Source organism: Tamandua tetradactyla, chromosome 2 (assembly GCF_023851605.1).
Source record: "Tamandua tetradactyla isolate mTamTet1 chromosome 2, mTamTet1.pri, whole genome shotgun sequence".
In the NCBI taxonomy this organism is placed as follows: domain Eukaryota; kingdom Metazoa; phylum Chordata; class Mammalia; order Pilosa; family Myrmecophagidae; genus Tamandua; species Tamandua tetradactyla.
In genome coordinates this window covers 198,465,985-198,610,163 of record NC_135328.1, presented here as the reverse complement: position 1 = coordinate 198,610,163, position 144,179 = coordinate 198,465,985, and the positions used below count along the sequence as shown (strand labels likewise).

Here is a 144,179-nt window from a genome sequence, read left to right as displayed (position 1 = left end):
CAAATGTTCAACCTCTTTGATGTAGTAGTCTAGCCTTACCCTAGATGATAAATCTCATGGAGGTCTCCACATCCAACTTAGTCCAGGAGAAAGAGAGAAGGGATGGTTAAAGGATGTGATTCCTTAAGCTTCAGGGTGGCACAGGGAACAGTAGAGCATTTTCTCCAATGAACTTGAGTAAAGTAGGTATGGCATATATTGCTGGTGAGACACGAAGAGGTCTTGTGGTTCAGATGAAGAGGACACAGCTGTAAGCCCAGGGGACTTGACAGCAGATGGGCATGAAGATGTTAGTATGGACAGATGACAATCAAAGACTAGGCAGTCCTCACCCTGCCCCAAAGACTAGGTACTCCTCATCCTTTCATTCCACCTGTGTTAGTGGCCCCCAAATCTCCCAGAACTTTGACAGAGGCTTTGGGGAAGGTATGTGGGGGTGAGGAGACCCTGAATTATCCCTTCTGCTCCTGTCCAAAATCAACTTTCTACTTACACAGGACCCCACCTCCACTTATCTACTCAAGGACTCTGTTCCTGCAAGTTTCTCTTTCTCCTGCATCATCAATTTCTCTCCTACTGTAATAGCTCCCATTTAATAAAGAAAACAAAACAAAACTCCCCCTGATGCCCCCAACTGCCTTCAATTAGTCCTATTTTGTTTTCTTTTCTAGCAAAATTCTTATAAGTTCTTCTATATATTTGACGACTTCACTTCTTTACATCCCATATTCTCTCTCATTTTTTCCCATTCTGTCTTTAACCCATTCTAGTCAGGCTTTCCTTCCTGCCAACCCCATGAAAACAATCTTCCAAAGGCCATCAAAGACATCTATCCTGCCAACACTCAAACCTCAGTCTTCTTTTTAATCAATCTCTTAGTAGCCTTTGACACAGTGGATTGCTTCTTTCTTGAAGCCCTTTCTCCACTTGGCTTCTGAGACTCAAAACGCTCCTGGTTTACTTCTTACCTCACTGACTGTACCTTCTCAGTCTCATTTGTGAGATTACTGCTTCCTTCACCTCCCATCCCATCCTTGGATCCCAACCTCCAAATGTCTGGGAGATTGCCTTTGGAATTCTTCTCTTTCTTCAGTTACTCCCCAGGTCAGCTCATGCCTTTAAACACCATCCACATGTTCATAACTTCCAAATTATACCTTCAAACTTGGCTGCTACTCTGTACTCCAGGATTGAATATCTAATTGCCTACTCATCTCACAGTCAGTTAAAAATGATCATGGCCAAAACAGAAGCCTTCCTTTTCCCTTCCAAATCTGCTTCTCCACTGTTTTTCCCAACTCAGTAAATGCCATGGTGTAACCAGTTGCTCAAGCCAGAAACCAAGGACTCATTCTCGATTCCTCTCGCTTGCTCATATTTAGCATCCAATCCCTTCTCTATCCATGTCAGTGCTTGTCTCAAAATTTATCACAAATCTGACCAGATTTCACCATCTCCACCTCTACCCACCTAGTCACAGTCATTATTTCTCCAGCATCTAGGTCTCCCTGCTTCCATTCTCATTTCACTATTTCCCATACAATAATCAGAATGGTCTTCTAAAATGTGAATCAGATTCCATTACTTGTTAGCTCGAAACCCTTCAATGACTTACTATCACCCTTAAAACAAAATCCAAACTCTCTACCATGATGACCCATAAAACCTGAGAAGAAGTGGCTGCTGGCTCCAGTGACCTATCTCCTACTATTCTCCTCCTCACTCTCCCAGGACAGCCACAATGATCTTATTATTACTCACACAGCCTAGCTCCAACTGCCTCAGGCCCTTTGCACTTGCTATTCCCTCCATTTATAAGACTCTTCCCTCAGATCTTCACATGGCTGGCTCTTTTTTACTTCATTTAGGTGCCTGCCTATCTGTGGCCTCCTCAGGGAAGTCTTCTCTCACCATTATATCTAAATCAGAACCTCTCCCAACATTCTCTGTCCCTTTTTTTTTTGCTTTATTTTTTTGTTGAAGCACTTAGCATCACCTGAAATTTTTTAATGCATTTTTTTTTTTGCTTAATGGTATATCATTTATCTCCTTCATGCCTAGAATGGAAGCTCCCTGAAGGCAGGGACTTGATCATATTTCTAGGGTCTAGCACTGTTCCTGATATTTATAGACATTTAATGCATGTTTATATAGAATAGAAACTAATTTTAAAAGGTTATATTTATGAGTTTGTGCACTGAGGAATTCATAATTTCAACACAGCCAGTTATAATTTTTATCAACTCCCCCTCCTCCACCCTGGACCTAAACTATCCCCCTTAACATAAAGATTTTCTGGAGATTGTGAATAAGAAGGCAAGCAAATGATACTCTGAAAGAGCTGGCCCAGTTGAAGGTAAGTGTCCCATAAGTGGATTTCTGTAATACCCTGTGCACAACACAATTATTTGTCCTTTATTCTGTCAATGGATGGATATTTCCTTTCTTTCTTTCTTTTCTTTTTCTGTGATGAACAGTACTCCCACAAATATTCTCTTCTACTTCTCCCTGAGGGGTATATCCAACTGCTGCTGCCAAAGACACATGGAAGAAGGCTTGATAAGAGAAGCAGGGACAAGTGTTGACAGGGTAGGAATTCAGAAAACACAGATGTGTGTTCAGGTCAGTTCAGGAAACATCAGTCACTATGTAAACTTCAGTCTCCCAGTGACTGACAACACTGTTGATCAGTCTCTGCTGCTCACAGCATTTTCTTATCTTGGCTGTGAAACCATTCTCTCATCTCTGCCCTCTCTTGCTCAGGCTCCTTTGCAGGCATCTCCTCTTTGACTAGATCTTTAACTGTTGGGTGGAGCCTCTACTGACTCAAGAAGAGGTATTTCTCTCTTCTTCCTCTAATCTTCCAAGGGTAATATCATCCAGTTTCAGGGTGCTAAATACCACATATATGCTGATAAACCTTTCAAAACTCTATTTTCCCCCAAGACTTCTCCTCTAAGAGGTATTTAGATAGAATAGAGCCTGCTTCCTACATGATGACTCCCCGTGGGTGTCCCACAGGCATTTATAACTTAGCATGTCAAAAACAAAACTCTTGATTTTGCCTCTGAAATCTGTCTTTCTAGTTTTCTCTGTTGCAGGAATTGATACCACCATCTACACAGCTGGGCACACTAACCATAATTTCTTCCTTTTCCTCACTACCTCCCAAATCTAATCTATCCTTAAGTCCTGTTGATTCTACCTCTGAAACGTATCTTGAATCTGTTCACTTTTCTCCACTGTAACCTTTTAAGGCCAAGCCACCATCACTTCCCACAAGTGCCTCCTCATTGTTCTTGCTGCTTTCACTCTAGCTCTTGCAGTCTATTCTCACAGCAATCAGACATATCCTTTAAAAATATAAACCCAATCATGTCACTTACTTGCTTAAAAACTGTCAATGGCTTCTTTCCCATTATAATTTGTACATTGTACTTTGAAAAGAATCCATAACCCCATCAGGGTCTCCAGGCTCTACACACCTGGCCCCAGCTTGCCCCTGCCTGCCTCTTCACTTGCTCTTTGCCTATATTGACCTCCTCTCCATTACTGAACATGCTAAGCTCTATTCCGCCTCAAGGTCTTCACCTTTTCCTCTGCTCAGAACATTCTTGGCCAAGTCACATTCCTGTGTCCTTCTTGACTGTAAGGTCTTGGCATCTCCTCAGAGAGCTTTCCCCTGACCTTCTCTCCCTAAGCGACTCTCCTTGTGCTTTCCTTTATCCCAGCATGTTCTCTACCCCTATAGCGTATCTTTCCATAGTCCCTGCTTTTGGCCGCCTTTGCCACGAGAACATTGGCTTCAAGGGCAAGGATCACGTCTGTTTTACACACCAGTGTATCTCCAGAGTCTAAAGCAGATCCTGGCTGTGCTGGTTTGAAAGGAAGTATGCCCCCTAAGAAAAGCCATGTTTTAATATAAATCCCATTTCATAAAGTTAGAATTCTCTATTCAATACTGTATGTTTGAAACTGTAATGAGATCATCTCCCTGGATGATGTGATTTAGTCAAAAACGGTTGTTAAACTGGATTAGGGGATGACACGTCTTGACCCATTCGGGTGGGTCTTGATTGGTTTATTGGAGTCCTATAAAAGAGGAAACATTTTGGAGAATGAGAGATTCAGAGAGAGCAGAGCAGAACGACATAGCCATGAGAAGCAGAGTCCACCAGCCAGCGAACTTTGGAGATGAAGAAGGAAAACGCCTCCCGGGGAGCTTCATGAAACAGGAAGCCAGGAGAGGAAGTAGCAGATGATGTCGTGTTTGCCATGTGCCCTTCCAGCCGAGAGAGAAACTGTGACTGTGTTCGCCATGTGCCTTTCCAAATGACAGAGAAACCCTGAACTTCATCAGCCTTCTTGAACCAAGGTATCTTTCCCTGGATGCCTTTGATTGGACATTTCTATAGACTTGTTTTAATTGGGACATTTTCTCAGCCTTAGAACTGTAAACTAGCAACTCATTAAATTCCCCATTTTAAAAGCCATTCCATTTCTGGTATAGTGCATTCCAGCAGCTAGCAAACTAGAACACTGGCACAAGTAAACATTCAATAAAGATTTGTAAAATCAATGGATCAATTAGCCCTGCACTAGGTAAAAGGGATACAGAGATGATCCAGACACCATTCTTTCCACAGTCTGACAGATGAAAAACAAGTATATACTGGTAAGTACTACAGCAGAGATCAGAAATGGAGGCAGTAGGAACACCGAATGGTCCATGCTCTAGTGTGGGGTATGTGTGATAGTACAAGGGAGACCCTGTTTACATGACCCAGGATATAGGCATCTCCCTGAAAGAAATGTTGTCTTTTTTTCTAATAACTAACATTAATCTAGTGTACTAGGTTCCATATACTGTTTTTGATCCTCACAACAATTCACCTGTACAAATGAGGAAAGCGAGGCTCTCAGAAGTTCATTGGTAGGTCCAACGCCAGAAGCTAGCAGCATGGAATGGTGATTTGAGTCCTTACTTTCTGACCTGAACCTAAACTGGTAATGAATACACATCTTTGGAGGAACCCACAAGGAGGGAGCTGGATTTGAGTTTCAAAGAGCTCCCATTTTGTTGGGGCAGGGACCAAGAAGCCATAATTCACCCTAAATTGTATCAAGTGAGCACTGAAGTAAAAGCGCAATTAGTACCGTAGAGGAGGTCGGTGGAGCCAAAATAATCTAAGCCCGAGAGCAGCTACGGATAGAGGGTTGGAAAGGTTAGCACTGCAGAAAGCTTAACCAAAGCCTCAAGAACGAGAAGGCTGAAATTCCCTGGGCAGCCCCTGTGTGTAACTAGTTGGGAGGGGAAGAGATGAAGAGGAGCCAAAGGTGTGGCTCGCCTTCCAGAGGCCGGGTCCTGCCGGAAAACCGCAGGTGGTCGTTCGGAGACGGAAACTGGGAGAAAACAAAGTAGAGCTCAGACCTCAGGCCAATTCCATCCCCCTCACGGGGGACCTCTAGGACATGGGAACTCTCAAGGGTAGGGGCCTAGCCTTAGTACCAGTCCTCTCCCTTCTGGGGGAAATACAATCTCTCTAGTGTCCCTCTTTCGCAGTAAAGGTGCTTTTTTTGAGGCTTCTCCTTTCTCTCTGGAGGTCCTCGACCCCAGAGTTCCCATTCTTTTTGGGGGGGGCGGTCTCAGAGGATCCCACTAACTCGTCCTTTAGGGTTCCCTCCTCTCTGGAGAAGGCTGAGCGGGCCCATACTGTTCCTCGGATGGAGAAGTTCTCTCACAAGCCCCCACCTTCTTCAGGCTCTGGGTGGTGGCCGAGTACTAGTTTGACAACGCGCGGCACTCGATCCGAGCGCATCCCTCCCACTCCCCAAGGACAGCTCCATGGAAACCAAAACATCACAAATCCACTAAGGTATCGCGAGAGCTTCGGTTGCGGAGGCGGAGCAAGGGCGGGAACGCAGAGCGAAGTGGGAGGAGTCTGAGCGCTTCCGAGGTCGGGGTCGGAAGACCGCCTCTCCAGGCGGCGTCCCCGCGTGACTGTGTTTTACATAATCGCGACCGCGTGCGTCACAAGTGGCGTACTCCAGTCCAAATCGAATCAGAGTCGTCAAAATCTCCGTGTTCCGCCCCTTTTGCTTGATCGGCGTCCAAGTAAACCAGTGAACGGGCGTCCAGCGCAGCCACGCCCGCCTAACCCCCCCGACCTCCCCCCGGGCCTCAGTCAGTAGCCTGCTGCCACTGTTGCCGCGGCCGCCGCCGCCGCCGCCGCCAGGTTTATCCTCAGCCTGTCAGATAAAGCGGCGGGCCGGGCTGGCGGGGCGGTGAGCACAGCCCGGGCCGGAGATGGCGGCGCTCTACGCCTGCACCAAGTGCCACCAGCGCTTCCCCTTCGAGGCGCTGTCTCAGGGGCAGCAGCTGTGCAAGGTGCGCGGGCTGGGCGGCGGCCGGGAACTGAGGGACGCAGGAGGCGCGGCCTGGAGTCCCGATCTGCTGGGACCCTGGCGGGGTCCTCCGGGCAGGGGGTGGCAGGCCCGCCCAGCCAAGGAGTCGTTCCAGCCCTCCTGGGGGCCCCCAGGGCAGGTGGGGGAGCACCAGACTGGGTCTAGGCCCCCGCGGCCGGCGTGTCTGGGTGCTTAGCAACCGCGGGAGATTGTTCTTCGACCCTGTAAGATCGGGTGAGAGGACAGCGGGTCCCCAACCTGTCCCTGATCAGCCGCACTGGGGAACCCTTTGGGCTACCTTACCCGCCTCGGTGGTCTTCCTCGTTGCAGGTTTGAGGGGATCCCCGCTGCCCCACCTGGAACTGAACTCCAGAGTTGTGTGCTGCCTGGGAAGAGCGTCTCGAACTCGGACGCCTCCCGTGCATTTTGCAGCCAGTCACAGAGTCGGAGGTGTAAAGGCTTGTATGAAAAAGCCCACAATAAAGAGCGTGAAGCAAAAGGATGCTTTTTCAGTATCTAGTTGGTGGTCTTTGGTCCTCGCCCTAACCAGCTGCTGAGCCTTTTTTACCCTCGAAGATCTCTTTTTCCATTAAGTTTCTTTATCCCATTTTTCCTGATTAAGTGAATAGAGGTGCTGCGAAGCGACAGCTGAAAGTCACCAAGTGGACTGGAGAGTGATGTTGAGATTTCCCCAGAGTTTGTTCCCCTTATTTGGATAATTCTTAATTGTATATCACTGTTGCCTCAGATGGCCATGATCCTTCCTTCCTTTTGCCACTATTTGTTTACTTGGTATGAGAGAACTCAAATACTTGAGTGCCTTTTTTCGCACTCAGATATATTTGGTTTTGCTTTATATACTAACTGATGCTTTTAATACAGTACTTTCATTTCCCTAGAGAACCTGCTGGAAATCACAGTGTCTGAACAGGGACTACAATAGAATCCAGGTTCTGATTCCAAGGCTGGATCTTATTGATACATATGTTTGTTTTTATGAGCAGTTCTACATATAAATTATTTATTCCCTTGTCAATACTGCATGAAGGTAGGGCAGTGGTGCTAATGTTATAGAGGAGAAAAGTAAGGGCCAGAAAGTTTTTAAGTGACTCACTCAAGCACAGTGACTATGGTAGGACAAGTAACCAGGCCGTTTCCATTTGTGACCACCTTTTAAAATTCTATCCTCATTTTGTTTCAGGAATGTCGGATTGCGCATCCTGTTGTGAAGTGCACATACTGCAGGACTGAGTACCAGCAGGAGAGGTACAGTTTTTGTTGACCGTAAAAGATGTTAGCTGACTTTTTCCTCTTAAAGTCTGTAGTTAATTACATTATAATATGCAAATCCATAATCAAATACTTTGTAATATACAGATCCCTGTAATCATGGGCATTATAATACACAGATTCTGCAATTTTCTATTTCCTCAACGTTGAAAGGCATATAAAGCATTGTTCCCTAGTTATTCTAGTTGTTGTTTAATTTGCTTAAATGATTAAAGTTACTTATTTTTCAGATTATTATGGTTGCAATCTTTCTGACAGTAAGAAACCAGAGCAAAACATGAGCCTCAAGTTCTGGTGTATTTATACACAAAGCTTGAAGAATCTGTAAGTCGATAGGAAGTGCTTTTGAAAATGTGACAGTCCTGATTTTGTTAGCCCTAGTCAGATTTGAAATTCACTTGCCATTATACTTTCCTGTGTGAATTATTATTTTTTCTTTTCTGGCATGGGCAGACTCTGGGAATCAAACCTGGGTCTCTGGCATGGCAGGCAAGAACTCTGCCATTGAGCCACCATCGTCTGCCCTTTTTTTTAGGTAAACTGTGAGCCCATCTTTTTTTTTTTAGTATAGGCAGCCTCCGGGAATCAAACCCTGGTCTCTGGCATGGCAGGCAAGAATTCTGCCACTGAGCCCTGTTGCCCACCCTGAATCTCATTTTTAAAAGTGTGAGAAATACTTAAGGGTGAGCAAACACATACCTTTGGGGGTCTTTTCAATAGCAGCAAAGTTGTTTATAGGTATAGTAAGTTCAGCTTTTATGGAACTGCAGTTGTAGGTGATCCTGCCTCGAGCATGATGGGTTCTGTTTGTTAGCTCACATAAATTTAGAAGTTTCATTTTTTTTTTTTTTAACATGGGCAGGCACCGGGAATCAAACCCGGGTCCTCGGGCATGGCAGGCAAGCATTCTTACCTGCTGAGCTACCGTGGCCTGCCCTAGAAGTTTCATTTTAATCATCCTCATTTTGATTCCAGAAATATTTTTCCCCAACATTTTTTTTCTTTTTTTATTAATTTTTAAATTAAAAAAATATATAACAACAAACACATTCTTAACTTATGATCATTCTGTTCTACATATATAATCAGTAATTCACATCATCACATAGTTGCATATTCATCATCATGATCACCTCCCAGAACACCTGCATCAACTCAGAAAAAGAAGCAAAAAGACAACAGAAAAAAATTCATACATACCATGCCCCCACCCCTCCCCCATTGATTACCAGCACTTCAATTTAAATTTATTTTAACATTTGTTCCCCCTATTATTTATTTTTATTCCATATGCTTTACTTCTCTGTTGATAAGGTAGATAAAAGGAGCATCAGACACGAGGCTCCCACAATCACACAGCCACACTGTGAAAGCCATATCATTGTAAAATCATCTTCAAGAAACATGGCCACTGGAACACAGCTCCACATCCTCAGGCAGTTTCCTCTAACCTCTCTATCATATCTTGACTAACAAGGTGATAACTGTTTAATGCTTAAGAATAACCTCCAGGATAACCTCTCGACTCCTCCCGGAATCTCCCAGCCACCAACACTCTACCTTGTCTCATTTCATGCCCTCACCACCGGCTGAGAAGGCCCTCTCAACCCCTGCTGCTGAGTCTCAGCTCATTCTAGGATTTCCGTCGCACACCTCCAGGAAGGTCCACACCCCTGGGAGTCATGTCCCACATAGACAGGGGGAGGGCAGTGAGTTTGCTTGTTGTGTTGACTGGAGAGAAAGGCCACATCCTAGCAACAAAAGAGGTTCTCTTGGGGGTGACTCCCAGGCCCAACTCTGAGTAGGCTTGATCCATCCTTTCTGTTTCCCCAACATTTTATTAGGGATATTTTATTAAGGATATTTCCACAAAATAAAAAGAGATTGAAAGGATTGGACAGTAAACATCCATATACATACTACTTACAGTCTCCAATTTACATTTTACTATGTTTGCTTTATCATATATCTGTCCCTTTCTCTGTGATCTATGCATCAATCCATCTTATTTTTGAGGAATTTTAAAGTTGCAGACGTCAGTATGCTTTACTCCCAGACATTTCAGCATGTGTATCATCAGCTAGAGTTTCATATTTGTTTTATAGTTTTTAATTTTTTAGGGGTAAAATTTGCATCCAGTAAAATGCTCAGTTCTTAAGTACATCATTTGATGAGCTTTGACAGCGTAACCCCAAAATCCTTTCAAGATATAGAAGATTACCTTTACTCACTCCATAAAATCCTCTTATACCCCATCCCAGTCGGTGTCTATCCTGTTTTCTTCAGGCAACCACTGTTCTCATTTTCATTTTCACCATAGATTAGTTTTTCATGTTTGAGAACGTCATGTAAATGGAATCATATAGAATTAGTCTAGAAGCATTATTTTAGGTTTTATATTTAGGTCTACAGTCCATCTTGAATTTAATTGTTATTTTTTGCTTTCTTTCCTTTTATTTCCCCACCATTTATCCTAATTTGATTTATTTTTTTTATTGTGGTAACATACATATAACATGAAATTGGCCATTTTAATCATTTTAAGTGTATAATTCATTGCCATTAATTGCATTCACAGTGTTGTGCAACCAATCACCACCACTATCTGTGTTTAAAATTTTTATGACCTCAAACAGAAACTCTGTGCCCATTCTCCCCAGCTCCTGGTAACCTTTGTTCTACTTTCTGGATTTATGAATTTGCCTATTTTAAATACCTCCTATAAGTGGAAGCATACAATATATGTCCTTTTGTGTCTGGCTTATTTTACTTACTGTCTTCAAGGTTCATCCATGTTGTCACATGTATCAGAGCTTCATTCCTTTTTACAGCTGAATAGCATTCCATTGAATATACCACATTTTGTTTAGCCATTTATCTGTAGACGGACACTTGAATTGTTTCCACCTTTTAGCTTTTGTAAACATTTCAATTAATTTTTGCATGTGAGATGGCATATGAACTTTGACCCTCAGCTCACACCATATTCCAAAATTAATTTGAGATGAATCATAGAGATACTTTTTCTTTGCATATTTTCTAAGATGTCAGGAACATTTGTGTGTACAAATAGTAGTAATAAATCTAGTTGTAAACCACAATGCTTTTAACATAACAGAATCACTGATGCTAGTCTTCTTTTTAGAGTGCACGTTCTCTTTCTTTTTTTTTGCATGGGCAGGCACTGGGTATCGAACCAGGGTCTTGGGCATGGCAGGCAAGAACTCTACCTCTTGAGCCACCGTGGCCTTCCCCGTTCTCTTTCATTGTACTTCATTTCTTGTACTGCCTTTTAAATATGGTGGGAAATTGCCCTGGAAAATACTCTGTTTATCTCATTTTAATTTAAATGTTTCCTACTTTGAGGTTTTCCTTTTTGTCTTTTTAATGTTGTTGAGTTTCACAGGGATTATATGGGAAAATAATACATAATAAAGAATAGGCTATATTTTTTAAAAACCATTTATGTGATTTTATTTTTAGGTCAGAGTATTGTTTAAACTGTTCTTGCACATCAAGCATGTCATTAGTACTTCCCTTTGTAATGGATTAGACTTCATTTGAAGATGATTTTTGACGATGGCAATTTTTTTAGTTCAGACATTTAGATAATATTATGCCCTTCACAAGGCAGAGGACATTTTTGTTTTTGTCAGAGCTTATCTCTGTGAGAAATTGGAAATATTGACAGAATATTTGGTCATGACATCTATTTCCTCTATCTGGGATTTTCATATACCAAAGAGAGCGTGGACAGAGTAAAGTCAACATGAGTAGAATCTCTGAGTTTATATTCCAAACATATATACTTCAATTTCTTACCTCAAATTTTGTGCTTATTTATCTAAATTGAGAATTAATTTTTTTTCCTGCTAGTCCACTATTGTAATATTCTTTTGGGGGTTCTCTCCATATCTGATAATTATACTTAGAATTTAAGTATAATTATACTTAGAATATACATGGAAATATTAGTTATGCTTAAATATTAATTATACTTAAATGTACTTAGAAATGTCTTAAACAGAAAATAACTCTCTCTCCATGTTAATCAAAGCCCTGTGTAAAAGCTCTGTTTTATCTGAGATAATAAAATTAATACTCACCTATCCTTTGGAAATAAGAGAGTTATTAGCAAATTCTCAGACTTCAGTTAATCAAGTGTCCAGACAGTGTTTCACCTTAGAACATGAATAATTTCCTTGGGCTTAAGGAGGACTTGGTTTTTGGATGTTTTAAGTAAAACACCTTTTTTTTTTTTTTTTCGAAAACCTTGTCTCTTTCTTCCTTAACAGTAAAACCAATACAATATGCAAAAAATGTGCTCAGAATGTGCAGTTGTATGGAACGGTAAGTAGGGTTTTTTTATACTTAATAGTAAGTGCTTCAATCTGTTGGAACCTTATATTCTGTGAGTTATTAGTGTAATTACAGTATTTTTATTAGAACTAGTTATGTATTAATGCTTTCTCAGAAAAATTTATTCCATATTTTCAGCTTTCAAACTTAGCTAATACTGTTAAAGAGTTCTGTATTTATCATTATTCTGCCAGGATTGTGATTACAGTTTTCCTTGAGAGGCTTCAGTGACCAGTTTGGAAAGAAGAGGGAGAAGAGGAATCCTATGACTTGACCTCTTTGCTAACAGCTGACTATTCATTTTGATGTATGATATTTTTTTCGCTTAGTGTTACGGTTCAGGATAATGTGTCCTTCAGGCATTCTCTCCACATTGTTTTTGTACACTAATAACGATAGAGTGGTCTTTTTAGAAATTTGAAAGCTTTATTGATTTTTCCAAAGAGGTGGTTCTGTTGAATTTCTCATAGAAGTCCCAGCATTTGCACGAATAGGTTTTTTGTATTTTTTTATTTTTAAATCAATAGTCCCATGCAAAAAACACTTTATATAGTTTAGAAATGGGCTTCATTTGATTAATGTAAAAGCAATTTATGAATTTAAGAATATATACTGTGTACCAATAGACTATATAATAGGAATCATTGTTTACAAAATGCACTGGTATTTTATATTTATTGGACCCTTTTTCTTTTCTCTTTAAGCCCAAACCTTGTCAATATTGCAACATTATAGCAGCATTTATTGGCAATAAATGCCAGCGTTGTACAAATTCAGAGAAGAAGTATGGACCACCATATTCTTGTGAACAGTGCAAGCAGCAGTGTGCATTTGACAGGAAAGATGATAGAAAGAAGGTAAAGCCCTGTGATTTTCTGAATTTTTTTTTTCAGAGAAATTAAGGTGGACCACTTGTGTTAGAAATACACATAATCAAGAAAGATTTCACAATTCCTATCCTAGTTCTTTTATTGACCTTGAAGAAGATAGATATTTAGCCTTTATTTTCTTGATTTATTAAATGTGAACCATTATATTCTAACATTTCATTGGTTAGTATTTCATGAGAACCTGAATTACAGTGATCAGTAGCCCATGAAAGTGAGGTGGTGATTGGATTCATATTGACAAAATTCTGTGGAATTCTGTAAAGGAGAGATTGTCACTTAAGCAAGGTATTGTTATAGGAATATTGCCAGTTTTATACCAACACTTTAAGTATCTCTATTGAAGTTAAAGGCCATGAGACATACAGGAAAGCTTGCTGAGAGGTGTACTTTGGTGAATCAAAATAGTTTAGAGTTTGGTCTTGTCATTCTCCTGCTTAAAACTCTCTAATGGCTTCCAGTTGTGCTGAGAATAAAATCCAAACTAACCATGGCCTATAATGACCATACTCACTTTTCAATTTCATCTTCCAATTTTATTCCCATCCCTCACCTTGTTCCAGCCACACTGTCCCTCTTTCAGTCCTTTAGACATGCCAGTGTCATTCCTGCCTTTGCACTGGCTGTCTTTTTGCCTGTTTGACCCTTTTCCGGAGTTTCATGATTGACTCCTCCTGTCAGATCTCACTCAGCTCAGATACCACATCCTCATAGTGAACATAGATATGTTTTTCTGCTCCCACTAGAATGTGAGCTCTTTGTTCATCTTGTTCTCTGCTTCCAGCAGCCTGCCACATAGAAGGTGCTCAAAAATACTTATTGAATGTATTTACACAGCTCCAGAGAGCCAGAGGTGCTTAGCTCTTAAGGGCGAACAGAATTAATTTAGAACAGGAGAATATAACTTTCTAGTGACCAGAATACTTCTACCTGCCAACCAGGATACCTCATCCCTAAATCAAGATTCTAGAGAATCTGAATCAGTAATCGGGAGGTAACATTTAATAGTAGTTGGAGCAAACTTTACCATCTCACAGATCTGAGTCGCATCCCATTCTTGGCTAGCTGAATGATTCTGAGCAGATTCCTTAATCTCATTATGCATCAATTTTCTTAACTTTCCTGTGGAAATAATAGTAGCTACTTTACAGGGACATGGCAAGGTATAATTGAGGTGAGTATATAAAACACTTAATTTTGAATTTGGCACATAACGTGACTCAATACATGGTACCTATATTATTAGTTGGAATAGTAATTTTTATTAATCTGGTTACTAGAATTTATTCTCAACTTTCTTAGTTACACTCTTGTTTTAAGGGTTTGGATATTTTAAAACATCCTCATTTACCTGTTCATAAATTTTAGGAGAGGTGGTCTAAGTTTAGGAATTAAGGGTGAATGATCCAGACTTAGAATGCCTGTGTTGAAATTTAGTTCTGTTACTTATTTGCATGTATCTTTGGGCAGGCAATCTATCTGTGCCTCAGTTTCCTCATCTGCACATGGAGATGATCAGACTTCAGCATTGTTATGAAGGTTGAGTTATGTGTAAAGCCCTTAGAATGTAATCTGGTTGTGATAAGGAGTCAGTCATTGTTAGCCATGATTGGTTTTTTTTCGATAGTTTAGCTCTCAGAAGGTGATCTTATATTTTTTAAGTTTATATCTTGGTAGGTAAGATTTGGAAGAGATCTGAAATAAAGTATCCTGTGGTTCTGTGTGTAATTTTTACGTACAGTGCTTGCTTTTTTCCCAGTAGAGTTGCCTTGTTTTCAAACCCTTTTTCAGTGAAAGCCCTTTTCTGGTCAAGGTCTTCAGAGTTTTTTAAAATCAAACCTTCAGACCATATTCCATAACCATGATACGAACAAAATTGAAGTTTGGTTTCACAGTTCATTTGTATATTCATTAACAAATAATTAAATTCCTCTTACATACCAGACATTATTCTAAATATTGGAAATACACCAATGAACTAGACAAGGCCTTACTCTTACAGAGCTTATATTCATTTCTGAATAAGAAAAGAAAGTAAGTGATAGAGAGTGACTGGGGAGACCAATTTAGATCAGGCAGTTTTTTGGGGGGTGCCTCTGAGGGATATCATCTGAGCTGAAACTAGAATAATGACAAGATAGCAGCCCCGGGAAGCTCTGGAAGGCAAAGATTCCAGGAAAAGGGATCAGCTGTGAAAAGACCCTAAAGTAGGTATGAGTTTAGCACATGGGAGAACAGAAAGAAGGCAGAGAAAACGGGAAAGAAAGGAAATGAGGTTATAGAGACAGGCAGGGGCTACATTTAAGTTGATATAGGCCATAGTAAAAAGTTTGGATTTTATACTCAAATACAGTGAGAAACCATTGGTTTTAAGGAGAGGAGAAACAAAATCAGATTTACATCTAAGCAGCCCTCTTTGGTAGCTATGTGGAAATGGTTTATAAAGGCCCAAAGTGGAAACGGAGGTCATTGAGAGGCTTTTTCAGTAGTGGGAGATGTGAATGACTTCACTGGGATGAAAGCTGTGGAGTTGGAAAGAAGTGGAAAGATTCAGACTGACTTGCTAATGGATTGGGGGTGTGGTGCAAAGAGGCATTGGCTGACAAGATAAAGAAACACATTACATAAATAAGAATATGACCTATCCACATTTAAGATGGGACACGAGATCTAATTTCAGGAATAAGGAAGACTTCAAAAATAACAGCATGTTCCCTCCTTGACCAGAGTAAAATTAATCTTTGCTGCCCTGCCACTTGCAGCAAACTGCACCACAAATGGTTTTGCAGTATTAAGTTCTCTACAAAGGGACCTTGACCTCAGAGGGTTGGGAAGCTGCACTCTGCATTCCTAGCCTTACATCCTGATTCCTGCTCAGAACTGCTTCTGCCCAAAGGGTCAGTTTTTTTCTCATTCAAACAAAGTGCCATGGTAGGCTTCCTGCAAGGACTGGGGCCCTGGAGCTACTTGCCCTTTTAGTCTTTCTCTGGGGCAGTTTTTCCATCTGAGGAAAGATACCCAGCATACCATTTTACAAACCGTTTACAAGGTATTAAAACTGAAGTATAGATCTTATATTTTGTCTTCTGTCTTCTCTTTTCCCTGCTGAATTTTCCTTAATGAGCACCATGGAGATACTGTGGCTTCTGAAATTCTTGTGGGAACTTTTCTCTGGTCTGTGTTTGCTAATTTGGAGGAAAACTGAACAAAAAGGTACATAAAGTTAACAGCTGATATTTATGAAATAGTTTTTATGTGCCTCACACCATGCTAAATGCTTTATCTACATTATGTCACTAATTCCCTGCAATAACCCTCTGAGATAGGTACTACTGTTATCCCATGTTTTACGGATGAGCAAACAGCCAGAGAGAGACTTGCCTAAGATTGCACAGCTTGTAAGTGCCAGAGCTGGGATTCAAACCCTGAGGGTCTAGCCCCCAATGCCTGCATTCTCAGCCACTGCATGACATTCCCTCTTCTTTATCTTTCTCTTCTGCTCTTCCAGGTAGATGGGAAATTGCTGTGCTGGCTGTGCACACTGTCATACAAACGGGTCCTTCAGAAGACCAAAGAGCAGAGGAAGCACCTTAGCAGCTCTTCCCGTACTGGGCACCAGGAAAAGGAGCAATACAATCGATTAAGTGGCAGTGGCCATTATAACAGGTAACCCAAGAGGCATGGAATAAAACCAGAGGTACTTGTTGACCAAGATACTGTCCTTGCATAATCAGACACAGAAGATACCATTTTGAATAAATATTCCTTTTCTTTTCTCTCCTACTTCTGCTCTTATTACTAGCCTATAGTGGAGACTTCATTTGTGATATTTTATAATTCATACGTATTTATAAAGGGCCAGAGAGATTTCTATAAGGTATCAGAATTTCCTGAAATGTTTATACTGGGAAAGGTTTATGGAAATTACTTCCACATGTACTGTTTACTTCATCCTTAGAGTGAGTTTCTCCCTAGAAGATTGGCCATGACAGTTTCTGAGGGACAAAAGCTTTTTTGAATGCTTATTTAGTTAGGAAGTAGATAAATGTTCTGAAGGAACTAGTCAAAAAGCTATCCTTTGTTATTGTATTTGTTGCCTTAAGTTTCCTGTCAAAGTATCTGTTTCAAAGTGTTGCTGTCAAAATGTTGCTGAAAGCCCTAGCTCTGGATTGAATCCTGGCTCAGCCAAATTCTCTGTGTAGGATCTTGGGCAAGTTTTTTCATCTGTAAAATGAGGGAAATAATAGTATTACCTTGTGGGGTTGTCATGAAGATAAATCATATAGTGAATTCAGAGTGATTAGTTTTACAACTTGGCATATTAGAAGCATTCAATACATTTTCATTGTTTCTGGTTATTATTATCACTACGATTTTGTTTGTTTATTCAGCAACATTTCTGAGTATCCTCATGGGCCAGTGACTTTTTTGGGAATACAGAGATGAATAAAACAGTCATGCTTCTTTCTAAGAGCATGTAGTCAAGTAGGAAAGACAGACCTGTAATCAAATCATTGCAGGACAATGTCATGAGCACCACAGTAGAAATATATCAAAATAGAGGCAGGAGAGGCAGTAGTAATTAATTGCCTTGCGAAATCAGGCAAGGAAGCCTTGGAAAAGAGCTTATGATGGAGCTGGATCCTAGGATGAATCTGAATGATCAGATAAGGAATGAGCAAGGGCAACCTAGGCTGAAGGAATAGCATTTCCAAAGGCTTAGACCACTTGGAATTCTGGAGAACTGCGAGTCCTATTGTGTTGCTGGAATTTATGATTGGTTGCTGGGGATTGGCAGGAAATGGGGTCCTGCAAATCTGGTAAGTAGTGTGAACTTGATTCTAGGGCATGGGAAGTAATTTAGGGGTTCTACTCAGGAGAGGGATTAAGTCTGCATTTAAAATATTTGACCCTGACTAGCATGGAGAAAGCATTGGAGGAAAAAGGGACTGGGAGTTAATTAAGAAGCTTTAGAAGAGTTTAGGTAAGAGATGTTAAAATGGGAACTTTAATTGAGATAGTGGCAGTGAAGATGGAAGTGGGAAGAGGTAGAATCAGGAAGATGCTTTGGAGGGGTGATTAAGAGAAATTTAGGGGAAAAAAAGGAGAAACTTAGTTAATTTGGTGGACAGATAGATGGGCGGGAGGTAAGTGAGTGAAGGATAATCCCTAGGTTTCTTACTTGGGTGAATGGATAGAAAATACAGGAAGTGGGGAGAAGAGAGGAAGTTCAGTTTTGAATGTGTTATGTTCAGAGCACCAAGAAGAAAATTATTTAGTAGAGGTTTATCCTGGAACTCAGAAGAGGGGTTTGGGCTGGAGCTAAAAAATCGATGAAATCTTTAGGGCATAGGCCATTGGTAGCACAAAAGGAAAACTGGGAGTAGAGATATTTATATACAGATTCCTGGGGCCCCTTCCCAGAGTCTGACTCACCTCCCAGATGATTCTGATGCAGGTGGTCCACGGAACACCATTTCTAACCACTATGATAGGTAGTACTTAAGACCATACTCGTGTATGGTATAATTTAGATTGAAGGCTGAGAACAGAACTTTAGAAGCACTTGTTATTTGAGGGATAGACAAGTAAGAAGTAGCAGTTACAAAAGTAGGAGGATGGACTAAGTGAGGAGAAAGTTTCAAGAAGAATAGAGTGGTCAGCGGTATCAAATATTGAAAACGAGACTTGTGAGGAAAGACCTGAAGCATCGTTTAGATTTGGAAATTGGTCTTAATCAAAGTTGAAAGGGTTGTAGATTATAAAGTCATCCAGATTTTGTTTCAGGACCAGTTTTAATGGGTGAATTTATTGAGACTAAAACAGATTTTTAACCTTGTGTTGATGTGTAGTTTCAAAGAAACATAGTGTAGAAAAATTGAACTAGGAGTTCAATATGTCAACCTGATTTCTAGTCATAGCTCCACTACTAGCCAGATGTATATTCTTAAATGGGTCAGTTAACTGGATGAGCCTCAGTTTCTGCAAAGTAGAAATAATACCTTATTAATATAGAATTACAAGACACATTTGTAACAGTGAGTTGTAAACATACTTTTAAGTTATAAGGTTATATTTCTTAGGGAATTTTTGTTGACTCTGTTTATATGATTCTTAATAAAACCTGATAATAATTAAGGCCAAGGATTTTTTTTATTTTGTGGGAATTAGCTTCCCGTGCATCCAGGAGCTATGAAATCAACCCTTGATGGATTTTTATAATCAAGAATAATTAGCTCTTACATAGAAGAACTACTCTGTTATGTTGGTCCTCTTTGATAAACTTTCATTGTGATGTTTTATTATCTTTGATTTTTAATGTATGCCTTTTTCTTTTTACCTTTAAAAGCCAGAAGACTCTTTCAACGTCTTCAATTCAAAATGAAATTCCAAAGAAAAAGTCCAAGTTTGAGTCAATCACAACCAATGGAGACAGGTGAGCCAATTGGAGAGTGTGTGCATGTGTTTCTGTTGAAATGCATACACGATTCCTGAAAGAGGATACATTCTAGGATTTGCCTTGGAGCTAGTATAGGGCTGCTTATGGGTACTGCACCAACCATTTGATATCTTTTACATCTTATAAATATTACTGATTTTTTGCTTATAAATCTAATCTTGTCACTAAAAGACAAGACCTTATAACTGGACTTAAGTGCAATCGATGCTATGGTCCACGAGATAATTCCCCCACATTAGTTCTAAGAAAACAACAGCTGGACGCTTCTCATTATGATCTGTGCTTGTAGCCTCTTCTAGGAGAGTGAGGAGTCAGTTTTGAGTGGCAGAACCAAGTCAAGGTTAAGAGTGTTGCTCAGTCTATGAGGGATAATCCATGCTTCCTTAGTTTTCAGAAAGACAGATCAGTGCAGATGCTAGATCAGGAGAGAATGAGATGCATTTAAATAAATTTTATTTCTCGGTCTAAATGCATATTTTTATTCCTTGCTTTCCTCTCTCCTTCTCAGCGATGCTTCCTCTTATGAGCTGCTTTGTCCTAATATCCAGAATGCCCCATCCATGTTGGTGCAGTGGGCTGCTTCCCAACAGTGTCTTGGGGCCAACCAATTTCCTGTTCCTCCAGGCACGGGCATCCTGAAGTGAGACCACCTGACAAATTCTTCCCTAAAATCCTTGGAATCATCTCCATTATGGAAACTCCTCCTATTCATGATTCTCCCTCCCAGCCCGTGGTAGACCAATACCAGTGCTGGATTTTGATTATTTGGGGGAGAGTGGGTAACAAAAGTCTGTGAAGTGGACCTCTTTTCCATTACCTTTTTCACAAACTTGATTCATGTCCCACAAGGTATCTTCTGAAAAACTAGTTTTATTGATATTAAACTTCTTGGATTGAACCTTCTAGATATGCTTCATTTAGATTTGGGGGAAAGAACCATGAAACCATCTTCCTAGTCAGCTTTACTGTTTGTCTAAGCATCTAGTCTGGCCATTCTGAACAAAGTAGATGTGGCACAAGTGGTCCTATCACCTCTGCCAGAGTATGTGATCCTGCAAAACCACATTCACAAAGGAGGGAACCTTTCTGAATGCCCTGCTTTACAAAGGCCTAAGCTAAAACCTGTGGCTTTAAAGGTTCATGATTTCAGATTTGTGGTCATTTATGTCCCAGGCTGTGGTTGAACCACTTGGAAAAAGCTCATTCATATCCTTTAATTTAACCAACCAGTGCTTAAAAATTTACCTTCTGTTAGCTTTTTTTCTTGAGATACTGCCAGTGTTCTTGCTCTTGGCTACTACAGATATGCCAAGCTAAAAACTCAAGCTTTCCATTCACACTGTTTCGTTGCGTCTACTTGCTAGCAATGACTATTTTCTTACAGTAGGATTCTGGTCCTTGGTGACTTAAGTGTATGTGATCTTTCCTAGTTTCCTCTGGAAAAGGTCTTAAAAGGTCATTCTTTTCTGAAATGTACATGTTTAAAAGTACATGTGATCTTTTAAAAATAATGTACTCAATTTGAAAAATTGGAAAAAATTTTTGGTGCCACTAAAATTATTTTAATACGCATAAAAGTTCCATCTGAATTTTCCTGTATTAGCCGTTTTAACATTCCATTCCATTTCTTTCTTTTGAATGTTTATATCGTAAAATAAATTACATTTTTCCTATCCTGTTATCTTTTTTTTCTGCTTTTTCTTCACTTTGAAAAAAGAATCCTGACAATCTTTTGTGTTTTTTTGACAGACCTTTTTTGTTTTGTTTTTTTTTTTTTTTTACATGGGCAGGCACCGGGAATCAAACCTGGGTCCTCGGGCATGGCAGGCAAGCACTCTTACCTGCTGAGCCACTGTGGCCCGCCCGACAGACCTTTTTTAATATCATGTGAAGCAAGAAATGTTTATTGAATACCTATTTTGAGTTCCATTCTGTACTAAGTGTTATCATTCTTGTTTTGAGATATCTGTTATATATGCCTCACAGTTTTTAATTAATCACATAATTTACTTTCCTGGCCTCACTTTTTAAATCTCCATATATTTAAAAATTTATGTGCTTTCATTTTTATTCTCTCATGTCTTCTGCATTTTTCCATTGACCTTTCTATACTACTACATTCTTCTCTCTTATTTCTTTATATTGAAGCATGCTTGGTTTTCCTTCTGCTTTTCTTTATCCATTTGTATTCTATGTCATATAGACAGAACACATTATCTTAGTTTTAAGTGTTTTATGTTTATAAGAACACCTTAGTCTTTTTATTTGTTTTTTTAATATCCCACAAAATCCAGAGCTCTTTTTAATATTCTCTAGTTTGTTGAAATTGTAAAATAGACTTTTTAATTTGAGGGAAATTTGGGTTCATTTCTAGCTTTCCTTCCCTGAGCAAATATATCAGCTGCTTTATAATCATATTTGTCTGTTGTTCTGTAAGGCAGTAAAAAAGCAGTGTTAACAGTGTGTGGTACCTAGGCACCCTGGTAGTTTATGGTTTCTGAAGGACATTCTTTTCTCTTCACTTTAGTTTTATTTTATTCTCTCTTCAAAATATGCCTGAAAGGTTATGCTTCCTCTGTTGGCCTTTGAGGTTAGACTTGGAATCGTTGAGTAGAAATGACAGGGAGGTAGGTTTTAGCTCAACCCAAGGAAGATTGTTCTTATAATATGAACTTTTGGAAAAGATAATGAGCTTCCTGGAGAAGATGTGAGTTCCCTGTCATTAGAGGTGTTTGAAAAAAGTCTAAATTTGAGTCCCTGCCTTGTTAACCTAACTGCCTTTTTTCATGTTGATTCCTAGCAATTCTTACTGAACCAGGAGTTAAGAGAGTTTGAAAGGTCAGGTCATAACACAGGACAGACAGGACATGTTTTGTCAGAAACTTACTGGTATAGGGAGTCCTCAGTCAAGTAACAAGTAGGACAGAGCAATAGGAGCTTTGGGAACAAGAAGAAGTTATACTAGCCCATTACTGTGTTTCATTTATCATTCTAATTATGGGTTTAAATAGACTCTATTGAGTTGAGAGAAGACAATCCCTTGGAGGTTATTGAAAGAGATATAAGGCTGCAGATATAAGGTTGCTGCTAAATCTGAGATTGGTAGAAACTGTGATGAGTCTTTTCAGTTCTTTCTCTTGCATGCCTTGTTTTATTATTTTGCATTTACTGTTTGTTAACTAGTAATTCTGCATATTCATCAGTTTGGAAAATATCGGTCTATCTCTTCCTCTTACATTCTTTTCGTATGCTTCATGTAGAGTGAGGGGGAATATTCTTATCAATGTACTAATGGAAAATGGATTACTTCCCTTCTAGCCATGGAAGTGTTTGACTTGGAGACAATGAGGAAGTATATCTAGTGGTTAGGCTTGCTATTGGAGTTTCTACCTGTGGAGATAGATGCTGGTTATTAGATGTGATTTATGATGTAGGAAAGAACCAACAGTAAGTAGTATCTACAAATCATTGCTATGTTGATATAGTTAGTTGGCAATCAGTATTCTAGTGTTTGCTTAGAAAAAACCATTAGGTTTGTGTTTTACTTTAAAGGATGGATGCCCTGGGAAAAGTAACAAGTTTGTTTTGAAAAGTCTCTAGAAGACAGGTTGACCCACACACTGATTCTTTAACTTGTAGGTCAGATATACCTCTGAGCGACCAATAAAAGCTGTGACTCCTCACTCTAGAAAGCATCCATTGTCCATATTCATAAAATTGTACATATAATTTCAGGGGTTTACAGATTTCCTGAAACTGATTGGAGTTAAGAGACTCTGCTGGAAAACAGCTCGGCAGTTTTTCAGAAAATTAAACATAGAATTACCATATGACTTGGCAATTCTACTTCTAGATATATACACAAAGTAACTGAAAGTAGGTACTCAGATACTTGTATGCCAATATTCACATCAGCATTATTCACAGTAGTTAAAAAGTGGAAACAGACCAAGTATCCATCAACAAATGAATTGATAAACAAAATGTATATCTATACAATGGGATATTATTTAGTCATAAAAGGGAATGGAGTTCTAATACATGCTACAACATGGATGAACTTTGCAAACATTATGCTAAGTGAAGTGAGCCAGTCAAAAAAAAAGCGAATATGTAGGATTCCACCTATATGAAATATCTGGAATAAACAAATTCACAAAGACAGAAAGTAGATTGGGGGTTGCCAGGGTCTGGGGTTTGGAGAATGGAGAGTTAATGCTTCATGAGTACAGAGTTTCTGTTTTGCTTGATGAATAGGTTTTGGTAATGGGTGGTGGTGATGGTGGCACAATATTATAAATGTGTTTAATTTCACTGAATTATACACTAAAAAAATGGTCAAAATTACAGTTTTTTTGGTATATGTTACCACAATAAATAAAATTAAAAAAGAGAGAGACTGCTAAAAGGACATATGAGAATTCACTTGGTACTTTGAGAAGATGGAGACCTCACATACAGTTCCTAGGAAGAAACTGTTGAAAACCCAAGTTGTGGTGTGATTGTAGAGTTTGTTACCTCCTTGATTCTTTCCTGACTAAACACCACAGAATTCTTGATGTGGAAAATGACAATCAGCAGGCAAATTGTAGTGTAGGGTAATTTGGTTTCCTTCCTATTAATTTAGTCTTTTCTTTTTTTTTTTTAAAGGACTACTCCTATAATGGAATGCCACTGCACCAAATCACACTACTTTCAGGCAGAAAACAGAGAGCCAAAAAATGAGATCTGTGGAGAGCTTTAAATAAGAATGCATGAGCTTACAATTGATAATTTATCCAGAATTTTATCTAGTTGTGAAAATTAATGGATGTTTCACTTGTAAATCATCAAGCATTTTCAGTGAACCTGAAACAGAATGTTGTCAGCTGTTGTAATATTACGTGAGATTTACTTAGGTCCTAAATGAGAGAGAAAATGGTATAGAAATGTTGTTAGGTTGTGGTTTTGGTTTGTTTAGTTATCTGATGACCACCTTATCTGTACAGTTTAGCAAATGCTTTTGAGACTGGTATGTTTGGGATATTGTACTCAAGGCTGGGAATTCAGATTGTGAGCCCTTGAGGGGCTCACGATCAAGTGGCCTAGGTTATGTCCTAAAGTAGAAAAAAAGTTTATTCATTCAAGTTGTGATTTCACCACCCCCCTCCATTTTTCCAATCAGCTTTTCCCCAGATCTGGCTCTGGACTCACCAGGCACCGACCACTTTGTCATCATTGCCCAACTTAAGGAAGAAGTGGCCACTTTGAAGAAGATGCTGCATCAAAAGGATCAAATGATTTTAGAGAAAGAGAAGAAGGTACAGTTTAATTTGCATGTCAGAATGATGTGAGGGTAAGATATGTGCTATGGGGCAGAACAACTCTTTAACTGGTATTTGTTGGGTACTTAACCATTGACACTTTGAGAGATCCCATGCAAGTTGGGATTTCCTGGGGAGGCTTGCTGTCTGTCAGAGGACTCATGGGAAGGAATTATATTGTTGAGCCCACTTCAGTCAGGTGGATTCGCAAGTTGATTTTTTCAGTATTTTTAGGGAGCTTCCTCTTTCAGGAAGGACTCCTGTTAATCAAGCTTACAGAGATGATGTATAAAACGACAGTAGCCACGTCTTAATTCATATAGCAGGGAGCATAACTACTGTTCATCTCAGCATGGGCTACCTCAGAAGCCAGATTGTAATCAGAAAGTTGCTGATTGAACTTAGAGTTTGGTCATAGGAGGTAGTTATGTAATTGGAATGTTTAATGCTTTCTGGCTAAGAGAATGTGTTACCTCCATCTCTATTATTGGGATGGCCACATCCATGGCACAGTAATACTCAAAGTATGTAGGCCAGGTCTCCCTCCTTCCTGGACTTTGCTCCCTCCTCTGCAACTCTTAGGTCACTTTGCTTTCATTGCTTCATTATCACATCCTTCTTGAGTAACCCATTCTTTAAACATGAGAAGTCCTACTCTGATCTTAGGGTTATCCTCCCTCTTCAGGGGGACTTTTTACATCTTTCTTTTTATTCATGTCTATTTCTTATCTTATTTTCAGGTTCCTAGAGGGCATCTCATTTTCCCCCAGTTTATTCATAATTAACATTAGTAGCTAACTTTTATTGAATTCCTACCATGTTCCTAGCTCTATTCTACTTCTTGTGCCATGTTCAGAATGCTTTGATTCATTCTGCATGGCTAACAAAGACATTTAGAATGTTAAAGTCTTAGCAGGCTTTCTTTCCATCTGTTTTCTACCTCATTTTACAGAGAAGAAAGGAGACCCAGCAAGGCTAAATAACGTGTCCAAATCATATACCTAGTATAAGAGGCAGAACAAGAGAATGAACCCACAACTTTCTGACTCTACTGTTCTTTCTACTGTGTTACATTTCTTCTTGCCAATAAGGTGACAGTTTTCTGCTTTACTACCTGACCATCACATGGAAGTAGACTCAAATACATTCTCTTCTTGGACTAGATCAGAATGGCACATAAAAGGGTTTAGCAAAAAAGAGATAAAAGGACACTTTTTCTACTGCTTTGCAAAGTTAGGGTTTTTTTGTTTGTTTTTTTTTTGGCATGGGTAGGCACTGGAACATGAATCCGGATCTCCGGCATGGCAGGTGAAAAAAAACTCTGCCTCCTGAGCCACTGTGGCCTGCCCAAAGTTAGGGTTTTAAAAGGAGCAAAAGCAAATGGTATATAATTTCTCATAGCTTTCAGGATCAAGGTCTCAGTCTTTGGCTTAAAACACAGGCTCTTCTGCATCATGCCTGCTTATCTCTAGCCTCATCTCCTTCCACTCTCTGTGCTCATCAGTAATTCACAGAATCTCTTGGTTATCTTGGCCTTCTCTCCCTAGCTAGACTGTTCCCTTTTCTTGGATGCCCTTCTTCTCCTTTCATGTGGCCATTGCTCTTTGTACCTCCAAACTCAGCTCATACTACCTTTCTGCATTAGATATCCCTTGTCTGTGCTCCTTGAATAGTATAATAAACAGAAGGGTCTGGGAATTTGAATTCTAGCTCTGCTGATTGCTAGCAGTATGTATGATCTAGGCCATGCTACTTAATCTCAGTTGTCCTATCTATAAAATGGGAAGAATAATACTATCCCACAGGGTTAGCATAAGGATTGAATGAAGTAATATAATCAAAGCAGTTTGTCTTGAATATGATAAAGATACAGTAAATGGCAGAAGCTGTTATTCTTATGGTTTCTCTCAACCTATTGATCATATCATGTTGTAATCATTGAGTATTTAGAGGGTTGTTGATATATATCAAATATGTGAAATCTTAAAAAACTTGCTAATGGTTGTTTATATATTATAAATACGACTTTTGTGTAACCTTCAGGAGATCTTTATAAAAAATAGGATACATAACTCCCTGGCTTTGTTTAGATGTGGATCTGCAGGAGAGTCCTGGATTTCATTAATTTTGGGGATCAATTAGCTCTCTAATAGCAAAACATTTTCTGTTGCACAGGAACTTCTGATCACTCTGTTTTTCCTTCTTCAGATTACGGAATTGAAAGCAGATTTTCAGTACCAGGAATCTCAAATGAGAGCCAAAATGAACCAGATGGAGAAAACCCACAAAGAAGTCACAGAACAGTTGCAGGTGATTCTGCTTATTTTATTTATTTATTTATTTATTAACATGGGCAAAAACCAGGAAACGAACACGGGTCTCCGGCATCGCAGGTGAGAACTCTGTCTGCTGAGCCACTGTGGCCCACCCTGATTCTGCTTATTTTTATATGGTAACTCTTCTGTACTTAGCTGATCATATTTTAAATGAGCATTCCTTAGATTTTTTTTTTCTTTCAATGTATTGAGAAATCACATTCATTCACCTTAGATATCTTTCTTTGTTTCACTTTTAGATATGTTCTGATTCCTCCCCCCCTCGCAAAAACAAAAACAGTGGAATTCATAAATGTGTTCTTTGATTTTTGTATAAAACCAATGTGAGTTCAGATGACTGAATTATAAATTCTGTTTATCTAGTACCTTGAGGCATTCCATGGTTATTTGTGTTGCAGAAAGCATTCTTTTGTAAAAGTGGGTCCCAAGAGATTGAGGTACACTAATTAACCTCCAGTAAAACCCTTTTTTCTTTTCCTGAACCAAGTATCAGGTATTTTTATCTGTAGAATGTTGATCATCTCTTCCTGAAATTCTACATTAACTGCTTTACCATGGGCACTTATTCTACCTGAAAAACATGTCATGTTTTGTTAAAACATCCTTCTTGCACTGTTTTTTTAGGCCAAAAACCGAGAGCTTCTGAAGCAGGCAGCTGCCTTGTCCAAGAGCAAGAAGTCTGAGAAGTCAGGAGCTATAACCTCTCCATGAGAGACCACTGGGAGGCTCCCCATCAACAGCATATGGAGTCCTGGGCTGGGGTTGGAGACCTGGCTATCCTCTGGGAATTGCAAGCTTTCTTAAAAAAGATTTCTATTTTATTACGGTTATCCTTCTTTATGTGATTGCAGTGGACTGAAAGGAAACACCTGGTTGATGCTGAGTTATGACCGCATGCTTGAGTATTTGGGGTTTTAATCTCTTGTCTCTCTGCCTCTCTGTCTCTCTCTGTCTGTCTGCCTATCTGTGTCTCTCTCTCGTTGCTTCTTTTTTGTTTGTTTTGTGGTGGTCACAACTCAGTGTTATATGCAGAATGTTTTTTTTTTCCTGCCCATCAGTGCATCCTGCCATACTCATGAGCAAGTATTTTGGCATTAATTACATATCACTGCCACCCTTTGAACTCCAAAAACTGCCACCTTAAGACTTGGTACAAAGGAAGAAACTTTCTTTCTAGTAAACTTTTTGCTTCAGGGTATACTCTTGGGTTTTTTTCCGGGTATATTATGTATGAACTTTGTACTATGTATAGCCAGAGTTTTATTTATTTTTTAAAAAAGCTTTTTCTTGATAAAGGAATAATGGTAGCCCTAGCTAGTTCTCGTAACAGTGATGCCTCTTGAAAAAACAAAAACAGTCCTACTCTCTAGCTTTTAGTAAAAGGATTAGAATTTTTCTTTCCTATTTCCTTAGAGTCTTAAAAACTGATTGCTAAGGTGAAACAACAATGCCTAAGTATGGAGTTAAGTGCCTTTTGGAGGATTTCTTGGAAGAGCATTTAAGGAGATACTTAAGGGAAGTAGCAAAGATTTGAAGAGTCTGTCTTTTTAAGTAAGGGCAGAAAGAAAGGTTGTCCAGGTTATACTGGATATCCCCCACCCCTTTTTGATTGTTTTATGTGGTTGATTTTAAATTCTCTCACTGCCACTGCTTTTTAGAAAATACTCTTTATTTACTTTTATCTGTTTTCATACTGGGACATTGTCAAATAACTTCTTTTTTTACATGAACAGATTCAAAGTGGATAATATTTGAACTGTAGACTTTTTTTGGGTCAGGTTGAGCTGCTCAGTATGGACTTTGGGTCTGACTGGGAGAAACGATAGTATTGTACCTTCTCCACACTCCTTACCCACCCCCATCTTGAATACTCCCTTTTTTTTTTTTAATGGAAATGTATTGAAAACAGGTGCTTCTTAGAAGCAACTTGGTCTCAGCCAGAATTGTGTGCGCCCTCTCTTCCCTTCTTTACCCACTGTCAGTAGGCACATGGACTTATTTTTCCAGAAGAGAAGGTAGTTTTGCATTTCTAGCTATACTCTCAGGTCTTCTTCGTAATATTTATAAAACAGTTGGCCCATGTTAGGGATGTATAGTGTGCTGTGAAACAACAGAGACAACTACTTTGGGATCAGTAACCCAAGGAGGTACTAGAGTTAGAGCTAATCTGGAGGGAAGAAGGCTTTTGTAGCTCAGCCTTCCAGAATTGCAGCAGTAAGTTTAACTTCCTAGGCATTTCTTAGAAGCAGAATGCTCTGTAATTTGTGATAGCTTCTCCTAAGTGGACCCATGCACCTAATTGGACAGTTGTGGAAATGGATGGCTTCCTTTTGATAAGAGGAACAATGGACCATGAAATTTTACTTTCTAAGCAAGGGAAACAGCTGTGCAAAATAGTTTTGTAACTTTTTGAATGACAAATTTTTAGGTAAAAATCAATTTTCAGATTATATTTTTCAGATACATTTCATTGACTATGGGGGAAAGATTGTGAAAAAAAATGAGAGTCATGGTTTTGTCTTGTCTTTTAATTTTAGAGATTGAGAGATTCTGTTCCATGAAGTACAACAATATAAAAATACATACTTAGTTTTATACTAAATCTTTTTTTAAGGTCTTGGCATTTAATATAAAGCAAATCCCCACATTTTCTAACTTTCCATCAGTTCCAAAAAAAAGGAAGGAAGAGACCTCAGTCTTGAAATTTTGGTTTTTAAAAATCATGACACTGTTTTACCATGAAATTGAGTAGGTAACTTTGGTAACCCCTTGTTTCTTTGTATGTTTATAATAATGGATATTTTAAAACACAGCAATGTTTAGGTTTGTACAGACTTTGACAAATGTGTGTTATTAAAAATTCCTATTGACTCAAGTTTAATTGTTAGTTTTTATTTAGTTTTTGCTGGTTCGCCAATAGACATATCCCAGTATCCCCTTCAACCTGGAAAATAGTCAATTTGTCTTGTTTGTAGACTTAAAAAATTAAAAACTCAACTCTGCTAATGGGAGGTTTTACGTCATAATAACTTATTCTTTTTCTTCTTATTTATTCAGTTTAAATGCTGTTTTGTGATGGGCCTGTGCTAGTAAAGGGGATGCAGCAGTGAACAAAACAGACAAAGCCCATGGAACATCCATTTAGTGGAATATTGAACACCATTGTTCCTTGACTTTAAGAGTCTCATGCTTTATCAACTGAGCTAAGTGGGTGCCCCTTTCTTTGACTTTAAATTTACTATTATTATTCAGAATATAATACAGGACGAATCTTCATAAGGTGTGAGTGAAGGATTTTTGAGATGCCCTCATCCCAAAAGGAGGAGATAAATGTATCAGTTTAAAATCCTAGTGACAGTAAGTTTTTAACATCAAAATAGGTAACTTTTAGACATTGTCACTGTTCCAAGCTGGGTCATTCTATTTTATAAACTCCAAGACAACTTATTTCTCTAAATAATTTGGAGATAACTAGCAGTTTAAAAAAAATTTAGGCTATGTTAATGACCACCTTTATTATGTGAATTACCTTCATTTATCTGTTTACTTAGTCTTAAAAACCACTAGAGGAAAAATGTATAAAGTGAGAGAGAAAAAAATGTCATCTAGCCCTTCAGAAAGATCTTTAACCACACTAAAAAACACTCAAAGAATTTGGCAGACTTTGTTCCATGCTTGCAATTCAGATGTTACCTGCACCAACTCAAGAACCTTGGAGGAGGGCCCGTTCTCGAGAAGACCAACTGTCAGGAGTTACAGGATGTTCACTTACTATTGCTGTATAACAAATAACCCTACATTTAGTGGTTTAAAACAAACATTTTAATATGCCCACAGACTATTGGCCAAAATTTTGAATAGGGCACAGTGAGGATGACTTGTCTTTGTGCCATGATGTCTGGAATAATTCAAAAGCTGAGGGTAACTAAATGGGACCAGAATCATCTCTCTGAACATGATGTATTTGCTTGCATGTCTGACTCCAGGGCTGGGATGACTTGCAGTCCAGTAATGCTGATTGGAGTACCTACATTTGACCTCACTATATAGCTTGGCTCCCCCAGCATAGTGGCTTTAAGGCAATCAGGCTTCTTTCATAGTGGCTCAAAACTCCAAGTATTTTGGTGAACAAAACTGAAGTTGCATTACATCTTAGGGTGTAATTACTGTCCTTGGATGTCGAACAACCTCACCTTCATGGTACTCTATTGGTCAAAACAATCAGAAGCCCACCCAGACTCAAGAGAAGAAGATATAGTTCCCTTCTGTTGATGGGATTGTGGAAAAGTAGAAGTACATGTGGAATGAAAGCTATTTTAGAAAATATTTTCCACGCAGGGCATGGATTTTGGAACTAAATGGATCCACGGGGAAGACAGAAACTGCAATCACTTTTATTATCTAGCTTAAGAAATCACACTGTCATTTTTGCAATAATGTTGGTTTTATAGGTCAAATTACCCACACTACTCAATGTGAGAAAGGACCACACAAGTGCATTAATACCAAGAGTCAAGAATCATGGGGTATATTTTGGAGCCTGGCTACCACATTCACTGTGTGAACCTCTGGATTTTTTTTTTTTTTTTTTACTTTTTTTATTAATTAAAAAAAATTAAAACATTTAGAAATCATTCCATTCTACATATATAATCAGTAATTCTTAATATCATCACATAGTTGCATAGTCATCATTTCTTAGTACATTTGCATCGATTTAGAAAAAGAAATAAAAATACAACAGAAAAAAATTAAATGGTAATAGAGAAAAAAAACTATACGTACCATACCCCTTACCCCTCGCTTTCATTTACCACTATTTCAAACTGAATTTATTTTAACATTTGTTCCCTCTATTCCTTATTTTTATTCCATATGTTCTACTCGTCTGTTGACATGGTAGACAAAAGGAGCATCAGACAAGGTTTTCACATTCACAGAGTCTCATTGTGAAAGCTATATCATTGTTCAGTCATCATCAAGAAACATGGCTACTGGAACACAGCACTACATTTTCAGGCAATTCCCTCCAGCCTCTCCACTACATCTTGAACAACAAGGTGATATCTACTTAATGCATAAGAATAACCTCCACGATAACCTCTCGACTCTGTTTGGAATCTCTCAGCCATTGACACTTTGTCTCATTTTACTCTTCCCCCTTTTGGTCGAGAAGGTTCTCTCAGTCTCTTGATGTTAATTCTCAGCTCATTCTAGGGTTTTTCTCAGTCCTTTGATGCTGAGTCTCAGCTCATTCCAGGATCTTTGTCCCATGTTGCCAGGAAGGTCCACACCCCTGGGAGTCATGTCCTACACAGAGACGGGAAGGGTGGTGAGACTGCTCATCATATTGGCTGGAGAGAGAGGCCACATCTGAGCAACAAAAGAGGCTGTCTTGGGGGTGACTCTTAGGCCTAAATTTTAAGTAGACTTGACCTATCTTTTGTGGGGTTAAGTTTCATGTGAACAAACCCCAAGACTGGGGGCTCAGCCTATAGCTTTGGTTGTCCACACTGCTTGTGAGAATATCAAGAATTCAACTTGGGGAAGTTGAATTTCTCCCCACTCTCACCATTCCCCGAAGGGGGCTTGCAAATACTTTTCCAGTCACTGATCAAATCATTCTGGGATTCATTGGGGGATCACTCTGGACAAATCAACAAAATCTCATGTGCTACCTGAGATTCCAAGTACTTATGACATTCAATCAAACTATCTACATGAGTTATATTAGGAAATGCTCTTGTCAAAATCTAAATTTTGTAACAAACATTTTTTGCTTTAGTCTCACACATAAGGTGACATTTTAAAGTATTAGTTATCATCCATTTTCAGCACCCTGCAATAATGACAATCCTTTGTTCTTCCTCATGCAAAAACATATTTAAAATTTGTACATTGTACATTTCACTACTGTTATACACTCTAGGCATTCCTAGATTATACCATCTCGATCTTTAACATCTTTCTTTCTGATTTCATTTATGTCCCCAGCCCTCCTCCCTCTATCATTCTCACATGCAGCTTCATTCAGTGTTTTAACATAATTACACACAGCTAGGTAGTATTGTGCTGTCCATTTCTGAGTTTTTGTATCCAGTCCTGTTGCACAGTCTGTATCCCTTCAGCTCCAATTACCCACTATCTTACCCTATTTCTATTTCCTGATGGTCTCTGTTACCAATGACATATTCCAAGTTTATTCACTAATGTCGGTTCATATCAGTGAGACCATACAGTATTTGTCCTTTAGTTTTTGGCTAGTCTCACTCCGCACAATGTTCTCTAGGTCCATCCATGTTGTTACATACTTCATAAGTTTATTCTGTCTTAAAACTGCATAATATTCCATCGTTATGTATATACCACAGTTTGTTTAGTCACTCGTCTGTTGATGGACATTTTGGCTGTTTCTGTTGTGAGGATTTAATAATACATGTAGAGGCCTTTAAGAATAGTGCTTGGCATAATACGTACTTGATTTTGTGTTATTATCATGCATGACTTCTACAGAATCAACATTTCCTGCTTCCTGAGAGGGAAGATGATAGAGTAACAAATTAGAATGAACACGTATATTCTCTTATTTTTTGTTTCCAAAGTCACTTTTATCCCAAGAGCACTTCTAGACCACTGGAATATTAATGCAACCCACAACTTATACACCTTTTTTCAATCTGACATTACCCATCTCAGGCCTGCCCCTACTACTTTGATCCCCAGAATCCCCCCCTTTTTTTTAAAGGAATGTGCATTAAGATATAATTCATATACAGTAAAATTTACCCTTTTTAGTGTATAGATTAATGAGTTTTGACAAATGTATGCAGTAATGTAATTCTATCAATCAAAATATAGAATATTTCCATTATCCAGAAAAGTTCCCTTGTGTCCCATGGTAGTTCATTCTCTTCTCCCCACACCAGCTCCTGGCAATCATTAATTTCATTTCTATCCCTATAATTTTGCCTTTTCCAGAATGTCCTATAAATGAAATCATACAGTGTGTAGCCTTCTGACTTCTTTCACTTGGCCTGATGTTTTTGAGATCCAACCATGTCATTGCATGTATCAGTAGTTTATTCCATGTCTCAGTAGTACCTTTTTATAGCTGAATAGTTTTCCATTGTTTGGATATATCACAATTTTTTATCTTTTCAGCAGCTGATAGATATTTGTGTTGTTTCCAATTTCTGATCATTATGAATAAAGCTGCCTTAAATATTTGCACACATTTTTGTAAGGACATTTGCTTTCATTTCTCAGGTAAATATGAATGAAATTGCTGGATTGCTGGGTCATATGGTAAGTTTATGTTTGACTTTATTAGAAACTGCCAAATTTTTTCAAAGTGGCTGCACCATTGTGCATTCCTACCAACAATGTATGATAGAGTATTAATTTTAATATAGTCTTGCTTGCAACCAGTGTGAATTCCTCTGTTGACTCTCCTCTATCATTGTGAGGAATATCACCATATTGGTGATAATGATGCTTTCTTTTTTAAATCTTAAGCTTATTTACTGAAGTACAGTATACAACTTGATGAATTTTCACAAAGTAAACACACTCACACAACCATTACACAGATCAAGAGGCAGATTGTTTTAAGTATCCTAGAAGCCCAACTCATGTACCCATTCCTAATCACTCCCTCTCTTCTCAAAGGTAACTACACATTTTTCTGACTTTTAACAACATAGATTAATTTTGCCAGTTTTGAGATTAGTAAAAAAAAATATGAAATCTACTCATTTTGTGTCTGGCTTCTTTAGCTAAACATTATGTTTGGGAGAGGTCTCCCATATTGTTTACATAGCAGTAGGTCATTTATTTTCATGCTCTGCGCTACCATGATTTATTTATCCACCCTACTTTTGATAGATATTTGGGTTGTTTCCTGTTTAGGAATTGTTTCAAATAAGTGCTGTCATGACCTTATTCATGGTGGCCCAAAATGAAAATAATTCAAGCATCCATCAATAAGAGAATGGATAATCAAATTGTATTATATTCACATAATGAAATTCTACTTAGCAATAAAAAGACCAAATCACTGATACGTACAATATCATGGATAAATCTCAAAAACATGTTCAGTGAAACAAGCCAAACATTAAAGAATGTATCAAGTATGCCTCCCTTTCTATGAAGTCGAAGTATAGGCAACATTAATCTGTAATGATAAAAATCAGGAAGTGATTGCTCGGGATGAGGGAAATTGATTGGAAAGGAGTGTTGAGGGTTCTTTCTGGGGTGATGATGGAAATGCTCTGTATTTTCGGGTGGTAGCTACATGGTCGCATATAAGCATCAAAACTCATTGACCACAACACTTAGGATCTGTGTATTCTATTTTATTTCAATTATAACAATAAAAATTAAAGACAAAAGCATACATATATTCTGCTGACCTAATAGTTATCACTTTCAAAATGTGGACAAGATAAACATTCATCGCTGAATAACTTGAGAAACAAAGTTGATAAAGACAATTGGACAGTTTATCCACATTTTGGACCTCCTCCCTAAAAAGTCTCTTCATTGGGTGGGCAATGGTGACTCAGTGGCAGAGTTCTTGCCTGCCATGCTGGAGACCTGGGTTAGCTTCCTGGTGCCTTCCCAGGCAAAAAAAAGTCTCTTCATTAAAAATGTTGACAGTTTTATCTACTCGCAAATTAGTCCTTGATCAAGGTCAAATAGTTATCAACTCAAAATCAAAAATTGTAAGCTATAGTTTGGGTCTTATTTATGCATAAAAAATTGAAAATCGAAAAAAAGTGAACATTCAAACCATTTTTCATATTTGTTTTGAAGCAAAATAAGGCAAACCATTACCTAGGTGGGTAATGTGCAAACAATTAGTGGGAGCCCGCAGAGATGTGCTCAGCACTGTATCATGCTAAGTAGTATATCATTCAGTTGCCGTATCTTACAGTCTTGACCTAGCTATTGTTCAACCCAGAATGGTTAATAGGGATTTTTAAAAATTCAAGTGTCAGTATCTTGCCAAGACTTGTTTACTGATTTGCCTCAAGATGAATATCACCTACTTTTAACAGGGGAAGATCTGCTATCTCCTATTAAAAGCAATGTGCCAATTGGAGGAAGGAAGCCATAAAATCAATGTGGTTGTTTTTGTTTTTTAAAAAATTTAGATAAATACTTATTGAGATTCAAAAAGCAATAAAAAAATGACATTAGACCTACCAAGGACATTAGATCTTGGTGAAATGCCAAATGGAAAATGGTGCTTTAAAGATGGTCTCCTAGAATGTAAGGAATAAAATAAAACCTCATTAGCTTGGGATTTCTGATCATTCAGATCAGGTATTCTAAGATTAAAAGAGAGAAACAAACTATTTTAGAGGACAAACCTTTATTTCAGCACTTTAGAAGCACCCTCTCTCTTTAAATGTAAATTGTGTGTGTTCGTCATTAAATCAAGTCATAGCACTTGTTTCTTGGCAAAAATGCTGGTGATAGTTTGTGCCAGTTCACTGCATAAACTTGAAAATAATAAAAATGTTCTTTAAAAATAAAAAATTAGGGCAGTGCGATGGTGACTCAGTGGCATAATTCTTGCCTGCCATGCCAAAGACCCGGGTTTGGTTCCCGGTGCCTGCCCATGTAAAAAGAAAAAAATAAATAAAATAAAAAATAATAAAAAAATTAAGAAAAATTGCTGCTGGTGCAAAATGGAGTAAGAAGTTCACAAATCACTCTCTCCAATATGAAAATGAATGAGCTAGAAAAAGATCAGAATTAACAAGGTGGTAACGCTGGAACCAGAATGGACATCTAGAATAAATAGAGAAGTGCTAGAGGAAGTGAGAGGCTGCTGAGAGTTCAGCTTTTGTGAGTCAAAGTGCAAACCAGTGACCAGCCCCCATTCCTCAGCCCTGTCCCAATGTCTGTGGAAACAGCTGCAGCTAAAGTAAGGAAGCCCAGATTCTGGGAGTGGCTGGCTAGGGCCAGCGTTAGCAGAGGAATCCTCTTCTTCCAAATTCTGGGGTGAAAGGGTTGAGGTTGGTCTGGGGATCCTCAGGGACCAGTGCAGAATTGGTCTCAGTTTTGACCCTCTGGGTAGCCTCTCACCAGCATCCACCAGAATATAAAGAACTAGTGCATGTTCTTTGGCTGTTCTTTTCTTCTACTCCTTCTTTTTCTTTGTCTTCATCTTCATCACAGTCATCTTCTCTTTTTTTCTCCTTTCCCTCCTCCTCACCCCTTCTCCCCCTCCTCTTCCCCTCTTCCGTCTTGTTTTGCGTACCTCTCAGCAGCAGTACATCACAACAGCATTTAACAGGACTTACAGAGCACCTTTATTAGGGTTTGGGTTTCTTATTTCTCTTTCTTGTGTTGCTTAGTTTGGTGGATCCCTGAGAGCCAAGTATGGATACTAACCTTGGTTTTAGAGCTCTTGGCAGCTGTATCTTCTGGCTTTATATCAGCATCTCCCAGGACATCAAGAAAGCTAGGGCATCTCTTTGTTTTTGTTTTTGATTGTTTCTTTTCTTTCTCTGTTTTGTGTTTTGGGCTGGCATATCTCTGAGGGATGAACAGGGACATGACACTGGCTTAGTTTTCAACCTTAACAGCAGCAGATTCCAGCTTCCCACCAGCACAAAACAAGAGACATGGAGAGGCAGCACACCTTTTTTTTTCTTTTTTGTATGTGAGCATTTTGTCTGTTTGGAAGTGTACCACCCCCAATCTTTTTCTTTAGTTTTTTTTTCTTCTTGTTCTGGTTCTGGGGGACTGAAGAGCGGAAGATCTAGATTTCTAGAGTAACCACAACACAATACTCAGAATGTCCAGTTCTCAATAAAAAAATTACTAAAAAATATGAGAGAGGAAAGTATGTCCCAGACACAGAGACAAAAACAATTTAATAGAAAATATTCTGGAGGAAGCTCAGTCTCCGGGGTTACTAATTAAAGAACTTAGAATAACTTTCTTAAATAGAATCAATGAACTAAAGGAAAACACAAAAGAGCTAAAGGAAATCAGGAAAATAATATATGAACAAAATGCAAATTTCAATAATGAGATAAAAATTATAAAAAAAAGGACCACATGGAAATTCTGGAACTCAAAAGTATAATGACTGATATGAAAAATTCAATAGAGGGTGTGCTGGTTTTTTAATTTCTTATGTACCCCAGAAAAGCCTATGTTCTTTTAATTCAATCTTGTGAGGGCAGATCTATTATTGGGTGGGAACTTTTGATTAGGTTGTTTCCATGGAGCTGTGACCTTGCCCATTAAAAGTGTGTCTTGATCTGCTTCCTGGAGTCCTTTGGTTTTTTAATTTTTAATTTTTTTTAAAAAACATAACAACATACAAACATGAACATTCTTACCATAGGATCATTCCGTTCTTGGTATATAATCAATAACACACAATATCATCACATCACATAGTTGTATATCATCATCATGATCATTTCTTAGAACATTTGCCTCAATTCAAAAAAGAAATAAAAATAGAAAAGAAAAACATTCATACATACCATATCCCTTACCCCTCCCTTTCATTGATCACTAGCATTTCAATCTACTAAATTTATTTTAACATTTGTTCTCCTATTATTTATTTATTTTTAATCCATATGTTTTACTCATCTGTCCAGACCATAGATAAAAGGAGCATCAGACACAAGGTTTTCACAATCACATAGTCCCATTGTAAAAGCTATACCATTATGCAATCATCTTCAAGAAATGTGGCTATTGGAACACAGCTCTACATTTTCAGGCACTTCCCTCCAGCCTCTCTGTTATACCTTAACTAAAAAGGTGGTATCTATATAATGCATAAGAATAACCTCCAGGATAAACACTCGACTCTGTTTGAAATCTCTCAGACACTGACACTTTATTTTGTCTCATTTCTATCTTTCCCCTTTTGGTCGGGAAAGTTTTCTGAGACCCTTGATGCTGAGTTCCTTGCTGGAGTCCTTTAAGAGAGCCCAGATTGTTTAGAGAAGCTAAGAAAGAAAATTCCACACAGAAGCCAGATGGACTCACAGTACTGAGAGAGCCATTTGGAAACCAGCCCAGGAGGGAAAGGTTAGAAGACATTGCCACATACCTTTCCATGTGACAGAGGACCCCAGATACAACCTGCCTTTCTTCAGTGAAGATATCCTCTTGTTGGTACCTTAATTTGGACATTTTCATTGCCTTAGAATTGTAACTTGTAACTTAATAAATTCTCTTTGAAAAAACCAATCCATTTATGGTATTGCATTCCAGTAGCTTTGGCAAACTGAAACAGAGGGGTTGAAAAGCAGGTTAGAGGAGGCAGAAGAAAGGATCAGCAAACTTGAAGATAAGGCATTTGAAATTGTCCAGATTGAGGTGCAGAAAGGAAAAGAATGGTGGAAAAATAAACAGAGCCTGAGGAAACCATGGGACAACATGAAGTGTGCCAATATAACCATCATAGGAGTCTCAGAGAAGAGGAAGATGAAAGGCTAGAAAAAATATTTAAACAAATTATAACCCCCAAATTTTCATATCATGAAAGATGAATATACAAATCCAAGATGCTCAACAAACACCAAGCAGGATGAACCCAAACAAATATACACCAAGTCATATTATAATCAAACTTTCAAGGGCCCAGGATAAAGACAGAATAATAAAAACAGCAAAAGAGAAGTGCTGCATCACATATAAAGAACCTTTAATAAGATCAATATCCAATTTCTAAATAGAAACTATGGAGGCCTGAAGACAGTGGACAGAACATATTTAAAGTGCTGAAAGAAAAATAATTGTTATCAAGAATAATATATCCAGCAAGCTGCCTTTCAAAAATGAGGGAGAAATGAAGACATTTCTGGACAAACAAAAACAGAGGGAGTTCATTAACACTAGATCTGCCTTACAGGAAATGTTAAAAGGAGGCCTTCATGTTGAAAGAAAAGGACACGAGAAAGTAACTCAAAGCTGTATGAAGAAATAAAGACCTCTGGTGTAGGTAATAAATACTTAAACGTAAGTGCCAGTATTATTGCATTTTTCATTTGTAATGCTATCTCTTACTTCTTATAAGGGTTAAATTAAAATGTATAAGAACTAGAATAGATCTTTATTGCTGGGCAACATAATTCATAACGATGTAATATGTGACAGGAACAACATAAATGGAGGAACAGTGAAGTGTAGGTATAAAATATATGTAGGCTACTGAAGTCAGGTTGGAAGCAACATAAAATAAGTTGTAATCAATTTAAGGCATTGTTCTAGTTTGCTAGCTGCCGGAATGCAACACACCAGAGATGGATTGGCTTTTAATAAAAAGGGATTTATTTTGTTAGTTCTTAAGAAGAAAGGCAGCTAACTTTCCACTGAGGTTCTTTCTTACCTGGAAAGCACAGGATGGTCTCTGCTGGTCTTCTCTCCAGGCCCCTGGGTTTCAACAACTTTCCCCAGGGTGACTTCTTTCTGCATCTCCAAAGGCCTGGGCTGAGCTGTGAGTGCTGAGATGAGGAATGCCGAGCTGCATGGGCTGTGCTACGTTGCAGTCTCTCATTTAAGCACCAGCCAATTAAGTCAAACGTCCTTCATTACAGCTGGCACGCCTCCTAGCCAACTGCAGATGTAAATCAGCAACAGATGAGGTTCACGTACCATTGGTTCATGGCCACAGCAACAGAACCAGGCACCTTCACCTGGCCAAGCTGACAACTGAATCTAACTATCACAGGCATTAAATGTAATCCTCATGGTAACCATGAAGAAAATTTCTTTAAAGATCTACACAAAAGGGAGAGGGGCCAAGATGGTGGCTTAGCAAGGTGTATTTAGTTCATCCTCCAGAGCAGCTAATAAATAGCCAGGAACAGTACACAACAACTGCTGGGGCCATGTCAGTGACTGGACACACAGCGTACCCCAGTCTGGGCCAGTTGGACCAGCTGCAAGTGCCGGATGTAATATCGGCCTCATCTCTCAGGCCCTCCACCTAGCAACTTCTGACCTCACATGCACCACTGTCTTCTCACTCTCCGATTGGCCCAACCTTCGTCCTCTTGCTCTCTGCCTGGCAACATCATATTCAAGCCATTCCATTGGACCTTTCTGCTCTCAGCACACCCAATCCCTCGCTGCCACCCTTAGCCTTCTCACCAATCACGCAGCGCGCCTCCACTGGCCCCCCCTATTGCCGCCTCACCACTATATAAACCTCTGTACTTCCGCTAATAAACGTTCGATGTGTAACGCTACTTGTTCCCGCGACTCTTCCTTTAAGCGTCGCACGCCCTCACACACCTTTGAGCCCCCGGGACCGAAAGCAGATCGCGACTGCCCGAGTCCCCCCGTTCGCTGAGAGACAGACCCCAAGCGGGAGCACCAGACCGGACCGGCTCCCGCAGTTGGCGCCCGAACAGGGACCTCCCTGCCGCTCGTCTTCTCTTCAGCCCCGTAAGCCTCGTACTACTCGCTCGCAAGGTAAGGGCCCCCGCCGTATCGGCCCCAGCGCCGTATCGGCCCCATTTTCTCTTTCTCGCCGCTCGCCACACTTAAGCCCGGCGACCAGCCCCAAATAGCAACCTAGCAGCCTTACCCCGTCTTCACCCCGTCTCTAACACCACATAATCTACTCGCTACTATTAGTTTTTTCTATAGCCCTAGTTTTTGCCATTATACTGGCAGAAATTGCCCCAACAAACTGAACAATGCCCTTGAACTCAATCCCCCTAAATCTAGCAACCTCGAGGCTAACAAAGAAACCCCTACCAAAGATGGTGAACTTTCTCCTTCTTCCCCAGCAAAAAACAGGAAATGCCTTTACCCCGCCCTCCCGTCTTCTGATGCGCCACTTCCTCCTTCTGAGCCAACGGTTGGCGGAAAGTCCCCCCCTTCCAACCCTGCTGACGGAAATCCCCAGCAGCCATTTTGCGCCTCTGCCCCGCCCTGTCCGCCATTTTGCAACCCCAGCTCGCCTGCTAGCTCTGCCCCGCCCTGTCCGCCATTTTGTAACACCGGTTCGCCCGCTGGCCCGGCCCCTTGGCCGCCAGCTACGCCGGCCCCGAGTCCGGCCGACCCCTGGAATCCCTCCCGCAGTTCGGGGTGGAAAAGTTCTTCCACACCCCTTGCCCATACCAACCCCTTCGCATATGCACTGCCTGCTCCCCAGCAGCTGGTCTCCTGCTTTCCAATAAACATCCAGGCCACCCCCCAACGCCCTCTCCCCTGGTACCCCTTTGCTCCCGAAGAAGTCAAGCGACTTCGCAAGGCAGTGAAGGAGGATGGTTTTAACAGCCCATATGCTACCCATCTCCTAGAAGAACTATCTTAGCAATTGTGTACCCCCTTTGACTGGCTCTCGCTGGTGCGGGCCATTCTCACCCCCGGTCAATACATCGACTGGCGGGCCCACTTTCAATCAGAAATAGGAAAGCAAATTATCACCAACCAGGCCTCCGGAGTTAATATCCCAACGGATGCCTACACCGGGACCGGCCCCTACACCCTCCCCGCGCAATACGTGCACGCCCCAGCAGGCTTCTGGCTCCAGTTAAGGGAATTAGCTTTAGCGCCCTGGTTCATTGCCCACATCCGCAGCCACTCTGGCCTGCCTGGGCCCCTCGCTGCCGGCAATGAGGCGGCTGATCGGGCAGTATCCATCTCCGCTATCAGCACGTCCCCTGAAGCCATCAATACGGCCAAATTACTACACTCCAAATTTCATTTCTCAGCCACCTCACTACACCACCTCTGTGGCCTTCCAAAAGAGACTTGTAAGCACATAACCCGCAGCTGTGCAACCTGTGCGCCTTTCGCTCCGCTTGGGCCTCTGCAGCCACAAGGGGTTAACCCCCGTGGTCTTAAGCCCAATGCGAGGTGGCAAATGGATGTCACACACATTCCTTCCTTCGGACGCCTCAAATATTTACATATAATTATAGACACTTATTCAAGCATGTGCTACGCGCTCCCCCTGCCGGGGGAAACCGCCAAACACTGCATCAAGGCACTTCGCCAGGGAATTCTCTTCATGGGCGTTCCCTGGGATCTCAAAACAGACAATGTCCCTGCCTACCGCAGCGCCTCCTTTGCAGCCTTCCTGCGCCTCTATAACATCACTCACCACTTTGGCATCCCTTATAACCCACAAGGGCAGGCCATCGTGGAGGCCGTGTACCGCAGGCTAAAAATTCAAATACAAAGGGAGAAGACAAACCACCCCCGGTCCTCACCGAGTGACCTCATCACAGCTTCCCTCATACATCTAAATCTCCTCACATTCGATCAAGAGGGCCTATCTCCCCTACATAAACACTGGGGACCCTCTCACAGGCCCACCCGGCCACTAACACATGGGAAGTGCCAGCCCCCCTCCTCGCCCAAGGGCGCGGGTTTGCTTGTATCTTTCCAGAAAATGAGCCGCAGCCAATCTGGATCCCCGGAAGGAACGTCAGGCCCGCCACGGCGACCGAGCAGGCGACTTCGCCGCAGAATGAGAAACCTAGCTCACCAAACTGCCCGACTGTCTCTGGGAGGCCCACCTCCGCGGGACCAGCGAGACAGCGCACCCACACCTGAGCGAGTTCTCCAACTATATGCGAGAGCCCGCTCAACCTGCCCTCAAACCTCCCCCACCCTCATTCAAATCCTTGTTGCCATGCTCTCCCTTGCCTCCACAGGGCAAGCCGTGGAGCTCTGGGCCGCCATCCAAAACCCCCCTGGTGTTCTATTTCTTACTCCCAATAGCCCCTTCTTTCCCCAATTTCACCATTCATCCTGTACTCTCAACCACCCTTCTCTCCGAGTTAGTAGCAAAATTCTCCTCACTCTTTCAACCTTCAAACCTAATTTTCTATAGTATTCTACTCCTTCTTCTAATTTTACTCATCCTAATTATTGTGTGTTTAGCCCGGCGTGCTTCTGCCGACCGGCAAAAAACCCAACTACTCGCTCTTGCTACCCTACAGCTAATGAGGGGTACCGCCTGCCTGGAGGAGCGCCGCCAAGCTCAGGTCTGGTTAGCCAGTGTTGCCCACCCTGGGACCTAATCGCCTGGCCAGCGAGGGTCCCCAGGGGAAGTCCGTGAGTATGGGTCGGTATTGCCCTTCGCGAGACTCCAAGGGAGCCTGCTACCCGCCTAGCCCTCCGGTCACTCAAAACCTAGCAGCGTGCCCTCTCTTCTCCACTTCTCCTCTAACCTTATCCCTCCTTTAAAATAAAAAAGGGAGTAATTGCCGGATGTAATATCGGCCTCATCTCTCAGGCCCTCCACCTAGCAACTTCTGACCTCACATCGCACCACTGTCTTCTCACTCTCCAATTGGCCCAACCTTCGTCCTCTCGCTCTCTGCCTGGCAACATCATATTCAAGCCATTCCATTGGACCTTTCTGCTCTCAGCACACCCAATCCCTCGCTGCCACCCTTAGCCTCCTCACCAATCACGCAGCGCGCCTCCCCTGGCCCCCCTATTTCCGCCTCACCACTATATAAACCTCTGTACTTCCGCTAATAAACGTTCGATGGGTAACGCCACTCGTTCACCTTCGAGCCCCCGGGACCGAAAGCAGATCGCGACTGCCCGAGTCCCCCTGTTCGCTGAGAGACAGACCCCAAGCGGGAGCACCGGACCAGACCGGCTCCCGCATGCGAGTCCCCCCAGAACCATGAGTTCCCCAAGCTGTGGAGCCGGCACCCCTCCCCAACAGGCTGCTTCCCAGAGGGGAAAGGAAAAAGAGTTTACCAGCAGCAGGGGGTTGAGTGCAACCTAACTCCAATTGCAGAATTAATTAACAAATTCTGACTACTAAACATAGACCCCCAGTTCAGCTGAACCTCAAGTAAAAGCAGAGGTTGCTGTTTTTTGCCCCAGTGTAGAGGGGGCTGGAGCTGATGGAAAAAGGAAAAACAAAACAAAACAACCAGAGGTTTTTCTGGATTTGAAAAGGTCTGGGCCCTGAAGGAAAGGAGGGGGCACATAGGACCTAGAGATATACAGAGCAACATACCAACTTAAGCTCTTGATTGGTAAAGCCAAGGAATGGGGGTCCGGCTCTGAAAAGGATTTTACTCTTTCATTTTGGTGGCTGTATTTTACGGCTTGACTGCTCTTTGGATACAGCTGCAAGGCTTCTTGGCTCCACTGCCCCAGGCACAGGCAAAATTAAGCTTGTTTGAGTGTTTATCTGGAGCCTGTGCACCCCCCAGGAGGTGGGGGGGGGCCCAGCTCAGGGGGAATCGCTCCTTCAAGGAGTTCAGATCCCAGGGTCTGGAAAAGTAAAGTGACTAAAACCAGACTACAACCTCTCCTCTGTCTCCACCATGCCCCCAGCAGGGAGAGTCTGCTGAAGTTAAAGGTACCGTATCACCTTATGCTGGTGGGACCTGCAGGCAGAAAAGTGCCACATACTGGGCAGGACAGGAAAAATGGAGAGCCCAGAGACTTCATAGGAAAGCCTTTAAAACTGCTGGGTCTCACCCTCAGGGAAAACTGACGCAGGTGACTCTCTCCTGACAGGAGGCCAGCTTGGTCTGGGAAAATCTGACTGGGGTCTATAATACCTAGGTAGACCCTCCTAAGGGGGGAAAAGGTGCTACACAGGCAGGGCAAGAAACAGGAAAACAAGAACTGAAAAATTCTGATCTGTTAAACAAAACCTAAGCTAAAGGTCCAGAATAAGCTGAACTGAATGTCAAAGAACAGATGGACAACAAAGTCATCCAGCAAGAAAATCCTAGGTAAAAAAAGTGAAAACAATCTCCAGAATAAACTAATTAAGGTATTTAAATGCCTAGGCACTAGTAAAAAATAACTACTCATACTAGGAAAATTGAAGATATGGCCCAGTCAAAGGAACAAACCAACAATTCAAATGAGATACAGGAGTTGAAACAATTAATTCAGAATGTTCTTTTTTTTTTTTTACGTTTTTCAAGTAGTTATTTTTCTGGGGATATTTAACTTTATTGTTCAAACCAAGATTTAAAAAAAAATTTTATTAATTAAAAAAACAACATACATAATCAGTAATTCACAATATCATCACTTAGTTGCATATTCATCATTTCTTAGAACATTTGCATCAATTCAGAAAAAGAAATAAAGACAATAGAAAAAGAAATAAAATGAACACAGGGAAGGAAAAAAAAAAGATTATACCTACCATACCCCTTACCCCTTGCTTTCATTGATTACTAGCATTTCAAACTAAATTTATTTTAGCATTTGTTCCCCCTATTATTTATTTTTATTCCATATGTTCTACTCCTTTGTTGACAAGGTAGATAAAAGGAGCATCAGACACAAGGTTTTCACAATCACACAGTCACATTGTGACAGCTGTATCATTATTCAATCATCCTCAAGAAACATGGCTACTGGAACACAGCTCTACGTTTTCAGGCAGTTCCCTCCAGCCTCTCCATTACATCTTGAATAGCAAGATGATATCTACTTGATGCATAAGAATAATCTCCTGGATAACCTCTTGTTGATGCCTTAGTTTGGACATTTTTGAGGCCTTAGAACTGTAAATTTGTAACCTAATAAACCCCCTTTGAAAAAGCCAACCCACTTCTGGTATAATGCATTCCAGCAGTTTTAGCAAATGAAAACAAATGTCTACATTAAAAATGAAGAAAGATCACACTTTAATAACCTAACTTGATATCTTGAGGAACGAGAAAAAAAAAGGGCAGAATAACTCCAAAATTAGCAAAAGAAAGGAAATAATTAAGACTAAACTGGAAATAAATGTAATAGAGAATTGAAGAACAACTGAGATAATAAAACAAAACAAAAAGTTGAGAGGGACTGTGGGATGAAGGTGGAGTGTGAAACTCCAAGAATCAGTTCATCCAATAAAACAATGATTTAACTGGCAAGAACTGACTGAATCAACTATTTGGAACTTCTGGAATCTATTGGAATACTGTGCATCCAGGGAAGTCCTGGACAAAGAGGCTGGTAAATTGTGGTTAATATTGGTGAATTTTACCCTCTGTGCAGTGGCTACCAATCCCTATCCCCCAGCCAGATGGCAGGCAGAAGTGGGGACTGTGGCCGAGACCACTAATGCCACTTGCTCATGCCAGGGTGGGCTATAAGGAGCCAAGTCTCCAAAAGTCAAGGTGTTTGTCTGATCGCTGATCATTGATTTTGACCTGCTATTTCAGATGGCTGAGGGAACAGCTCTGACAGCAGCCTTTGGAAAGTTAAAAATTCGTAGTTCCAGCCCCCAAAAGTGCTACCAACAACAGAAATACAACAAGCCAGAGGAGTGGGAGAAATAGATTTCCAGTATAATATAATACTTAGAATGCCTAGTTCTCAACAAAAAATTACAAAACACACAAAGTAGGAAGAAAGTATGGCCCATTTACAGCAAGAAAAGAATTTACCAGACACCATATCTGATATATTTGAATTATTTGAATTATTAGTCAAAGATTTTCAATCAGCTGTCTTAAATATGTTTAATCAGCTAAAGAATCTATACACAAAGAACTAAAGGAAATTAGGAAAAAGTTGATTGAACAAAATAAACAGATTGAAATTATAAAAAGGAACCAAACAGAAATTTTGAAGCAGCAAAGTGCAGTAATTAGGGATAATAATCCCTATCAAATTTCCAGCAGCCATTCCTGTAGAAATAGAAAAACCAAATTTATATAGATCTGCAAGGGGCCCTATATTGTCAAAGCATTCCCGCAAATGATGCACAGGGTTGGAGGACTCACGCTTCCCAATTTCAAATTGTTCTACAAAGTTTCAGTTACAAAAATAGTGTGAAATTGTAAAAATATTTGAACTAAATGCTCATGCTTATAGAAGAAATAAAATTAAATAAAAATGAAAAAAAATAGTGTGGCATAAATACAGACAAATAGATCAAAGGAACAGAATTGAAATTCCAGAATAAGAGCCACACATCTATGGCCAATTGATTTTTTTTTTTTTTTTTGCATGGGCAGAAACCAGGAATTGAACCCGGGTCTCTGGCATGGCAGGTGAGAACGCTGCCTTCTGAGCCACTGTGGCCCACCCTACGGGCAATTGATTTTGACAAGAGTGCTAATTACATGCAATGGGGAAACATTAGTCTTTAACAAATGATGTTGAGAAAACTAGATATCCACATGCAGAAAATGAAGTTAGACCCCTCTCTCACACCATATAATTAAAAAAATCAACTCAAAATGGATCAGGAACCTAAATATAAAAGCTAAAGCTGTAAAATTCTTAGAAGGTAACATAGCAAATTTTCATGACCTGGGATTCACTGATAGATTTTAGATATGACACCAAAAGCATGAGCAACAAAAGAAATAATAGATAAATTTAATGTTATCAAATTTAAAACTTTTCTGTACACAGGAAGTTATCAAGAAAATAGAAAGACAACTCACAGAATGGGAGCAAATAGTTTCAATCCACATATTGGATAAGGGCTTAATATCCAGAATATATAAAGAACTTTTATAATGCTACAACAAAAAGACAAACAACTCACTTACAAAAATGGGCAAAGGACTTGAATAGACATTTCTCCAAAGATATACAAATGTCCAATAAATACATGAAAGGATGCTTAACATCAACAGACATTAGGGAAATGTAAATCAAAACCATGAGATACCACGTTACACTTATAGGAATGGCTATTATTTAAAGAAATGGAAAATAAGTGTTGGAGAGAATGCAGAGAAATCGAAACTCTAGTGCATTGTTGGTGAGAATGTAAAGTGGTGCACCCACTGTGGAAAGCAGAATAAAGTTTCCTCAAACAGTTAAATATAAAATTATATTTTATTGGCCACTGTAAGTGGCAATTCCACTTCTAGTTATATACTCAAAGAGAGTGAAGGCAGGAGTCTCAAGGAGATACTTGTACATCAGTGTTTATAGCAGCATTATTCACAATAGCCAAAAGTTGGAAAAAACCCCCGAGTCCTTCAACAAATGAAAGGATAAACAAAATGTATTACACATATGCAATGGAATATTATTTGGCCGTAAGAATGAAGTTTTGAGACATGCTGCAACAGAGGATAATCTTAAAAACATTTTGCTCCGTGCCTGCTCATGTAAAAAAAATATATATGTTTTTGCTCCATAAAATAAGCATTGTCCATAAGGACAAAAATTATACGATATTATTTGTGGGCGATGACTAGGTATAGCAAATTTGCAGCCATAGAAATCACATTAGAGGTTAACAGCAGATGAAGGGTGGGAGGAAGACAAAGTGTTTGGTTGTAGAAATAAATAATAAAATTTAAAAATATGCTAGAGTGTTATGCACTTTCTATTGGTAATCTTGATTTTTAAAAAAAATGCTGCCTAATTTTAAAAGAATATTTCTATGAACATTCCTGTACCTGTTTTTTGAGTGCATATGTATACACATCTGTTGGGTATATATAGTTAGGAGTAGAATTATTCAGTTGTAGGATATGTATGAATCCTGGCTTTGCTGTATGACCTTGGGCAAGGACCCACAACCTCTTGAGAACAGTCTCCTTACTGTACCAAGTAGCTAATCTCACCTTGATGGGAAAACTGCTTTTGTTAATGAACAAAGGAGCAAAGTACTGAGAAACTTATCCTTTAAAATAATAGATTTTCAGAAAATATGCTGATTGAAATATATTAGTAGAAGTGGAACATTTCACTCTACTCTGGAGGATCTGAGTTACTTTGACACTGAATAGCAATTTCCATTTTCCAACCCAGGTGCAGAGCTTCAGATAAGGGGTTTCCATATACAACATTCGTCATTTATCGTCACATTGTGGTTTCCAGGGAGACAGGATCCTGAATCTCCTGGTTAGTCGGACCTGATGTTAATCTCTTTGCATATAACCTGGTGTGCTTTGAGGCTGTCAAAACATCACTTCTTTTAAATTTTACCTTCACTCCATCTTTTCCCTAAGACCTAGAATAACTCTATCAAGATGCCTGAAGATTCCTCTTGGGTAAAGTCTTCCTTGTAACAGCAAGTTAGTATGCCTAACTTTGTTAGAGCACAGGTAGTCTTTTTTTAAGGTGGGCTTTATCTTGGGGATTACCAGTAATGTGCGCAGAACGTGTGTACACTGCTTAACACCTGATTAGGCATTTATGAAATGGTAAGGTTAGTTTTTATTATTCATTTATGAGTTCAATAAATGTTTATTTGGCATCTAGTATTTGCAAAGCAAAAGTTCACTGCTATAGAGCTGCACAGATGGAAAACCACTTTTATTTTAGACGGAGGAAGAAAATAACAGCAACAACTATATCTTCAATTCCTAGGAGATAAGTAGCTGTACTGAATTTCACTATAAGTAGTGTCAAAACATCCTCAAGACAGTTTTTTGGGTAAAAAGTACAATATGCATGATTTATTACAAGTTTTGACATAAAACTATGGATTCTAAGAACAGTAGTTTTAAAAACCAGTATGAGAACCCCCAGTATCACTGTCTCCTATACAGAAAGAGATGCTGGAAAAAAAAAAAAAAGGAGATAGACTTGTTTACAAAAGCTCTAAGGCTGAATGCAGGCTTATTCACCCATTTGGGGACCCCTCCCAAGATGTAAACAGGCAAACAGCTTCCTCTCTTTGCCGTTTTCCAGAGACTGTAAGGCATGCTTGGGGGTGGAGGGTGGGGGAGTGAAGAACACAGGAAAAAATGCCTATTTCCCTTCACTTCTCTCTATCTTGATCTCCTCCCAAACCCAAATCCTACTGCTGTCTTTCCCTTCATCGTTTGCTCACACAATGCAGCCTTCTGTAGGAATATTGAGGCTGCATACTCCAAATTACTTAAGGAAATGACTTTAAATTTTGGGAGTCTATTTCCCCAAGAAATCCCGGTTTGGAATACATGAAGAGGCTACTTGGGAGGGATTAGATGGAGAATGAATTTGGGAATACGGGGTTGAATTTTAGGGAAATAGAGAGATGATGACGGAGTCAACATAGTGTATGAGTTTTGTAGTCAAATCTCATTAAAGCGAATTAACCTCTATGGCCTTATTTTTTCCTCGTCTGTAAAACGGAAAAAAATAAAGCTTACTTTGCAGAGTTACTTCAGCTTTAAAAAATTGACCGTCTATTATTTATTCAAAATAATTTTTTTCTTTGAATGAGGATTTACAAATTTATATATTCTTTCCTATGGAAAAAAAACACACAAAAAATGAACAAGTAAGCAGGTAAGGAAGAACTTTTAGATGAAAGCCTGACAAGATCTAGGAAAATGGAGGACAGTACTGTCTGCCTACTTACAAAAAGCAAATGAATGCTCAGTGCTTTTCAGAGATTTCAAGCAGGAGATATTACACTTAACTGATATCCCCTAATCTACAGCACTCAAATGGCAAACCAAATCCTTCAGTAGCCAAGAATACCAAGATGACTGGAATATTCAAATGCAACGTATCCAGTTCTTCAAAATGGTCCATGGTGCAATGCTTATATCAGACCTCCAGAGAAACAGTGTCTTTTGTTGCAAGTTTCCCAGCAAGTTCTATATGGATAGAACATCGATCCTTACTGTGAAAGAGCTTGTAAACAAGTGAATTTAGGATTCACACAACACTAGGTGCTCAAAAATATTAAGACAAAACAAAATAAATAAATAAAATTAAAAAAAATATTTAAAATTAGAAAAGGGGTGGAGGGAGAAATGAAACTGGTTGTAGGCTCCGCAAATACTACTAGAGCCCCTAAAGGATGGAAATAGAGAAAGGAATTTCAGGAGTTTGGTTTAGGATATGAGTTTAAGGTTAAGGATATGAGTTTCGAGGTTGTCAAATTCTCCTAGACTCGGGCCTGACTTCTCAGAATAGATCAGAATGGGAAGTAATGGCTGAGATCATCTGGTATAATTTTATGCAAATAGTAAATTCTTGCCTCCTGTCACTGTGCCCCGCCACTGACGTACCCAATTTGAGTCCCAATTATGTGACATCATCGCCCCGCCCCGCATCCCCAAACCTCTGTGTGTCGGGTCTCTAAGCTACAGCCCCAGGCACTCTTCCAGCGACGCATGCGCACTGCGTGAGGGCGGGGGCTAATGCGCGCGCAGCCTCAGCTCTTTCCCTGCCCTTCTCTTCCCGGTTTCCCGGTCGGCCTGCGGGTCCAGTCTGACGGCTGCTTCCGGTCGGAGCTCAGTGCCCGGCCCGCGGGTGTCAACTCCTCGTCATGTCCTACGGCCCTTTAGACATGTACCGGAACCCGGGGCCCTCGGGGCCCCAGCTCCGGGACTTCAACAGCATCATCCAGACGTGCAGCGGCAACATCCAGCGGATCAGCCAAGCCAGTGAGCCGGAGGGACCGGGCTGGGGGGCGGGCGCCGTCCCGGGGACAGGCCTGGATGAGGCCGCCGGGACGCGGAGCCTGGTTCGGGCTTCAGCGAAGGCCACGCCTGAGGCCGTCAGGCTCTCCACTCTTGGGGCGTTGAGCTGCCATCCCCTAGTATGTCAGGTCCTGGCTCCTGGAGGGTTCCGAACCCCAGCTGAAGCTCGAGGTTCTTTTCAGGAGTTCAGCTATTACGGTTTTGGGGCCGAAACTGCAGACTTGACAGCCGGAGGCTGAGGGGATGCCACCTCGAGAGCAGTGTGGTGTTGGCTTGGCATTAGTAGTCAGCCGAGTTTTTCCTGTCACCCGTCTTCCACCCACCCTCATCCCTTCCCTCTTTGGCCAGTTTGGATAGGGGGTTGTTTACTGATTTAGGCTTTACATTGACATTCTTCTCGGCCTCTGATTCCTCCTAAATTAGCAGTTTTCAGTGAAAGGAAGTACGGAGTGCGTGTATTTGGATGACTTTATAAACAGTTCTTTCTGTAATGAATATGGGAACCAGATACAATGACTGTGTTTTAGGTATGGGATGACTTCTGTTTTAATAAAGAGAATTCATTGAAAACATCTCAGTTTACATTATTTTGTCTTTTGTGTAGCAAAGGATTTATGTATGTTTTTGGATTACAAGTGGGATGAGACTTTAGTTTCCTTCCATATTGAGCTACTCTTTCCAACAATTCTGATGCACGGAGAGGCTCAGGGATCTGACCACAATCACACACTAAGACCTGGTAGAGTTGGTGGCAGAATTCAGAATGTCCCCAAATCCCCTCCCCACCATCAGTGGCTAGTGAGACTAGCATAAGTCTGAATTCAGAGCCTTGTAAACAGGTGGTGAGCAGCAGCAACTTTACTTGGAAAGAATGGTGATTATCATCATTGTTGTTTAGTATTGTGTATTTGTGAGTTTTGCTATGTGCTGTTAATAGAACTACTGGGTCCTGAATTCAATTATGTCCTGTATTTTAAAGGATAAACTGTCACTTTGCTTTTAAATTTAAATGTGTAATGAAAATTTGAGAGGCAGAAAGTTTCTGATGGGAAGGAATTGAGATTGAGTGATGTGGAAGTAGAGAAACGTGTATGGTCCGTTAAATCCAGAAATAAAAATAAATTAACATGACCAGTGGATAGAAAGGATACTACTTTGTGCTTCAGTTTCCTTTTGTGAGGGAGATGAAATACTGGTTAGATCAGAAAATTCTGGTTGAAGGCTGAAAGCTTCTTGTTGAGGTTAAATCTAATTTTTGTGTTTGTTTGTTTGTGAAGTATTCATTCAAGATGTTATTTGTTTACCTGGATATGGAGTAAGTATAGGAACTGGCACAGATTCTTTTGTCAGCAGGCCTTTGAAATACATAAATAACCTGAATATAAATAAAGTCAAAAGGGATCAGTGCTATAGAAGACACACATATGACATTATCTGGGTATTCAGGGAAGAGAGGGGACATTTCCATTTGGGGAGGTATCAGAGAAAGATTATAGTATTCTAGCTAAATCTAGAAAGATGATGATAGAAAGAAATTGGACTTTTGAAGGTAAAGAGGAGAAGAGCATTCCAGGAGGAGAGAATAAAATGAGCAGTCTCGGTAGTAGAAAAGCATGGGGTGTATATGGGAAAGTAGAGTAATTCGGTTTGGCTAGAGTGATGGATTCAGGAAAACAGTAGAAAATAGGGTTGGGAAGGTAAGTTGGCACCACACATGAAGGGCTTTAAGTGTTGGGCCAAGGGGCTTAGAATTAATTATTTAGGAATGTGTAAATTAAATTGGAAGGAAGAGAGACTGGACTCAGCTATCAGGGACTGTGAGAACGAAAAGGAAGGAAAGGATAGGAGAGGTTTGCTTGGAGATAGAACTAATAAGACTTAGCTGTTGATTTGATATTGGGCCCAAGGGGATCATTGAAGTCAACTACTAATAGCATTAATAGCTAACATTTATTGAGTACATACTGTGTGCCAGGCAGTATGAAAAGTGCTTTCCATGCATTGTCTTAATTAAATTTATGACAATCCTGTGCAGTAGGTACCGATATTGTTTTCATTTTATGGAAATGGGCTGAGAGTAGTTAAATACTGCTCAGCTAATATATGGCAAGCCAAATTGGAATAGGTCTGTCTCTTGTGAACATCAGCCTTTTTATAATTTTTAAAATCAATTATTACAGTTCTGTAGTGGTTAACACGTCAACTATACAGGTGACTTGTTTTTTCACCCCATAGAGGAAACTATGGGGAATACCTGAACCTGTGACGCTCTCTTCCTTCTCTTCTTGAGGTGTGGTCTGTCTCCCCTGCTAGATTGTTAGCTCCTTTGAGGTAGGGGACATGACTTCTCATCTTTGTATTTCTAGAATTTATCTTAGTCCCAAGCATATAGTAGATTGGAGCATTCATGTAGCAAGCGTTCTTTGAGCATCTACTATATGCCAAGCATTGTTCTAGGTGCCTGGGCAAGAGGATGAAAAGGACAGTCAAAACCCCTGCTCTGATAGAGTGTGTGTATGGACATACATATATATAGGCAAAATGATATCAATAATAAATTGTATTAGTTAGGGTTCTCTAGAGAAACAGAATCAACAGGGAATGCCTGCAAATAAAAAATTTATAAAAGTGTCTCACTTGACTGCAGGAACGCAGAGTCCGAAATCCGCAGGGCAGGCTGTGAAGCCTAGGACTCCAATGGAGGCTTGCCAGCCAAAGCAGGAAGAGAACCTGTCTCTTCTGAATCCTCCTTAAAAGGTTTCTGGTGATTAGATTAAGCATCACTCATTGCAGAAGACACTCCCCTTGTCTGATTATAAATGGAATCAGCTGTGGATGCAGCTGACGTGATCATGATCTAGTTCTATGAAATGTCCTCATCTCAACAGACAGGCCAGCACTTGCCCAACCAGACAAACAGGTACCACCACTTGGCTAAGTTGACACATGAACCTGACCATGACGTAAGTGCTATGAAGAAAAATAAAGCAGGGTAAGGGGCTAGAGAGTGAGGAGAGAGGGAGAAATTTTGGAGAAGTTGGTCAAGGAAGGCCTCTGAGGAGGTGACATTTGAGAAGACACCTGAATGAAGTGAGGAAGTGAACTTTGGGGGTGCTGGGAAAAGGCATTCTAGGCAGAGGGAACAGCAAGAGCAAGGACTTTGGTGTGTTCAAAGAATAGCAAGGAGGCCGGTGTGGTTGGACTGCAGCTGGAGAAGAGGAAAACAGTAGGAAAAGAGGTGGGAGAGGTAGCCAGGCATTAGATCATATAGGTTCTTGATATTTAATAAATACTTTGTATTTAATTGATTTGAATGAATGCGGTTTTCTACCATTTTGGAACTCTTCCTGCCTCTTTCCCCTTGTACTTTGTGGTACCTACACCCGCTATGGCCCTAGGCAGTACAAATTGAAATTCCTCTCCTAGAACTGTTTGGTGAGTAATTTAAAATTTGAAATTGCTAAATAATGTTGCTTCTGCCCAGTTATCGGGCTAGTGCCTATCCCCCAAACCTCTCCAGGATATGGTGGTTATACCCAAGTTTGCACTCTGAATGTGAGCTGTACAGACATATACCCACACACATACAGGCCTACAAGGACCTATAACCATTGAAAGTTTGAGAAAATAGCTATTTTTTTCCTAAATTGGTCAGCCACAGATATGGGTTTGGAATTGCTGTACATGTCAGCTTGAAATGGAGCCGGCCACTCTGTGGGTTGTTATAGGTACAGCTAGGATTGACTGCTTGGTGCCGAGGGTTGGCCTCAGTATGTGTGTAGTACAGAGGAAAAATACTTGACTCTGCCTGTTGTGGAATGGAGGGTCTGGAGGAATATTGCTGAGGTAGATATGGGGAACAAACTAATAGATTAAAGTTAATTCTTCGAAGAGATTAAAAAGCAGTGTTTCTGTTCTTGATGTTGCTGATTTATTGATATGATTTCATTTTCTAAAAAAATAAAAGTTGAACTTTTAAAACATTTAAAAGCCCTTTGCCTTTTATCACCATCCTCTTAATACTTCATCATCTCAACACCTGTATTCCAACAGCATACTTTAAGCTAGTGTCCCTGTAGTCTTTCTCCATCCTAGTTCATCCTGATAATGCTGTGAACAGTGTGTCTAAAATCCCGTTTTCGTTATGCTATTCACCTGTTCAAGAGCCTTCAGTGACTTTCTGTTGTCTATTGCATTAACATTCCACTTTGCTTTCATTCTTTCTGTGATCTGAACCCAAACTGCACATTTTCTACGCCTCACCCTTTGCTATAAGCTGGCTGTTTTTCCTAATGTCCTTGAACAAGGTTTTTTGCTCCAAGATTTGCTCATTCTGTTCCCCCTTTCTTTTAACGTCTTTCCTCTCCCTACCTGACTAGCCATCTAAACAATATAAATCCTTTGAAATGTGCTTTAATTCTTCCCCTTATAATGCAGCCTTACTTTGCATCTGAAAGGTAGTGTCAAGGCATAGAAAGAGCATGGACTTGAGAGTTAGCAGCTCTGTGAATGAATTCTTGCTCCTCTATATTCTTTTAAACCTGGGCAGGTTATTTTCCCTTTTGTCTGTTACTCCTTGTAAAAAATGAAAGGAACTGTTAAAATGGGATGCTTTAAAGTGTCTAGAATAGTGCCTGGTACATGGATGCTATTCAGGAAATGGATATTATTTGCTGAGTCTCCACGTTATAGTTTAGTAGTTAGGTAGGCAGATTTAGAAGTTTGGATTTGAATCCTAGATTGGCTTCCTTCTGGCTGTGTAAAATATTGTTTTACCTTTCTGCTTTTCAGTTCCCTCGTCTATAAAATAGAGTTAATAATAATATCTACTCTATATGGTGTAAGAATTGAATGAGGTAATTTATAGAAAGTGCTTAAAGCAGTGCCTGCTACATATTAAGTGCTTAAGAAATGTTATTTTGTTTTTCTTTGAATTTTTAAACATTTTTTAGCACAGGCAAACACATATTCTGTCTTCTTTAATTTGTTTTTTTTGTCTGTATCACTCCAACTAGAGAGTCCCCTGTTCTAGTTTCCTGGGTTATACACTTCTCTTAAGCTATAGTGCCTGGCACGGCAGTGGATTTGTAGTTGGCATTCAATATGCACTTAATTGATTTTATTATTGCTAAGTACATTTTCTTGGTCTTGAGTTTCACAATAATAATAGTTACCCTTAATTGAGTGCTTTTGTGTGCCAGACACTGTTCTCAATTTAGCTTCACATTATCTCATTTCATCCTCACAATAGTCGTATGAGAGTTCACTTGTTATTCCCATTTTTTTAAGGTAAGAAATCAGAGTCACAGAGGTAAGGAGCCTATTCCTCAAGATCATGCAGCTGTGAAATTATGGAATCAGGATTCAGACATGGGCAGTCTTAATTCATAGTCTCTGTGCTTAACTATGACATATTCTATCATTTGTATGGTAAATGGAATGTTATGCTTTTGATATTTAATACTCATTTTAGTTTAGAGCTTTACTGTTGTAAAACAGTGACTATTTTTAACAAGTCAGGTAATTTTCATTGTAACTATATGAAAGCAGAATATAAACCTGATTTTCAGAGTAATACACTGAGATGGTTTCATTGTCATAATCACCACATGGGGCTATCTTGTGCTCGTTTGACATGTGAAATATTTTCATTAAATATATGTTTGCTTTTAATCTGCTGAGCTAAAGCATTAGTTTATCAAATAAAGAAAAGATTTTTGAATAAATCCCTGCTTTGGTGGTTATGAAGGGCACTATTAAACAGTTCTGCTTCTTTTGGTTACAGTAAACCAAGACATTACTGTCCTCATGATTTGAGTTTAAGGTTATTTGATACCTGAGACTAACTGAAAACTTTTAGGAAAATATCTTTATATTCACAAATTCAGAAAGAGTTGATGGAGGCTTGAATTAATTCCAGTGCTTAGCTAGCAGATGACCCTAAAAAACAGCCCCCATTTTCCTTCTCTCCAAAAAAAGAACCCCATAAATTATGATCATCTCAATAAAGGAAACCAGAAAAGTCTAAATGAAAAAAAATTACCATAAAATCTCTAGGTTATTTAATAAGTTTAAGAGATAGTACTGTGATTCTTTGACATATCTCTAGAATTTTTAAGGAGGGCTCTATTTTGTAAAGAATGTTAAAGAGATTTGTTTTCTTAACTTTTTTGTTGACTCTACCTCTTTGTGTCATCATACACTTAACCAGTTATTTCCTGGAGTATTATGTGTGGATGTTTGTGCATGCACACTTGTCTGTGTGTATGGCCATAGAAATACAAAAATGAGTGGTCATGGTCCCTCTCCTCCAGAGGCATCCAGTCAGTCCAGCTCCATTTTTATATGCATTTACAAAGTTAAGAAAGTCACAGGCAGAGCCTTTTTTTTTAAAAAAAATTTTTATTTTTTTAAATGTAACAATGTACAAACACGAACATTCTTACTATGTGATCATTCCATTCTTGGTATATATTCAAAAACTCACAATATTATCACCATGATCATTTCATAGGGCATTTGTATCAATTCAGAAAAAGAAATAAAAAGAAAAAACCTCATATATACCATACCCCTTACCCCTCCCTCTCATTGATTGCTAGTATTTCCATCTACCCAATATATATTAGCCTTTGTTTCCCCTATTTTTTTTCTATACCCCTTATCATTCCCTTTCATTGATCACTAGCAATTCAACCTACTAATTTACTTTAACATTTGTTCCCCCTATTATTTATTTATTTTTAATCCATATGTTTTACTCATCTGTCTATCCTGTAGTTAAAAGGAGCATCAGACACAAGGTTTTTACAATCACACAGTTACATTGTGAAAGCTACATCATTATACAATCATCCTCAAGAAACATGGCTCCTGGAACACAGCTCTACATTTTCAGGCACTTCCCTCTAGCCTCTCCAATATACCTTAACTAAAAAGGTGATATCTATAATAATGCATAAGAATAACCTCCAGGATATTCTCTTGGCTCTATTTGAAATCTCTCAGCCATTGACACTTTATTTTGTCTCATTTCTCTCTTCCCCATTTTGGTTGAGAAGGTTTTCTCAGTCCCTTGATTCTGAGTCCCAGCTCATTCTAGGATTTCTGTTCCGTGTTGCCAGGAAGGTTTACACCCCTGTGTGCCATGTCCCACATAGAGGGGCGGGCAGTGAGTTTGCTTGCTGTATTGGCTGAGAGAGAGAGGCCACATCTGAGCAACAAAAGAGGTTCCTGGGGGTGACTCTTAGGCCTAATTTTAAGTAAGTTTAGCCTATTCTTTGTGGGGATAAGTTTCATATGAACAACCCCCAAGATTGAGGGCAGGCAGAACCTTTTAAGTCAAACTTCAGGCTTGCAAAACACTCCCTTGGTTATAGAGTATCATTCTGGGACTTGAGCTATTTCATTATTCATTTTGAGAATTGAACAGTGGTGGGGGTACTTAGAGATCATTCAGTCATCACAGAGTTGTAAAGATTTGATGGGTAAAAAAAAAATATTCACATGAATAGTAAATACTATGGCAAATCATAAGTACTCAATAAATGGTAGTTAAATCTGAATCACAGCTATAGTTGTTAAAAAGAGATCCAGCAAAATGCAATTACTTGCCTAGTGCCATATCTAGTTAGTGGTCAAGAATGATTCATACTTCAGGTTTCCTTATTTCTAGCTCATGTTCATTCATATCTACTGCTTAGAGAAAGCAAAGGCAGGGTAAATAATTTAATCAGCAGTCATGTATGTACCCATGCAGTGCCTGGCACTATGCTGGACTCTGGTGAATATGAAGGAGTATCCCCATAAGTAGGAAGGAGTTGTGGAGCAGATTAGAGCAAGGATATCAGCCTACCTGGAGCAGAGAGCTATTAAGGTAGGCAGGTGTCAGATAAGTAGGGTGGGGCTAAGTGGAACACTGAGAAACCCAGGCCTGGCCTATGTCACTACATTCTATTTCCTTACAAGTCAGCCCTTTGAGAGAAGAGTATCACCCCTGGAATTAGCTCTTGGTTTGAATTCTGGTTATTATGGCACTCTGCTCAAGAATCCATCGGTGGCTTTCTCATTTCATTAAAATTCAGAGTCCTTACAATACTTTATAAGGCTCTGTATAATCTGGCTCATTACCTCCTTGGCTGATCCTCTTATCTCACTCTCCCTCAGTGCATACCCGCCCCTGTGCTGTTTCTTTCAGGTCAGGCAGTTTTGTCTTGGGGTCTTTACTTGTAACTTTGCCTAGAATGCTTCTCTCCCAGACATCGTCTGTATGACTTCAACTTTCACTTCCTTTAGATCTTTGTTCAGTGTCACCTTATCAGATAGGTTTCCTCTGTCCACCCTATATAAACTAATACCCTTTGCTCACCTCCTGTTATTCTAGTCCTTACTTGTTTTTCTTTTTAGTACTTATCACCACCTGATATGTGCTTATTATTATCTATCTCTTTTCCTTAGAATCTGAGCTTCTTGAGAGCAAGTGTCTTCTAGAGTATAGAACAGACCATCTAAATGAATGACTGAATGAATGAATTCTAGAACTTTCTTGAACCTCAGTTTGCCCATATGTAATATTGGGAAAATAATGTTGTGATCAAATAAGGTACTTCTTTTCAAGTACTTAGCACAGTGGCTCATAGTAAGTGCTCAGTAAATTATTTCAATTTGTGTCACTGGCCAATTAATATCTTTAGTGGTATCCTAATTCCCATTTGACCTAGGTAAGAAGGAAATTCTGTGTTAGCAATAAAGAAAAATGGTTATTTATAGCTTACATAGTGCTGTCTTAGCAGAATGTAGCAATTAATAATGCCTTAATTTTCGTATGGAGTCATTAAGCTGCAAGTAACCCTTACTCAGTAGAATAGATTTAGGGAAGTTTGTCAAAAGCAAATTTTTAATCAAGTGAATCCTACATTTCCATTATAATATTGGAGTTGTATTCTTTTTGAAAAACCTGGTCTCAAGATAAAATCATAATTTGAAGTGCTACAAACCTACATATTCTTGACTCTGGAAATTTTTGCTTTGTAATACCCATATACAGTGATTTTGGCTAGGGAGAAATAACTGGTACATACTGCTATGGCCTGGGTTGTTCACTTTCTGCTTAGCAATAGAGTCACCCAGGAATCAATCAAATAGAAGATTTTGCTTACAAAACAAAATGAGATTTTGTTTCTTATCAGACTTAGGAACTTTTAGTATTTTAGTATTATTATAGGGTAAGTGGTACTTGATAAGCTTTAACTTGCTATTTTACTACTGTTGCTTTGGTGAACAAATTGGAAACAGAATTATAACTGTGACCCCAAATTATGTTATTTTAAGGAGAACCATATCATAAAATGAATTTGGAATGATTAGTTTTTAAATTTCAAAATTCTAGTAAGTGAGAGTTCTTTCTCATTGAATATGGGAACATTACATGTATACTGCCCCTTTAATAAATACAAATTCATGCATTTTACGTTGATTTCTTCAACTTCTTCCCAGTAAGCCAGTCATTAAGCAGTCTAGTATCATAAATGAAACTTTTACATGAATCCAGAGGATAGGAAAGGACCTCATGAAGGAGACTGCCTTTTGGCTGGAGGAGCTGTAATACCTATTGCATTATGTTTTCTACTTGAAGTTCTAGTGAAACTTGAAAATAAGTGTGTTTCCCCTGGGCAAATAGTCCTTTATTAAACTGTTCTGTACTCCAGATGCTTTTATTAGAAGACAATGAATGCTCTTAAAAAGCAAGCAAGCAAAACAAATATACAACTAAATTCCAACTTCTATAAATGAATGAATGAATGAATCCTCCCACCCCCCAACGTACACGCATTCTCCCTGCCAATCAGAGAAAGAAAATAGAAAGCAGGACAGGGTCCCTATTTCTATTGCAGAAATCAATGAGGGACAGGGATATTCAGATTCCTAGGCAGACTGGTGTTAAAGCTATTCCTCCTTTTTGATAGTCAGATTCTTCTGGTCCAGAATTAATGGTCTAGATGTTCAGGATTCAGACTCGAAAACCCTGGACTATTGGTAGAACCATTCCTAGTCATAGCAAAAGACTAGGAAAAGGTAGAGAGGTCTATCTGAACAAATAATGTACATTTGCTATATCACAGTATGGGTAGTATGGTTGAAATAACTCAGGCATTACCATTGGAGTCTGGGATTGAATTTTGGATCTGCTACTTATTGTGCAGATTATTGCTTTGCTGTGCTAAAGCTGCCAGAATGCAATATACTAGGAATGGAGTGGCTTTTAAAAAGGGAACTTATTAAATTGCAAATTTACAGTTCTAATGCCATACAAATATACAAACTAAAGCATCCAGGGAAAGATACCTTGACTCAAGGAAGGCCTATAGGTCCAGAACACCTCCGTCAGCTGGGAAGGCACTTGGCTGGCATCTGCTGGAGTCTTTGCCTTCTGGTTTCAAACAGCTTCCCCAGGGGCATTTTCTTTCTGCAACTCAAACATCTGCATCTCATGTTGGCTCTGTCGCTTCTGTAGACTCTGTCGGCTCTAAATCTTTATCCAAAATGGTTCCCTCTTAAAGGACTCCAATAAGCAACCCCACCTTGAATAGGTGGAGACATATCTCCATGGAAATCACTTACTCAGAAGGTCCTACTCATAATTGGGTGGGGTCACATCTCCATTGAAACAATTTAATAAAAAATATCCCACCCAATGATAGTGAATCAGGATTAAAGAACATGGCTTTTCTGGGGTATACAACAGTTGCAAACTGGTACACTTATATAAGATACTTACCCTCTCCAAATAGATTTCTCACTCTGCAAATGAAGATATATCTACTTCAGACCATTGCTTTGAAAATTAATAAGATAATGCATACAAGCGCCTAGTATAGTGCCTGGCACAGAGAGGGGCTCAGTCAGTAGTAACTTATTATCAATAATTAATGTTTGTTGCCTTTCCAGAAATGTTTACCTTAGGAAAAATATTGTGTTTTTGTGGATTTCAATTTTTTGTTGTTGCCAAATTGATATTTGGTATTAAAGCCCTTCCAAAGGTGATGAAATTTTTATCCAGTGCTGTGGGTGATCTGGAAAAATTAGTGAGTTCTTTGGAGGTGATTTAAAAAAAACTACTGACCTCTATTTAGTGACATAGTTACTCTGTCAGAGAAAGGTGAGCCTTGTAATTAGTTTTTGGAGATATATATGCCAAGGTTTTGATCATAGCATGCTTTCTTTTAGTTGCAAGCACTTTTTCAGGATGTGGAAAGAGATTAGTGATCTAAGAAATAGGTGCTCATGATGAATGTACTTTTCTTTAAAAGAATCTTTTTCCCCCTTCTTCCCAGCTGCTCAGATTAAGAATTTGATGAGCCAACTAGGAACTAAGCAGGACTCAAGCAAGCTACAGGAAAATCTGTGAGTAGCTTCCGAACAAGGTTGGGTTTTGTGAGGGCCCTTTGAGGACACACTCAGTGCCCTTGCTGCATGGAAGCTTAGGTTTCAGGTCTTTGTAAGTGAAAATGAGAGGCAGTGGGACATGAGCTAATAGTTCAACCTAGAAGAGGGGCAACAAAATATATTAGTGGGTGTTGATCTCTGCCGACTGTCAAAGTCCTTGAACTTGGGTTCTTTCTTCCCCTGGGTAGTTAAACAGAACAATTTAGGAAAGTTAAGAAGGGAACCCCTACTACTTGAGCTGTATTCTGCCCATAATGTTGCCTAAATGAGCCTCCTTAATGGTCTAGGACTCCTGATGATCTGCAGACCCAATCTAGTCTGGTTGCAAATATATAATTGAAAATGTATTCAGAATGACCCAAGGGAAGTCTGAGGGAGAGAATAGTACTCTGGTAATAGGGACTCCTGATTCTTTTTATCATATCCTTATTGACTCCACTTCTGCTTTTAGAAGTTCTCTAAAATATCTTGAACATTTTTCTTTGTTTCCTGTCTCAGGCATTTTGAAGTTAGAAAATGACTTACTACTTTCAACTTTTTCCAGGGAGATGTGAAATATGATAAGTGGAAACTGTCAGTATTATCTGACATGGTCAGGCTCTTGGTTCACTTTCTGTTAAAATATCTTTCCTTATTTATTTAATTTTTTAAAATCCCAGAAGCCCCTTTGGATTGCCCTGTCCAATTTCACTTAATACATTACGTATTCTTCCCTCTTTAATTTCCTTCTCTCCCTATTTAAGCAGCATAGGCTTCTTTGTTTTCAAGAGAATAACTGGTAGGGAGCCCAGGATAAAGCTGCAAAAGAACTAGCTTTATGTAAGAACATGAAAGTAGATCTTTGGGGGTTGTTCCTTAGGGTAGGAAGCAATGCTTTTGATGCATGTTTCCTCCAGCAACCTGGGCCTGGATTCTATCTCTAGTCAGTAGACTAGATACTAACCATGCAGAACTCCTTTGGGTGGTTCAGTATGTGAGCTTTGCAAGAGAGTTCAGCATGTTAAAAGTGTTAGATTTAGGTGTGGGTAGCATTGCTCTTCTAATATTTCAATCAGAAATTATGATGTGCTTTTATTTTCTTCTCAAACTGATGAATTCCTGATCTTTGCTTCCTTAAGCAGGTTTCATTGAGGCAGGTTCATTGTGCTCAGTAATGTAAAGATGACTTGAAGTGGTTTGACTGAGCAGTATTTGTGGAATTTTGTTTTGAACCTCAGCATCTAGGAGTCAGTCTCTTCACAAGTGTTTCATTCCCTGCATTGTAAGACACTCTGAGAACAAAGTGATGCTGATTGTAACAGCTCTTAAGAAGTGAGAATATCCTGAAACATGTCTTTTCTCTCTTAGGCAACAGTTACAACACTCTACAAATAAGCTTGCCAAGGAAACAAATGAATTGCTGAAGGAATTAGGGTCTTTGCCCCTTCCCTTATCTACTTCAGAACAGGTTGGTATTTTCATTTTTTAATAGGTAAGGACTTTGTTTTAATGGAAAGGCAGTGTATGAAGCAGGAAATAACTCCCCTTTTCATGCTAGATAATTTTCTCTGAACCTCAGTTTCCTTATCTGTAAAATGGAGGTGGGTATGTGATATTGTGACAATAGAAACAATGTATGTACAGTATCTAGCAAAGTGCCTGGTATTAATGGGTACTCAATATGTGATGGTTGCTGCTATGATTAATAATAATGTATTACTGAAATGGGTTTAACTGAAGAAGAATGTCAATGTTTGCCTGTGTTTGGGCTTTGGCTAGCAGCTTTATGCTTGCAGACTTGGTTCTAGTTTTTTTTTGTGTCCATTAACTATAAATTTTAATTAAAAAATCTTTCTTTTACATTCTGTAGTCACATTATGCCCCATCATAAGTCATTCATAGGTCTGAGGTTGAGGAAATACAAAGGGAAACATTTCTTTTTTCGAGTCATTTTATTCAGTGGGCATTTAAATCCTTTAAAAACACATAGTTTCTGCAGGGATTCATTGTCCCCTTAATATGTCATGCTGTTTCTTCATACTATTCCTGAAGTCACATGTGCCCTTTCCTTCACTGTGGCTTGATTCTTTTACCTGTCGTCATTTAAGGTCTACTTGAAATCCTTTCTCTTCTAGGGAAAAAATCTTCTCCATCTACCTTAGTCATAGCAATTCCATTTTGCTTCTAGCTTCTATGCCATTCATAGGGCATTTAACTTATACTGCTTTTTGTTAGTGAACCTTTTTTTTTTTATTACTGTACCCAATCTCTGATGGTTCTGAAGAGAAAGCCTACAAATTCCCTATTGTGGATTGCTTTTCAGACTGTGGGTTGAACATGAAATCATTTTAGTGTGTTGCAATCAGCACTTAAAAAATAAAGCAATAGAAATATCAGAGTGGGTTATATGATAAGGGTAAATATTGTTACGTGAAACTTTAGTTTCATACTTATGTATGTGATATCAAATTCTTACTTTGGGTACTCATCAAAAATGTGTGAAAATTGCCAGTTTTTCATATCTGAAAAGCTGCTTCATGTAGCGTATATTCGCTACTTTGGAGTTTGGGTGCCCTCATGCACGAAAGGGAAGAACAAAGAGCTGCTGGATTCTAGAAAAGATAAGTAGAACTGGATGCTTTGTCATCCTGCCACAGAGTAGTTGTGATACAAGTAATCTTAAGTAATCACCCTTTGGTTATCCATATGTGGGCTCTTTGATTAGTTGTTATTCATGCTGATATTTCAATTCATGCACCAGTTCCCCCTTATCATTTAGTATCTCAAAATTGCTCCCAAATTATAGTAATAATAATGAAAAAGAAGTCTGAGGGCCTGATGCAAACAGAGTACTGGAAGTACTTAAGAGTTAAATAGTAGTCTAAGCAAAATATAAATAGAAAGTTAAATCAACTATAGGAAAAAAAATGCATCTAATGTATTCTAAAACCAAATAGAAGTTATTTTTGGATTATGCATGCCATTGTTCCTTTCCATTAGCTTGAATCATTAAGACTATGAAATAGATCTACAAACACAGTCTCTCTAGTGAAATGTAATTCCTTAATTCATTTCCTCCTAGTATGCTGAGAGCCTTTTTTCTTTCAACTCTTTGCTCATCTTATTAATTTTAGCCTCATCATCCATCTTTTCTCTACTATCTTGTAAGTCAGACCATACATTCTTCTTTCAGTATTTAATTTCTGTGCTTAGGTACAGTCATCAGATCTTCTGGTTGCCAAATTCATTTTGAGTTTTTATTACTTTTCTTCTCTGTTTCATTTGGTTCTTTGTCCATCCTGTTTCTTCTTTCCATGATCTCCTTTCTTTTTGTCCCCCAAATTTGGTGATCCCATACAGGCCTATTTGTCTCTCACTCCAGGTTAAGCCTCCTCCCCTAGTTCTTTATCTTCCTAGAATTGGGCACACCCCAAAGCTCTGCCATTGATCCTCTAATTCTTACTCTGTATTTTCTCTCTCAGAAGTCATGTCTCCTTTTATGACCTCCTCTGTCGTCTTTAAGAACATGATCCCCAGATCTTTTTCCAACCCTAATCCCTAGGCCCCTAAATACTTGGCCAAAACTGCCAATCCCTGTTCTCATAGCCACACTTGAATATACTGCTTTTGTCTAAAATTTCAGATGTCTTACACTGACTTCCTGTGTTCCACCCAAACCCCTTATCTATCAAAACTTACTGTCAAAAAAATATATATATATTTATGCTGAGGACCAAAATGGTGGCATTAGATCTTCCAGGGTGCTGTTCCCCTACAAAATTTTGAACAACTAACAAAAACTGGCACAGCTTTGTTCCTGGGTTTCAGCACCAAAAAAAAACAAAAAACAGAAAAACTGGCATAGCCAAATTCCTTAAAATCCTGGAAAACAGATAAAGGGTTTGAGTAACTGGGCAATTGCCAAGTCAAGAAAATGCAACTTTAAAAATGGTAGGAAAAAGTGTGCGTGGGTGGTTCAGTGGTAGAATGCTCACCTTCTATGCAGGAGATCATGCACCCAAAAAAAAGGTAGGAAAAGCTCATGGCACCCTAGCTGGCCTCTGCCCCCCACCACCATGTGGTATGGATCCTACCTGTTTGGAGGGAGCAGAATTATCTGAATACTGGGGTGGTCTGTATGTCAGTGCCAACCTATTAGATATGAAACTCAGTACTAATACCTAGCTTGCCCTCCCAGAATTTGCCATACAGACAGAAACAGCTTGGGAAATAGCTGAAGACCTGTAAGAAACAATTAAGTCAAAGTGGCCTGGGGCAAAGGATTACCTGTTTTAAGTCATACAATAGAGCATCCAGGAGGGGAAGAAAATCTGTTGCTGATGAAATCAAGGGGGCATTGGAATTCCTGTATTGGGGAATTCTTTTTCTTTTTTTTTTTTTTTTTAAAGGAAAGACAGAGAGAAGGAAGGAAGGATAGAAGGAAGGAAGGAAGGAAGAAAGGGAAACATTTTTAAACATTTTCTTGTTTTATTGTATTCTGTTTCTCCGTTTTTGTTACATGGGCTGGGGCCGGGAATCGAACCGAGGTCCTCCGGCATAGCAGGCAAGCACTTTGCCCGCTGAGCCACCGCGGCCCGCCCTCTTTTTCTTTTTTATTAATATTTTTATTGAAAAATCTTCACATACTTCCGTACATAGTGTACAATTAATGGCTCACAATAACATTACATAGTTGGGTATTCATCACCATGATCATTTTTTAGATCATTTGCATCACTCCAGGAAAAGAAATAAAAAGTAAAAAGAAAAAAACTCACACATACCATACATCTTACCCCTCCCTCTCATTGACCCACTAGTATTTCCTTCTACCTAATTTATTTTACCCTTTGTCTCCCCTATTATTTATTTATTTTTAAAATCCATATTTTTTTGCTTATCTGTCCATACCCTGGGTAAAATAAGCATCAGACACAAGGTTTTCACAATCACCCAGTCACATTGTAAAAGTCATACCTTTATGTAATTGTCTTCAAGAATCAAGGCTACTGGAACACAGTTCAACAATTTCAGTGGCTGGTACTTCCTCCAGCCACTCCAGTACACTATAAACTAAAATGGGATATCTATGTAATGCATAAAAATAACCTCCAGGATAACCTCTTGACTCTGTTTGAAATTTCTCAGCCATGGAAACTTTATTTTGTCTCATTTCTCTCTTCCCCATTTTAGTCAAGAAGGCTTTCTCAATCCTTTGATGCTGGGTTCTGGCTCATCCTGGGATTTCTGTCCCACTCCTGGGAGTCATGTCCCACATAGGAGGGAGGGCAGTGAGTTCAGCTGCTGAGTTGGGTTAGAGAGAGAGGCCACATCTGAGCAACAAAAGATGTTCTCTGGGGGTGACTCTAGGTCTAATTTTAAATAGGCTTAGCCTATCCTTTGCAGGAATAAGTTTCAAAGGGGTGAACTCCAAGATCAAGGACTCAGCCTATTGATTTGGTTGTCCCCACTGCTTCTGTGAATATCAGAAATTCTCCAAATGGGAAAGTTGAATATTTCTTCCTTTCTCCCCATTTCCCCAAGGGAATTCTTTATTCACTACCCAGATTACTTGGAGATCTATTGGGGCATCACACTCATCTGACAAACCGAGAAAATCTCATTCCCTATTCAAGATTCCATGTACTTAATGTGTTCAACTAAACTGGCCACGCAAGTTAAATTAGGAAATGTACTACCCAAAATATAAATTTTGCATCAAATGAACATCTCACCCTTTAGTCTCACACAAAAGTTGAAGTTTTAAAATATGGATGATATCATCCTTTACCCAGTCTTCTGATATACCTTAGTCCTATCCAGATCAGCCTCATTCATATCTCTGCTTAAAGTCTGATCACTGTTTCAACTTTTTTAACAGTGTATGGGGTGTGGGGTACTATGACTTTCATAGCTTCAGAGCTTTAACTCTGAGTCTCAGGCGTTATGAAGTTTCTGGGAATGACCAGGTCATATACAAAGAACTCAGTATCTCAGAATTTAGAATTACACAGTTATACCTCCTGCATATGTGTGACTGCTCTAAGAGCTTACAGTCTAGGACCCTTTACAGTAGGCCCCAACCTGATAATCCATGTTCTTGAATTGATTGTACCAAGTTTTTATATTATAGTTAATCCATGATTGAGGCATGATAATATTTGACTTTTTGTTTCTGACATTTCATTCAACATACAGTTATTAAGGTTCATTTACCTAGATGCATGCCTCATGACTTCATTCCTTCTTGCTTAGTAGTCCATTGTATGTATAAACACCATAGTTCCCTCTTCCAATCCTCAGGTGTTGTATCCTTAGGCCACCTCCATTCATTGTTGATTGGGAACCACTGCCTAATGGGGAATTCTTAAGGCCACAAGGAAGCACAAGGTCAGAGATAAGAAGGAGGCTCAGAAAAGAGGGAGAGGACCCTGCGCTTCACATTTACCTTGAGGCAGTAGGAGGGTTACGTTTTGAAGGAGAGCGCCAGCCAAGGCAGAACCAATTTGCAAAGATTGTGAAAGGTGTTTTTGCTTTTTTTTTTTTAATTAGCTCCTGGCAGTAAAGGAAATCTCTGTCATATCACTAGCTGGAATACAAATTTAAGGAACATACAGCTCAGGGGCTAAACCCAGAGTTACTTTAAAATATTAAAATGCATAGTGTGCAACAAAAGACTATGAGACAAAATAAGAAACAGGAAATGATGGCCCATCCAAAGGAATAAGATAAAAATCCAGAAAGCATCAAGGAAGAAGACCACACTTTGGACATATTGGACAAAGACTTTTAAAAAAATGATCCTCAGTATGCTCAAGGAGATAAAGGAAACCACAGAGGAAAAATTAAAGGATATCAGGAAAACAATGATTGAACAATATGAGGATCTCAGTAGATAGAAATTTTAAAAAGGAACCAAACAGAAATACAGGAGTTGAAGACCATATTTGAAATGAAAAATTCCCTAGAGGAATTTCAGCAGTAGATTGGAGCTGCTAGAAGAAAGAATCAGTGACCTGGAAGAGAAGACAAATTGAGTTACTAAAGCTGAGGAGCCCAAAGAAAAGAGAATGAGAAAAAGTGAACAGAGCCTAAGAGACCTGTGGGACACCATCAAGTTTACCAATATACTCATTATTAGAGTCCTAGAAGAAAAAGAAAAAATACAGAGCAGCAGAAGAAATAGTCAAATAATTTGGAAAACTTCCCAAATTTAATGAAAGACATGAATATGTACATTCAAGAAACCTAGTGGACACAAATGTGATAAACTTGAAAAGAACCATGCCCAATTTGCTGGTCAAACTGTCGAATATCAAAAATGAGAGAGTTCTGAAAGCTGCAAGAGAAAAAGCATTATATACGAGGAAGTCCCAATACGTTTAAGTGCTGATTTCTCATCAGGAACCAAGGAGCAAGAAGGCAATGGGATGAAATATTTAAAGTGTTGGAAGAAAACAATTGCCAACCAAGAATTTTACATCTGATGAGACTGTCTTTCAAAAATGGAGACAGAAAGATATTCCCTGAGAAACAGAAGCCGAGGGAGTTCATCACCACTAAACCTGTCCAATAAGCAGTGCTAAAGGGAGTTCTTCAGAGTGAAAGGAAAGTCACTAGACAGTGGACCCAAGTGGTATAAAGAAATAAAGACCTGGGAAATTATAAATGCCAGTACTATTGCATTGCATTTTTTGGTATGTAACTCTGCTTTTTACTTCCTTAAAGTTCTAAAATTCAAATGCCTAAAAAGTAATGATAAATCCATGGTTTTGGACATACAATGGATGTATAAAGATAAAATTTGTCATGCGGGAGACCCAGGTTTGATTCCTGGATCATGTACCCCCCCCCCCATAAAACTAGGAAAATAAAACTTGTAACAACTATAACAAAGTGGGGGGTTGGAAAGGTATAGGGATAGTATATGTATATTCTAATGAAGTTAAGTTGTATCAAATCAAATGACTGGTATAGCTTTAGGATGTTAAATTTAAGCCCCAAGGAAACTATAAATACAATATGTGAAAAGTATATACAGAAAGAAATGAGAAGGGACTCCAAATGATACAGTACACAAAATCAAATAAATGTTAAAGTAGGCATTAAGAAATAGGAACATCAATAATGAATAGAAATCTAAACAGAAGACAAATATGAAAATAGAAGACTTGAATAATACTATAAAGCAACTAGACCTACTAGACATATAGAACATTTCACCAATCAGCAGCAGAATACATATTCTTCTCTAGTGCGCATGGGTCATTCTTCAGGAAAGACCATATGTTAAGTCCCCAAACAAATCTCAATAAATTAAAAATTACTGAAATTATACAACGTATGTTCTCCAACCACAATGTAATGAAGTTAGAAATCAATAAGAAAGGAAGAAATGGAAAATTCACAAATATGTGGAAATTAAACTATTCTTTTTTTTTTAATTTTTTATTCTTGTAGAGGCTTTTATTTCAGTGATGAATAGAATGCAGTAAATGGAATCTATACTGATTAACATTAGCATGCTCTGCTACCTGAAACCGCTATTAATTTTTGACAGGCCTAAATCTTCACAACTAATTTAGGCACATCTTTGAATTTTTTTTATCCTGAAATACAGAGTAAGTTAACTTCTTCCTCATGGCAGTCTAGTAATGAGGTCTTATTAACTTAAGACCTCTAGACTCCCAGGCTGCCTGTACTCCCTCCAGAAACCATACTTTACATAGGTTGTTAAGTAAATCATAGTATAGGGAAGGGAGATAATATAGAAAGTTGAGGTGTACAGTTTGAATACTCCGTCAATTTTTTTTTCTAACTCAGCACTGATAGTCAAACACTAGATAAGGAGGACTATAGTTACAGTACCAAATCACTCTATCCCCTTGCTGTCCTGTCTGACACACACAAAGATGTGTAACCAATCTCCCTAGAAATCTGAAATGAAGCCATCCAAATGGCAGATGTTACCTGTGTGGTCCCACTGTCAAATTATAGGAAGCAGCTAATGGGTCTTTGGGAATCCCACATCCAGTAATATGCATCTAATAGTTTTCCATTCATCTGTCAATTATTTTCACAAGATAAGTATTGAAAAACACAACCAATGCATATACCACCCTCAAAACGTTAAAGTGGAGAGAATGCTAGCTTCCAGACATAAAAGAACAAATATTGTATGATCTTACTGATATGAAAGAATTAGAATAAGCAAATTCACAGAGTTAGAACGTAGAATATAGGTTATCAGAGACTGGAGTAAGGGTAGGAAATGGGGACTACCTCATTCCGTGAGGCCAGTATTACCCTAATACCAAAGGAAATCACATATCCAATAAGGTTTAATAGCAGAATATATAAAGAAGTCTTAGAATTAAAAAACAATAAAACAACCCAATTTAAAAACAGGCCAAAGACTTATCCAAAGTAGACATACAGATAAGCACATGAAAACATACTCAGCATCTGTATCAATTTCCTAGACTGCTTAAGCAAATATCATAAAATGGTTTGGCTTAAGCAATGGGAATTTTTTGCTCCTGTTTTTGAAGCTGGGAAAATGTCCAAAGCAAGGCATCATTAATGCGATGCTTTCTTCCTGAAGAGTGGTGTTCTGATGCTGGCTGCCTGAGCTGCTTGGATTGTCTGTCACATGGCAAGGCACAGGGCTGTGTCTCCTGGTCTCTTCCTTCTCTTCAGGGTTCCCTCTCAGATTCTGACTGCTTCCTTTGTGGCTTCCTCTCTCTTTGTCTGGATTTCGTTCTCTTATAAAGGACTCTGATAATAGGATTAAGATCCATCCTGATTGAGGTGGGTCCCACCTTAACTGGAAAGATCAAAGGTGATGGTGGAGTTATACAGAGAAGATAGGATTTAACAATGAATATGAATGCTGAATCATTAAATTGATATCTCTTTTAGTCTTCAGTACCTCAGAGCAGCTAGAAGTAAAAACCTAAAATTGTAGAGTTGTAACCCATGTCAAACTCTGAAATATGTTCTACAACTAATTGTGGTGCTATGCTTTGAAATTTATTGCTTTTTTGTATATGTGTTATATTTTACCAAAAAGGAAGGAAAAATAGTCAACTGTGATGATAAAAAAGTATTTAAGCCTTCTAAGACTCCTATATGGAGCAGCTAGAAGGAAAACATCCTGTAACTACTTGTTGAGTGCTTTGAAAGTATTACTTTTTTGTTTCTTTGCTTTGTATATATGTTATACTGTATAATAAAAAAGTTAAAAAATACATACATATTATATATACTTTGAACCCCCCCAAAAAATTAGTTAATGGAAACAATCTAGTAGGAATGCTTAAGTAAAATTTATTGGATCGTCTTGATAGAATATTATATACCAGTTGAAGATCATAATTTTAAGGGTATGGTAATGTGGAATATGGTTATGATATACTTGAAAGGTAATACTTTTGGATGGTGAAATTGGGGAACAATGTCTTCCCCCCCTATATTATTGTTACGGTGTTGCTTGTGCAACAGCTAAAAATCCCAGAAAGAGAAAAAAATTCCTTATCTAAATTTTATTTCAATATTACCATCATTCTCCTTGGCTTGAAATTTGAGTTATTCTTGTCTGTATGCTTCTTCCCCAATAGCCACTCACTAAGTCATAATTTTTCTTAAATTCATTTCCTTGTGTTCCTTTGCTGCCAATACTATGTCCTCTTATTCTTAAACTAAACAATTGAATAATCTCTCTGACATTTCTTTTTTCAGTTTCATCTTGTGCACTCTTACATGTAATCTTTCCAAGTTACCATTTTGTACCCATTATTTTCCTTGCTTAAATATCTTCTTTTTTTAAATTTTTTAAAAATATTTTTATTTAGAAATCTTCACATACATACAGTCCATACATGGTATACAATTAGTGGCTCACAATATCATCACATAAGTTGTGTATTCATCACCATGATCATTTTTAGAACATTTGCATCACTCCAGAAAAAGAAAGAAAAAACTCATACATCCTATACTCCTTGCTCCTCCCTCTCATCGACCACTTAGTATTTCAGTTGACCCAATTTTTTACCCTTTATTCCCCCCTATTATTTCTTAATTTTTTATCCTTATTTTTTTTACTCATGTTCATGCTCTGGCTAAAAGGAGCATCAGATACCAGATTTTCACAATCACACAGTCACATTGTAAAAGCTATATAGTTATACAATCATCTTCAAGAATTGGGACAAAAAAAAAAAAAGAATTGGGACTGCTATAACACAGCTCAGCAGTTTCAGGTACTTCCCTCCAACTGTTCCTCCAGTACAATATAAACTAAAAAGGGATATCTATATAATATGTAAGAATAACCTCCAGGAAAACCTCTTGACTCTGTTTGAAATTCTCAGCCACTGACTCTGTCTCATTTCTCTCTTCCCTCTTTTAGTCAAGAAGGCTTTCTCAATTCTATGGTGCCAGGTCCTGGCTCATCCTGGGAGTCCTGTCCCATGTTGCCAGGAAGATTTATACCCCTGGGAGTCATGTAGTGGGGAGGGCAGTTGAAATCACCTGCCAAGTTGGCTTAGAGAGAGAGGCCACATCTGAGCAACAAAGGAGGTTCTCTGGGGGTGACTCTTAGGCATGATTATAAGTAGGCTTAGCTTCTCCTTTGCAGGAATAAGTTTCATAAGGACAACCCCCAAGATTGGGGGCTTTATTGGATTGAATGTCCCCACTGCTTGTGAGAATATCAGAAATTCCCCAGATGGGGAGGTTGAATACTTCTTCTGTTTTCCCCAGTCCCCCAAGGGGACTTTGCAAATACATTTTTATTCTCTGCCCAAATTACTCTAGGATATATTGTGGCATCACATTAACCTATACAAACCAACAGGATCTCATGCCCTATTTAAGATTCTGTGTAATTATGGTGTTCAAATAAACTGATTATACAAGTTAAATTAGATAATGCACTACCCAAAATATAAATTTTGCACCAAATAAACAGCACCTCCTTAGGTCTCACACAGAAAGCTGAAGTTTAAAAATTTTCATTGTTTTTTTGTTCTTTAGAAGTTGAACCCCAAACTCATTAGCTTGGCATTTAAAATTTGCTGTATTAGCCCCTTTCCTGCCTTTCCAATTTTATCTTTATCTCTTCTCATGAATAAACTTTTGGTTCCAGCCAAACTATCTTCTTATGCTCTTCAAATTTCTACCAAATATGCTTTGCTCATGCTGTTCTCTTACTTGGATTTGCCTTACCCCTTCTTTCTACTGATTCATGCTTTACTTTTCCTTCCTCGTCACCTTTCTTGATGAGTCCTTACAGATAATTCCTGCCTCTGAACTCCTATAGTACTAATTGGGTATGGCAATTACTTATAATGATTTTATTACTTATATGTCTAAATTCTTTATCTACAAATAGATGGTTAGTTGCTTGGAGTCAGGGATGAATTTTTACTTCTGTGTTCTCAGCACATATCAGGTGCTGTCAGTGTGTGTTTGTTGAGACATAGAAAAGCAGCAAGCTTGGTAAAGGTAACCTCTAGATATACAAAGTAGTTTTTGGTTTCTCAAAGATTTTAAACCTCATTCTGTAAAGGAAAATAATTCCATAGTTTTCTAGGAAGCTGTGAATGCAGTATAGATAAATACAGTTTCAACCTAAGAACAGAATAAAAACCAATTTGTTTGGGTCCAAACTGAGTCTAAAATATTTTTGTTGCTTTTAGACTCTCCAGCTCACCAAAATTTTGAATGTCAATTCCCCGAGATTACCTTACAAGGTTTATGACACCCAGTTCCAGGTTTGTCAGAAGGAAAGAAGGACAATGCTGACTTGGCCTATAGTATTAACCAGGGATGTGAACTAGCAAAGAGTGAATTTATTGATATAAGGAAGAGTCTGTTTCAGAGTAATTTTTCCAAAAATTACTAGTTGGAAATCCTTAGGAGTTTAATTTTGCTTTAATGGGAATTTAAACCAAATGAGTCTGGGTTAATATTGAAATTTCAAGTTCTTGTTTAATTTCCTTAGCGCCAGCAGAAACTTCAGAAGGAACGCCTTATGAATGACTTCTCTGCAGCCTTAAACAATTTCCAGGCAGTGCAGCGAAGGGTATCTGAAAAGGAAAAGGAGAGTATTGCCAGAGCAAGAGCTGGATCTCGTCTTTCTGTAAGTTTATTCCCCAAAGAAGTTCTTTGCAATTTCAAAATGTTCTTTCCCAGGTTCTTTCCCCACCTCACACCCCTATGACCATTAGCCTTTGTTTACTATTATTCCAAATAATAAACATATTTATCAATTCTAATAAAATACCAGATTGGTATAACCTATATATGTATGTGTGTGGTCAAAGACTAGAAAGGCATATGCACAAAGGTTTAAAAAAGTGGCAGGAAGAATTACATGCAGTTTTCTTTTTCATTTTTCATTGTCATATTGGTCTTATAAAAATTTAAAAAAAAAAAAAGGTGAAAGAATCTGTTTCCTAGAATATAACAGACTAGGTTATTTGGACCAATCCTCCCAGAAAATAATTATCAAATACTGATTTTAAAAACCCAACTTCTCAAAAGTTTCAAAGAACTATCAAAATATTAAGGTCATGCCTAAGGGAAGGTGAGAACGTAGAGAGGTAAGCAGACCACCGAAAGTGCTTCTGTACTGAGTGTATTTACTGAGGGCAAAGTTAAACTTCAGTTTTGTTGTGGTGGAGGAGGGCAGAAGGGAGAAGAAATCCAGACAATGAGAAGTTGTTCCACAAAGTAACCTTCATGCAAATTTACAGCCCACATTCATAAAAAGTCATAAACTTCAAGTGGTCCTGGACTGGTAGAGCACATAGGTGCCAGGCAGAACCAAGTACAGTTCTCTCTAGAGGAAGATACCTTTCTCCTACCCCTTAAAGAACATTCTCAAACAAATTTTCAAGGGCACTGAGCAACACATAGTTAAAAAATAACTTAATACACAAGGAAACAAAGTACCCTGAACAACACTAGTAGAAACAAAAGTGAGGTGATATAGACCAACAAAGAGACTTCATTTGAATTATTAATTTTTCACTTGAAAACATTTGCAGGAAGCTGGAAACTATAAACAGCTTTGAAAAAAAGAGTCAAAAGAACTTATAGAATTGAAAAACAATATGGAAACTAAAAACTTTATAGATGGCTAGGCTAACTAGAAAGTAGGTTAGAAGATATTATCAAGCATGCAGCACAGTGTGTTAAGAGATTAAATATGGACGAAAGGTTATGAGAAATGGAAAATGGAGTGAAAGGATCTAACATAGGTTTAACTGGAGCTGCAAAATGAAAAGAGAGTACAGTGAACAGAGGTGATATTTCAAGAGAAAGTGGTAGATAATTAGCCAGAACTGATGAAAGGCACTAATACACAGTTTTAAGAAATCCAACAAATCCAAAGCAGAATAAATAAAAAAGAAACTCTCATCTAGATCATTACAGAAAAAACTCAGACCACCAAAGACAAAAAGGAAATCTTAACAATAGCCAGAGAAACAATAGAATACTTTGATAGATGCAAAAGTTAAACTGACAGAACACAGACTGTCCTTTTCCTTGATAAGATGGTAGAGTATGACTTGACTACGTGCATTGTACACTTTTTGGATCAGCATCTAGTCTTTCTGCTGCTTGAGTTTCTTTCCATAAAGGAGAGATACAATGAAAAAGAATTCCTACAAGGGAAATTGGATCTTCTTAGTGATACCAACATGGTAGATTTTGCTATGGATGTATTCAGAAACTGCTATTTTGATATTCCCCCATGCTTTGAAAGAAAAGAGAGCCACAGTTACTGCACAACTGAAACAGCTTCAGGCAGAAACGGAAACAATTGTGAAGATATTTGAAGATCCGAAAACTGCAAGGCAAATGCAGTCAACCAGGGATGGTAGGATGCTGTTTGATTACCTGGCAGACAAACATGGTTTTAGGCAGGAATATTTAGACACACTGTATAGGTATGCAAAATTCCAGTATGAATGTGAGAATTACTCAGCAGCAGCCGAGTATCTTTCCTATTTTAGAGTGTTGGTTCCAGCAACAGATAGTTCCTTTGAGTTCACTCTGGAGACAACTGGTCTTTGAAATCTTAATGCAGAATTGGGATGCAGCTATGGAAGACCTTACATGCTTAAAAGAGACCATAGATAATAGTTCTGTGAGTTCTCCATTCTAGTCTCTTCAGCAGTCAACATGGCTCATTCACTGGTCTCTGTTTTCTTCAATCATCCCAAAGGCTAAAATAATATTATTGATCTCTTCCCTTAACAGCCACAGTATCTTAATGCAATCCAGACAATGTGTCCTCATATTCTCTGTTACTTGACTATATCTGTCATAACAAACTAAGATATCCAAAAACCTGGCAGTTACTAAAAGATCTGGTCAAAGTTATTCAGCAGGGATCTTACACATATAAAGATCCAATTACAGAATTTGTTGAATATTTATATGTTAACTTAGACTTTGATGGGGCTCAGAAAAAGCTAAGAGATTATGAATCAGTTCTTGTAAATAACTTCTTAGTGGCTGGTCTTGAGGAGTTCATTGAAAGCTCACCTCTTTATGTTTGAGACTTTTTGTCATGTCCACCAGTGTATCAGCATTAATATGTTGGCAGATAAACTGAACATGACTCCAGAAGAAGCTGAAAGGTGGATTGTGAATTTGATTAGAAATGTGAGACTGAATGCCAGAATTGATTCTAAATTAGGTCGTGTGGCTATGGGTAACAATGCAGCTCACCCTATTAATAAGTAATTAAAAAGACCGAAAGCCTTTCCTTTAGAAGCCAGATGTTGACCATGAATATTGAAAAGAAACTTATAGTACATCAGAGGTTCCTAATTGGGCAACCCGAGACTCTGGCTTCTACTGAAGAAATGTAACCAAAAAGAAAAAACTGTAAAAGAAAGATGAAATAATAAAACTATCATATAAAGTATGACATACATTTTAGAGACAGTTATATTATTGAGTATAAATTTGGATAATTTGAATAAAATTGAATTTCATTTTATCTTACTGTGAAAAAAAAGTTAAACTGACAGATGGCTTCTTCTCTACAGCAACAGTGGAATCCAGTGGAGTGATCTCTTTAATATCTTTAATGAGGGGCAATATCTGCATACCTAGGATTCTAAGCCTAGTAAAAATATATATCCAGAATGAGGGCAAATTTAAGACATTTTGAGTCAAAAGAGAGTTTACTATTAGCACACTGAACTAAAATAAATTCTTAAAGAAATACTTCTAGCAGAAAGGAAGTGAACTCAGATGGAAAGTGTGAGGCACAGAAAAGAAGGAAGAGCAAAGAAAATAGTAAACATGTGAAAACACAAGCTACAGGCAGGGAAAAGATGTTGTTATGTGTATAATTGACAAAGTACTCGTGTGCAGAATTCCTGTGAATCAGTATGAAAAAGACATTATTCAATAGAACAGTAGTTCTCAAACTTTTTTATCTCAGGACCCCATTATACTCTTATAAACTTATTAAGGATCCAAAAGAGCTTTTATTTATATGGATTATATTTATTGATATTTACTGTATTAGAAATCAAAGCTGAGACAAATTTTAAAGCTTTATTAATTCATTTTAATAAACTTTTCAGGTCATTTCAATATTCTTCTTTGATACTACATCAAAACTTAACAAATGTTTTTTGTATTATGGTCTATCTTATGCTTTCATTGGATCTTTTATCCATGCATAATTTTGTGACATCGTGTATTATCATTTGGAAAATACTGGTTCCTTAAGTTATGCATGTCTTCCAAATGTTGATGCATTTCATTATAAAATATCAAAAAATCATATTTGTTAGCATTACCATCAGTTTTACCAGAAAAGTCTTTAAATATTGGGAAACTGTCAGGTTCATAGTGGTAGCTACAAGTTTTCAAAAATTCTAATTTTTTACTTGAAAGCTATATTTTAATCATTGGCAATAGATACTCTCAGTTGTTTTCCTTGAAGTGACAGGTTCATGTTTATATTCAAGAAGTTGTCTGTCAAATACCAGTCTGAATAATTATAGGTTGTCAGTTTATTTTTGTAAGTAAAAATGATATTCCCTAAACAACCAATGTGCTTCTGTATGCAGCGGAATTGCTTTATGTGTAGCTTCTATTTCATCATACAGAATATTAAAAAGATGTATATTAAAGGATTGCAGTTTAATTAAATAACAATTTGTATGGCTTCATCAAGAACAAACAAGCTTTTTCCCCCCCTTAAACTATGAGTGTTGGTGATGAATACAGTGACAGCTAGTACAGTTTGGTCCCTTTGCCATGATTCATTTTCATATACCAGCAGCTTTGCTCACTGTTGCTTTTGTACCATGACTGCAAATGCCAGTACAGTGGAAATAAAACAAGTAACATCCCAGCGTTATTTTAAATAATGGTTAAACAAATGAAAAGGTGCCCAACTTCTTCAATAGTCATGGCATTGCAAATTAAAACCATACTGAGGTACTATTTCGTGTCCACAAGATTGATAGAATTTAAAACTGTGAACTGATTGTGGTGGTTGTGGATATGATACAACAGCACTTCTCCCTTTTGTCCAGTGGTAGTATAAATTGACACAACCACTTTGGAAAACTTTTTGGCTGTATCTTCAGAGCGTATACATACCTTATAACCCAGAAATGCTCCCTAGAGAAACAAGTATATATGTGTGTCTACCAGGATGTATATACAAGAATATTCATTATTATTCATAACAGTAAAACATTGGAAACATCCACATGTCATCATCAGTGGACTAGTTAAATGCATTGTATTATATTCATACACCATAATATTATATGGCAAAGAAAATGAACAAATCACCGTTATATTCAATCTCAGGAATTAATCTAGCATTTTCTGGAGGCATCGAAACAAAGCATAAAAGAATATAAACCATATGATTCCATTATGTAAAGTTCAAAAACAGGCGGAATAGATTGAATAAGGATGCATATCACAATTTGTAAAAAGTAAGGAAATGATCATCACAAAGTAAGGACAATAGTGATTTTACAAGAGAGGGAGGGACTGTTTGTGATTGGAGAAGGCACAAGATTAGGCTTATGGGACACTAACAGTTTTCTGTTTCTTGATTTGGGTAAAACATAAAAGTGAACATGTAAAGAAAACACAGTGGAAACTCTGACAGGGTAGAATGTTGAAATGTTTCATTTTGTTTATTTTGCTGGTTCTTTAATTACCACTATTTAAAAAGGGGAAGCTTTTTTTTTAAATGAAAATAAGATTGGTCTTTACAAACTTTTTTTCTTGGTTTGTTTATAAATTACAAAAATATTAAGTGCATTAGACTGATTTTTGAAGTGAGTTTGCTACTTAATATGTAGTAAACTTCAATTAAAAAAAATTTTTGCAACAGTGGCTCAGTGACAGAATTCTCGCCTGCTGTGCCAGAGACCCAGATTAAATTCCTGGAGCCTGCCCATGCCAAAATAAATAAATAAATAAATAAATAAAAATTTAAAAACCCAATAAAATTTTAGAAAAGAAGGTTAAAAAAATTTTTTAAAATGAACTAAAAAAAAACTTTATATATTCGGAAAATTCATTTTGTTTTTACAAATTTTCAGTCCTTTCCCTTATTTCTCCTTCCCCCTAATTTTTAAATAGGTTTTTGTTTTTATCTTACCCTTCTCTCTTGCTCATGTTCTTATCCTGTTTAGTATCATTTCTGTTTTAGGCCCAAACTAGAATACAGATTTGCCTTCAACCACTTCATACCCATTTTCTAGTAAGAGATAGATTGTCAGAGTCCAGTGTCATCTAACAGAGCTGTCAGAGTTAAGGGATGTTGCTTCTTTATACTGTAGTAAAGACAAACCCTTGTTTTGTGTGTCTGTTCTGTAACATGTTTCTGGATGATAGCAGAACTAATATGTCTGTTTTCTAGGCAGAGGAGAGGCAAAGAGAGGAGCAGCTTGTCTCATTTGACAGGTAAAGAGATTATTCATACAACTTACTGGATAACTGAGATGGGATTTTATATTTTTAATTTTTTAAAATCAGGGGAAAAGGGGAGGGCAAAACAAAGGGGGATCTAGGGGGACCTTTATAACCCATAAAATAAAATTAAAAAATTAAAGCCATGGGCTTTTCCAAGGTCTTTGCGTTATAGAAGGAATAATGACAAGGTGAAAAAATAAATTCCAAGAAACCCCTTGTGTCTATATGTAGGAGAGGGAGCTTGGTGCCTGCAAATCTATGGATTAGGATGTCTAAATCATTTTACCTATAATTCAGATTGAAGTCCTTCAAAGTACTTGAGCTTCTGTTTACTCATCTCTAAAATGGGGGGAGATTCATCCTTTAGGAATATTAAGAGGAAAAGCAAACAATTTGTACCTGAAAGGTGTCTCTTTTTTCTTCTCCACGCTGAATTAAGCCCATAGACATATATGTATGGTATTAGTTCAGAATTTAAAAGGTTTTATCATAGATATGTATTTTATCTCCCCCCTACTACGCTATAAGTAAGTACCTCAAAGACCTGGAGGACTCTGTCTTACCCAGTTTTCTATTTCCAGCACATAGAGAACATTCTTTAAATACTGTGAGGATGAAGTATGATTTATACTACTGTTGGAAACATGCTTAGTACTGGATTTTTAAAGTGTTTTGATTCTAGTGTAATATGTAATATGCCTTTCTTCTAAATATGGTAATCAAAAGAAAAGTTATAGTATTTCACTAGCTTTTTACATTCGTTTTCTACCAAGAGGCATTTCATCCAAAGCGTTGCTTCACAAGGAAATTCCTGAAAACCGGATGTGATTCTGTTCGACTAATTGGCAAAGTGCTGACAGGTCACTTCACCTGCTTTCCTTCACCCATTTAGTACCCAAATACCAATACGGTTCATACTTTGAGAGTCCCTGGAAGATGATGGGCCAATATACTTCATTGACTTAAAATCTCTGGCTACTCTCCTAGTCTAGAAAGTATTAACAAGATTGCAGAGTGTACCTGTAAATGGAAACAAAAAGTCTTATCCCTTATAATCCTGCTTTTTCTCAGTTTTGCCTATTGAAGTCAAGACTTGGTTTTCTTGGTGTTATCAGCTCATTGTCTCCGGATATGAAGACTGTGGCCCTCAGGGTCTTTGTATGGATGTCAGAGGAGTTGGAACTGTATTGTGATTGTTTTGGGGCGCATTCTGCTGGCAGTAGGCATGTTGTAGGCAAGTCTCACATATACCTCAGAGAGGAGGAATCAACTAGTGTGCTTGTCTCCCTGTAGCCATGAGGAATGGAACCAGATGCAGAGCCAGGAAGATGATGTGGCCATCACTGAACAGGATCTGGAACTTATTAAAGAGAGGGAAACAGCAATTCAGCAGCTGGAGGTGAGAGCCAGATCATGTTTTTCACTTGATTCAGTATCTGCAAGTATTTGGACTTGCTTTGGTTCACCTGGATTACCTCTCAGTGATTATGAAAAAGTATGGAATGAGTCATGAGTCATATCTGTTTCAGTATATTTACAGTGATTTTGAACTACTGTTACGATGTTGTTAGCATGGTGCCCAGGGATACCCAAATCCCCTTTCCTCAGTCACGTCTCATATGATCTCCATGAGAAATATGCCCAGAGAACACAGCAAGCAATAAGTATGTTATTGCTTATTAGGGCTTTGTCCCCAAACCTCAATCCCAAGCTCTTGAGTTAGGTAGGACTCTATGGAGAGCCCTTTGTATGATATAAATGAATAGCTCAGAATAAAAAGCAGGCCAAAAGGTTTGCTCCATTTTTGTGCATCCCAAAGTCCAATCCCAAATTATGAATCTTATTACTTCAATGGGTTGGAGGAAATAGGCTCCTTTCTCCCACCGTGACACATTCAACTATGCAAAATTTCTGGATTTGGGATGTTAAAAATGGTCAAATATATGCAAATTTTATATAGTTCAACCTAATAAATCAGAGTTTCTGGGGTTGAGACCCTGGGTACCATATATTTTTAAAAAAGCTCCCCCAGGTAATTATAATATGCAAACAGGGTTGAGAAGACCCACTGCCATGAGTTTCCATTTTTAGATGGTACAGTTTATCCTCAACGTACAATTATTTTATTGCTGTCAAAGATGTCATATCTTTTCTTTATTCTTTTTCATCTGCCTCTACTAATCATTGATTTGGTTTTCTTACATTAGAAATACTACTACAGCAGGACATAGAGTGACATGTGGAGCTAAGGAAAGGATGGATGTCAGGAATAGTGTGAATCACTTTATATTCAACAGAATTAAGTCCAAATTCCTTAGCCTGGCTTGATTAAAAAAATTTTTTATTAGAGAAGCTGTGGATTTATAGAACAATCATGTATAAAATATAGTATTCCCATTCACCACTCCACCACCAACACCTTACACTGGTGCGGAACATTTGTTATAATTGATGATACCACTTTGTTAGAATTATACTATTTTTTTTTTTTACTGCTACTGAGAGATTCAATGTTCTAGACACTATGTGAAGCAATTTCCCATAGTGGTAAAAATGGATTACCTCATTTAAAACACCCAATACACAGGTCTATGAAATGTATCCTATTATTATTTATTATTTGCTTGTTTTTAATTAGAGAAGTTGTAAGTTTACAGAAATATCATGTAAAAAAATACAGTGTTTTCATAAACCCCCTATTATTGGCACTTTGCATTAGTATGGTACCTTTGTTAAAATTGATGGAAGAATATTAAAATAATAATATTAACTATAATCCATAGTTTACATAAGGTGTATTTTTTCCCATATGCCATCCTATTATTAATGCCTTGTATTGATGTCATATATTTGTTATAATTAATGAATGAACATGCTTTTAATTGTACTATTAACCCCAGGCCATCATCCACAGCAGGGTTCACTGTTATATACTCCCATGTTTCATCCTCTAACTTTCTTTTTATTAACAAACATGACCCAAAACTATCCCCTTCAACCACATTCACATAGATGATAGTGCTGTTAATTAAACACTCACAATAATTTGCTACCATCACCACCATCCATTTCCAAACCTTTACAATCAACCTAAATAGAAATTTTGCTCAAATTAAGCATCAGCTATCCATTCTCTATCCCTAGTCTATCCCCTGGTCACCTATATTCTAGATTCTAAGTCTGTGAGTTTGCTCATTATAATTAGTTCATTTCAGTTCAGTCATGTGATAGTTGTCCTTTTGTGTTTGGCTTATTTCACTCAGCATTGTGACTCATGTTGTCACATACATTAGGACTTCATTCCTTTTTACAGCTGAACTCTATTCCATTGTGTGTATATACTACATTTTTAATTCATTTGTCTGTTTATGGTCACTTGGACTACTTCCATCTCTTGGCAATTATGAATAATGCCACTATGAACAACAGTGTGCAAACATTTGCTCAAGACCCCGCTTTCAGTTCTTCTGGGTGTATTACTAGTAGCAGGATTGTTGGGTCATATGGTAATTCTATTTTTAGCTTCCTGAGGAACTGCCAAACTGTCTTCCACAATGGCTGCACCATTTTACATTCCCACCAGCAATGAATGAGTGTTCCTATTTCTCCTAATCCTCTCCAACACTTGTTTTTTTTTTAATAGTAGCTACTCTAGTCGTTATGAAATATCTCATGGTTTTGACTTGCATTTCCTTAATAGCTAGTGATGTTGAGCATCTTTTCATGTGCTTTTTTAGGAACTTGTATATCATCTTTGAAAAAATGTCCATTCATGCCTTTTGTCCGTTTTTTAATTGTGTTGTTTGTCTTTTTATTGTTGAGTTGTAGGATTTCTTTATATAGCCTGGATATTAAACCCTTATCAGATATTTGATTTTCAAATATTTTCTCCCGTTGAGTAGGTTATCTTTTCACTTTCATGACAAAGTCCTTTGATACACAAAAGTTTTTAATTTTGAGGCGGTCCTTTTATCTATTTTTCTTTCATTGTTTGTGCTTTAGGTATAAAGTATAAGAAGCCATTCCCTACCCCAAGATCCTGAAGCTGTTTCCCTGTGTTTTCTTCTAGGAGTTTTGTAATCCTGGCTCTTATAGTTAATCCATTTTAAATTAATTTTTGATCCATTTTGAATTAATTTTTGTATATGGTGTGAGAGGGGTCCTCTTTCATTCTTTTGCATATGGATATCCAGTTCTCCCAGCACCATTTGTTGAAGAGACTATTCTTTCCCAATTGAGTGGACTTGGCGGTCTTGTCAGAAATCAGTTGGCCATAGGTGTGGTGAGGGTCTATTTCTGAACTCTTGATTCAGTTCCATTGGTTGATATATCTTTATGCCAGTCCCATGCTGTTTTGATCACTGTTTAGTTTTTTCATATGTTTTAAAGTCTGGAGGTGTGAGGCCTCTAACTTCATTCTTCTTTTTCAAAATGTTTTTGGCTATTCAGGGCTCCTTACTCTTTCAAATAAATTTGATGATTGGCTTTCCAGTTCTGCAAAGTAGGCTGTTGGAATTTTGATTGGGATTGCATTGAACCTTTTTTTTTTTTTTCTTTTACATGGGCAGGCACCGGGAATCGAACCTGGGTCCTCTGGCATGGCAGGCAAGCATTCTTGCCTGCTGAGCCACTGTGGCCCTGTGTTGAACCTTTAAACTTTGGGTTGAATTGACTTCTTAATATGTAGTCTTCCAATTCATGACCATGGAATGGCCTTCCATTTTTTAGGTCTTTTCTGAATACAGGTCCTTTACACCTGTGGTTAAGTTTATTCCTAAATATTTGATTATTTTAGTTGCCATTGTAAATGGAATTTTTTTCCTGTTTTCTTCCCTAGATTATATATTACTAGTGTATAGAAACACTATTGATTTTTTTCATGTTAATCTTGTATCTCACCACTTTGCTGAACTCATTTATTAGATCCAGTAACTTTTTTGTAGGTCTTTCAGGACTTTCTAGGTATGGGATCATATCATCTCAAACAGTGAAAGTTTTGCTTCTTCCTTTTCAAATTGGATGCCTTTTAATTCTTTTTCTTGCCTAATTACTCTAGCTAGAATTTCTAGTACGATGTTGAATAGCAGTGGTGACAGTGGGCATCCTTGTCTTATTCTAAATCTCAGTGGGACAGCTTTGAGTTTTTTTTTTTTTTTTTTTTTTTTTTTTTTTTAAAGGAAAGACAGAGAGAAGGAAGGAAGGATAGAAGGAAGGAAGGAAGGAAGAAAGGGAAACATCTTTAAACATTTTCTTGTTTTATTGTACTTTGTTTTTCCGTTTTTTGTTACATGGGCTCGGGCCGGGAATCGAACCGAGGTCCTCCGGCATAGCAGGCAAGCACTTTGCCCGCTGAGCCACCGCGGCCCGCCAGCTTTGAGTTTTTCACCAGTGAATTTTGTTCTACTTTGCTAGCTGCCAGAATGCAATATACCAGAAACAGAATGGCTTTTAAAAAGGGGGATTTAATAAGTTGCTAGTTTACAGTTCTAAGGCCGAGAAAATGTCCCAATTAAAACAAGTCTATAGAAATGTCCAATCAAAGGCATCCAGGGAAAGGTACCTTGATTCAAGAAGACCAGTGAAGTTCAGGGTTTCTCTCTCAAGTGGAAGGGCACATATGAACACAGTCAGAGTTTCTCTCTTGTCTGGAAAGGCACATGGTGAACATGGTGTCATCTGCTAGCTTCTTCTCCTGGCTTCCTGTTTCGTGAAGCTCCCTGGGAGGCATTTTCCTTCTTCATCTCCAAAGGTCGCTAGCTGGTGGACTCTGCTTCTCATGGCTATGTCGTTCTGCTCTGCTCTCTCTGAATCTCTTTCTTTGAAATGTTTCCTCTTTTATAGGACTCCAGAAACTAATCAAGACCCACCTAAATGGGTGAAGACACACCTCCAGCTAATGCAGTTTAACAAGCAGTCTTGATTAAATCACATCTCCAGGGAGATGATCTAATTACAGTTTCAAATTTTGATTACTGAATAGGGATTAGAAGAAATGGCTGCCTTTACAAATGGGATTAGGATTAAAACATGGCTTTCTAGGGTCTATACATCATATCAAACAAGCACAAATATGATGTTAGCTGTGGGTTTTTCATAGATGCTCTTTATCACATTGAGAAAGTTTCCCACTATACCTGTCTTTTAAAAGTGTTTTTATCAAGAAGTGATGCTGAATTTTGTCAAATGCTTTTTCTGCATCAGTTGAGATGATCATGTAGTTCTTCTCCTTTGATTTGTTAATGTGAAGTACTATACTGATTCATTTTCTTATGTTCGACCACCCTTGCATACCTGGAATAAAACCCACTTGATCATAGTGTATAATCTTTTGATGTGCTGTTGGATTCAATCTGCACATATTTTGTTGAGGATTTTTGCAATAATATTCATAAGAGAAATTGGTCTGAAATTTTCTTGTAGTATCTTAATTTGGCTTTGGTACTAGGGTGATGTTGACTTATAGGATGAGTTAGGTAGTGTTCCTTCCTTTCAGTTTTTTGGAAGAGCTTGAGCAGGATTGTCTTAATCTTTGTTGGAATGGTTGACAGAATTCACCTTGGCTTTTCTTTCTTGGGAGATTTAAAAAAAAATTTATTTATTAGAGAAATTATGGGTTTAAAACAATCATGCTTAAGATACATGATTCCCATACACCACGCAACCACCAACACCTTACATTGGGGTGGAACTTTTATTAAATTGTTGATAGTACTTTTTAAAAATAGTTACCTTCGTTATGATAAATGAAAGATTATTAAAATAATACTATTAACTATTGTCCATAGTTTGCATTAGGTGCCTTTTTCCCATATACCACCTGTGATGGTTATGTTCTGGTGTCACCTTGTCCAGGTAATGATGCCCAGTTGTCTGGTCAGGCAACCACTAGATATAGCTGCAAGGATATTTCATGGCTGTTTGATAAACTGGAAGGCTGGTGTACTAAATCATCAGTCAGTTGATTACAGCTGTGACTGATTACATCTGCTATCAACTAAGGGCATGTCTTCCACAAATGAGTTAATCCAATCAATTTGAAGGCTATTAAGGGAGAAGGCTCTTCTGTGGAGTTTGTTGAGGCCCTTCATTAGAGCTACCAGTTTCACAGCCAGCCCTGTGGATTTTGGATGCTTCCATTCCTACGGTTGTGTGAGACATCTTTATAAATTCTATTTACAGATACCTCCTGTTGGTTCTGTTTCTCTGAAGAATCCTGATTAATACATCACCCTATTATTAGCATCTTGTGTCAGTGTCATACATTTGTTATAATTCACGAAAGAACATTCTTTTTTTTTTTTATTAACGGAAAGAAAAAGAAAAAAAAAGAAATTAACACAACATTTAGAAATCATACCACTCTACATATGCACTCAGTAATTCTTAACATCATCACATAGATGTATGATCATCATTTCTTAGTACATTTGCATCGGTTTAGAGGAACTAGCAACACAACAGAAAAAGATATAAAATGTTAATATAGAGAAAAGAAATAAAAGTAGTAATAATAGTAAAAACAAACAAACAAACAAACAAAAAAAACCCAAAAAAAACCTATAGCTCAGATGCAGCTTCATTCAGTGTTTTAACATGATTACTTTACAATTAGGTATTATTGTGCTGTCCATTTTTGAGTTTTTGTATCTAGTCCTGTTGCACAGTCTGTATCCCTTCAGCTTCAATTACCCATTGTCTTACCCTGTTTCTAACTCCTGCTGGACTCTGTTACCAATGACATATTTCAAGTTTATTCTCGAATGTCCGTTCACATCAGTGGGACCATACAGTATTTGTCCTTTAGTTTTTGGCTGGACTCACTCAGCATAATATTCTCTAGGTCCATCCATGTTATTACATGTTTCATAAGTTTATCTTGTCTTAAAGCTGCATAATATCCCATCGTATGTATATACCACAGTTTGTTTAGCCATTCTTCTGTTGATGGACATTTTGGCTGCTTCCATCTCTTTGCAATTGTAAATAACGCTGCTATAAACATTGGTGTGCAAATGTCCGTTTGTGTCTTTGCCCTTAAGTCCTTTGAGTAGATACCTAGCAATGGTATTGCTGGGTCGTATGGCAATTCTATATTCAGCTTTTTGAGGAACTGCCAAACTGCCTTCCACAGTGGTTGCACCATTTGACATTCCCACCAACAGTGGATAAGTGTGCCTCTTTCTCCGCATCCTCTCCAGCACTTGTCATTTTCTGTTTTGTTGATAATGGCCATTCTGGTGGGTGTGAGATGATATCTCATTGTGGTTTTGATTTGCATTTCTCTAATGGCCAGGGACATTGAGCATCTCTTCATGTGCCTCTTGGCCATCCATATTTCCTCTTCTGGTAGGTGTCTGTTCAAGTCTTTTTCCCATTTTGTAATTGGGTTGGCTGTCTTTTTGTTGTTGAGTTGGACAATCTCTTTATAAATTCTGGATACTAGACCTTTATCTGATATGTCATTTCCAAATATTGTCTCCCATTGTGTAGGCTGTCTTTCTACTTTCTTTTTTTTTTTTTTTTACATATTTTTTTTTATTAATTAAAAAAAGAATTAACAAAACAATTAGAAATCATTCCAATCTACATGTACAATCAGTAATTCTTAATAACATCACATAGTTGCATATTCATCATTCCTTAGTACATTTGCATCGATTTAGAAAAAGAAATAAAAAGACAACAGAATAAGAATTAAAACAATAATAGAAAGAAAAAAAACAAAAACAAAAACAAAAAAAAACCTATACCTCACATGCAGCTTCATTCAGTATTTTAACATAATTGCATTACAATTGGGTAGTAATGTGCTGTCCATTTCTGAGTTTTTATATCCAGTCCCGTTGTACAGTCTGTATCCCTTCAGCTCCAATTATCCCTTATCTTTTTTTTTTTTTTTAATTAACGGAAAAAAAGAAATTAACCCAACATTTAGAGATCATACCATTCTACATATGCAATCATTAATTCTTAACATCATCACATAGATGCATGATCATCATTCCTTAGTACATATGCATTGGTTTAGAAGAACTAGCAACATAACCGAAAAAGATATAGAATGTTAGTATAGAGAAAAAAATAAAAGTAATAATAGTAAAATCAAAACAAAACAAAACAAAACAAAACAAAAACCTATAGCTCAGATGCAGCTTCATTCAGTGTTTTAACATGATTACTTTACGATTAGGTATTATTGTGCTGTCCATTTTTGAGTTTTTGTATCTAGTCCTGTTACACCGTCTGTATCCCTTCGACTCCAATTGGCCATTATCTTACCCTGTTTCTACCTCCTGCTGGACTCTGTTATCAAGGACATATTCCAAATTTATTCTCGAATGTCTGTTCACATCAGTGGGACCATACAGTATTTGTCCTTTAGTTTTTGGCTAGACTCACTCAGCATAATGTTCTCTAGGTCCATCCATGTTATTACATGCTTCCTAAGTTTATCCTGTCTTAAAGCTGCATAGTATTCCATCGTATGTATATACCACAGTTTGTTTAGGCACTCTTCTGTTGATGGAGATTTCGGCTGTTTCCATCTCTTTGCAATTGTAAATAACGCTGCTATAAACATTGGTGTGCAAATGTCCGTTTGTGTCTTTGCCCTTAAGTCCTTTGAGTATATTCCCAGCAATGGTATTGCTGGGTCGTATGGCAATTCTATATTCAGCTTTTTGAGGAACCGCCAAACTGCCTTCCACAGTGGTTGCACCATTTGACATTCCCACCAACAGTGGATAAGTGTGCCTCTTTCTCCGCATCCTCTCCAGCACTTGTCATTTTCTGTTTTGTTGATAATGGCCATTCTGGTGGGTGTGAGATGATATCTCATTGTGGTTTTGATTTGCATTTCTCTAATGGCCAGGGACATTGAGCATCTCTTCATGTGCCTTTTGGCCATTTGTATTTCCTCTTCTGATAGGTGTCTGTTTAAGTCTTTTTCCCATTTTGTAATTGGGTTGGCTGTCTTTTTGTTGTTGAGTTGAACAATCTCTTTATAAATTCTGGATACTAGACCTTTATCTGATATATCATTTCCAAATATTGTCTCCCATTGTGAAGGCTGTCTTTCTACTTTCTTGATGAAGTTCTTTGATGCACAAAAGTGTTTAATTTTGAGGAGTTCCCATTTATTTATTTCCTTCTTCAGTGCTCTTGCTTTAGGTTTAAGGTCCATAAAACCGCCTCCAATTGTAAGATTCATAAGATATCTCCCTACATTTTCCTCTAACTGTTTTATGGTCTTAGACCTAATGTTTAGATCTTTGATCCATTTTGAGTTAACTTTTGTATAAGGTGTGAGATACGGGTCTTCTTTCATTCTTTTACATATGGATATCCAGTTCTCTAGGCACCATTTATTGAAGAGACTGTTCTGTCCCAGGTGAGTTGGCTTGACTGCCTTATCAAAGATCAGATGTCCATAGATGAGAGGGTCTATATCTGAGCACTCTATTCGATTCCATTGGTCGATATATCTATCTTTATGCCAATACCATGCTGCTTTGACCACTGTGGCTTCATAATATGCCTTAAAGTCCGGCATTGCTAGACCTCCAGCATGAAAGAACATTCTTATACTTGTAATATTAACTATAGTCCATAGCCTACAGTAGGATTTGCTATGTTATACAGTCCTTGTTTTGTCTTTTAATTTTTATTCTAGTAACATATACGACCTAAAGTTTACACTTTTTAACCACATTAACCTATATATTTCAGTGCTGTAAATTGCACTCATAATAATGTACTATCAATACTCTCATTAATTTCCAAACATTTGCAATCACCCTAAATAGAAATTCTGTACAAATTAAGCATTTGCTTCCCTTTCTCTAGCCCCAGTCTATCCCCTGTTAACTTATATTCTAGATTCTAATACTATGAGTTTGCTTATTATAATTACTCCATATCAGTGAGATTGTACAATATTTGTCCTTTTGTGTTTGGCTTAGCTTACTCAGCATAATGTCCTCAAGGTTCGTCCATGTTTTTGCATGCATCAGGATTTCATTTCTTACAGCTGAAGAGTATTCCACTTTATGAATATACCACTTTTTGTTTATACATTCACTGGTTGATGGACCTTTGGATAGCTTCCATCTTTTGGCAATTGTAAATAATGCCACTATGAACATTGATGTGCAAATATCTGTTCAAGCCCCTTTTTCAATTCTGTGTATATGCCTAATATTGGAATTGCTAGGTTGTATAGTCGTTCTATATTTAGCTTCCTGAGGAACTGTCAAACTCTCTTCCTCAGTGGCTGCACCATTTTACATTGCAGCAATAAATGAGTGTTCCTATTTCTCCATATCCTCTCCAATACTTGTAGTTTTATTTTTTTTAAAAATATTTTCATTGATAAACAACATACAAACACAAGCATTCTTAACATACAAACATTCCATATATGGTATATAATCAGTGGCTCACTGTATCATCACATAGTTGTGTATTCATCACCATGATCATTTCTTAGAACATTTGCATCACTCCAAAAAAAGAAGTAGAAAGAAGTTAAAAACTCATACATATCATACCCCTTACCTCTCTCTCTCATTGACCGCTAGCATTTCCATCTACCCAATTTATTTTATCATTTGTTCCTCCTATTATTTATTTATTTTTAATCCATATTTTTTACTCATCTGTCCATACCATAGATAAAAGGAGCATCAGACACAAGGTTTTCACTATCACACAGTCATATTGCAAAAGCTATATCATTATACAATCATCTTCAAGAAACAAGGCTATTGGAACACAACTCTACAGTTTCAGGCACTTCCCTCTAGCCTCTCTAATACATGATAAACTAAAAAGGGGATATCTATAAAATGCATAAGAATAACCTTCAGGATCACCTCTCTACTCTGAAATCTCTCAGCCACTGACACTTTATTTTGTCTCATTTCTCTTTTCCCCCTTTCTGTCAAGAAGATTTTCTCAATTCCTTGATGCTCAGTCCCAGCTCATTCTAGGATTTCTGTCCCACGTTGCCAGGGAGGTTTACCCCCCTGGGAGTCATGTCCCATGTGGAGAGGGGAGGGCGGTGAGTTTGCTTGCCATGTTGGCTGAGAGAGAGATAGGCCACATCTGAGCAACAAAAGAGGTTCTCTGGGGGTGACTCTTAGGCCTAATTTTAAGTAAGCTTAGTCTATCCTTTGTGGGGATAAGTTTCTTATGAACAAACCCCAAGATTGAGAGGGCTTGGCCTATTGACTTGGTTGTCCCCACTGCTTGTGAGAATATCAGAAATTCTCCAAATGGGGAAGTTGGATTTTCCCTCTTTCTCACCGTTCCCCCAAGGGGACTTTGCAAATGCTTCTTTATTCACTATTCAAATCAATTGTCTATCTTTCCTTCTGGTTTCATTTGTGCCCCCAGCCCTCCTACCTCTATCATTCTCACATTCAGCTTCAGTGTACTAACATTATTGTGCTACAATTAGGTAGTATTGTGCTATCCATTTCTGAATTTTTACAATCAGTCCTGCTGCATAATCTGTATCCCCTCAGCTCCAATTACCCAAAATCTACCCTATTTCTATCTCCTGATGGCCTCTGTTCTTAGCTGAAATTCTCCAAGTTCATTCACTAATGTTAGTTCATGTCAGTGAGACCATAAAAATTCTCCAAGTTCATTCACTAATGTTAGTTCATGTCAGTGAGACCATACAGTATTTGTCCTTTTGTTTCTGGCTAATCTCACTGAGCATAATGTCCTCAAGGTCCATCTGTGTTGTTACATACTTCATTGCTTTACTCTGTCTTACAGCTACAAAATATTCCATTGTGTGTATATACCACAGCTTGTTTAGCCACTTGATGTTGATGGACATTTGGGCTGTTCCCATCTCTTGGCAAACTGTAAATAATGCTGCTGTAAACATTGTGTGCAAATGTCCATTTGTGTCCTTGCCCTCATGTACTCTGAGTAGATACTAGCAATGGTATTGCCGGATCATATGGCAATTCTATACTTAGCTTCCTGAGGAACTGCCAAACTGCCTTCCACAGTGGTTGTACCATTTGACATTCCCACCAACAGTGGATAAGTGTATCTGTTTCTCCATATCCTGTCCAGCATTTGTCGTTTCCTATTTTATTGATAATGGCCATGCTGGTGGGTGTGAGATGATATCTCATAGTGGTTTTGATATGCATTTCCCTAATAGCCAGGGAAGTTGAGCATCTTTTCATGTGTCTTTTGGCTATTTGTATTTCCTCTTCTGAGAGGTGTCTGTTCAAGTCTTTTTCCCATTTTGTAATTGGGTTGGCTGTCTTTTTGTTGTTGAGTTGGACAATCTCTTTATATATTCTGGATAGAGACCCTTATCTGATATATCATTTCCAAATATTGTCTCCCATTGTGTAGGCTATCTTTTTACTTTCTTTTTTTTTTTTTTTTTTTTTTAGAATTGCAACTTTTTAATTTTATTTTTTTTTATTTTTTTTTATTAATTAAAAAAAGAATTAACAAAACAATTAGAAATCATTCCAATCTACATGTACAATCAGTAATTCTTAATAACATCACATAGTTGCATATTCATCATTTCTTAGTACATTTGCATCGATTTAGAAAAAGAAATAAAAAGACAACAGAATAAGAATTAAAACAATAATAGAAAGAAAAAAAACAAAAAAAACAAAAACAAAAAACCTATACCTCACTAGAAAGAAAAAAAACAAAAAAAACAAAAACAAAAAACCTATACCTCACTCTTTTTACTTTCTTGACAAAGTTCTTTGATGCACAAAAGTGTTTAATTTTGAGGAGCTCCCATTTATCTATTTCTTTCTTTAATGCTCATGCTTTAGGTGTAAGATCTAGGAAACCTCCTCCTATTATAAGATTTATAAGATATTTCCCTACATTTTCTTCTAAAAGTTTTATGGTCTTAGATCTGATGTTTAGGTCTTTGATCCATTTTGAGTTAATTTTTGTATAGGGTGTGAGATATGGATCCTCTTTCATTCTTTTGCATGTGGATATCCAGTTCTCTAGGCACCATTTATTGAAGAGACTGTTCTGTCCCAGGTGAGTTGGCTTGACTGGCTTACCAAAGATCAGTTGTCCATAGATGAGAGGGTCTATATCTGAACACTCTATTCAGTTCCATTGGTCAGTATATCTATCTTTATGCCAGTACCATGCTGTTTTGACCACTGTAACTTCATAATATGCCTTAAAGTCAGGTAGTGTGAGACCTCCGACTTCATTTTTCTTTCTCAGGATATTTTTAGCTATTTGGGGCACCCTGCCCTTCCAGATAAATTTGGTATTTGGTTTATCTGTTTCAGAAAAAGTAAGTTTTTGGGATTTTAATTGGTATTGCATTGAATCTATCAATCAAATTTAGGTAGAATTGACATCTTAACTATATTTAGTCTTCCAGTCCATGAACACAGTATGCTCTTTGATTTATTTGGTCTTCTGTGATTTCTTTTTTTTTTTTAAATTTATTTATTAATTAAAAGAAATTTAACAAACCAAATAAAACATTGAAACATATAATCAGTAATTCACAATATCATCACTTAGTTGCATATTCATCCTTTCTTAGAACATTTGTATCAATTCAGAAATAGAAGTAAAAAGACAATAGAAAAAGAAATAAAACGAAAACAGAAAAGAAAAAAAGATTATACCTACCATACCCCTTACCCCTCGCTTTCATTGATCACTAGCATTTCAAACTAAATTTATTTTAGCATTTGTTCCCCCATTATTTATTTTTATTCCATATGTTCTACTCCTTTGTTGACAAGGTAGATAAAAGGAGCATCAGATACAAGGTTTTCACAATCACACAGTCATATTGTGAAAGCTTTATCATTATTCAGTCATCATGGCTACTGTGTTCCAGTAGCCAAGAAACATGGCTACTGGAACACAGCTCTACATTTTCAGGCAGTTCCCTCCAGCCTCTCCGTTACATCTTGAATAGCAAGGTGATATCTACTTGATGCATAAGAATAACCTCCAGGATAACCTGTCAACTCTGTTTGGAATCTCTCAGCCGTTGACACTTTGTCTCATTTCCCTCTTTCCCCTTTTGGTCGAGAAGGTTTTCTCAATCCCTTGATGCTGAGTCTCAGCTCATTCTAGGATTTCTGTCCCATGTTGCCAGGAAGGTCCACACCCCTGGGAGTCATGTCCCATGTAGACAGGGGTAGGGTAGTGAGACTGCTCATTGTGTTCGCTGGAGAGGCCATATCTGAGCAACAAAAGAGGCTCTCTTGGGGGTGACTCTTAGGCCTAATTTTAAGTAGACTTGACCTATCCTTTGTGGGGTTAAGTTTCATATGAACAAACCCCAAGACTGGGGGCTCAGCCTATAGCTTTGGTTGTCCACACTGCTTGTGAAAATATCAAGAATTCAACTTGGGGAGGTTGAATTTCTCCCTGTTCTCACTATTCCCTGAAGTGGGCTTTGCAAATACTTTTCCACTCACTGATCGAATCACTCTGGGATTCCTCAGGGCATCACTCTGGACAAACCAACAAAATCTCATGTCCTACCTGAGATTCCAAGTACTTATGGTGTTCAATCAAACTATCTACGTAAGTTATATTAGGAAATGTACTACTCAAAATATAAATTTTGTACCAAATGAGTATTTTTTGCTTTAGTCTCATATATAAGGTGACATTTTAAAATATTAATTACCATCTATTTTCAGCACCCTGCAATAATGGCATTCCTTTATTCTTCCTCATGCAAAAACATGTTTAAAACTTGTACATTTAGTCACTAGAATTATACAGTCTAGGTATTCCTAGATTATACCATCTCAATCTTTAACATCTATCTTTCTTTCTGATTTCATTTATGCCCCAAGCCCTCCTCCCTCTATCATTCTCACATGCCTTCTGTGATTTCTTTTAAAAATTTCTTGTAGTTTTCTTTGAATAGATCTTTTGTATCCTTAGTTAAATTTATTCCCAAATGTTTTATTCTTTTAGTTGCAATTGTAAATGGAAGTTTTTTCTTGATTTCCTTGTCATATTGCTCATTATTAGTGTATAGAAACACTACAGATTTTTGAGTGTTGATCTTGTAACCTGTCACTTTGCTGTATTCTTTTTCTTTTCTATACTCATTTATTAGCTCTAATAGTTTTGCTGTGGATTTTTCAGGGTTTTTGATATATAGTATCATATCATATCATCTGCAAACAGTGAGAGTTTTACTTTTTCCTTTCCAATTTTGATGCCTTGTATTTCTTTTTCTTGTCTAATTGCTCTGTCTAGAATTTCCAACACAATGTTGAATAACAATCATGATAGTGAACATCTTTGTCTTGTTCCTCATCTTAAGGGGAAAGTTTTCAGTTTTTCCCCATCGAGGATGATGATGTTAGCTATGGATTTTTTGTATATCTCCTTTATCATGTTGTATGGATTTTTTGTATATCTCCTTTATCATGTTGAGGAAGTTCCCTTCTATTCCTATCCTTTGAAGTGTTTTCAGCAAGAAAGGATGTTAAATTTGTCAGATATCTTTTCTGCATCAATCGAGATGATCATGTGGTTTATCTGCTTTGATTTTTTGATATGGTGCATTATATTAATTGATTTTCTTATGTTGAACCATCCTTGCATACCTGGGATGAATCCTACTTGGTCATGGTGTATAATTCTTTTAATGTGCTACTGGATTCAATTTGCAAGAATTTTGTTGAGGATTTTTGCATCTATATTCATTAGCGAGATTGGTCTGTAATTTTCTTTTCTTGTAATAACTTTGTCTGGCTTTGTTATGAGGGTGATGTTGGCCTCATAGAATGAGTTAGGCAGCCTTCCCTCCTCTTCAGTTTTTTTGAAGAGTTTGAACAGGATCAGTACTAATTCTTTCTGGAATGTTTGGTAGAATTCACATGTGAAGCCATCTGGTCCTGGACTTTTTATTTGGGGAGCTTCTTAATGACTAATTCAATTTCTTTACTTGTGATTGGTTTGTTGAGGTCGTCTATTTCTTCTCGAGTCAATGTTGGTTGTTAATGCCTTTCTAGGAAGTTGTCCATTTCACCTATATTGTCGAGTTTATTAGCATAAAGTTGTTCATAGTATCCTCTCATTGCTTCCTTTATTTCTGTGGGGTCAGTGGTTATGTCTCCTCTTCCATTTCTGATTTTATTTATTTGCATACTCTCTCTTTTTGTCAACCTCGCTAAGGGTCCATTGATCTTATTGATTTTCTCATAGTACCAACTTCTAGTTTTGTTGATTTTCTCGATTGTTTTCATGTTCTCAATTTCATTTATTTCTCCTCTAATCTTCATTATTTCTTTCCTTTTGCTTGCGTTGGGGTTAGTTTGCTGTTCTTTCTCTAGTTCTTCTAAGTGGACAGTTAATTCCTTGATTTTTGATCTTCTTTTTTGATATAGGCATTTAGGGCAATAAAGTTGCCTTTCCTGCATCCCATAAGTTTTTTTTTTATTTTAATTTATTTATTAATTAAAAAAACGTAACAACAGACAAACTAAAACATTAACATGTGATCATTTCGTTCTACATATATAATTGGTAATTCAGAATATCATCACTTAGTTGCATATTCATCATTTCTTAGAACATTTGCATCAATTCAGAAAAAGAAATAAAAAGACAACAGAAAAAGAAATAAGACGATAACAGAGAAAAAAAAAAGATTATCCATACATATCCCTTAGCCCTCGCTTTCATTTATCACTAGCATTTCAAACTAAATTTATTTTAACATTTGTTCCCCTTATTATTTATTTTTATTCCATATGTTCTACTCGTCTGTTGACATAGTAGATAAAAGGAGCATCAGACAAGGTTTTCACAATCACACCAGTCACATTGTGAATGCTATATCATTATTCAGTCATCATCAAAAACATGGCTACTGGAACACAGCTCTACAATTTCAGGCAGTTCCCTCCAGCCTCTCCATTACATCTTGAATAACAAGGTGATATCTACTTAATGTGTAAGAATAACCTCCAGGATAACCTCTCGACTCTGTTTGGAATCTCCCAGCCATTGACACTTTGTCTCATTTCACTCTTCCCCCTTTTGGTCAAGAAGGTTTTCTCAATCCCTTGATGCTGAGTCTCAGCTCGTTCCAGGATTTCTGTCCCATGTTGCCAGGAAGGTCCACACCCCTGGGAATCATGTCCCACGTAGACAGGGGGACGGTGGTGAGTTTGCTTGTTGTGTTGGCTGGAGAGAGAGGCCACATCTGAGCAACAAAAGGGGTTCTCTTGGAGGTGACTCTTAGGCCTAATTTTAAATAGGCTTGACCTATCCTTTGTGGGGTTAAGTTTTATATGAACAAATCCCAAGACTGGGGACTCAGCCTATATGCATCCCATAAGTTTTGATATGTTGTGTTTTCATTTTCATTTGCCTCAATATATTTACTAATTTCTCTTATAACTTCTTCCTTGACCCATTGATTGTTTAAGAGTGTGTTGTTGAGCATCCATATATTTGTGAATTTTCTGGCCCTCTTCCTATTATTGATTTCCAACTTCATTCCTTTATGCCCTGAGAAAGTGTTATGTATGACTTAAATGTTTTTAAATTTATTGAGACTTGCTTTGTGACCCAGCATATGGTCTATCCTTGAGAGTGATCCATGAGCACTTGAGAAAAAGGTATATCCTGCTGTTGTGGGGTGTAGTGTTCTATAAATGTCTGTTAAGTCTAGTTCATTTGTTATATTATTCAAATTCTCTGTTTCTTTGTTGATCCTCTGTCTAGACGTTCTATCCTTTGATGAGAACAGGGATTTGAAGTCTCCAGTTATTATAGTAGATGTGTCTATTTCTCTTTTCGGTGTTTAGCTCATGTATTTTGGAGCACTCTGGCTTGGTGCATAAATATTTATGATTGTTATGTCTTCTTGTTGAATTGTTCCTTTTATTAATACACATGTCCTTCTTTGTCTCTTTTGTTTTACATTTGAAGTCTAATTTTTTGGATATTATTATAGCTACTTCTGCTCTTTTCTGATTATGGTTTGCATGAAATATCTTTTCCCAACCTTTCGCTTTTCAACCTATGTTTTCCCTTGGATCTAAAATTTGTCTCCTGTAGACAGCATTTAGATGGATCTTGTTTTTTAATCTATTCTGCCAGTCTGTGTCTTTTGATTGGGGAGTTTAATCCATTAACATTTAGTGTTATTACTGTAAGGGCAGTAATACTTTCTTCTCCTGTTTTGCCTTTTGGATTTTATATATCATATCTAATTTTTCTTCTTTTTACCTTTACTCATAGTCTTCATTTCTACACTCTTCTCTACACCTCTCTCTCCTGTCTTTTCCTATCTGTCTCTAGTGTTCCCTTTAGTATTTTTTGCAGAGCCGGTCTCTTGGTCACAAATTCTCGTAGTGATTTTTTGTCTGAAAATGTTTTAATTTCCCCCTCATTTTTTTTTTTTTTCCCACATGGGCAAGCACTGGAAATCGAACTCGGGTCTCCAGCATGGCAGGCGAGAACTCTGCCTGCTGAGCCACCATAGCCCACCCTCCCCCATTTTTGAAGAACAGTTTTGCTGGATATAGAATTTTTGGTTGGCAGTTTTTTTCTTTTAGTATCTTAAATACATCATACCATTGTCTTCTCGCCTCCACGCTTTCTGCAGAGAAATCCATGCATTATCTTATCGGGCTTCCCTTGTATGTGATGGATTGCTTTTCTTTTGCTGCTTTCAAAATTCTCTCTTTCTGTTTGACATCTGACATTCTGATTAGTAAGTGTCTTGGAGTACACCTATTTGGATCTATTCTGTTTGGGGTACGCTGCACTTGTTGGATCTGTAATTTTAAGTCGTTCATAAGAGTTGGGAAATTTTCAGTGATAATTTCTTCCAGTAGTTTTTCTCCTCCTTTTTCCTTCTCTTCTCCTTCTGGGTCACCCACAACACACATATTCGTGTGCTTCATGTTGTCATTCAATTCCCTGAGTCCCTGTTCATATTTTTCCATTCTTTTCCCTATATTTTCTTTTGCTTGTTGGATTTCAGATGTCCCCTCTGTGCCGGGGCAAAACCCAGCAATCTCAGCTTTTACTCGAGATTCAGCTGAGCTAGAGGCCTATTTTTAGTAGTCAGAATTTGTTAATTAATTCCACAAATTCTAGTTTGGAAGAACTCAGTCCCTTGCTGCTAGTAAAGTCCCTTTCCTTTCCTCTCTGGTAACCAGCCTGTGGGGAAGGGTCACTGACCTCCACAGCTTGGAGGACTCACGATTCTGGGTGGGCTCACAGCTGGTCCAGCTGGTCCCGACTGGTGTATGCTGTGTGTCTGGTCACTGATATGGCCCCAGCAGTTGTTCTGTATTGTTCCTGGCTATTTACTATCTGCTCTGGAGGACAAACTAAATCCACACCTCTCGACTTTAAGGCATATTATGAAGCCACAGTGGTCAAAACAGCATGGTATTGGCATAAAGATAGATATATCGACCAATGGAATCGAATAGAGTGCTCAGATATAGACCCTCTCATCTATGGACATCTGATCTTTGATAAGGCAGTCAAGCCAAGTCACCTGGGACAGAACAATCTCTTCAATAAATGGTGCCTAGAGAACTGGATATCCATATGCAAAAGAATGAAAGAAGACCCATATCTCATACCCTATACAAAAGTTAACTCAAAATGGATCAAAGATCTAAACATTAGGTCTAAGACCATAAAACAGTTAGAGGAAAATGTAGGGAGATATCTTATGAATCTTACAATTGGAGGCGATTTTATGGACCTTAAACCTAAGGCAAGAGCACTGAAGAAGGAAATAAATAAATGGGAACTCCTCAAAATTAAACACTTTTGTGCATCAAAGAACTTCATCAAGAAAGTAGAAAGACAGCCTACACAATGGGAGACAATATTTGGAAATGACATATCAGATAAAGGTCTAGTATCCAGAATTTATAAAGAGATTGTCCAACTCAACAACAAAAAGACAGCCAACCCAATTACAAAATGGGAAAAAGACTTGAACAGACATCTCTCAGAAGAGGAAATACAAATGGCCAAAAGGCACATGAAGAGATGCTCAATGTCCCTGGCCATTAGAGAAATGCAAATCAAAACCACAGTGAGATATCATCTCACACCCACCAGAATGGCCATTATCAACAAAACAGAAAATGACAAGTGCTGGAGAGGATGTGGTGAAAGAGGCACACTTATCCACTGTTGGTGGGAATGTCAAATGGTGCAACCACTGTGGAAGGCAGTTTGGCGGTTCCTCAAAAAGCTGCATATAGAATTGCCATATGACCCAGCAATACCATTGCTGGGAATCTACTCAAAGGAATTAAGGGCAAAAACTCAAATGGACGTTTGCACACCAATGTTTATAGCAGCGTTATTTACAATTGCAGAGAGATGGAAGCAGCCAAAATGTCCATCAACAGACGAGTGGCTAAACAAACTGTGGTATATACATACGATGGAATATTATGCAGCTTTAAGACAGGATAAACTTATGAAGCATGTAATAACATGGATGGACCTAGAGAACATTATGCTGAGTGAGTCTAGCCAAAAACTAAAAGACAAATACTGTATGGTCCCAATGATGTGAATCGACATTCAAGAATAAACTTGGAATATGTCATTGATAACGAGTCCAGCAGGAGTTAGAAACAGGGTAAGATAATGGGTAATTGGAGCTGAAGGGATACAGACTGTGCAACAGGACTAGATACAAAAACTCAAAAATGGACAGCACAATAATACCTAATTGTAAAGTAATCATGTTAAAACACTGAATGAAGCTGCATCTGAGCTATAGGTTTTTTGTTTTGTTTTGTTTTGTTTTGTTTTTACTATTATTACTTTTATTTTTCTCTCTATATTAACATTCTATATCTTTTTCGGTTGTGTTGCTAGTTCTTCTAAACCGATGCAAATGTACTAAGAAACGATGATCATGCATCTATGTGACGATGTTAAGAATTACTGATTGCATATGTAGAATGGTATGATTTCTAAATGTTGGGTTAATTTCTTTTTTTCTGTTAATTAATAAAAAAAAAAATCTCTTAAAAAAAAAAATCCACACCTAAGTCACCATCTTGGCTCCCACCTCTCATTTTTGAAGGACAGTTTTGCTGGATAAAGAATTTTGGACTGGCAGTTTTTTTTCTCTTTCATTATGTTAAAGATATCATACCACTGCCTTCTCGCCTCCATGGGTTCTGATGAGAAATTGGCTGCTAGCGTTTTTGAGGATCTATTGTAAGTGATGAATCACTTTTTTCTTGCTGCTTTTGGAATTCTCTCTTTGTCTTTGGCATCTGATGTTCTGATTAATATGTGTCTCAGAGTAGGTTTTGTTTGTAGTATATTGCAGTTCTTGGACATATATAGTTATATCTTTCGTAAGAGTCTGCCATTATTTCCTTAGATTTTCTTTTTGCCCCCTTTCCCTTCTTTTCTCCTCCTGGGACACCCATGCTGCATTTATTTGCATGCTTTGTGCTGTCATTCAAATCCCTGAGACACTGCTCACTTTCTTTGTATTCTTTTCTCCATCTGTTCTTCTGACTTTATGATTTCAATTGTCCCTTCTTCTAGTTTGCTGATTCTTTCTTCTTCCTGTCAAAATCTGCTGTTGTATGTTTCCAGTGTATTTTTAATCTCTACTATTGTTCCTTTCATCCCCATAATTTATGATTTTCCTAAACTTTCAAATTCTTCATGTTCATACCTTGTCTTCCTAACATCCTTTAGCTCTTTATCCATATTTTCCTTCACCTCTTTGAATTGATTTAGATTTGTTTGAACTATCTTTGATTAATTATTCCAATTTCAGAGTTTCCTCTGAAGTTTTAATTTTTTCTCTTGATTGAGCTATGTATCCCTGTTTCTTAGTATGGCTTGTAATTTTTTTGCTGATGTCTAGGCATCTGATTATCTTGATGAGTTAACTCTGAAGGTCTGTTTTATAGTTTTCTAGCTACTGGAATGCAATATACCAAAAACAGAATGGCTTTTAAAAGGGGGAATTTAATGAGTTGCTCATTTACAGTTCTAAGGCCGAGAAAATGTCCCAATTAAAACAAGTCTATAGAAATATCCAATCTAAGGCATCCATCCAGGGAAAGATACCTTGGTTCAAGATGACCGATGATGTTCAGGGTTGCTCTCTTAGCTGGAAGGGCACGTGGTGAATATGGTATCATCTGCTAGCTTTCTCTCCTGGCTTCTGGTTTCATGAAGCTCCCCGGGAGGTGTTTTCCTACTTCATCTCCAAAAGTTGCTGGCCCATGGACTCCATGCTTCGTGGTGCTACAGCATTCTCTGCTCTCTCCGAATCTCCCATTCTCCAAAATGTTTCCTCTTTTATAGGACTACAATAAACCAATCAAGACCCACCCAAATGGGTGGAGACATGTCGTCACCTAATCCAGTATAACAGCCACTCTTGACTAAATCACATCATCCAGGGAGATGATCTGATTACAGTTTCAAACATACAGTATTGAATAGGGATTATTCTACCTTCATGAAATGGGATTTTGATTAAAACATGGCTTTTCTAGGGGGCATACATCCTTTCAAACCAGCACAATCTGTCTCTCCCTCTTGTCTAGGGTGTTACTGTTGATTGGCTTTGTGTTAAGGCTGTTCTTTGATGCTTGGTCCAACTTACTCTAAATTTTTTTTTTTACATTTGTTTTTATTAATTAAAAAAATTAAGAACAAACAAAAACATTAATGTATCATTCTGTTCTACATATATAATCAGTAATTCTCAATATCATCACATAGTTGCACAACATTTGCATCAATTCAGAAAAAGAAATAAAAAGACAACAGAAAAGGAAATAAAACGATAACAGAAAAAAAAAGATTATACATACCATACCACTTACCCCTCACTTTCATTTATCACTAGCATTTCAAATTAAATTTAACATTTGTTCCCCCTATTCCTTATTTTTATTCCATATGTTCTACTCATCTGTTGACATAGTAGATAATAGGAGCATCAGACACAAGGTTTTCACAATCACACAGTCACATTGTGAATGCTATATCATTATTCAGTCATCATCAAGAAACATGGCTACTGGAACACAGCTCTACATTTTCAGGCAGTTCCCTCCAGCCTCTCCACTACATCTTGAATAACAAGGTGATATCTACTTAATGTGTAAGAGTAACCTCCAGGATAACCTCTCGACCCTATTTGGAATCTCTCAGCCATTGAGACTTTGTCTCATTTCATTCTTCCCCCTTTTGGTCGAGAAGGTTTTCTTAATCCCTTGATTCTGAGTCTCAGCTCATTCTAGGATTTCTGTCCCACATTGCCAGGAAGATCCACACCTCTGAAAGTCATGTCTCACGTAGACAGGGGGAGGGTGGCGAGTTTGCTTGTTGTGTTGGCTGGAGAGAGAGGCCACATCTGAGCCACAAAAGGGGTTCTCTTGGGGATGACTCTTAGGCCTAAATTTTAAGTAGACTTGACGTATCCTTTTACTCTAAATTTTTAGAATAGGCTGCGCTTGTTCAGAATTTCTCAATTCTTCATCTGATTCTTACCCTGGATATATGGTACAATTTTAAGATTACACTTTTTGTGTATTTGTTTTACCTCCAGGAGAAAAGTTTACTTTCCTCCAGGAATCTTGATCTGTTCTGGTTTTTTTGTGTGTGTGTGTGCGGAATTTTTTCCCCAGCTCCTATGATTTGTTTAAATTCTCTTTCACCCAATGCCCCATTTTCCTTACATATTTCAGTTCTGCGACCCATCCTATCTTACAGCAGTTCAATTTAAGCCCCCACTTTATTTCTGCCTCACTTCTTCCATGTTAGGGTACCCACCTTGGGGAGTCAGATATGATAAATCCATAAAGGTGGGTCACTCTAGAAAAGCCCATTTTGGGTTTAGATGGTCCAGCCAACAGAAACTGGATTGAGTGAGGGAACTGAGTCTCTGTGGACTTGGGTCCATGTGCCTGGATTTGCGTGGGGTTCTAACTTGCTGCTGCGAGTAGTTCTTTGTCTCTGCTGTGGTGTGAGAGACCGAGACCCCTGCCTCTGAGCACCTACCAAGTTGCACCGGACCATGAGGGAGAAGAAAATGAGAACGGACTGGTGGGTATGGGACAGAAATTTCCTACTTGGTATTTTTTAATTTGATTCAGTGTTTCTAGAGTCTTCTCCAGTCTTTATCATCCTCCAGAGTTCTAAGCAAATAGAATTTGTCCTTTTATTTGCTAAAATCTCTGGAGAGGCTTTTTAGGGGCTGTCTTACATCACCATGTTGATGCCATCACTCCCTTGCTTGATTTTCATATCTAGTCATTTCCTTCCTCAAACATACAAAAATATTCAAATCCTATATTACAGCCAAGGTGACCTATGCTTTTTTTTGGGGGGGGGGGGGGTGCTATTTGTTTTTAACTCAGTTGCCTTTGTGTTTATGTGGCCTCTTATTTGTGTTAAGACATAACTCAAGTCCCACCTCTTTTGCAACATCTTCTTCCTTTGCATGCTTTCCTATAATAATTCATTATTTTCCATATAAGTCATTAAAAGTCATTCCTTACCTTATTTATCTTACTGTGTTCTGATCTGCCCCTGATTAGATGTTAAGCCCATCTGTATCCCCAGCAACTAGGTGGCTGCCCCAACTACAGAAAACTTTTAGCAAATGGTCAAGGTACTAGCAGGAACTATTCTTGCAAATCATGATTGGGAAGGCATTGCTTTTTTTTTTTTTTTTTTTTTTTTTTTAAAGGAAAGACAGAGAGAAGGAAGGAAGGATAGAAGGAAGGAAGGAAGGAAGAAAGGGAAACATTTTTAAACATTTTCTTGTTTTATTGTATTCTGTTTCTCCGTTTTTGTTACATGGGCTGGGGCCGGGAATCGAACCGAGGTCCTCCGGCATAGCAGGCAAGCACTTTGCCCGCTGAGCCACCGCGGCCCGCCGGGAAGGCATTGCTTTTAAGGCATCATTTTTTATTGTAGCATTCTGGGAGGTAGTGCCTTATACTGTAATGGAAAAGCATGGGCTGGAGAGGTATAATCCTGGCTGCAATGCTTAGTTTCATCACTTGCCAGCTATGTGATTAGACAAGTTATATAACCTCTCTAAGCCTCATCTTCAAGATAAAACCTACTTCATAGTTACTGAATGATTAATTTAAATATAAAGGAAGCATAGTGACATAATAAAAATATCATAAACTTTTAATTCTTAGCTCTCTTTTGGCTCCAGAGTCTGTGCTTTTAATTACTGTCCTCTAAAGATTTGGCACATAGTAGGCATTTAGAAAATGTTAACTCTTTTTATTTTCATTTTCTGTTTATGGAGAAAGCATGATTCATAAAACCTTAAAAACACATATGTTAATGTTAACAGCCAAAACTTTAGACCTTGGGATGAGTCATTAAACCTCTCTCTAAGTCCCAGTTTTCTCTTCTTTATAATGGGGATAATACATGTCTCATTAGGTTGTTATGAAGACCAGCCATGTTAAAAAATAGTTAATAATAGCTAATCAGTGTGAGTTGCTTATTGCACAGCTCTAAATGGTTTACATATATTAATTCATGTAATAGTTATAACAACCCTATGAGATAGGTACTGTCATCTTCATTTTACAGATGAGGTTCCAGAGAGATTCTTGAGATCACATAGCTAGTCTATGGAGAATTAAAGTCATACAACAAAACTGGGGATCCTCCATAGTTGATAGTCTGGCTCCAGAATCTGTGTATCCTCTAAAGATTTGGCACATAGTAGGCATTTAGTAAATGTTAACTCTTTTATTTTCATTTTCTGTTTACGGAGGAAGCAGGATTTATAGAGCCTTAAAACACATATGTTAACATTAATAGCCAACACTTTAGGCAAGTAGAAGAAATGAATCTTCTAATATGTTGTTTAATGTTAATTGTTTTTTGTGTTCCTTAGGCTGACATATTGGATGTCAATCAGATATTTAAGGATTTGGCCATGATGATCCATGATCAAGGTGATCTGATTGGTATGTATTGACATGTATTATTGATCCCTTTAACCTCAAGGTGAGTTGATAGTATTTGTGTGCAAAGAAGTAAGTAAGGACATGTCAGCTCTGGAACTGAAGTTTAGGAATGCCATTTTAAAAAATTATTAAATGAATTTTCCTAACAATTTCCTAAGGTTGTCAAAAACAGAATTTATGGTGAGATGTCCTTGAATGCTCAGCCACATTTACTTGTCATAGCTTCAAATAAGTAGAGAAATAGTTATCAGCTTCCCAGCTTTCAGCTCCAGAAACTTGCACAATAATGAGATTATTAACTTTAAAAAAGACAAGACAGAAACCTTTTTATTTGGAAGTAACTGCAAGTTGACAAAAAGTTGCAAAAGTAAAAGTGCTACAAGGAACTCCTGATTACCTATTACCTCTTGTTAGCATTCTACCCCATTTGCTTTAATATTTGCACTAGCACTCTCTCCCTCTCTCTCTATATATATCTATCTATCCATATAGATATAGATATATTCATAATTTTTTCTGAACCATTTGTGGATGAGTTGCATACTTAATAGTTCTTTACCCCTAAATACTTCATTGTTTATTTCCACAGAACAGAGATATTTTCCTACAGGGTTAATACTTTAGATTTCCTGGCTGGATAGTTGGGATGGTGGTGATAAAATCAGTACCCATAACATCAAGTCTGTTCTATTTGCAGACTTCAAACACCTGAGTGTGGTAAAATATCCAATTCTTCTTTTTGCAGATAGCATAGAAGCCAATGTGGAAAACTCAGAGGTGCATGTTGAAAGAGCCGTTGATCAGTTACAGAGAGCTGCTTACTATCAGGTAAAAGCAGTACCAGTGAAAGTCACTTTATGCTGCAGACTTTTTTATGATCATCATAGTACACTGACACATCAAGAATGGCTTCAGCCTTTTGCTTAGTCTTAAACTGGAGGCAAGTAGTCAAATACAGAATTTATGGTGAGATAAATTGTACTGCAGTCCCAGTTCCATTTTTAGTATTTTCCTTTGCAGAGAGACTTACAAAAAGCATGAGACCTTGCATAAACTTAAACAGAAGCCACCTGGCTATAAAGTTAACTCCATAAGTTAGCACAATACCTCAATCTGAAATTTTTTTTTAGATACGGACAATAATAGCTACAGTTAAAATAGGGCTCCCTAAGCCCTCAGTCTGGGGGTTTGTTCACATGAAACTTAACCCTGCAAAGGATAGGCTAAGCCTCCTTAAAATTAGGCCTAAGAGTCACCCCTGGAGAACCTCTTTTGTTGCTCAGATGTGGCCTCTCTCTCTCTCAGCCAACACAACAAACAAACTCACTGCCCTCCCCCTTTCTACATGGGATATAACTCCCAGGGGTGTGGACCTTCCTGGCAACATGGGACAGAAATCCTAGAATGATCTGGGACTCAGCATCAAGGGACTGAGAAAACCTTCTCGACCAAAAGGGGGAAGAGCGAAATGAGACAAAATAAAGTGTCAATGGCTGAGAGATTCCAAACAGAGTTGAGAGGTTATCCTGGAGGTTATTCTTACGCATTAAATAGGTATCACCTTTTTAGTTACGGTGTAATGGAGAGACTGGAGGGAACTGCCTGAAAATGTAGAGCTGTGTTCCAGTAGCCATGTTTCTTGAAGATGATTGTATAATGATAGCTTTTGCAGTGTGACTGTGTGATTGTGAAAACCTTGTGTCTGATGCTCCTTTTATCTGCCTTATCGACAGACAAGTAAAACATATGGATTAAAAGTAAATAAATAATGGGGGAACAAATGTTAAGTTTAGTAGATTGAAATGCTAGTGATCAAGGAAAGGGAGGAGTAAGGGGTATGGTATGTATGAATTTTTTTCTGTTTTCTTTTTATTTCTTTTTCTGAATTGATGCAAATGTTCTAAGAAATGATCATGATGATGAATATACAACTGTGTGATGATACTGGGAGTTTTGATTTTATATCAAGAATGGAATGATCATATGGTAAGAATGTTTGTTGACTGTTACCACAGAGGATGGGCATAGGATCAACCTGACTGCCCTTTATCTATGAATAATAGGAGGTAATCATTATGGAGCTGTTTCTGTAAAGTGACACTCATGTCATATAGCTGAAACTCCTGGTTCCTATCTCACTGTAGAAATATTGTGAATGAGGTCCTTTTAATTTCTCCTCAATTTGGTATTCCATGGAGTTTTAGAAATAAATAAAGCCAGCAGTTTTAGAAATAAATAAAGCCAGCAGTTTTTATTATTTAACATTTTAATTTGAATTTCTAAGAAGCCTGTTCTCTTATCTGCTTTGAAAATTTGGGCACTGTATTTAAATTTGCACACATAATCTAGATTAAATGAGAAGTATTTATTTGGCCTGGTGAGTTGTACACATTCCTAGACTGGGTTTAAGGTTTACTTTATTATCTGCTAGGGTCATCCAAAACAGTTCATCTTACTACACACTAAGCCATCTTATTCACTTTTTCAAGTTCAATCATTTCCCATGTTCCTAGGTTAGCTTATTTTACCTGGAATGTTTTAAAAGAAATTTGTATTTAATAGTAGTAATTCTTTTAAAAACCAAATGATGACTTGGATTAAAACCAAGTATCTAATAGTAAAGGAATAACTAAAAAAATGATATACATCTATTTAATATTATATCATTACAACATATTATAATGGGCATTAAAATAGATGTTTATAATAATAGAGAAATTTTTATGCTAAAATATTAAGTGAGAAAAAGAGGAAACATTGAACAGTATGATCCCAGTTAAGTCAATGACAATATACACAGATAAAAGGTCAGAAGGAACTATGATCAAAATATCCACAATTAGGGTGCATGGGTGGTTCAGTTGTAGAATGCTCGCCTTCCATGCAGGAGACTCGGGTTCACTTCTAGAACCATGCACCTCCACCCCCCCAAAAAAGTCATCAATTTTATCTGTGGATTATTATTTTCAATTCTTTATACTTATCTGTATTCTTTACAATGTACATAAAATTTTATAATAGGTATAAAACTTTTATTAGAAATACACAAAAGCAACTTATTTTGTTGCTAATATTGGACTGGTGAATGTTGAGATTTCAGAAAGGTCTTTGAATATTTGCCCATGGATAGAGTTAATTTTGAATTACAAGGAGGCAGATTTATGAAGCACTCGTAGAGTCTTAGAAATAAAATATTTTACTTGTTTCATGAGTGTCTTTATACGTATTTCTTTCCTCAGAAAAAGTCTCGCAAGAAGATCTGTATCCTGGTGCTTGTCCTGTCAGTGATTGTTATAATCTTGGGATTTATTATCTGGCAAGTTTCTAAATGAAGTGATTGCCTCAGAGCCTTCTCCCACTGAGCTGTTTTCAAGGGCAAGGCTTGTTGGAGTCTTGCCAGAACAAACTGATCACAAGAAGAGATCATATACCAGAATGTCCTGTAATAATTTAGTTAGAAACTAATTACTAACTAGTCCTTGGAATTAGTGGTCTATGGAGACAGTATTTATCAATTTATGTATACTTTTTATTAACTTCTCAAATTAGGAATTAATTTATATGGATTTTGCTTTCTCTTGTATTTTGACTGCCTTTGTTCTAAGTGTTTACTGAAGATTACATTCTAGGCACTCTTGTTTTGATAGGTGACACTACAGTCATGTACTATTGTCTTTTTATGTGTATACCAGATTTACTTTTTTACTAGCAACCGAGCTGGAATTACTTTCTGGCACTGGACATATTGGAGCCTGTTAAAAACTGTTTAATAAGCCAGCAGTTTTTATTATTTAACATTTTAATTTGAATTTCTAAGAAGCCTATTCTCTTATCTGCTTTGAAAATTTGGGCACTGTATTTAAATTTGCACACATAATCTAGATTAAATGAGAAGTATTTATTTGGCCTGGTGAGTTGTACACATTCCTAGACTGGGTTTAAGGTTTACTTTATTATCTGCTAGGGTCATCCAAAACAGTTCATCTTACTACACACTAAGCCATCTCATTCACTTTTTCAAGAGGTTAATTTAATTAACATTACTATTCTCTATGGTAAACTCTGTGATATACTCCCTCTCCCACCTGTCTGTATAGAAAGGAACAATTAGACAAAGCCTGCTTTTGGAAAAGCAGAGAGAAATTGTTTGAAATGATTTAATCTTTTTGTCATTGTTGTTGTTCATTTGTGGTTCTACATTCCTGGTGAATAATGAATGTTGCTTTCAGAACACTGCTCCCTACCCCATAAGAGTTGCTGGGCATTTGATAGGAGGAAGATTTTAAAAGCTAGACTGAAATTGGTTTAACATTTAGTCCTGTGAACCTGGAGATAAAGCAAAGAAAAGGTTCCTTTTTTGTAAATAATACTGGTTTGGAATAGTGATGTTAGATTTGTTCTAATTTATGAACAAGAGATTAATCTTTTCATGAATAGTTTTAGACAAGAAAATGTTTCAATAAAAGATTGCTGTCTTATAATATTTCTTCCACTTCCCTTTTTCTCTGGCTTAGAGCAGTTAAAGGGAACATAATTTCTTTAGGCTCTCACATAAATGTGAATCAGGCCAACTATTTCAGGTCATCTTTTACTGAATTATAGGACTTGACTGGGTATATTTATATTCCTTTCTTCGATTTCACTTAATGTTATTTAATTGTCTTTTATAAACTAATGTGAACAGTAGGAAAACCAGAGCCCAAATGCATAGGTTTCTTTGCACTCTTGCCTATTCCACCGAACAATTTAAATAAACATTTTAAAAGCTTTTGTAGTATAAGTTTTTATGAGTTAACATCCTAATGAGATAGATATTAGGTAATTCAACATTCTGAGAAAAACTGGAACCTCCACGCTTCTTAGGAGCAAGACTGGAGATCAGATGATAGTTGTTTGGCGGATGGAATAGGTGCTCATGCTGCAGTCTCTGTGGAAAAACAGGATGGAGTTTTGGTCCAGGAGGCCCAAGCAGCAGCTTGAGAGTTAATTCCTTGATTCAATAACTCTCCTTAAGCTCCAAATTACAGCTGAATTTGGAACATCATTTATTATAATTCCAGAAAAGAAAAAAATAGTCATTGTGAAAAACCACTTGAATTTGGATAAAGTAAAGCAACTACAGTTCTCTTCTGTAATACTAGTAGTAGTGATGGTGGTCATGGGTACAAAGATGAACTTGGCCTAGGATTTATGGTACTTACCAAAGAGGTTCTGCTAGATGATCCTAATAAACCTATTCATTGAATCCTCCTGACCTGTGTCTTGATCATCTTTTGGGGGCACCAAGGTCTAAGGTAGTCGTTTGTAACCTTGGATTCACATTGGAAAATTTTTAAAAGTACTGATATTTAGTTCCCTCTGCCCATAATTTAATTAGTCTGGATTATAGCCTGGGCATGGGGACTTTTTAAGGTTCCAGGTGATTCTTATGTGCAAACATGGTTAAAAACCAGTGGTTTAGAGGTCAAAAGCTAGATGAGGGTGCAGAAGACCTAAAGAATCTTAGCTTTGTCCTTAACCTACTGCAGGTCTCTGGATAAGTCACTTAACCCACAGAACTCAAATTATCTCAGTAGCGCTTTTTCAACTATAAATAAGAACCAGAAGGGTTCCTTTTTTCTTTCTTCCTTTTCTCCTTCCATTACCTGTCTTTTATGAAAATTATATGAGTACTGGGCAGATATAGCATTCTTCTTTCAAATGAATTAAAACTGTAATACTTTACAAGTTAAAGTAGAAATGTCCTGCTGACCACTTCATCTGAGAATGCTCTAGAATAAGAGCTTACTAGAGGCCAGATTGATGTTCCAGGGCACGTTTTTGTTTTGTTTTAAATTGGTTTTTAAACTAAGGGGTTGGGTTTCCCTCACAAAACCCACAATCTAGCGTTCTAACTAAATGTACACTGCTTTGATCCATTGGACAAACATATCAATGTTTGTCAGTGCAAAGTAAAACACCTGAGGCTCTTTCATCCAGTCTGTTGCTATCTTTAGTCATGGGAATGAAACTTTTGGTTTTGGTCCCTAAATACGGACCAGAACCCAATTCAGATTTCAGTCCGTCCTGTTCCCTAGGATCAGGAATCAGTTGCTTCCTCCCTGCTTTTTCTAGCACGTTTAGAGTATCTCTAGGATTCAAAGAATTTTTCATTGTTGATTTCCAGCTTCACAAATATGACTACTTTAGAGTCTCCATTTAAGTAGGAAATTGTTTGAAAGATTTTAATTCCTAACCCCCGATATCCTACCTTTAGGCCAACCAAATAGTTCATTTTAATACTTTACCAGAATGAAATTTCATTGAAAATATAGCACATATTGTTTAAAGGCTAAATTTGAAATAATATAATTTGTTATGCTAGACTGGTTAAGGACCAAGTTTTTACCAGTCCATGGAGAAATAAGAATAAGATAATGAGCCTTTTAAAGTACCATCTTTGAGTCTGAGCCAATGTCCTCTCAATTTTTAAGAAAAGACTTAAAATTATAAAAATGAAAAGGGGGTAATACTAGATGGCAATCTTCATTTTTAAATCTCCTAAATTGACAAAATAAAAGTTGATGCCTCTATATTACGTTATTTTTCTGGTCCAGGATATCTCTAAAGGCCATGAACTGCTCATCTAGATTAAGATTAGCCTGTCATTTTACGGGCTAATTGAAGAAGCTAAGGCCAGGAATGGCAATCTAGTACAGGAATTTGAAGACTTAAGGAGATGCTATGCATGTGAATAGTTATTTGGATAACATTTGAGCCCTTACTACCAAAAGATTACTATCCACATTGTCTCATCTCAATATCTACCAGAGGTACTTTTCCTGTCCCCTTTTACAGAGCAGGAAACTGAGTCATAATTAAAACTAAGTAACCTGCCCATGGTCACACAATTTAAAACCGATGGAACCAGGATTTGATTGCAAGCACACACACTTCAAAACCACACCTTTAGACACTATGATACACTGCCTTCTTGTATCACTAATACAAATGATCCTGCTTGTCTCCTTTTCCATAAAGCCTTTTACCAAAATCCTGGAGAAGTAGCCATTTTACACAACCTTGTTTTCTATCAGCCAGCACCCTGAGAACTTCTCTTCAATCACAAGCTAAACGAAGCCTCCTGTTTGTACTGTCTACACACACACATGCAAATTTTTCAGTGTCTACATTTGATCACTCATAAATGGTATCAAAGATTTTTTAAGAAAGTTACCGACATTAACATATTCCTAATGGCTTTGGATTCTATTCTAAGGAAGTCTATCAAAGGCTGAGGAATTAATCTTTGTTGAAATACCAAAATCCAAAGACAGCCCATCAGTCTTTCCATGTCAAAAGGTTGAGGGCCTAGACTGCTGCCCTCCAATTTGCTGGTCTGTACTGACATCATTGGCGCCCAAACAAAGAGCATTTTGCTTTATAAGGAGCTAGGTAAGTTAAGGTACCACTACATCAGATGCCAGTGTATGTATCAGCTGTGCTGGTAATGGGGAACATGGCAGAGGAGTAAATTATAAGGGTAAGAATATAGTTTTAGGTTTTTTGAAAGTAAACTCAGCACTAGAAGGGGCCGCACACAGAAGGTGAGAAACTGAAAAACAAAGTTGCCATGCACTTTTATCAAGCTGTTGATAGCCAGTAGCTTAAACATCACCTCATGCCTTAAAAGGGTGTGGAACCTCAAAGGCACACACAATCTTTGTAGATAAAAGTAACTTGTTCTTTTCTGTTATACTCAGCACTTTTGAGACTAAATTCCTTCTCAAAAATTATGTCCTTGTGCTCAGAAGAGGGAACTATAGAATTACTCCTGTTTTCTTGAAACCAAGTTTAGAATTTGTATTTTTCATTAGCCTAGGTTTACTTTGGAATTAGTAGGCTTAAAGGATATTAGCAGGTCTTTTTTCTTAAGCAGGCCTTCTGATAAGTGATCTTATGATAAGTTAACATCCTTGCTAGCTGAGTTTATTGTGCTTTTGAAGATCAGAGGAAATGATTCTCCTACCTGCCTAAGAGTTGATAATTTTTACATCTAAATTAATGTTTGGTTGCAGTAACGTCTGGAGGCCTGGAGGTTTCACCAAAGGCAAGATCTGTTGAATAGGCTGATTTCAGATTCAAGATTTAGAGGACCAGCATCAGGGAATCAACAAAAGACAGAGATTCCTTATCATGCTGTGTAGTACCTTCTATGGGTAAATAATAATTTTGAAATTGGTTTCTTTAAAAAGAAGAAAGTGCACTTCAGATAACCTAACAAAACTTTCTACAAAAGTGGAAAAGCCCTGCGCATCAGTTGCATGCTAATAATAAATATGACTGTACCAATATCTTAAGTTTTGAGAGCTATAGTGATTAAAGAGCATGGCCTTTGACATGTAGACTTTGGTTTGAGTCCGTCTCTCTGATCCTCTCAGGGATCACAATACCTATCTCAAGAATGTTCGAGGATTAAGTGAGATGATCCATATAAATACTTGCCTAGCTAGATGAGCCCTCAATAGACAAGGCCATTACAACTACAGGCCCTGCTGATGATCTTTCAGTTAGCTAATGACGATGACAGAAAGCAAAAAATCCAAAGGGTCCACAACTTGATTAACGATGTCAGCCAGGCACAGTGAAGATTTGGTTTAAGGACGCCTGCCTTCTGGTCGGATTGCTCCTGGTCTGACTTGTTCAGTTTTCATAAACAGGCTAGATGACCCCTAAAAGCAGATTTCCAGATAATCTATCAGTCCGACAGGGCCCAGATCAGGACTGGAAAGAGGGAGTAGGGTGCTATTTTACTGAATAGGACCAGAAGATGAGAAACAGAATCAGTGATCACTCCAACCTCCCTCTGCTTTCCTAGCGTCTCTTTAGATAGTGGGCGTAAGACTGACGGTGCAAGCCTGAAGCGAGGCTGCATTTCCCGGGATTTGGGACCCAAAAGGAGGTAGGGGGCGCCAGACTACCCTAACCCCACAAGTACCTTTTTCTCAGACACCGCTAGGCAAAGGGAAACCCTGGCCTCTGGAGACTTCTGGAGTAGGGCAACTCCTTCAACAGTTAAATTTGAAGCGCCGCTTCACGGCCCACGGCCACTAGAAGCGCCGCGAGAGTGCGAGCGTGCGTGCGTGCGTGCGCCTGCGCATAGGCAGCTGGGCTGCCGCCTTTCCTCTCCCGGTCTTCCAGCTTCCCGGCGTGCCTTGGGCCCGCCAAATGGGAGGGGGAGACGCAAGATGGCGGCAGCCGCGAACTCCGGCTCCAGCCTCCCGCTGTTCGACTGCCCGACCTGGTGAGTGGTGAGGCGGCCAGAGTTGGATTGGCCTGATCTGAGCTGGGCTGGTCTAGAAGGTCGGCTGTTTTTTCGCCTCGAATCGAAGTGCTCGGAGACACTGGGACTGATGGAGGGAGCGTTGTCCGCCGCGCCTGTCCGGACGGCGTGTGGAGCAACTAGGAGCCTGGAGCCTGGGCCCAGGAACTGTGGGGATTCGGGGTTTGGGGGATCTTGGGCGCTCGCCCGGGCAACCCCGTGGCCGATCATCCGGTCGTCGGGGCGCCTCGGGACCTCGGCCTCGAACTTACCCCAACTCCAAACTGAGTGCCTAGTGTTCTTGTGGAGCACGGTACCTCCCCCCCTGCTGTCGCTCCCAAGCGCGCACGAGCCAGCTTGCTGGCTGTGGCCCAACCTCGCAGTCCCGCATCCCCCGTCTTTGCATTCCCGTGCGGTACTTGTCTCCTGCAGACTGGGACCTCCCTTAGGGCAATGATGGCGCTGACCTACCCCGGTGTTCAGCGCGAAGCCGGGCACAAGTGGCACCAGTAATTATTGGAATGAACTCCTTTGATTTTTTTTTTTTTTTTTGACAAGTTCTTCGGAATAATTTGAATTAGTCTCTAAGTTTAGATACGGGACGAGTAAATACGAATTGTCTCGTAATGGGGACACATCCAAGTTAGGGCTATTTCTGCTGTAGCTCTTATCACTTGTATTGTTTATGCGTCCCTGTCTCCGGTTTTGTTAAAGGATCCTCAAGGGCAGGAATTGTCTGATGCATCTTTGTATTTCCAGCTCCTAGGCTTGGGCCAGGCACATAGTAGGAGTTAAGAAATATGTTCTGGATGTAACGTTTCTTTCCTTGTTTCCCAAATAAAATGGACTTTTGTCCAGTTCCCTGTCCTTTCAGCAACTGCTGTAAAGGGCGTGGGGGCAAGATTGGGAGATGACTGTTGCATCTCCAATTAAATGGCCAAGTATACATTTTTCACATGTGAATGTCAGGGCTTTGGCAAACAGGGGTTCTCTTCGAATTTCAAAGAAGCAAACGCAAGGAAGCAAGTGAATGTGTGGCTGTTACTTGTTCCCTTTGCGTATTTGTAACAGTTTCTTCAGTCTACAAATTCTTTATCTGTTTTCTTCCCTCACTGCTGTTGATTTCAAAAGTTGAACCAGGACAGCAATAGTTAGAATAGATTGTTTTAGGTTCACTACCATTTCCTCAGATATCCAGTGTGTACCGGGCACCGTGTGAGGTGCATTGACATGTGTGTCGCTCTTGAATTGTTTGGCTATAGGAGTATGAAGAAAAGTTTCTTTAATCATGGAATTGGAGAAAGACCTGTGAAAGGGCAACATATATCTCTTGTACTCATTTGATGCCTGATTTCATGGGTATGATTTTGGATTGGGTTAGCTCCTTAATTAATTACTGCTTATTTGGTCTTAGAGCTCAGGACAATACCCACCGCTTATTCTGTGATGAGACTGGTTTGATCAGCCCAAAGCGCCATTTAATTTTTTTTTTTGTATCTTTTCATGAAGTTAGTAATAGTGGAAAATCTTAAATTCAAACTTCAGGTGACCTACCTATGAGGTCTACAGTACTTGTACTTGCTATGCTGCTTTCTCTCTAAAGTAGACACCAGTGTTAAAATATAGGTTTCTTTGGTGCTGCTCCAAATACAGAGCATCTAAAATCTGTTTTAGAGCAATTGAATCACTGGGGAAGAAAGTGTCAAATGTAGAAAGGAGCTGTAATAACAGTGAAGTTGATGACATTTCTGCTTGAACAAGAATTAATTATAGGCTGGTAGGAGAGCTCCAGTGTTGAATGGGAGAATGATTGTAAATAGCATTTATGAACTCATTTGAAAATGCTTTTATCATTCTTATTTTTCAGGGCAGGTAAACCTCCACCTGGTTTACATTTGGATGTAGTCAAAGGAGACAAACTAATTGAGGTAAGGAAATACATCTTCCCTTTTTTTTCCCCCACCATACCAAAGATTTTTGCCAGTGACTCACTTTCCACCCCCTCTCCTGTGCTTTGTTTTCCAGTAGTGCTACTTTTATTTCATCTTGAAAATTTTTTCTATTTAAAAGCACTTAGTGATATAACACATTCAAACCTCCTGTCTCCCACTGGCACTCAGTTTATTGTAATTTCTCTCACCTTCTAAATGAAAGGCTTTAATAGGTGATCGGCCCATGGGGCCCAGTGAAAGTAGAAGCCCTATGACTTGGTATAGTCCCTCTCTCTGAGAGCGCATGGAGTTGTGTAGAAGGCACAAGGTATGCAGTAGGTGAAGAAAGTGAATGGTATAGATTGAGTTTAAATTTTGAATTGCTTTTATGAGATTCTGGCCCAGGCCTTTCAAAGAAGTATGGTGATCTAAGACACTAGTTCAAATTAGAGGGAATTTAGGTGGAATTTATTCATTCAGAACCTTTATTGAGGTCTTATGTGCCAAGACCTAAGCTTATGTGCTTAGCATAGGGACTACAACAGTGAACAAAACAAACATGGCTCCTGTCCTCCAAGAAATAATCTGCTGTGAAAGGCATAATTTTATAATTATAATAAATTATATAAAGGAAAATTTTAGAGGAATTCCAGTTTATTACAGAAGTTTCTAACATCAACACCACATAGAATTTCAAGAAAATATGAGGGGTTTTTTGTTTGTGTGTTCTGGTGTATGGTCTGGAAATTGAACCCGGGTCTCTAGCATGGAAGGTGAACATTCTACCACTGAACCATTTGTGTACCCACAATATGAGTTTTGATTAGCTATTAGGTTGTGTGGGGTTTTTTTGTTGTTGTTCTAATTATTTGCTGTGGAGCTGTGAGTCTTCATGTCTTAGACTAATTTCATATTAGCTTGCACAGCTAGAATTTGAGCTTAAGGCCCCATTATTGAGTGCAGTTGCTTTTCTTTGTTTTATATAATAATAAAAACATTGCTAGCTTGAAAAGTTATTTGTGTGAGCTCCTAAAGGATGAACTATAAATATGTTGTGGTCACTTTCAGGATGTTGTGAAGGTACCCACTGAATTCTGCCATTGTTATTAATTTGTCATCTCTTCAACCAGTCACTTGCCCTTGTCATGGAGTCTTCTACCTTAAAGATGACAAAACATCAAGATTATTCAGGGACATAATTTTGTTAAAATGACTGTAAAATCTGATTTATTGCAGAGTGTTCAGCTGAAACAAAATCTTTGTTGCTAAATAGCATGATGTGGCAAAATATACAGGAATCTATTTTGTTACTAGAGTTTAGTAAGTATTTAGTTTGCAGTAGGAAGGAACAAACCAGGAGGTCTAGCCTTACTGATAACATCAACCCTTTGTGAAATAATTTACATTTCCAAAGCACTCTTGAATTGTCAAAAACCCTCTGATTACTGGTTCCCATTAGCTAATAATCTTTTTCAGTGCTTTTAGGTGTGCTAAATTGCTACACATTTGTCGAGTTACAATCTTTAGACATAACTGTATTATTCCTGAGAGAAATAGACCTTAGATGTACTTATTTTTAAGGATGTAGGCAGCACTTGATACTAACCGAGCTATCTATATCCTAGCCTTGTGTCAAAGGCTTGTGATGTGTTGTGATAGCTGGGTTTAAGAAGTGCAATATTAAAACAAAAGCCATGAGTCTTTTAAGCCCAGTGTGTAAAGGCACACTCTGAGTTATAACTCACAGGCACAACTAGATAGTGGTTCTTGGCCATTTGGCTTTAGTGACCACTGAGACTATTGAAAGACCAATGCATTTTTTCATTCACTTGGATAGCAGAAGTATTTGTCCAAGAATTAACACATTTAATTCTGAGTCATACCGTATTTTCCCCTTAAATTTAAAAATTTTTGCAAATGGGATGCTGTTAATAGTGAATTTATGCATTTACTTTAAGACCATTTTTCTTTTTTTTCCCCCAAATATCTGACATATTTTTGGCACTTTAGACCGAAATTTGTTCATTATTATATTAGAACCCAAGAGCTTGTGGTCTTATATGTTGTCTTCCTGAGATTAAACTATGACCATTGTGCTTAACAAATTTAAGTGTGCAAGGACATGATCTGTGTATGTATAGATATGAATGGGAAATGCAGTGAGAGTCAGCCTGTGTAGGTATCACTGGCAAAGAACAACATGTTGATATTTCAGGGCTCATTCTTAATTCTAAAGCAATTACTTATTTTTTAACCCAACTTAAAACTTAGGTCAAAGCAGATGTGGGGGTAACTATCTGACTGAGCTGTCAGACTATTGTTAAATCTTGTAGCTCTATAGTAGTTTGGGCTTGAGACCAGCTCTGCTAGTAGCAGAAGGGCACTGCTGGATAAGGTTTCTCGAAGTGACCCACATATCTAGGCTATCTTAAACTTATTCAGCCTTAAAGCTAAAGTTGAAAGAAATTGGGTAAGTGAATATTTAAAGAAAAATTGAGAATACGATCCACAGAACTTGTTCAAGCCTTAAAATACTCCCTGCCATATGGTGCCTCTTTTGATGTTGGTAGAGTTAAGAAAATATATAATGTAATGGTTAGGAGAGCCTAGACTCTGTCATTGGACAGACCTGAATTTCTAACCTGGCCACAGGTACTTAGCTGTTTGAACATGTGTATGTTAATTTCTTTGCACCTCAATTTTGTCATCTCTAAAAATAGAAATAATAGTACCTGTCCACCTCATAGTGTGGTTGCAAGGATGAAATGACTTAATATAAAATTCATAGCACAGGGTACAACATATAAGTAAGACAGCAGTTATTATTATCAATGCCAAAGTCTGTTTGCATGAGGTATATTTCTGGTTTTGTAAGGGGAAACAGGAGAATAGTAGCCCTCTGTTAATTCAATGACTTAACCAGGAATGAAATTTAAGTCTCTTGACTACACTTCTCTACTCATATTTGTGCTGTTTTCTGTTAGGGATTTTATAGGAAGCATAGTGTGAACTGTAGCTTAACGATAGACTTTGTGTTTAAAGGAAAAACAAAACATATTCAAATGAGGGTTATTCTTAAAAGTGATCAAATTGTAAACTATTAGAATTGGAAGAAATGTTAGCATTTCAATTCAGGTCTGTTAGAAATTCAGGATTCATCTGGAATTCTTCATTTATGGTAGTCTAGTCATAGCCAATCTGTGGCAAAGGCTTTACTTATCCAAGTTTAAAAGAATAATAAGGAGAATTAGCAAGTTTTTATGAAATACTGATACTAATCAGTGATAGTTTTTAAGAAATCCTTATTTGGCAAAATAAAAAGTTAACAGGTCTTTGTCAGCCCCTTCTCCCACAATTTTTAAATAACAATTGGCTGGTCCATGAAATCCTCTTTTCTGCTATTATATTGGGTGACTGTATGGTTATATTTTTTCCAGTCTCACAGTAGTGACTGAAGAGATTTCCGGAGCTCTTCTTTTGGAATTGTATCAGACCCATGAAGCATTATTTAGAATATTAGCATTACAGGTCAGTCATACCTGAATTTAATTCCCAGATCTGCCACTTAACCAGCCAGGCCACTCTGAATGGCTTCATCTCTCTCAATCTATTTTCTTATCTGATACTTGTCTCAGAGTTGTTTTGAAGATTAGTTGAGATATGTTTTAAATGCTTAGCAATGAATATTAATCCCTACACCCCCACCCTAAATGTGGCAAATTTTTACTCCATGAGGCGATTCTGTATCTCAAAACAGCAAGTATTCATTTATAATTAACTGGGAAATAATTTCTCATGTCCAAAGTGAACTGAGGCAGTGAAGTTGGATTTAGGAACTTAATGAGTTTAATATAATTCTAGTTTCTTAAGAGGGTTCCAAAAACACTTTGTGGCTCTAGCAGCGTGGTTGGAATATTTACACCCACTTTCTTTCCCAACCAGTGATAATATTCATATGAATGTTTGTTTTCTAAAAAGCACTAAAAACTTTATGGAGCTGCTCAGTGCTTTTTTCCTAATTGACCTAAAATTAGATCCAGTGGGCCGAAGTCATTCACTGTTCACAAAATTGTTGATCTCTTACTGGTGGGCCACTTCCATCTAATATAAATAAAAATTATTTTCATACGACACTAGATATTTTGCGCACTATATTTGGGGAGATTAATTGCTACTCATCCCCTTCCAAAACGTTATCTTAGTAAATTATTCTGAAGTCTTAATCTTGAAGAATAATCCCTGGCAAGGAATTTTATCTACTCAAGATCCTCTACTATTTGATTGGAAGAGGTTTTTTGGTAAGCCCTGTTGAAACAAGATTTAAGTAATATTTAATTTAATATTTATTTAGAAACTGATTATTGATGAGAAGAAGTATTACTTATTTGGGAGAAACCCTGATCTGTGTGACTTTACCATTGACCACCAGTCTTGCTCTCGGGTCCACGCTGCCTTGGTCTACCACAAGCATCTGAAGAGAGTTTTCCTAATAGATCTCAACAGTAGTAAGTAATTCATATCCAGTTTCACACACTCCCTTTTTTGGGAGTGAAAATGCTGTTTGGGTTCTTCAGTTTGGAAAGCATGTTTTATTGCTTATTAAGGAATAAGTTTACATTTGGTTTTTAAATCAGACCTTTTCTATTCCTGTAATATTTCCTGTTTTCTTTAAATATTGATGACTGAATAGAGAGAAGAGTTGGGGGAGCATTCCCCTGGAGAAAGCAAAAGGTAGATAGAAGGAAAAAGCACCTAGGAACTAGGGACTGTGTGTATTCAAGTCTTATCTATAAGGACCATGATGAATTGTGATCCAATTGAAGCTAAAGCCACAATTAGCTCCATAGTGGAGCAGCAGTGCAGGATGTTGTTTTGTTTTTTAAATTTTTTATTGTATAAAATATACAAATATACAAAGCAAAGAAAGACAAAAGTGATAGTTTTCAAAACATTCTTCAACAAGTAGTTACAGGACATATCCCAGAGTTTGTCATGGGCTACCATACTATAATCTCAGATTTTTCCTTCTATCTGCTCCAGAACATTGGAGGTTAGAAGGAATAAATATTTTTTTATCATCACAATTGACTTTCTTATTCTGTGAAAAATAACATACATACAAAAAAGAATAAATTTCAAAGCACAGCACAATAATTAGTTGTAGAACAGATTTCAGAGTTTGTTATGGATTACAGTTCCACAAATTTAGGTTTTTACTTCTAGCTACTCTAAGATACTGGAGACTAAAAAAAAAATCGATGTAATGATTCAGCAATCATACTCGTTTGTTAAACGCTACCATCTCTATATAACTCCACCATCACTTTTGATCTTTCTATCCCACTCTTTATGGGTATTTGGGCTATGCCCATTCTAACTTTTAGGGCAGGACATTTTAAAAAAGACTTTTTTTTTTTGAGCAGATTTAATTTTTAATATTAGGTTCTTTATCCCTGTATTTCACTTTGACTACTAATAATACTAATTTTAATTCCATGAACACTGTCCAGCTAATGACTGGAAGGGCAGGTCCAGAATTGCTAGGTAATAGCAAGAGGCTGAATAGATACTAAACTTTGTCAAAGACAATCCAAAGAAACATAATTGTGACTCAGTTGCTTAGAACCATGAGGTTTGTTCATTTTGCCCATGTACAAAAAAAAAATACAGTGTAAATTGTAAATGGTCCTGCTTTCTGGGTTAATCAAATTTGACATCTTCTCTCCTACCCCCTAGTCTGCTTATATGATGGTTTGAAGAGCCTTGTCTCACAAGTACTCACTTGCAAATTTATCTCATCTTTTCTCTCCAATCCATAACACATAGAATGCAGACACAAAAGTATTCAGAATCTCCAGGAAGATTTTGGCTTGTGTTAGCACTGACCTCTCTCCTATTTCAGCCAAGTTCCTTTCTTGTTCTGGGAAAACCTCAAGCATAAAGCAGTATGTCTGCCACAAGGCCAGCAATTCCTGTGTTCCTTATACTTGAGGCTGGAAAGGGCAGACCGTAGTAATGCCTGTCTCTTGCCTTATGGGGACATGGCTACTGCTGGGTCAGAACCACTCCTACTGGACCCAGAATGGAGCCAAGTCTGACTGGCAGCAGAGAGCAAGCAATGGTGTTTGTTATTTGGAATACCAGCAGGTCTGAAGATATGTAAAAAATACACTGAAGAGATTTAAGGCTCAATGAAGCAATTTTCCTTTACATTGTAACACATGATGAAAGGTGCAAAGTGGGCCCAGTGCCATTTTCATTTTTAAAAGCTTATGTTTTCTGACCATAATCCTTGACTGTGTGGCATTTCTTGTAAGGTTTTTTTTTTTTTTTTTTTTTAATGCAAAACTGAACTGCTGGGAGGAGCTGACCTGGGACAGGAGAGTTGACAATGATGCTCTCCCTTCTAAAACTCAGGGTTTTTTGTTTTTGTTTTCCCCTTACATTTCTGATTTGGTTGTTCCCAGCACACGGCACTTTCTTGGGTCACATTCGGTTGGAACCTCACAAGCCTCAGCAAATACCCATCGATTCCACGGTCTCCTTTGGTGCATCCACAAGGGCATACACTCTACGTGAGAAGCCTCAGACATTACCATCAGCTGTGAAAGGAGATGAGAAGATGGGTGGAGAGGATGATGAACTCAAGGGTTTACTGGGGCTTCCAGAGGAGGAGACCGAGCTTGATGTAATTCCATGTCCATGTCATTGTTCTGTGTTTTGGGACTCTGGTTTTGCAGTATGTAGCTGTTCTGTGTAGCTTGAAATGCTGATTACTTAGGCATTACTAGAAGGTTTTCTTGAGCCCAGAAAGGACCTTTGCTGCTATGGCAATGTGGTGGGCCACATGTGACGTACCTTGGAGCCACATTATGTGGGTTTGGTTATGTATGACTAGGGCTAATGAGGAGACTGGCTTTCCCTGTCCCTCATTGTTATCTTGTGCGCCTTCACTGGCTGTTAGAAGCTAAGGCTGGGAGTCATATTTTTCTATCGCTCTGACTGATTAGAGCTGCACTGTCTAATACAGTAACATTAGCCACAGTTCAGGTACTCAGTAGTCACATGTGGCTAGTGACTACTGTATTTGGATAGCACAGATAGAGAATGTTTCCATCATCTCAGAAAACTCTGTTATACAGTGCTGATTTAGAGAGATTGACACCTCTATTTATGTAGCTTTTTTTTCGTACCATCCAAACAGCCCAGGTATCTTCTGAATAGAACTAGACGGCTTTTAGTCCTATGGGCCTAGCTGCCCTGAAGGCCATTACTTTTATAAGATAAAATTCTAAAGTGCTAGAGTTTTCCTTTTCTCTAGAGGCTGATTCCAGTAGTTTCTGATGTGGCTGTAGTCCTTCACATAGCTGTCACTGCACTGGTATGACTTCATTACCCACGTGCATTTACTATTCTTGTACACCAAGGCAGCTTCCCAACCCTGGGGAAGAAAAACACAATCTTAAAATTTAGAAATAATTTTGTTCTTAAGAAGTGGCCTTATAGCTAGTGATGTTGATGGCAGTTACTCCTGCCCATTTCCCTTCTAGGCTGCCTCCATGCTTCCCTGTCTTTTAGTTAAGTATGTTAGATTTTCTCTGATTTCTGTATAATAGATTTCTATTCTAGACTGCAGTGTAGATTGGAATAAGTCCAGTGGATTGGGAAGAGGCAGGCAGCAATGCTAAGGCCAAGTTAATCATTCATTTGGATGGATGGTTATGAACAGAATTGGGACCAGACGTAGGGATGGGGAGTGATGAAATATTAACACCAAAAATTAAGTCCACTGGCATCCTTTAGAATTTTAAAGGAGAGAGCTACTGGGAAAGAAGCTATCAATTGTCCTTTCTTATTTCTGTTTTTTTTTAAAACAATTCTTGGAGTTCTTCCAAGTCATATTTCCTTTAATTTTTAGCATGAAGATATGATCACCTTTCTTAGAAAAAAATAATAACTCAAGGTATTTGTACAGGTGACCTGTTCTCAATCCAAGGCCCTTTACTTCCTTTTGAATATCACTGCCCCACCACATTCTGTCACGTGAGGCTTGTTACTATGGGCGTTCTAGGGATGGCAGTGATCTTTTCTAAGTGCAGAAGAGAGTCTCGTTGTCTTAGGAGGTCAAAGGTGGTTCCTAATGCCTTTCTGTCCTTTAGTATTATTTTCTCCTTCAAATTCTGTTTGTACTGACTCTGTCTTCCCTCTGAACCCTGGCTAGAACCTGACAGAGTTCAATACTGCCCACAACAAGCGAATTTCCACCCTCACCATTGAGGAGGGGAATCTGGACATTCAGAGACCAAAGAGAAAGAGGAAGAATTCAAGAGTCACTTTCAGTGAGGATGATGAGATCATCAACCCAGGTGAGATATCTTCCTAGTTTCTTCTGATGAAAAAGCTGTGGTCTCGGAGGAGCATATATAACCTATAAATCAGTTGTAATGCTTCTCAACAAGGTTTAGAATAACAGGTACTATACTGAGGGAAAATATTTTTGTTTAGTCCGTTGAGGGAGAATCCTAAACATCAAGCGTTATCCAGTCACAGCATGAAAGAAGTGGCTAAAGGAAGGGCCCTATATAGTTCTATATATATGTAGAACAAGTCTGAGATTTGGTGAGAATTTTGCATTTGCTGTATTTACTTCAAAGCAGAACCTAGCCTAAATAATTGTCTTTATGGGGTTCTGAGTATGATTGATAACTCCAAGGTTGGAGAACCTCTTCTGCCACTTTTAACCACATTGAAAACTTGCCCCTCTATAAATAAATGACTTACAGTATAGTTTGTATGGAAAAGTCAGCAAAATGAGAGCATCAGTTTGTAGGGAATGCCACTCATCATTTAACATTCATTTATTGGGCCCATGTTATTTCTCAAGCTGTGGAAGGTAGATGACACAGAGCTTGGAGGTAGAATATATACAATGGAGATGAATTGGGATTCAAAAAGACATTATGCAAAAATAAATCTCAATGAGTGAACACAAAGATCTCAGACTGACAAGTTGCTTATTTCCCAAGTTGAGATATAGTGAGATTAACTTTGAAGTCTTGCATTTAGGTTCAAAGATATCAGTTATTGAAATGGAGATCTGCTTCAGTGACAGTTCATGGGGGAAAAAAAGATCTAGGAATTTGAATTAATTGAAAGTGCAGTCTGAGTCAACAGGAGGATATGAAAACTAATGAAGTGTAATTTAAAATTGTATTAAAAGAAGAATGAGAGAGGGGATGGTAACCCACACTGGTTTGCATTCTAACCATAACTCACCAAATTGTAGGTTGTCCCGAGTGGGAAGGGAAACTTACAAGCTGAGAAAGTACAACTGTGAATGCTGGGAATGTAAAGGAACTATATATGATAGAGAGATTGGCTCCACTTTCAGAAGATATTTGCATGACTGACCTTGGTGGGGCAAAATCAGAGCCTTTGGGTACCAGGTATTTGGCTCAACATAAAAAACAAATCCCTGGTTTATATTTAGAAGAATAATTATATTTAAAAGGAATCTTGTGAAGGAGATCAGGGTATTTGTTTTAGTAATTACAGGTTCACCTTCTGATGGTAGGTGAAGTGGAAGTGTTGCTCCTCAAAGCAGGGAATGCCCAAGGGGACTCTTCAGATAAGGGCTGGTTGACAATCTGGGAAGTTTATTTCTGGGCCCCGCACCAAAACCTATTAAGAGTTTCCAGCAGTTGGACCTAAATTTTATATTTTTAAACTCCTGTTTGTACTGATGAACAGCTAGCAGTTTGGGAACCACTGTACTAAATAATCTCTTTTAGTCCCTTTCAGGAGTCAGAGTCTGATCTTGTCTATTTTTCTCCTGGAAAATTAGTGTCCTGGCACTTTATTAAGGCAATGTATTCAGATAGTGTAGCACAGTGGTTAAGAGAATGGGCTCACATTGATTGTACACCATGTATGGAATGTTTATATATTAAGAATGTTTGTATGTTGTTTTATCAATAAAAATATTTAAAAAAAGAAAGAAAGAACGAGCGCAGAAATCACAGGGCCTAGGTTTGAAATCTACCTTTCCACTTAGTTGCTATGTTATCTTTGTCAAGGGACTTATCAGCTACCTACCTCATAGGATTTATGGGAAGATTTTAAGTGGGTTAATACATATAAAAATACTTAAGATCAGTGCCTGACATTCACTAAGCCCTTCATAAATATTAGCCATTATTTCCATCATCACCTGCCACGCCTTTTGCCTTTTTACCCGTGTAGTCTTCCTGTATCAGCAGTTGTACTTCTTCCAGGAGCAGAGATGTCCTGGGATGGTGTATCCTATTTCCGTAGGACTAGAATGACTCCAGAGAATGAGGAGACAGTGAGAGCCCTGGGCACCATTCGGTTAGGACAGGGCAAAGTCCCTTAGAATGGCTCAGCCCTTCTCCTTAGCAGGGGCACAGCGTATGTGGGGCACAGCCCCCGTTAGCCACTCCCCTTGGGCCCTGGTTGTTCTTGTGCTTTATTTAGCTTTCCTTGCTGAGAGAATACTTTGAAACAGAACACCAAGGGTGGTGAAAGAAAAGTTTATCACTTTTAGAGACCTTGTCTCCTTCCTAACAAGCATGGGTATATTTTCCACTTTGTTTTCCCATTTAGAAGCCATCCATTGCACAAAGATAAGTTGCATACATAATACCAGAGCATATATTCTTTAGTGGCATCCTAAAATATGTAAAAAGCCAGACTTAAAACAACCCAGAAAGTAATTATTCACATTAAATAAGGATTGATTGTTTTCCAAAGGGATTCTTAGAAGTGTTTCTCTAAATAGCAGGTGTCCCCAATACATTTAAAATAAGATGAACAACATCTTGTAGGGAAACAATTCCTTTTTTACCGTTCTGTTAAGATAAAAGGAGCTTGGGGTTGTTTTTCCTAGTAATGATAAGCCCGTGCCTGCCTGTTTTCACATACTTTCTCAACTTTCAGCTGGAAAACTCCTGTTCATCCTTGTGACCCAGCCCAAACATCCCTGCCTCTGTGCTGCAGAAATACTGTTTACACTTCTTTTGAAGCACTTCAAAAGCAGGACACTAGTTTGCTCTTTATTTCCAGGCCTGATGGCCAATAAATGAGGCATGAGAGAGGGATTGACTACAAGCAAGTCTTTTACTTTGTTTTGCTGCTTTCTCCCTGCAGACTGATTGAAACTAGAAGCTTTGTAGGGTATCCTAAAATGTGTGTATAAGTTATGAAAAAAAGGAGCTGCTCTCCAACCTTACTTGGACAGGAGGACCTCATATCTATTAGTAAAAGTCTTGATTGTGTGCAGATTGAGTTATTCAGGTCAAAATCCAAGTTAATTTTGGAAGCCCTGAGTCTGAGTCCTAATTCTCTCATTTGCTAGTGAGTAATCTTGGGCAAGGTCTGTGATCTTTGACATTTCACTGTTTTTTGACTAACATGGGACTAATAATGTCTACTCTTCCCTCAAAAGAGTAAGTATGTGAAACGGGAAGGACTGTATAAAGGCAGCACAGCACAGAGGTCCAGAGCACAAGCCTCCATTTCTGGCTAGTTAAACTCAAGACCTCACTCCTCCTCTACTCTCCAGCAGGGTGATGGGGCATTCAGTTTATTTCACCAAGCCACAGTCTATTTTCTCATGTATTCATGTTTATTATAGTAGGCCCTACCTCATAGACGTGTTGCGAGAATTGAACACATGCCCGGCGCACAGTAAACACTGAAGTGTTAGCTGTATTTTACTATGAGTTACGGTTGCTTTGTTAGCAGTGAGCCTATACTGACCTCATCTCTTTTTGCAGAGGATGTGGATCCCTCAGTTGGCCGTTTCCGGAACATGGTGCAGACCGCAGTGGTCCCAGTCAAGGTAGGAAGCTCTTTGTAAAGTTTTAAAATGCTGTACAGTCTGGGTTTTAAAGCCCACTCTACTGTGTGTAGGTAGATGTTGAAGTGTGTACATAATTTTAAAACTGTATCTTGAAAAACTCAAGATACAGTCCTCATTTTTCTCAGTTTGCATAAGATGGTGAAAATTTTGTTATAGAAAATGGTTTAAGAAACCATTCTTCTATTCTTCTCCCCCATTTTTCATTCCGATAAAGGCTTTGTTTCACCTCTGTCTGCAGAATGCTTTAGTTCCACAGAATGACTGTAGGTGAACAGGTGGCTTGGTGCTTCATATAGTAAATAATGGTATGATATGAGTCTGTAAATTTGCCGTCCACAGCGTGCAGAGAGGGGCCCTCCTTTGCCCTTTCCCTTCTAATTCAAACAAAGTAAGCTATTAGGCTAGGAAGAGGCATTATTGTAGTCCTGGTGGTGCCCATGGCTTTTGCTGTGCCAATATTTTGTGAACAGGAATGGCACAGAAGGGAAGTTCAGCCCAGTGTGGTTGGGCTTAAAGATCAGGTATGTTGAAGAACCAAGAAGTGCAAATTACAGAAGTGTTCTGGGATTGCACTACATAAGGAAGAACTCTCAGACATTTAGAATTGTCCAAAAGAGAAAAATGCCTCCATTACGTAGTGAGATCCCTGTTCAGAGGTATGCAAAAAGAGATGGGATGTACTGGTCTGAGATGCTATAGAGTTTTATTTTTAAAAAATCTTTCCTATATATTAGACTAATTGATAGGGTATGTCCAAGGTCTAGGCTAGTCTTTGTTTAATCCAAATGGGAATATGGGTGTGTGTGTGGGGGGAGGGATCTTTCATGAGCTTTAGTCCAGTATAAGAAGTAAAAGTTGACATTTTTCTGTGTGACTCTGTAGTATCGGTGTCATAATTCCTCTTGAGTTCTTTTCTCAGTTTTCCTTTTTTGGAATACTTTGTTATTAAATTACAAAGTCAGCAGATGTCTTTACTTTTATGTCAGTTTTATTGTGGTTTAATTTACATATGATAAAATGCACCAATTTTAAGTGTACAATTTGAGTTTTGACAAATGTATCCATCCATGTAACCACTATCACAGTCAAGATATAGATGATTTTCATCACCCCTAATAAGTACCCTCATGTCCCTTTGCAGTGAATCCTTTCCCACTCCCAGACCCAGGCAACTTCTTTCTGTCACTTTGTTTTGCTCTCAGATTAAGATTGAAAAATTGGGCTGGCAACTTTGTCTTTTCTTTCCCCCAAAGAAACTTATTAACTACTACCTACTGTCATCTCCATTTCTATAAAGGGCATTTTAACATCAAAAAAGGGGGGAGGGAGGGGGATGTGGCCTTAGGATAAAAATAGTCATTTAAATTGGGTGTTTTACTTTATGAACAACTCAAGATACAGTCCTCATTTTTCTCAGTTTGCATAAGATGGTGAAAATTTTGTTATAGAGCAGTGTTTAAGAAACCATATTATCCTGTTAGATGACCACAGAGGTCCCTTTAAACTCTTGACAGTGAAGTAGATTGTCTGGGAAACAGAATAAGCTGTAGGTTTAGGGAATTTCCCAGAGGTCAGTATTTCTAAGGCTAGGATAGAAAAGCTAAAAAAAAGTGCCTCATCTTTTGTCTCTTCTCTCCGTTCTCTCCTCTTTCCTCATTGTAAACTACAGAAAAAACGGGTGGAGGGCCCTGGCTCCCTGGGCCTGGAGGAATCAGGGAGCAGGCGCATACAGAACTTTGCATTCAGCGGAGGACTCTATGGGGGCCTGCCCCCCACGCACAGTGAAGCAGGCTCCCAGCCTCATGGCATCCACGGGACAGCACTCATTGGGGGCTTGCCCATGCCATACCCGAACCTTGCCCCAGATGTGGACTTGACTCCTGTTGTGCCATCAGCAGTGAACATGAACCCTGCACCAAACCCTGCAGTCTATAATCCTGAAGCTGTAAATGAACCCAAGAAGAAGAAATATGCAAAAGAGGCTTGGCCGGGCAAGAAGCCCACACCTTCCTTACTGATTTGATATTTTTGGTCATGGAGAAGGGTGGGATTGGGTGGGAATGGGGTGGAAGGGTGATGGGGAAGCTAATGAACTAGGGAGAAAAACTTTCCGTGTGTGCAGTATTGTCTTTCAGAATGTCTCCTGGGGTCTAACCATGTAATATTTAAACTGGGGGTAGGGTTGAAATATCCCGTAAAGACCTGTCTTCAGAACACTTTCAATGTAGACAAATGTTTCATACATCCTTTTAAAGAGACTTATGCTGGCTCTTTCCTGGGCCTTCCATTACCTCCTTTTTCCCTTCCTGTTTTTATGATCTCTTTTATTTAAAGTCACATGCTCCTGGGGAGACTCCAGGCCTTCAGGCTAAATCCAAAGCACTGGAGGTTACAATGGCCTCAACAGCCTTGTGGGTCCAGCAGCCTAATTTATGGTGTTCTTGCAAATCCTAAGTGGCAAGAGATCCCAGGTTGATCAAAAGAGGGTTCAGAATTCTTCAGTTAAGCCAGGGTTTAAACTCAGAGATGTTTTCCTGTATTTTGAATTCCAAGAGTTAGGCTTTTCTCTTTTGTCCTTTCTTTTGGACTGAGGACATTTTAGTTTTCCTTCATCTGTAACCAGGTTTTAAACTTACAGTACTGTTTGAACCTTACCTATTTTTATTGTCAAACCTGAGCACTCCACTTGCTGAAGTTTCTTATTTGACTCCAGAGTACTGTCCTCTACTCTAGGGCATTACTTTCTTTTCCAGGTGTGTTATGAAGGCAATTTTTAAAGGATATAACCATTAGGGCTATTCAAATAAAAGTGGAAAAGGTTTTACTTTGCAAATAACTGATGTCCCTAAGAGGATGTTTTTAGATAGTGGTTTGGAGGCTCTTTCCCTGCCCCCCCTCAGTCAAGAGCTCTAGTTATTCAGAGCTCCACGATGTGACCTGGCTAACAAGCATAGGAGACAAAGGTAGGAAACATTGATATGAGCTTTGTACAGAGATTTGTACATTTGTGTAATAGGCCTTTTCACTCTTTATGTGTAGCTTTTTACCTGTAACCTTTATTACATTGTAAATTAAATGTAACTTTTGTCATTCAGGTGTGGTCTGTGATTCAGTTGCCATCGATTCCCACTGCCATTGGGGGGGCGGGGTTTGTCAAAGGCACAGCTGTCAGGCTTGGGAGGTGATCCTCTGTCCCCATTTTATTACCACAAATAAAGATTACCCTAGTGAGTGTGGAAAGTCTAATTAGAAATTCCAGTCCCCAGATTGAAGCTTCATAGCAAAGTGGGTTAAGAGGTACCTTCTGCCCTTCATCAGGAAAGACAGAATAGCAGACCTCATAAGGGGAGATGGTGGCCTTTGGGGTGTTTGTCTTGTCGGGGGGGCGGGCATAGTTTAAGCCTGGTCACCTACTCTCTGGTTGTCTCAGAAACAACTAAATGTATTTGGGCAAAAGGAAGCTAAAATTGAGTGACTTAGAGAAATTTTAGCAAAGCTTCATATTGATTGGCTGTGTTTTGCAAGCTGGAATCTCATACAGTCAGTGTATTGGTGTGGGGTGAAACCTGTGACTTTTTGATAAAGATGCTTCCTATGTTCCAAATCCCTTGCGTCCAGGGTGTGGGCTTGTGGCACAAGCAGCCTTCTAAAGATCAGAATCATAAATTCACAGCTGTACAAGAGAACATGAACTTGATTGCAGGCTTCTGTAAAAATGAGTGTCCTCATTTTATAAAATGACAATAATACCTTTCACCATTGTGATCACTGTCACTCACTGCGCACCTACCTACCACACCAAGCAGATCCCTATGGAATACTGACTTTGTCCTTATTTTACTGACAAAGCTGAGACAAAGGAAAGATGAACTTCCTTCTGATCACACTGATTCCAGAGATTGAGCACAGGCTTATGCAGCCTCTGTGATGAATCAGGGCAAGGGATGTATGTGCTTGGCCCTGTGGGGCACACCATAGCAGTCCATACCCTGTAGTGATCATTTCTCTCTGAGGTGTGTGTTTGGAAGGCTTTAAAAAACATTTTTCTAAACTGGGCAATTTATTAAAAGTCATATTAAATGGTTTAGATCTAGTTTATATTAAAAATAAATCTCTCCTTCCTGATTTGTTTACTTGGTTTCAAGATTTGAATTGTTGAGTGAAACTTGCATTGATGTCTCAAAGAAGGCTCAGTGGAGAAAGGTCTCTAAGCCTGCAAGTATATTTCCAGCAGAAGCAGGACTGGCTGAATTTAGTAGTTATATGATGGAAGGAGATGTGTATATGTGGAAGCCTGAAATAACTAGCACAGTATTTCTGGTTTATTCTCATTTTATTGCTCCTCAAAGATGATATCCCAGTTCAAAAATAGTAATAGCTTTCAAAGAAGTCCAGATGAATTAAAGGCTTAAATTTAATAAAAAAATATAAATTTTAGAAAAAAAAACTCATCAGAAAAAGTACGTATTTCTTACATGAGACATAAAGCCTAAATAAATGTTGATAAATAAGTGATTAAAAACTTTTAAACTTCAGAATAACAATTCTCATAAAGTTAAAAGATAAGCCTCAAATTGAGAAAATATTTGCAGAACATAGCTAGCTGACAAGATTAGCATAAATCAATAGGAAAAATAGAAATAACTAAAAAAAAGCAAATGGCATGAGTAGGCAATTCAAGGAAAGTTTAATGGCTAAAAGGAGTTAAAAGATGTTCGGTCCCACTAGTAATCATGAAAATGCCTATTAAAATAGTGAGGATTATAAAATACAGTCCCCATGGCAAAGGGAGACACTTCAGGGCTCTTTCCCATAGAAGCTTTGAACAACCAGCAAGAACTGGCAGAAACATCTTTCTCAAAGCTCCAGAAAACAGTTAAAGGACTACAGTAATGGCAAGTACTGAATCAAGAAAAAGGCTACTTAAAAGCAGTAGGATCTTGTGGTACACTGGTGGGCCATCCCCCAGCTTGTGCTCCCAGGGCAAGTTTCTGGTCCTGGCTCCAGAGGGAGCAGAGTAATTCTCATGCACATACTGGGAGCATGTGTATGTTGGGCTCAATCTGGTGGTGGTCTGAGAGACTTGCTGTCATAGAACTTGCCCTGCTTATAGAACACAGCTCACTGAGCTCTCCTACAGAACGCTGTGGGAAAGCAGTCAAAGGTCTGCCGGGGGCAAAGGATTGCTGGCTATAGGATATTCAGTGCAGTACCTGGGACCATGAAGTGGACATCTGTATCAGTGTAAACAGAAGAATTCCCAGGACCACTTGTACATGCCCGATAAGAGACATGGGCAGAAAGGATCAATGCCTACACTATGGCCTGGAGCTATTATTTCAACCCATTGTATGAATAACCCCTGAAGAAGAGCACTGGCACAGGTCAGTCTGCGAAGACTGGGAAAGGTGTTTTCTTATTTTCCTTTGTTAGCTCCTGAAATTTAAGGAACGTTCTCTCAAAACGCTAGCTGGATACAAGCTTAAGCAAGAAACAAAGCGATGGCCTTGACCAAGGAGAAGATTAAAGCACTAGAACCATCAATGAGGAAGACCAGATCTGGTACATACCAAAGACTTTTAAAATACGCTCCTAGACTTCCAGGAAGGTGGAGGAATAGGACAGGCTGAGTTCACCCCTGCTCCATGGAACAAATAGAGAAGTGACAGAAAAGTTGACCAGAACAGCAGCTTCAGGGTGTGAGTGACCTGAGAGGATCTTCTGCACTATATTGGGAGGTTTGGATGAAAAAAAACTGAGGAACTGGGATGCAGAGAAAGGAGTGAGTGGGCTCAGTCATGACTCTACTGGGACAAGTAGCCACGCCTAGGAAAGTGCCTGCCCCTGCAGCTAGCTTGGGAGATCAGCCCCCTCAGCTATGCAGCCCAGAGTTCCCTTTGGGAATCTGGAAGCCAGCACACTTGCTTTCCCTGCTAATAGAGACCATCCAACTAGTGCACAGAGTTATCGCTCCATTTTCTATACAGAGGCCCTGTTCTAGTTTGCTAGCTGCTGGAATGCAACACACCAGAGACGGATTGGCTTTTAATAAAAGGGGATTTATTTTGTTTGTTCTTCAGAGGAAAGGCAGCTAACTTTCCACTGAGGTTCTTTCTTACGTGGAAGGCACAGGATGGTCTCTGCTGGTCTTCTCTCCAGGCCCCTGGGTTCCAACAACTTTCCCCAGGGTGACTTCTTTCTGCATCTCCAAAGGCCTGGGCTGAGCTGTGAGTGCTGAGATGAGGAATGCCGAGCTGCTTAGGCTGTGCAACATTGCGCTCTCTCATTTAAGCACCAGCCAATTGAGTCAAACGTCACTCATTGCAGCAGATACGCCTCCTAGCTGACTGCAAATGTAATTAGCAACAGATGAGGTTCACGTACCATTGGCTTGTGTCCGTAGCAACAAAACTAGGTATGCTCACCTGGCCAAGTTGACAACTGAATCTAACTACCACAGGCTCAGAGCACTAAGGAGTGCACGGCTGGGGAGGTGGGAATAAGGAAGCAAGTCCCATGCCCCTGCATTGCACCTCATGCCCCTGCATTGTACCTCATGCCCCTGCACCTCCTTGCCTCTCCACTGCACCCCATACCCCTGTGACTTGTGCCCAGCGCCATGCCTAACCAGCAGTCATTTCCAAGTTGGCTATGGACAGGGGCATATGAAATACCTAGTCCCAGAGCCCAAGGTCATTCCGAGTGGGGCCTGGGGGCCAACAGACCCATCAGACCCATAAGTGGAATCTCCACTGAGGTGCACATTGCCCAGCTCCCAGCCCCAGGGCTGGTGGCTTACAGCTCACCCTGGGCCCAGCAGACCCCCTGCTGGAATTGCACCCAGTCTCTAGCTGCCATAGTTGGAAAGAGGTGGGCCTGAGGGGAAGAGATGGCCCAAGATCGCCTTCTGCTGGTAAGAAACGGAAAGTGCAGTCTGCAAAATGCCTATATGTCTAGCTTCACACAGATCCTCAAGTAGAGCTGCACTCCCTGCATGAGGTCCAGGGCCTTGGTTTGGCAAGTGCAAAAGGAGACCTTCAATGCAAACCCAAGCAAATACAACTCCTTAGACAACTGAGGGAAATTAACTTTCAAAATAACCCTACAAGATAATGAACTGCCTCAAAACCACAGAAAATCACAAAGCATGTGAAGATGCAGACAGATACGGCCCAGCCAAATGAGCAAATTAAAACACCAGAGGAGACCCAGACTTTGGAACAACCAAAGAAGTTAATACAAATCTCCTAAATAAACTTAATGGCTTGGTTAATGATATAAAAGATATCAAGAAGACACTAGAAGAGCATAAAGAAGAATTTGAAAGAATAAATAGAAAAATAGCAGATATTGGAGATGAAAGATACTGTGAACCAAATTAAAAATATACTAGAGATAGACAATAGCAGATTTGAAGAGCAGAAGGGAGAATAAGTGAACTAGAAGACACAATCCTAGAGACAATTGAACTCGAACGCACAAAAGAACAAATGGCAAAAAAGATGGAAAAATTGGAATTGGATCTCAGGGAAATGATGGATAATACAGAGCACACAAATATAAGAATCATCATTGTCCCAGAAGGAGAAAAGAATAAAGGGCTAGGAAGATTAGTTGAGGATATAATGGGGGAAAACTTCCCAACCTTAATAAAAGACACATGCAAATCAAAGAAGCCCAATGAACCCCAAACAGAATAAATCCAAATAGGCCTACTCCAAGACACATACTAATCAGACTCTCAAATGTTGAAGAGATCCAGGGAGTCCTGAAAATGGCAAGAGAAAAGTGACTCACCACATACAAGGGAAACCACATAAGACTGAGTTTGGATTACTCAACAGTGCCATAAAGGCGAGAAGGCAGTGGTATGATATATTTGAGATTCTGAAAGAGAAAGACTTCCGCCCAAGAATTCTTTATCCAGCTAAGTTGTCCTTCAAAAGTGAGGGAGAGGGGGTGCAAGGGTAGTTCAGAGGTAGAATTCTCACCAGCCATGTGGGAGACCTGGGTTTGATTCCCAGCCCATATACTTCCAAAAACAAACAAACAGAACAACAACAAAAATTCAACAACTGGTGCTTCAATAATGGATACTCACATGGAAAAAGAATGAAAGGTGACCCAGCCATACAGCATGCAAAAAAAAAAAAGTGAGGGAGAGATTAAAATTTTCACTGACAGACAAAGGCTGTCAACAAGAGACTGGCCCTATAAGAAATACCAAATGGAGTTCTTTTGGCTGGAAAAAAAAAAAAAAACATGAGAAGAAGGTTTGAAGGAGGGCATAGAATTGAAGAGTACCAATAAGGGCAACTTCAGGATGAAAAGAGAAAGAAGGAAAAGAATATATAGATCTTATAAATAAAAACAAAATGATAACATGGTAGATTCAAGAAATGCCTTTACAGTAATAATTTGAATGTCAGTGGACTAAACTCACCAATTAAAAGATACGAATTGGCAGAATGGATTAAGAAATATGATCCATCTATATGCTGCTTACAAGAGACTCATCTTAGACCCAAGAATACAAATAGATTGAAAGCGAAAGGATGTGGGCGGGCCACGGTGGTTTAGCAGGCAAGAATGCTTGCCTGCCATGCCAGAGGACCCGGGTTCAATTCCCGGTGCCTGCCCATGTAAAAAAAATAATAATAAGGAAGTGAAAGGATGGAAAAAGATGTTCCTTGCAAGCTGTAACCAAAAGAAAGCAGGAGTAGCTATACTAATATCAGAAAAAATAGACTTTAAATGTAAAGACATCATAAGAGACAAGGAAGGACATTACATATTAATAACAGGGACATTTCACCAAGAAGAAATAACAATCCAAAGTACATGAGGCAAACATTGACAAAACTGAAGGGAGCAATAGACGTTTCAACAATAATAGTGTGAGACTTCAATTCACCACTCTTCTGTATATACACAGAACAACCAGACAGAGGATCAACAAAGAAATAGAGAATTAAACAACAGGATAAATGAATTAGACCTAACAGACATATATAGATCGTTACACCCCAAAACACCAGGATATACATTCTTCTCTAGTGCTTATAGAACATTTTCCAGGATACATCACACGCTGGAGCACAAAACAAGTCTTTATAAATTTTAAAATATTGAAATTATTCAAAGCACCTTCTCTGATCACAATAGAATGAAGCTGGAAATTATTAACCACCAAAGAGCCAGAACTTCCACAAACATATGGAGATTAAATAACACACTTTTAAACAACCAGTGGGTTGAAGAAATTGCTAGAGAAATTGGTAAATATCTGGCGACAAATGAAAATGAGACTACAACATATCAGAACTTATGGGATATGGCAAAGGCAGTGCTGAGGGAAATTTATTGCCCTAAATGTCTATATTAAAAAAGAAGAGAGGAATCTTCTGACCAAAAGGGAGAAGAGTGAAATGAGACAAAGTGTCAATGGCTGAGAGATTCCAAACAGAGTCGAGAGGTTATCCTGGAAGTTCTTCTTATGCATTAAGTAGATATCACCTTGTTATTCAAGATGTAGTGGAGAGGCTGGAGGGAACTGCCTGAAAATGTAGAGCTGTGTTCCAATAGCCATGTTTCTTGAAGATGATTGTATAATGATATAGCTTTCACAATGTGACTGTGTGATTGTGAAAGCCTTGTGTCTGATGCTCCTTTCATCTACCTTGTCAACAGATGAGTAGAACATATGGAATAAAAATAAATAATGGGGGAACAAATTTTTTTTCTCTGTTTTCATTTTATTTCTTCTTCTGAATTGATGCAAATGTCCTAAGAAATGATCATGATGATGAATATGCAACTATGTGATGATATTGTGAATTACTGATTATATATGTAGAACAGAATGAGCATATGTTAAAAATGTTTGTGTTTCTTTCTTAAAACATTTAAAAAATAATTTAAAAAACGAACAAAATGAGAATTTCAGGAATTAAATAGAATTTACAAAGAAGAACCAAATGGAAATTCTGGAGGTCAAAAGTACAGTTATTGAAATGAAAAATTCACTAGAGGGGCTCAAGAGTGGATTGGAAGAGGCAGAAGAAAGGATCAGCAAACTCAAAGACAAAACAATTGAAATTGTTCAAGTTGAACAGAAAGAAAAAAAATGGAAAAAAATGAACAGAGACGGAGGCCCTGGTGGGATATTATCAAATATGTCAATACACCTGTGCTGGCTTGTAGTTATTTTGTACGCCAGAAAAGCCATGTCCTTTAAGCCTCATTCAATATTGCTGGGTGGGACCTTTTTTATTGTTTCCATGGAGATATGACCCACCCAGTTATGGGTGGTAACTTTTGATTAAATGGTTTCCATGGAGATGTGTCACACCCATTCAAGGTGGGGTTGCTTACTGGAGCCCTTTAAGAAGGAATCATTTTCAAAAAGCTTCAGAGCACCAGAACCAACAGAGCCACCAGAACCAACAAAGTCCCTGGGAAACCACTGAAGAGAAAGCTAACAGATCTCACCATGTGCCTTCCCAGTTGAGAGAAAAACCCTGACTGTCATTGGCCTTCTTGAAACAAGGTATCTTTCCCTGGATAACTTAGATTGGACATTTTTATAACCTTGCTTTAATTTAGACATTTTCATGGCCTTAGAACTGTAAACTTGTAACTTAATAAACTACCCTTTTTAAAAGCTGGAAAGAAAAAAGGAGCATCAGACACAAAGCTTTCACAATCACATAGTCACACTGAGAAAGCTATATCATTATACAATCATCTTCAAGAAACATGGCTACTGGAACACAGCTCTACATTTTTAGGCAGTTCCCTCCAGCCTCTCCATTACATCTTCACTAACAAGGTGATATCTATTTAATGCATAAGAATAACTCCAGGATAACCTCTCAACTCTGTTTGGAATCTCTCAGCCATTGACACTTTCCTTTGTCTCATTTCGCTCTTCCCCATTTCGGTTGAGAAGGTTTTCTCAATCCCTTGATGCTGAGTCCCAGCTCATTCTAGGATTTCTGTCCCATGTTGCCAGGAAGGTCCACACCTCTGGGAGTCATGTTCCATGTAGACAGGGAGAGGGTAGTGAGTTTGCTTGTTGTGTTGGCTGAAGAGCGAGGCCACATTTGAGCAACAAAAGAGGTTCTCTTGGGGGTGACTCTTAGGCCTAATTTTAAGTAGACTTGACCTATCCTTTGTGGGGTTAAATTTCATGTGATTGGTGACTCAGCCTATTGCTTTGGTTGTCCCCATGACATTAAAGATCTTGGAGGGAAGAATTTCTCAGCAAAGATATCAGT

The 144,179-nt window shown here is 38.4% G+C and overlaps 3 protein-coding genes, 1 long non-coding RNA gene, 1 other non-coding gene and 1 pseudogene across 7 annotated transcripts; 5 read left to right on the top strand and 1 right to left on the bottom strand.

Annotated features, from left to right (window-relative positions):
* Positions 1-2,228: 2,228 nt before the first annotated feature.
* LOC143674643 (uncharacterized) lies at positions 2,229-6,013 on the bottom strand. The gene is made up of 3 exons (XR_013171142.1): positions 5,665-6,013; positions 4,894-5,004; positions 2,229-2,528 (listed from the first exon to the last, which is right to left on the bottom strand). It is a non-coding gene; the product is annotated as an uncharacterized LOC143674643 (long non-coding RNA).
* Positions 5,930-29,915, top strand: FAM76A (family with sequence similarity 76 member A). Its single transcript, XM_077150648.1, has 9 exons — positions 5,930-6,388; positions 7,607-7,671; positions 11,991-12,045; positions 12,759-12,911; positions 16,450-16,607; positions 19,291-19,377; positions 24,566-24,701; positions 26,913-27,014; positions 27,665-29,915. Exons 1-9 carry the CDS (start codon positions 6,308-6,310, stop codon positions 27,749-27,751), a joined length of 924 nt encoding a protein of 307 aa, XP_077006763.1. The 5' UTR covers positions 5,930-6,307; the 3' UTR covers positions 27,752-29,915.
* A 22,149-nt stretch (positions 29,916-52,064) lies between these two features.
* Positions 52,065-115,037, top strand: STX12 (syntaxin 12). Its single transcript, XM_077150649.1, has 9 exons — positions 52,065-52,335; positions 63,705-63,774; positions 65,164-65,263; positions 76,805-76,942; positions 82,730-82,773; positions 84,076-84,181; positions 109,715-109,787; positions 110,533-110,615; positions 113,027-115,037. Exons 1-9 carry the CDS (start codon positions 52,218-52,220, stop codon positions 113,117-113,119), a joined length of 825 nt encoding a protein of 274 aa, XP_077006764.1. The 5' UTR covers positions 52,065-52,217; the 3' UTR covers positions 113,120-115,037.
* LOC143674639 (eukaryotic translation initiation factor 3 subunit E pseudogene) lies at positions 76,953-80,363 on the top strand (annotated as a pseudogene).
* Positions 115,038-117,261: 2,224 nt separating the features above from the next.
* PPP1R8 (protein phosphatase 1 regulatory subunit 8) lies at positions 117,262-135,736 on the top strand. 3 transcript variants are annotated; one of them, XM_077150646.1, is made up of 7 exons: positions 117,262-117,373; positions 120,956-121,016; positions 125,371-125,524; positions 127,487-127,707; positions 129,241-129,385; positions 132,815-132,879; positions 134,570-135,736. In XM_077150646.1, the coding sequence occupies exons 4-7, from the start codon at positions 127,642-127,644 to the stop codon at positions 134,921-134,923; spliced, it is 630 nt and encodes a 209-aa protein (XP_077006761.1). In that variant the 5' UTR covers positions 117,262-117,373; positions 120,956-121,016; positions 125,371-125,524; positions 127,487-127,641; the 3' UTR covers positions 134,924-135,736. The 3 variants fall into 3 exon arrangements, with proteins under 3 accessions (XP_077006761.1, XP_077006760.1, XP_077006762.1); XM_077150645.1 differs by lacking the exon at positions 117,262-117,373 and adding an exon at positions 118,938-119,070; XM_077150647.1 differs by lacking the exons at positions 117,262-117,373; positions 120,956-121,016 and adding an exon at positions 124,461-124,547.
* LOC143675382 (small Cajal body-specific RNA 1) lies at positions 122,609-122,774 on the top strand. Its single transcript, XR_013171607.1, has one exon.
* Positions 135,737-144,179: the final 8,443 nt, after the last annotated feature.

What these genes read in the sequence shown, in the direction of transcription:
- FAM76A (XM_077150648.1), top strand. Translation starts at nt 6,308, where the DNA reads ATGGCGGCGCTCTACGCCTGCACCAAGTGCCACCAGCGCTTCCCCTTC. An exon ending in AGGGGCAGCAGCTGTGCAAG is followed by an intron (nt 6,389 to 7,606) that starts GTGCGCGGGCTG and finishes ATTTTGTTTCAG; the next exon opens with GAATGTCGGATTGCGCATCC. An exon ending in GGAAAGATGATAGAAAGAAG is followed by an intron (nt 12,912 to 16,449) that starts GTAAAGCCCTGT and finishes CTGCTCTTCCAG; the next exon opens with GTAGATGGGAAATTGCTGTG.
- STX12 (XM_077150649.1), top strand. Translation starts at nt 52,218, where the DNA reads ATGTCCTACGGCCCTTTAGACATGTACCGGAACCCGGGGCCCTCGGGG. An exon ending in AGCAAGCTACAGGAAAATCT is followed by an intron (nt 63,775 to 65,163) that starts GTGAGTAGCTTC and finishes TTTCTCTCTTAG; the next exon opens with GCAACAGTTACAACACTCTA. An exon ending in CCTTATCTACTTCAGAACAG is followed by an intron (nt 65,264 to 76,804) that starts GTTGGTATTTTC and finishes TAATTTCCTTAG; the next exon opens with CGCCAGCAGAAACTTCAGAA.
- PPP1R8 (XM_077150645.1), top strand. Translation starts at nt 119,015, where the DNA reads ATGGCGGCAGCCGCGAACTCCGGCTCCAGCCTCCCGCTGTTCGACTGC. An exon ending in CCTAATAGATCTCAACAGTA is followed by an intron (nt 125,525 to 127,486) that starts GTAAGTAATTCA and finishes GGTTGTTCCCAG; the next exon opens with CACACGGCACTTTCTTGGGT. An exon ending in AGGAGGAGACCGAGCTTGAT is followed by an intron (nt 127,708 to 129,240) that starts GTAATTCCATGT and finishes AACCCTGGCTAG; the next exon opens with AACCTGACAGAGTTCAATAC.